General features: G+C 38.5%; 5 protein-coding genes and 1 long non-coding RNA gene across 13 annotated transcripts; 2 read left to right on the forward strand and 4 right to left on the reverse strand.

The window, feature by feature from the left end:
- Nucleotides 1–1,772: 1,772 nt before the first annotated feature.
- Nucleotides 1,773–3,659, forward strand: LOC149588830 (zinc finger BED domain-containing protein 4-like). The gene has a single exon (XM_089862114.1). It carries the CDS (start codon nt 1,773–1,775, stop codon nt 3,657–3,659), a length of 1,887 nt encoding a protein of 628 aa, XP_089718240.1.
- Nucleotides 3,660–16,612: 12,953 nt separating this feature from the next.
- LOC149588831 (uncharacterized) lies at nt 16,613–54,626 on the reverse strand. Of its 8 annotated transcripts, none has more exons than XM_089862228.1 (11): nt 54,507–54,626; nt 49,623–49,798; nt 49,073–49,521; nt 46,746–46,811; nt 46,295–46,376; nt 46,121–46,225; nt 27,407–27,538; nt 27,184–27,314; nt 26,938–27,026; nt 25,992–26,726; nt 16,614–20,140 (listed from the first exon to the last, which is right to left on the reverse strand). In XM_089862228.1, the coding sequence occupies exons 4-11, from the start codon at nt 46,793–46,795 to the stop codon at nt 19,284–19,286; spliced, it is 2,181 nt and encodes a 726-aa protein (XP_089718354.1). In that variant the 5' UTR covers nt 46,796–46,811; nt 49,073–49,521; nt 49,623–49,798; nt 54,507–54,626; the 3' UTR covers nt 16,614–19,283. The 8 variants fall into 8 exon arrangements, 7 of the variants coding, with proteins under 7 accessions (XP_089718357.1, XP_089718352.1, XP_089718354.1 ...); XM_089862227.1 differs by having other exon boundaries at nt 49,073–49,356; nt 49,432–49,798; XM_089862231.1 differs by lacking the exons at nt 46,121–46,225; nt 46,295–46,376; nt 46,746–46,811; ... (1 more) ...; nt 49,623–49,798; nt 54,507–54,626 and adding exons at nt 27,865–27,969; nt 28,038–28,119; nt 28,486–28,662; nt 31,260–31,591; nt 31,757–32,078 and having other exon boundaries at nt 16,613–20,140.
- LOC149588832 (uncharacterized) lies at nt 33,961–34,747 on the forward strand. The gene is made up of 2 exons (XR_016379823.1): nt 33,961–34,077; nt 34,151–34,747. It is a non-coding gene; the product is annotated as an uncharacterized LOC149588832 (long non-coding RNA).
- Nucleotides 54,627–59,506: 4,880 nt separating the features above from the next.
- Nucleotides 59,507–62,111, reverse strand: LOC149588833 (uncharacterized). Its single transcript, XM_089862241.1, has 2 exons — nt 61,961–62,111; nt 59,507–61,893 (listed from the first exon to the last, which is right to left on the reverse strand). The coding sequence occupies exon 2, from the start codon at nt 61,730–61,732 to the stop codon at nt 59,900–59,902; it is 1,833 nt and encodes a 610-aa protein (XP_089718367.1). The 5' UTR covers nt 61,733–61,893; nt 61,961–62,111; the 3' UTR covers nt 59,507–59,899.
- A 4,252-nt stretch (nt 62,112–66,363) lies between these two features.
- On the reverse strand, nt 66,364–66,937 carry LOC149588834 (uncharacterized). The gene has a single exon (XM_089862257.1). It carries the CDS (start codon nt 66,793–66,795, stop codon nt 66,364–66,366), a length of 432 nt encoding a protein of 143 aa, XP_089718383.1. The 5' UTR covers nt 66,796–66,937.
- LOC149588835 (uncharacterized) lies at nt 66,831–70,900 on the reverse strand. The gene has a single exon (XM_089862246.1). It carries the CDS (start codon nt 67,773–67,775, stop codon nt 66,831–66,833), a length of 945 nt encoding a protein of 314 aa, XP_089718372.1. The 5' UTR covers nt 67,776–70,900.
- Between the last annotated feature and the right edge of the window lie 57,213 nt (nt 70,901–128,113).

The following is a 128,113-nucleotide window of genomic DNA, read 5'->3' on the forward strand; positions in this document are numbered from 1 at the left end:
TATTTCCTTCATTGCCTCCTATATCCAACAAGGCCCGTGCGTTGTGATATATTTCCTTCATTGCCTCCTATATCTATCGAGGCCCGTGCATTGCGATATATTTTTGAGAACAACAACCAAAATGGGAAGCTCCTCTCAGAACCATAATAATTTGCTTTCTCTGTTATATGAAATGAAAATATGGATAATATTTTCGGCAATTCGATTTGAATGGCTCTTTCTGATGTATCATTCTCTCAGCACTGTTCATAATGGACAGGAACGTAGAGATTCGAGACACTAGGAATTACGATAGTGTTTCAAATCCTCTGTAATGAGGGCTTAAAGGCTTGGAGTGAGTCGAAAGATAAATACACATCCAATTTTTTAGTTGTACCATGCGTACCACAATATTGGCAGGCGTTTATTGAAGGATGCTTGGGTACTAGTACAGACTGTTACGTCTACCAAGTTTCCTAGCATCCAACAATAAATAGGATTCATAAAAGCCAGTGTTACGCGCATGTCATGGGTCAAGTCGTTAAATATATCGACGCAGTTAAATATCTGATGGCATTATTTTACCCACTTTCTCATTGCGTTTCGAGAGGAAGTTCAACTTTGGCACGGACGACAGATGGCGCTCTTAACCTTCTACCCCCAAAAATCGCTGTTGTCTGCTCGTTTTCCCCTTCCGCGTTTTTTCGTTATAAACTTAACTGTTAAGATAAAATTTCATATTTCCTAAGACAGATAAGCTTCTACTCCTTTCATCTTACTCCCAGTTAGATTTAACCTTGTTAAAACATAATCAGATGAATTTGAGTTACAATGTCGTAAAATCCTGTGCATACAGTTACCTAGGAGTGATAGAGACATTTTTTACGATGCCTAGAGATGATTAACTTAAGCGAAATTGTTTCACGTTTGAATAAAAAACCGCAGTGGGTTTATAGTACTCCTTGTTTGTGTAAAAAAGACATGTGTAAGCTATTTGTAGATGAGATATTGTTTTACATGTTTTTAATGAGGCTAAAACGTCCACTATTGTGTCTAAAAAAGTGTTGGCAATGTATATTTTTTAAATATGACGGAATTGCGGTTGATATGATAGCGCCCTATTTGCGAAAAAAACCTTTTTTTAAACAGTTGAATCACTCTTTGATAGAATTTCAAGAGAAGAAGTTAAACGTTAAATTCGCTCGATTAATTTTGTTCGCAAAATAATATATTTAAGCGCTACGTATTACTGAAGGAGATTGATTTTGCCAATTTTTGTGAGTATTTAACTGTTTAATAATTATTTTGGTTAAGTGGGAGCCTAGCTTATGTGTGATTGGGTTGTGGCTTCCATGTTTTGGGGACATTTGCTTTTTGTGTGGCGAGGGATGATTCAGCTTTGATATGGACAAATGTTACAAATCATACTGGTAGACTAAGAATACGGTTGAGGTATAGCGAGAGAGTAGAGTTTCCACAGCAATTGAGAGATATTGAAAAGGCTTGAACAATTGACTATTTTAAAATTGAATTCCTGCACTTGCAAAGAATTAAAAAAAGCGATAGATGCATATATTTAGGTTGTTTAAAGGGTCATCTCCACTCGGAGAGGTAATATTTTGGCTTTCCCAACTTGTTTAAGCTTCAATTAACCGAAACCATTGAAGTTTGTTTCATTTGCTTATCAGTAATACCATTAGAAAATACTACTGGAGTGTAAGCAAGTATTGAAAGTTTCCGTCACTATATCGTTTAACGTCTGCAATAGTCAAAATAATAGGTGGTCAACGATTATGTCATCTGCCAAAGCATACTTTGATGAACGAAGCGATGGTTTTTGGTGTAAATTGTGTTTGCAAATGTTGTCAGTGCAACCGAGTCGAACCACATCCCACTTATGGACACATTTGCAACGAAAACATAAAGCTCAATACGAACAAGCTAAAGAAATTAATTCCCAAAAGCAACAGGCAAAGCGAGCATTGACTTCATACGCCGCTGGATCGGAACCATCTACAAGCAAAAAATCAAGACGCGAGTCGAAATCAGTAAGTGACTTAACCAAGGATAGATATGACAAAGCAGTATTATATTTCGTGGTGGCTGACGCTAGACCTTTAGAAACGGCAGCGGGAGTAGGTTTTAAACACTTGTGCTCGGAATTCACTGATGGCCGGTATTGCCCTCCGCACCCAACAACACTTTCCCGTAGGCTGGATGATATGAAGGATCACCTTGAAGTTAAATTGCGATCAACTCTTAAGTCAGATATTAATACTTCTCGAATCTCCGTTACTTTCGATCACTGGAAAGGTGATAACGGAAGTAACTTCTTGGCTTTAACCGTGCACTACATAAGTGAGACGAACTGGAACCTCTTTTCCCGGTGTTTATCTGTTATAAACCTGGAAGATCGTAATGCCGATCACACAGCCGCTACAACGGAAGACATAATAAAGAATCAGTTGGAGTATTTTGGAATTGAACTACCCATGGTTCTGTTTGCTACCACCGATACTACAAATACGATGCCGTGTACTGCTCGCCGTCTTGGTATGAAATGGCACGGTTGTTCCGCACATGTATTACAACTTGCCATAAACGCTGCATTAGACGCTCAAATTATGGTAAAGCATTTAATTAAAGGAGCGCATCGAATTGGTGGATTCTTCCATTCTTCAACAGTTGGTCAGAGTGCTTTGACAAAACATCAAATGGATTCAGGACTAAGCGATTCAAGGCCACCGCTCGACGTTATAACGCGGTTCAACAGCACATTTAAGCTGTTAGACTGGCTGCACAAAAATGAGGTGGCTGTGTCCTTAGCACTAATCGAATGTCAAGCAAAGAAAAGGTGCTTTAAAGGTCCACCCGCCTCTCTTTCCAAACAGTTGAAAGATACCTTAGATGCTTCTCTCCCGATCCTCAAAATCATAGCTGAAGCAACCACAATGTTGAGCGCCGATTCACATGTCAGCGTTAGTCTCATCATTCCTTGTATTTCAGTTCTAAAAGAAGAGGTACTGAAAGCACCATCGCGGGGTATACAGTCATTCAAGGACGAGCTTTTAAAGCAACTCAACTCAAGATTTGACCTATCTATGGACTATTTATTGGTGTCTACGTTTCTGGTTCCACGATTTAAAAAGGTCTTATTTGATGATACCCAAACCAAAGAAATTAAACGTTATTTGGAAAATGTTATCCTAAATCTCAACGGCACTAGTAACGACGAGGCCTTACCTGACCACATTGCAACGCGAGATACTCTCCAAGATAACACGTCTGACGATTCAAGAACCTTAAGCCACGGATCGTTAAGTGGGGGTAGTTTACTGGATTGTATTTTCCAAAAGGTTAATCTAAATCATCAAAGCGTATCGTCAAATGAAAAAACAGCATCTCACCAACTGAATGACGAAATATTTGCTTATTCAAGAGAGCCGATAATGGATCGTAATGGTGACCCTTTGCTTTACTGGGGGCTTAAATGCAGTATTTATCCACTGCTGGCCAAAGCCGCTCGCGATATTCTTTCTATTCAAGCTACCAACTGCGCATCAGAAAGAGTTAATTCCGTCGGTTCTCAAGTACTGACCGATTCTCGCCATTCGCTCTCTAATCACAACGCTGAAACGCTAATCTGGGCCAAAAAGAACAAAGACTTGATGTTCTCATAGTAATAATATTGTAATTTGTTATTCATCAGAAATGTATTAATACCATTTGTAAAAGCCGAATCAAGGGCCAATAAAATGATTTATGTGTACTTGTATATTTATTAATAGAACCCAGTTTAAATCAAGTAATTCGTCCATATACTATGTGATATATTTATTAATAGAACCCAGTTTAAGTCAAGTAATTCGTCCATATACTATGTGATATATTTATTAATAGAACCCAGTTTAAGTCAAGTAATTCCTCCATATACTATGTGATAGAGAGTCAGGCATTCACAGTAAAACGTGCATTTCAACTTTGAAGCGCTGTACAAGTAATGCCTTTGAGTGTTTAGTCACTAAAGCGTAGTACTTTGAGGATTGGTTTTCACCGTTCGCGACTTGGTGTAGTTTCATTTGTAATTTAATGTATTTTATGGACTCATATTCGCCATTTAGCACTCAAATTATCAAGCCCTCAAATACGTACCAGTATTAATCGAAAGTATCTGAGGGGTACCACAAACCAAAATGCCTATTTAATATAATATTCGATTGTGTTGGTCCCTTTTCATTGCACTTTCGAATCGAATCGAAGATTCGTAGAAATGCTACAAATTCCAAACCCTGAAACATAGATTCGACCCCACATTGCTAAGGTGATTTGATCCGAGATTCGAAACGATAATCGAATGGTAAATGATTCGTAAATCTCTTATTATCCTCGAATCGAACATATATATTCCAAATATTATTCGTAAATTTACCGAATCGCGAATATTCGCAGGCCCCTATGTTGCTTCAAACCAAAATAGTTGATTTTTTTGTCGAAGGCTTAAAATCATTGTTCTAGTGAATCAAGCCTTCTTCATCTTAGTTTGTTATATTTATTTAATTAGACTAGTTAACAAGGTTATGTAGTTTTTATTGCCCTTGAAATAAAACCAGTTTTGAAAGTTTGTGTCTAATAGCCTGTCCTTTCAACTGAAGATTCTTATCTTTCGCCAGTTTGAACATTCTGACTTTGGTGTATAGCCGTATGACTTGCTTTATTAGTGCAATGCGATGGTTCTGAATGCCCATTTCAGCATCAAACATGTGCTCATAGAGATCAACGAAAATATCTAAGCCAACAATATTTTTGAGGACAGCAATTTCAATGGCCAAAGATATTTTGTCACACTTCATTGATACAGTCACATTTTGGCGAATGCATGATTCCGTAAGTTGACAAATTTGGAGAACACTCTTCGATGGATTGCGCAATCCACCATTATTTTTCATCCGGGTGAATCTAAAGTGTTTGTCATAAGCGTAGTTATGCTCATTGGGTGCTTCCTCAAGGACTGCTAAGCAAGTCCCGCATTTAACTACTTTGTACAGCTTTGAAACAACAAATCCAGAAATGTAATAAACTGCATTTTCTAAAAATATTGACGAGTTTTGTTGTTCAATATAGAAATCTGTAATTTCAGCATCTTCTCGCTGTTCAATTTGCGAAGGTGTCAATCTTTGTGATTCCGCTTCTTCATCAAACTCGGGATAGCGACGGATGTTACACAAATTGAGAATTTCCTTTTCATCCAGAGGTGTAGCGTTTCCAGTTAAGGTTGGAGATAGACGGCTAGCGAGTGATCTCCTGTAGGCACCTTCAAATTGCTTGGTGGTAGGGTTGTTATTCCAACCGCCTTTCCCGCGCATTGTATTAAAGGGGCTAACCGGCGCTGTTGGGGTGAAGTCCGCCCTTAGTTCAGGGGGAAAACACCCAGCTCTTTAGCCATAAGAAATGGCGCCACTGTCGCGGTGGGCGGGTAAGCAATATGGTAACTAACAGTTTGACCCCCCCTTCACCCCAACAGCTCCGGCCAGCCCCTTTAAAATATAATTCAAGGTGGTCCTGGCAGAGCTTGTAAGTAAGCAAATAGCTTTAAAAATGAAAAATATGTTATTAATCCTTCGGAGAGTTGCCCAGTTGTTTCAGATTCAAACCTCAACTGTGGATCTGGTGACATTAGATATTTCTTTGAAATTTCCAAAATGCTGGTAATAGAAAGGGCTAAACCTAAAGGACCAGTTTTTCTTTTTCCCTCAACTTGTCGTGTTCCTTCATCATCCTCTAAGTGCAATAGAAGCTCTTTGGTTTTTTCCAGAAAGAGTTGGATTTCTTCAAATTTATTTGGCCTTATTGGAGCTTTGTAGCCTTTACCATTAGGTGATCTTGAATTTAAGATGTCAAAAGCCCCAGATTTACTTGAGAGGTTAGTTTTAAATGAAGCAGAGTTAAAACATTTTTTGAATACCTATCGAGTGTCTCTATGAAATGAATTGTAGGTTTACATCCATGAAAAATCTCATTCCCAGTGTCTTCCAAAAACTGCAAAGATTTTGCGACAGAACTACTTAAAACTTGCACCGCCAACTTCACTTTCATCTTCTGGGATTTCCAATAAACATGAAATTTCGTAAGTTTGTTTGCTAGAGTTAAACCCTCCTTATCTTGCATTTTATGTAGTTTTGTGATGTACGTAATCCCAACAAATAACCTAATAAACATTAATATTTTATAACTCTGCTTTGTGTTTTACTATAACCATAAGTCTATTATGTAAGGTCCCCATAAGTATGAGTCCCCAATTAGGTCCTATACCACCGGCATTGTACTTGTATCAACATTTTGAAAATTTGATGGGTACGATAAAAGCGCCATCTATAATTCCTAGGCTGTTTGCTTATACCGGAAGTTAGGATAGGACTTTCAACTTTTTCACCAATTGGGGAATGGCGGCTGGTACCGTTTAGTGGTCGCCGCCATTTTTAAACCTGCCTACGATTCATTCTTTAAGACTAAGACATCTAGGAGGAAGGAACTCGTTCGAGTTCCATCCTCCTAGAAGACATGCCCAATACGAAATTAGATTACGTCAGCTCCGCTTTGTGGTTCCTCCAGAGTCCGACAGGGGGCGATGAAATTTCCTTACCTGCTTCCTTTATTAGGGACATTTGCTAATGACTTAAATTAACTTTGTTTCTGACTTATGGGGACCTTACACAATAGACTTATGGTATAACCTTTAAGGCATTTGTTTTACCTCACTTGTGAGGCCGTTGATAATCATTTCAAAATCAGACCATAGATTGCGCAAGAGTTTGTACATATGAACAACGTCCAGGACTAGATAAACCTTTTCTGAAGTATTTGCAGGATTTGGGAAACTGGGATCGAGATCATCCGGATCCAAGTTCGCTCCTAACATTTTGGCCGTCGTAAGGTTGCTACTTAATCCGGCACATACCAGTGCGATACATTTCACACCGGTGTTGTGAATGTGACACAAACATTCCATGACTAAGTTTGTTAAGAGCCATCCTGGGGTGCCATGTACAAAAAAATATCCAAGAGGAATTTTCCACGCACCGTTAACCGCAACCAACATGAAAACCAGAGCGGAAGAAGCCACTGTTTGTTCCTCGTGAGTGTTATCCGAAACCTTTCCATAATTGACGAATCCAGTAAATTTATCACCACACCATTCCACGTGTTTCCTAATTGACATTTCATCCATATCAAGAACTGCTAACATTGGAAAAGGACTCTTTTCAGCTTCACCACGAAGAAATTCAAAACTCTCACTTGTGAAGCCGGGTGATGAATCGATCTTCGCTGACCATTCTCTTATGGTATTTTCGTGGGGCAAACAGAAATGCTTTCTTAGGAAATCATAGGCTTTTGGTGAGTAGAAGTGGAGAGTTAAAGCAAACTGCTTAATTGTTTCGGAGTATGGCTGTTTCTTTTTGTTATTCACTCCAAGCTCACTTAGTTCTTGAAATAACGCTTTGGATGTAGAGGAAAAATTTTCGTTGATGGTGACTATATGTTCCTGAAGTAACAAGTTTTGATCGCGCATCTCCTTCAGCAACTCTCGCAAATTTGTAAGTTTTTTCTCTCTTCTAGCGAGTTTTTCTGAGGTGTTTCTCATTTTTTTACGCAAAGACTCATTTTTCCCTTCTAGATTAGATATTCTCCTTTTTAAGGAATTCACTAAAGTCTCTGGATCCTTTGCGTGATAAGTATGATCGAGCTACGTCCATTTCACAAAAGATGACATACATTCTTATTGCAGGCTAAACAGTACAACCAAACCTTACCAAAATGTCCCCAACATCACCCGATGGGTTTGGAGATGTACTCTCTTTCGGGATAAGGCACTTGGAATGCAAGGGCCTTTCATCCAATGTCACTTCATTTAGTACTTCAATCTAAGAATTCACCGATTACCGATTTCCGTTTTTGCCGTTGCATAAGTGGAACAGTTTTACTAATTATACCGGAAAGGTTCTTATATCCGTGTCCGAATTACAACTAGTATTTATTGCTGGTCACTGATCCGAATTGTCACGCGTAGATAAATCCACCGATTTATTTTTATCGCGAATGGGTTCTTGTCCTTATCGCCATCCGCCCCTATACTCCCACTTGCACCGTAACATTTCTGCAATAAACATTTCATTTGTAAGCGCGTAAACTCGAGTTGAAGACTGTTTTCTACGTTGTTTTGACCTATGCGAAATGACCCGTGATCAAAATTCAAATGCAAAATGTCACGTTCAACGCTTGGTAAGTTCTAAAGTAAACATTTTGTTTTTCAATTCGTTTTTAAGAGCACGAGTTATTGTTTAATTAGATTAAAAACCTTGATGGGTATAGCGTTTTTTGAAAGGTAGTGTTTGCCATTCTTTACTTCAATTTCTTTTTCCAAAAAATGCTCGCTACAAATAAATGAATTCAAAGTCGGGCAGAAGTTTTCTCTTTTAAGAGCCTCAATCCATTTTTGAAGCAAGTCGGCGTTTGAGTGGGGAGGCGTAGCGGTTAGCACTTTCGCCTCGCAGCAAGAGGATCCCGGGTTCGATCCCGGACTGTGGCACCGGGTGAAAATCTGGGAACAAATCCTTCTGCGTAGAGTTTGCAAGTTCTCTCCCCGCTTGTTAAAAGGAGTTTTCCTCCGCGGTGAACAACTTTGAATTATACTGTAGTAAGTAAGAAAAGGGACTAGAAGTAAAGCGCTCTCGCATTGGTAATAGATCCTGACACTAATGAACAAATTTGAGGTTTTAAGGCCTAATGTCTAAAAGAAAACAATTTAAAAGTTACTGAAAGACTTAAAAGTATATTTTTAGATGATTTTACTACAGTCGAACCACATTAAAGTAAAATAAAAAGTATATTTTTAGATGATTTTACTACAGTCGAACCACATTAAAGTATAATAAAATACTAGATTTTTAAAATCGCATTATCTACAATCGCTAAATTTCATGTATAAATAGTTGAAATGTTTTTTTTAAATACACACTACTCTATAAAAAAAAATGAATATTAAAATTTTTGAAATATCCTCTTTCATCAGTGGAAATCGGGTGACCCCCATAATCCCCCTGGACATAATCCCCCCGGACAAAATCCCCCGTCCAAATGGGCATAAGACAAAATCCCCCCAAACTGGAGACAAAATCCCCCGCTTACGGAACGAAATCCCCAGCTTGGAGACGAACCCTTCAGAAACTTAGAATGGTAACAAACAGAAAAATAAAAGAATATTTAAAACTAATTTGCAGATTTCGATTCCCATATTTATCTTTTGCATGTCACATTCGAATTTACGTTATCCCTTTATGTTCCGCAGGATCTAGGTTAGGTTAGGTTAGGTTAGGTTAGGTTAGGTTAGGTTTGGTTAGGTTTGGTTAGGTTAGGTTAGGTTTGGTTAGGTTTGGTTTGGTTTGGTTTGGTTTGGTTTGGTTAGGTTTCGGTGGCTAACGGTACTATAAAACCGGCTGGCTTCTTATGAGTGCTTTAAATCATAACGTTTACTTTACAAATTTAGTTGGTAGAAACCTGAATTTTGGAAATAAGTTAAAACAAAATCAGTAGTTTACTTCTTTTGGTTTAGTAACATTGTTTGCAATACCTTTGACTCTTGTGAATTATACTTTTGCATTATTATCAAAGGTAATCTTTGGATTTGGGCTTCCATTTACCTTTACTTCTAAGTGCCTATTATCTGGGGGGATTTTCAATAAAATGATCCTTTTGTTAGGATTTTGTTGAACAGTTTTCCTTTTGGGGGATTTTGTCCTGGACATTTTCTCTGGGAGGATTTTGTACAAACACGTCTAAAATCGGGGGGAAAAAGTCTTGGCAAATCCAAAATAGGGGGATTTTGTCCGGGGGGATTATGTACGAGACCCGTCTCGAGGTAGGCGATGGCGATCCCGATGATCCCGGTGGATGCATACATACGCCGCTGAGCCGTTGCCGCCGGCGCGCATGCGCTAAACCATCTCGGTTCGTGCCACGCTGTATTCCGCTTGCCGCTCGTGAGCCTTGACGAGAATAGTATATTTTTCTATTTTCGCCGAAGGTCACGGAACCACCTTAGTGTTATTCTTGTAATCAATCAGGAAGGTTTATGCTATATACATATGTAGTATAGCTTAAGTAATATATAAACAACTATTTCAATTAATAATATAAAAAATATTCTTGGAATATAAAAATGAAACGGATCGTTATAGCTACAAAACTACTAAAGGCATCGAAATTACGAAAAATATATCCATATATTACTTATAAATTATGATAAAAGTAAATATTAAGGTTTTGCAGTATTTCATTACACAAGGCGAAATGCTAACGCGATGCACGTGCACTAGTGCGGAGCCTACGTTAATCAAGGCCCGCGCATGCTAGCTTTCGAGGATTTATTGTTGGCATTTTAGTTCGCCGCTTGTCGCCGCTCGGTGCGCTCTTAAGATTACGGTTTTAAAATTAAAATCTGCTTTTCGCGGGTGATTGCAAGATTTACTCCCATTTAACCCAAACCGTTTCTCCCAATTCCCATATCTCCCAATCCCATTTGACCCAAAACTATGTCTTTTCCCCCAATTTCTTTTCTCCCAATTCAGCATAAAACATATGTTAATAAATTCAAAGAGATTTTTTTTGTTTTATTAACAATGATATGTTTTACATATTCAGTTTAGTTTGAATTTCCATTTTATGATTTCTAGATATTCAAATGGAGTTTTTTCTCCCCGCATCCAGTTCCCTTTTTAGTTGTTTTATTCTTTCCTCCTGAATCTTGTATTTTCTGTTTGGTGGTCGAACAGGTTACCCCCTATTTCACCCAATTTAAAACACCCAATTCCCATTAACCCAAACATCATTCAACCCAATTCCCAGTTCTCCTATTCCAATTAAACCAATATTGCATACCCAAAAAGACTCAAATAGAGTAGAATTTGATCGTTTTATTTATTTTTTTCATTTCATAAGGGATACACTTACTTGAAGTGTATAACCGCTCCAAAGAGAAAGAGACGTCCTCCTAACCAAACCAAACCTAACCTAACCTAACGTAACAGTAATGTTTTGGAAAAGGCATATTATTTGAAAAGTCAATGAAGCTAAACGTCAAAATTTTGGAAAAGGCGTAACATTGTTAAATGATTTATAAAATATTACTAACCTAACTTAACCAAACCAAACCTTACCTAACATAACATAACAGTAGTGTTTTGGAAAAGGCATATTATTTGAGAAGTCAATGAAGCTAAACATCAATATTTTGGAAAAGGCGTACCATAGTTAAATGATTTATAAAATATTACTAACCTAACCAACCCAAACCTAACCTAACATAACAGTAATGTTTTGGAAAAGGCATATTATTTGAGAAGTCAATGAAATTAAACATTAATATTTTGGAAAAGGCGTACCATAGTTAAATGATTTATAAAACACGAACTTTCTCGTGGATCTAGCAGAAAAATATAATACATTTAGAATAACACTTCACATTAATTGGTAGGAAAATCATTTAACCTAACCTAACCTATCCTAACCTAACCTAACCAAAGCAAACCAAACCTAAACTAACCAAACCAAACCAAACCAAACCTAACCAAACCAAACCTAACCAAACCTAACCAAACCTAACCAAACCTAACCAAACCAAACCAACCAAACCTAACCTAACCAAACCAAACCTAACCAAACCTAACCAAACCTAACCTAACCTAACCTAACCTGAACCTAACCAAACCAAACCAAACCTAACCTAACCTAACCTAACCAAACCTAACCTAACCTAACCTAACCTAACATAACCAAACCAAACCAAACCTAACCTAACCTAACCTAACCAAACCTAACCTAACCTAACCTGAACCAAACCAAACCAAACCTAACCTGAACCTAACCAAACCTAACCTAACCTGAACCTAACCTAACCTAACCTAACCAAACCTAACCAAACCTAACCTGAACCTAACCTAACCTAACCGGAACCTAACCTAACCTATTCGCATTAAAAATAATCCAAGTCGTTTTCAAACCAACCCGGCCTTTGCAGCATAAAATATTAGACGAAACCGTTCGATTGGGAGAAATGAGAATTGAATGGTTTGGGATAAAAATTCCGATTGGGAAATATAAGATTGGGAGAACTGGGAATCGGAAAGTTTGGGATAAAAATGTATTTTGGGAAACACAGAATTGGGAGAAATGGGACCATACCGATTGGAACACGTATCGCAATAAGATCATGTCTCGTACGGTGCTGGGGAGATAGGAGGGAGAGAACAAACAGCAGACGCGTAAACCGCCTAAAGCCTCATTTCCTTCCCTGCTTACCCACACACTGAAACCTGATTAATCGCATCCTTGGCGCGGAACTAAGGACCCAATTTGCATTAAAGCCCCGTTTTCATGAGAGCAAGATTAGAAGCGTTTTGCGAGAGCGAGAGCGTGTTTCCAAACAGCGATATCGCTTCCTCGCTTGTACTTTCTAGTTTTCATGAAAGTGACTTTTTTATAAGCACGTGATTGCGAGCGCGATTTTCAAACATATTACCTAAGCCTAAATAAAATAGCGGTTCGTCGTAATTTAAAGACTCTACATCTGAAAAAGAATCTTTTGCTTTTGCAAATTTTGTCGAGTTTAAACAAAAATAAAAAGCGTACCTATTCAAAAAAGAGATGGTGGGTTCACCCAGTGTGGCGAAGCAGAAAATCTGAGGGACATTACGAAACGTTGGTAAGTTGTATCTCAAGTTTCAACACAGAAGAAAATTATATGGTGTTCAAAGTTTCGATAAAAGGCTTAAAATATTAAATATTCGGAAGCTTCGCCTATTCCATTTTTATGGAGAAATTAAATTATAACGAAGAGGGTGTGAGCAATATTTTTCAAATTGTTTGCATGATACGGGATATAGCGTAGGCAGAGCTGCACTGAAATGGCTCTAGGGATGGTTTAATATATTGCTTATTTGTTTTATAAGCATTAATTTCTAAAACCCACTACTGGGAATTATTTTTTACTAAAGAAGGGGACTTTAAAAAGTGGTCACGGTGACTACTGACCCCCCAGGCATTTAATAAATAAACTGGTCAAAGCAATTTTTAAACTGGTCAAAGCAATTTTTAAACTGGTCATTTGCCCAGTGCCACCGCCTTATTTCTCACCCTGGTTTACAGACTTGGATAATTTAAATAATAGTGATGCTTCTTGATCTTTACTCTTTATGATAGTGGCAGTATGTTGTAGAAAAAGAGCTTCTACTTGAAGGACTTATCTTTATTTTATTATTAAAATTAAAGTATTATTAAAATTTCAGAAGCTCCGCGGCCGTTACAGTAACTGTTTCTAGAGCAGTTAATTCAACATTCCCTTTGAGGTATACAGGGTTTTATCATTTGTTAATCCAGTGGTTAATCTCAGTAAAATGCTACTAATTGTGAAGGTGTGTGGTATAATTCCTGAAACTCAACCAATGTTCGTAAACCTTTACAATTAAACGAGCTTTTAAAAGTATTTTTCGCATATTGAAAAGAGAGCCATTGAAATGGCGCGAAATTTAGAATTTTTGGGGCAAAATAGGGGTTGTTCCGTAAGAATCAAACAATTTATTTTGTTGAAACTTGTATAATAAATTGAACCAACAATAGTAAAAGAAGATTAACCTTTAATTTCAACTAAGCAGCAGTAGTTAGTCTGGTTTCCTAGCAAAATGCCAACCTATTCCAACCAGGAGTAATTGGAGGATGTTTATTTTGGGTGAAGGTCTTGGTAACGTTCAACTAGCGGCAGTGTTTTATGCCGAACGGTTTCCGCACCGACGACATCAGGTGCAAAAGGCGATTACTTTCGTGATTTCAGTAGTGAAAGATCGTGAACATAGAGCAGACTGTATAGTCTGTAATGAACCAATCTCATGCTAGTAGTAGAGCGGTGGAACAAGAAGTTGCACTAAGCCATTCTATTGTTCGTGCCAGTTTACAAGGGCATTACTACCGGCATTATCATACCCCCTTCATCAAGCCTTAGCGGCCGAGGATTACCTAAGACGGCAATTACATTAGTCTTACCATGCGTCATGAGTTTAGTGCTTGCAAATGTATTGAAAGACAAAGACAGTCGTCTGGAAGAGTGGCTCCATCACAATGGTAGACACATCGAATATTTACGTTGAGGTATTTACCAGACAGTTTAGAGGTTGTAATTTAAGGCCCAAGTTCTAAGACTAATCGTAGGACTGTGCTTTAAAATATTTTGTTGCATTCAGGCATATTCTCCAGTATTCTTTTTAGTACCTTGTCCTTCGTTGTCACTTTCATACAATAAAACATGAATTCCAAACATTTACATTCCATACCCTGTATAATTTAGCATGACGTCACCCGTGCACATGTTTTGTGGAGTAAAAGAAACTCATTTATACACCATTTTAAGTCCATATTTACACCATTGCAAACCACTATTTACCGCATTTCAAGTCAATATTTACCCCATTTTAAGTCTATATTAACCCTATTTACACTATTTCAAATCTCAATTTACACCATTTCAAACTCTATTTATCCCGTTTAAAGTCCCTATTTAGACCGTTTCAAGCCCCTATTTACAACACTTTTCAAATCCCTATTTATCCCATTTCTAGCCCCTATTTACCCCGGTTTGAAGTCCATATTTACCCGCATTTCAAGTCCATATTTACCCCCCATTTCAAGTCCATATTTACCCCCATTTCAAGTCCATATTTACCCCCATTTCAAGTCCATATTTACCCCCATTTCAAGTCCATATTTACCCCCATTTTTCATGTCCCAATCTTAAACCCCTATTAATCTCATATCAAACCCCTGTTCACCCCATTTCTGGACCATACGCCTGATTTACAGGAATATTTATAGTCGTGTTCCGTGGGACTTCACTACCTTTCCTATTGTGTATGTAGTATGTACACGTTGAAGGCTTTCTTATGCTATCAAGCCTGAATGAACACGATTATAAGTTAATGCCGTTAAAATTATCCAAATGAACTCTTTTTGGCAACAACTAATGGAGGCAGATTGGTTTTAATAATGAGCATGTTTTACTTTTTAAAACATCACTTTAAAACCTTTTTTAAAAGACATGCTTTCAATTATTGCTTATTGGAAAATATTTCATGGCATAAGAATTTTATTTTCATTTTAAAAACCGAGATTAATATTAGGTCATTGCTAATCAACGCGGGCCTTTTCCAAAAAAATCGTTTATTTTTCATGGTCCCTCAACAAAAAACGTTGAAAATATTGCTTGTTTTATAGGTAAGGCCATAAGTTTATCATGCCTCTTAAGAACACAAACAGGGGTTACAACTGGGCATCTTCCGCAGGCTACTGTGACGTCAGAACTCGTATAGCGTTTAGATCCGAAGAGACAAAATTTTGAAATTTCTGTCGCGGTGCAGCCACCAAGCGGTCGAGACGATTACTAAATTGGTCTCATGAAAAAAAAAATCATCCAATGGAAAAAAGGAGATTTTTACGTTTCGTATAGGCAGGCGTTGGGGGGTGGGGAACGAATTTTACTTAAGCAACCCCAAAATCCCTCTCTCTCTCTCTCGTGAGATAGAGGCGGTTTCAGTCCTGAAACATTCTAAAAGGAATAAAAGAAACGCTAGGCTAGGCGGTACAATTTTGTATTGAAGTTGAGGTGATAAATGATACGGAGAGAGTATAGGGTTTCATGAAAGGGAGCCAGACAAACACTATTGCCATAGGAGTAGCAGCCATTTCTCTACTTAGAGGCATGATAAACTTATGCTACTGTGTATACTACGATGTGGCTAAAAAGTTCAATAATAACAAACGTTTTATCGTTGACAGCGTTTAAAAATAAAAATATTTGCTTTTAATAATATGTGGTTTTTCATAGGCACTATATTACGTTAAAAAATTATTTTTGGGAACTCATTCTATGTTCAAACTTCGTTACAGTGTTACGTAATAGACTTAAAAATAAAAATGAGCGAATCGCTTTATAACGGTGCATTTCTGCGATTTAAAAATATTTCATTCTTGTAAACTATAAATTTTGCTTAATGTTTTACAAAATAGATGGGATTATTGCTCATTTTACATAACCACTCAATCTTTATAAATTAATCAGATGTTAACGGGTAGTAGATTGAATTATAATTTAAGCCAAGATGTTTGTCCCTTTAGACCAAACTCAAAACCGCGAAATTGCGGTAGTTTTCAGACGAATGGGAATTCGGTCGTAAGGCAGGAAACATAGAGACTATAAACCCCAAGGAGTGGCAGGAGTGCCTCAACTTGTTGCCCTTAATATAGGCGGCGTTGCTGGTACAGGACGACTTCCGCTAAGCAAAATTAAACGGGCCGGAAGCTCTCATGTACCAACTTAAGAGCAATATCATTATTTGCGCTTGTAGAGCGGGGGACCTGCCACTCCTTGGGGTTTATAGTCTCTATGCAGGCAAGCGGTTAATTACCATAGTAAAATTAACCTGAAATGGGTCAATAGGACCTTAAAACGGGGTAAATAGGGTCTTAAAGTGGTGAAAAAGGGTCTTTAATTGGGTAAACAGGGACTTTAAATGGTGTACTAACAGGTTGGTTTCACACCATGAACGTGGTGCTAAATATGGAAAAAAATAAATATTTAACAACTATTTCACTTCGCTTGGTTTAAGGGGGAAGTCTAGTGTTTTGAAGAAATAAAGGCAAATTTTCTTGAACTAAATACAAGATAACTAAATAAGATAGAACATCGCGGTTTGTTTTAAAAATAAATTTAATGTCTATTGTAGCGATTGATATAGTTTTGAGAATTTTTTAAGTATAATTTGTAGTCGTTAATTTTAATTTAAAATAGAGAACTCCCTGAACTGGAATCTCCAGTTCTAAACACTCGAATTGCAAAATTCCAATTGTCAGCGGTCCGTACCGAGGCTTTGTAGCGAATGATTTGCTTTCGTGACTCTAGCTTAAATAGATTTAAATTAAATGCGAAATTTGTAATCCGAAGCCAGCTTTTCAGGTTTTCTAAAGATGGCGCCACTATGTATGAGTTGGCTTTTGCTATAAACCTCATCTCAACCCTGGGCGAGTTCTAAGCCTTCCTGTCAATCATTCGTCCACGCCTGTATAACCCCATGCTCCCCAAATTTTACCGTCATATTATCTTTCTCTACACAGTCCTTCTATTGAATGGTGGGAGGGGGTATGAGGGAAGATTTTTTTTTGAATAGGCTTTTCTTGTGTATCCTTTCTCGAAGGTGGGCAAATTTTGTAGCTATTCATATATGGTTTGGGGCCACTTGGGCTCTGGGAATGATAGGATATCTCATGTGTTACAGCCATAATTTTAATTAGGCTCTCACTATAGTGTTCTAAGTATTGCAACGCCAATAAGTTTCTTTTTAGTTGTAATAATGATCATGTAATTTTTAGACAATAGTTACTTATTGTAATATTAAAAATTTTGAAAACGGGAATTTGAAAAATTAGCAATTATGGGTAGGAAAAAAGTATTCGTCCTCTATGCAGGAAGCCTCTATCACGAAAGAACCGTTTTAAACAAATTAGGAAAAATTGATTATCCGAAAGGTAAGAATGTTTAGATACCAAACTTTTAACATAATTTTATTGGTATGAATAGTGTTAATTAGGACCAGTTTAATAATTCCAACATGAGGGGTCGCTGGTCCCGAGGACCACTTACAAAATTCACCTTATTTCCAACCCTGGTAAGAATGTAGAACCCCCGCTGTAACATCCTTCATGCTCTGTAGTTCATCCCATCAGTAAGATTCACTGAAGTCTCAACCTAGACTCTCACTCTTATCTCTTTGAAAGTAATGTACTCTCCTCCAGTGGCAAAAAATTCTTTTCGGGAATTAACCGACACGGCTTGCTTAGTGCGCGGACCTCTATAGATACCAACTATCTCTCAAACCCCCCCCACCCCCATTTTCTTTATCCTGTTAGGGATTAACCTTCCCTGCTTTTTCTAGGAAGGGTTCGACAGTTTTAGATATAGTTTCGCCTGCACTAGCAGCTTAGACTGTCCCAATGAAGTTTATTTAGGCATGATTTTTTCGCACCTGACAGTCTACCGTTCGCCTCCACCCAAACCCCCCCTCTCAAGAGACGATTTTCAGAGCCATCTATATTTTCGATTAGGCAAAACAAAAATGTATAGTGCTGCCTCTAGTGGCGTATCTGCGTACTTCAAATCGCTAGACTTCCCCCTTAATAATGTGACATAGGTAGCGTACTTTGTCCCTACTTTAACGGCTTTAAAAAAGGAATGAGCCCCACCATTTTACAAAAGTATATAATATACGTAACATTTCGATAATAATAAAATTATAGCCATAAACAAAGATTTAGCGTTTCCTATCAGTTTTATATAAATTCTTACCAGTCAGGGATAATATGAACGTTTCTATTTTCCAGTAAGGAGGAACCGTCACTGTGAAAAAGGAACTGCATGTCCATTCGACTGGACAATCTTCAGCAGACGACATCACATTCACACTCTATAGATCAAATTATTCGCAGAAGGAGTGCCATCATAATTTGCTACGGCTTCTTAAAGACTCACCTACTAAATTGGTCCGTGAGTTTTATTTGAGACATTTTTTTTTTTTTTGCTCCGTGTGGGATGACGAGCTAGGGTTTACAATAAACCTTACAGCTCCAGGTAATAGTAGGTGGACATGAAGGGAGGAGGGTGAGGGACTAAATACTAAATTTTGAGGAATTTTCTTAGTCCTAGTTTAAAAGCAGGTAAGGGGGGGGGGCAAAACCAGATCAGAGGGGAGAGAGTTCCAGATGGGAATAACCCGCCGAAAAAAGGAGTGCTTCATGGGGTCTTTACAGGATGAGGGTAGGAAAAGTTTACGCCTATGCCCTCGGGTATTGTGATTTGCTGGAGGAGGATACCTAAAAAAAATTTTATCGTCACGGGAAAGAATACGAAATAAGCTAACTAGATCTAGGTAAGTACGTCGGGATGCGAGAGGCGACCAATTTAGAGCAGATAATCGCGCCCCACGTGGTAATTTACGAAGATGAAGGGGGATTTTTGAGGCCCTGGCCTGTATTTTATTTAATAAATTTATATCAGCAACGCGATATGGATTCCATATTTGATGTATGATTAAAACATTCTTCCGCGCACTTGCATATTCACACTGATCACATTTGAAGGGTTTTTCGCCTTTGTGATTGCATTGATGTGCGATCAAAACGTTCTTCCACGCACTTGCATATTCACACTGATCACATTAGAAAGGTTTTTCACCACTGTGAATGCGTTGATGCGCGATTAAATTAACCTTATGCCTGCAGGCATATTCACACTGATCACATTTGAAAGGTTTTTCGCCACTGTGAATGCGCTGATGTCTGATAAAATCACTCTTACGCGTACTTGCGTATTCACACTGATCACATTTGAAGGGTTTTTTACGACTGTGAATGCTTTGATGTGTGATCAAATCGCTCTTCCACGCACTTGCATATTCACACTGATCACATTTGAATGGTTTTTCACCACTGTGAATGCGTTGATGTGTGATCAAAGCATTCTTCCGCACACTTGCATATTCACACTGATCACATTTGAATGATTTTTCACCACTGTGAATGCGTTGATGTGTGATCAAATCACTCTTACGCGCACTTGCGTATTCACACTGATCACATTTGAAGGGTTTTTTACCACTGTGAATGCTTTGATGTGTGATCAATTCACTCTTCCACGCACTTGCATGTTCACACTGATCACATTTGAAGGGTTTTTCGCCACTGTGAATGCGCTGATGTCTGATAAAATCACCCTTACGCATACTTGCGTATTCACACTGATCACATTTGAAGGGTTTTTCACCACTGTGAATACGTTGATGAGTGATCAAATGACCCTTACGCGTACATGCGTAGTTACACTGATCACATTTGAATGGTTTTTCGCCACTGTGAATGCGTTTATGTCTTATAAAATGACTCTTGTTCGTGCTGGCAAAGTCACACTGACCACATTTGGAGCGTTTTCCTTTGTTACCCTTTATAAAGTGACGTAGATCTCTTTTAAATTCAGTAGAATGTTTGAATCGAATGGAACGTTTCTTCTTGATCTTTCCTACAAAAACATATAAAAGAAAAATAAAAACGCCATATATCCTTTCCAATTTTGTATCAAAACAAGTTGGGAAAACCAAAATATTACCTCTCCGAGCCTACTTACAAACCTATTTACCCAATATGGAAATGTTTCTTTTTTTATGAACAAATACTGAAGTTAATTTTATGAAATATTAAAGAGGTATACAAAAAGCATAGCGAACATACTGTAAATCAGACGACATTTTACATCCAATAAGGATATACTTGTACACATTAAAATCATCCAATGGGGGAAAACGGGAAATGAAGAGATAAAACTTTGCAGGGATACTACCTTTACGTGTTTGTAAAGGCCCAATTTTCTACTCCTCAACTGTATACCCTCTATGTTCAAAGCCAGATTCACAACAGGGTTGCCGTGTAAACACTATCCTCTCGTTTCACCTCAACGATTTTCTTAGTTTGTAAACATGACTGTTAACGTTACATAACACCAAAGCTTATTTGTGGCTACACGCACTGAAAGTAAATGCGCACCATATAACGCATGAAAACACGAAGCTATAATCCGATTACGATCAGACCTTTCACTGATCTGGGCTGCGTTCAGCAGAGCTCACCAAAAAAGACAGCGGATTTTGGAAAACGTTAACCGGCGAGCTCTGTCGTCATAGCTTTGCTGAACGCTTTTCTCCGGTCATCGGTGTTTTAAAAATTACGCTAGCGCAATAAAGCGTGCAAGGTACCAAGGCTTAACAAAAATTGTATGATAACATATTTATAGAGATAGAGAAGAACAACTTTTATAATTAAAATTAAAAAGACTAACTTGTCTCTTAAAATTCTCGCGTGATCAACTGGTTTCACGCCAATTAAATAGGTATAGTCCCATCAGAATCAGCAAGAGCTATTTGTAATAATACCGCCGTGTTTTTACAGCCAAGCTGAGAACTATGAGTTTGACCAAAGAAAATATACGCTCCGGGAATGGAAGGTATGTCTCGGGGTTGGGTTGATCAAGGACCTTCCGGTCTATGCAATTTCAATGTAGCCGGAAATACCTCGGTCTGCCTTTGGAGCGTACTAGGAGGGGAGAGACAAAAATTTACACTAGAGGAAGCTACAGTTTCCATTCCTGGGACCCTATTCTGTAAGCGTTTTTGGCCGTAAAGTTTTCGTGAACCGTAAAGATTACGGTCGGCTAAAACCGTTTTGAGAAAAAGTCTATTCTGTAACTTTTTGGACGAAAACTTAACGGTAACGGTAAACGTTAACTTTTCGTGAGCTCGAAGGCACCCGTTTGGGACTTTACGGATTAAAAACGAGTTGTTAAGCCTATTTCAAAAACGCTACTAAACTGATATATACTTAATTGTTACAAATGTATTTATTTTTGGTCATAATTTCAATTAAGTTTCGAGAGCGATATTTAAAATGACCTACCGATTTATGAAATTGGGAATTCTTCACTTTGCTGAAGAAGAAAAAAGGTAATGTTTTTCGCGATAAATGAAAGTGAATTAAGTTGACAATTTATAAACAATTAAAGAAAAACCAAGTGAACTATCTGTCAATAATTCTACTTAAGCCTAACGAAAACGCTACGGTGAAATTTTACCGGGAATTGAAAAATCAACGGGAAAAAAGTATTTACTTAACGGAAAAGTTATAGAATAGCATTTTTCTGGATTTTTCAGTTGACCGTTATGCGAAAAACGGAAAACTGGAAACTTTACCGGAACCGTAAGGTTTACGGTCGGGATCGAGAAAATTACAGAATAGGGTCCCTGGGGCGTGTATCTTCTTTGGTTTCACGTTATCCAAGAACCCGACTATTTTCTTTGGTGACCGCGCTGAGCACCGTGACGTTAAACTCCAAAAACAAAATCCCCTTCTGTTCGACACTGCTAATAGCGCTGAGCTCTGCTGAACGCGGCCTAGATTTTCACCTTGATGGATTATTCAATTATAAAATCTAAGCCTGATTATTTTAAAAGTGTATTTAACTTTCGGCCCACTCTGAACCGTTAATGTCTCTGCATTACAGAAACGAGAACCAAACCCAAGCGTTTACTTTTGGGTTCACTAGGCCTATTGACAAATAAAAGTTCATTTGACCGACATAGTATCGTTCTTCTTGTTATCAATAATGAAAGGATTATGCTATAAACAGATGTAGTATAGCTTAAGTAATAAATAAACATCCATTTCAATCAATAATTATAAAATATATTCTTGGGATAACAAAATGAAACAGAGCTTTAAAGCTACAAAACTACTAAAGGCATCGAAATTACGAAAAATATTTCCATATATTAATTTATACATTGTGAGAAAACCAAATATTAAGGTTTTGTAGGATTTCTTTCCACATCAACACAAGGCGAACTGCTAACGCGGTGTACTAGTGTAACAACGGACGGACACACACAGACAAACACATAGACTGCTGTTTTACCCTTTCCGTATTAATTTTGTTTAGAGAAACATGATAACCTTGAATACTAAAATAAATATAATTATTATAATATATTTTCTTCGTTAGTTATTCACCTTATTCAGCGTTACATCCTTTTTAAAAAGAACAATTAAACATTCTTGAGAGACTTGACTAATATTGGCGTTTGAAATGAAGCATACGCCAGTTGCTTCGCCTTACTTAAATAGGTAGTATATAAGGGTGTCGAACTACAGTTAAAAGCAAGAACAACCGCAAATGCGAAAACCTTTGGTAGACGATCCTACCCTAGGGAGCGGCTAGACGTTTCTCGTAACCCTAGCTGATCGCCGCGAATGTCTTAAACCAAACGATGACGATGGAGATGAAGCCAGGTGTACAGACTGGTGTCCATGTGGGATGGACAAAAACAAAGACCAGAAGATGGTGGTGTTAGAAGCCAGGTGTACAGACTGGTGTCCATGTGGGATGGACAAAAATAAAGACCAGAAGATGGTGGTGATAGAAGCCAGTGTGTACAGACTGGTTTCCATGTGGGATGGACAATGACCAGAAGATGATGGTGATTAGAAGCCTGTAAGTACTGACTGGTGTCCGTGTGGGATGGACAAAGACCAGAAGATGGTGGTGTGAGAATTAGAGGAGCTATTTCCGTGACTGTGAATGCAGTTCGGAAATGGCGAACACGTTTGCTCCGATTTGGAAACTGCGAACGCGGTCACGTGGGTGTAACAACAGACACACACACAGACAGACAGACAGACAGACAGACACACAGACACACACGTCAAAATTAGAACCTCTCCGTGACTACGTCACTCGGAGAGGTAACAAGTCACGTAAAAAACATTTACGTATTAGCTAGGTGTGGTTGAGGTGGGAAGGGCGTGTTAGTTTCGTATGTGCGAATGTAGTACAGTATTCATGTTTTCTAAATCGCTAACTTAATATTCGAGATGGCCCAACGTTTGGTGTACATTAAGTTCTTACCACATCTAGATAAAAAGGTTTTTTCGCCAGACAATCCACAAACATACACACTCACAATTCATAATCGTAAAGCCTGTGTTGAGACTTAGATTAAAAAATAGACCAGTAGACCAAAAAATAAGATTAGATATCAAGATAGTGTTTTAACTGATCTATTTTTTTATATATCTGTATATACTTGCATGAGTTAACAAGTCTAGAGTTAAGTTATTCCCCCATATACCAACTCTTCAGTATTAAGACGTAACAGCCTGTATGTCTTTCACAACGCAGATAAAAACCTAAAACAACTAAATATAAATATACATACATTGAAGGGTCAGGAGATGTTTTCAACGACAACTATAAATAAATAGCAGCAACCAAGCCTTTACACATAGTGTCCTTTCCGTGTGAAAATGAATCTCTCATTCTAGCTACCTTCCCCGTATTACCCATCCTCCTTCGCTAACCCCAAAAACCGGAGTAAAGAGAAAGTATTTTAATCCGTTTCGATACGGCGTTCCGTCAAAAGAAAGGTAAACTTAAGGGTTGCCGCAATCTAACCGGGTGAATACTTTGACGATGCCGATCTTATTTCTTTCCCTATACTTTGAAGAGCCTAAAGAGGATCTTTTCTTAACTATAGGTCCAGACAAACTTGTTTTACGTCCATCCGAAGTCGGAAAATTGCCTTTAACTCATACCATAGCGCTAATGTATTTCCTTTCGCATATTCTTTCACATTACAAGCTCCAACGTGGTAGCGGATCTTGCCTTAATCGCTTTCTATCCACGCTTGTTTTTCGTGTACCCGGGGTTAACTCACACACACATACAATCCATTAGCGCAGTGTGATTATATACCCACACCTTGCTAAATACAACAACATTCAAGCGCATTTCATAATAAAAGGTCTTTAATAACAACGTCCTCAATGAAAGATTAGCAAAGATGGAAACAGAGCTCGTCGAACGATACTTTCGGATAAAAATCGCAGACACCTTTATAGGCTATTCCTGACTATTAAGCAATTTTGCAACCGGGGGCCGAGATAATACGCGCCCCCTTAAGCCGGGAAGATAGAACATCAAATGTTGCTAAGGGGGAATAGTTTAACTCAATGCGCCTCCCACAAGCCTTGCGAAACGTTTGACGACACACTTCAAATGCCCAAGATTTTCCCTAATTTGGTGCACCCACGTCGATGTAGCGGACACGCTACATTTGGGCCTTCACAAACAACATCATAACATGACTTACCCATTCAGGCACCAAATTATGTTAACTTAACCCTAAGCCTATATCTTGAAGGAGAGAGTAATGGAGTGGAAACCCCCATACCTTGAGCGTTGCCTTTGTACCCCCACCTACGGCACCATAGTCCTCCCATCATTCCCAGCGGTTAGGTAGGGTCGTGCCGGACGAAATTGTAAAGGACGCTCCCTCTATCTCAAAAATAGAAGCTAGTTCTCATTCAAATAAAATGGCGCTACGCGGCAGCACTTAGCAATCGCCTACGGAATGGTAGGGGCGTGCGCGAGGTACACTGGGAGAGATATGGTGCCGCAGGTCGCCCATCATCATTTCCAATCCATCTGACTCCCTTATCCCTGCCTATATCCACCCTAATAAGATGGAGTCTCTAGCCAGAGGGAGCTCTATTGCACTACTTGCGCGCCCCCTGGTCTAGATAGGCCGAACTAGAGATAAGGGAAAAGTATATAAAGCCTGAACAGCCTTGGGAGCAGTGTGGCTAAGATCTGTCGTCGGCAGTAATAGACGGTCGCCCCTTCCGACCCTCTAACGGTTTATGGTATTATAGTGAATTCCCGCGCTCTCACACTAGTCGCGTACCGTTTCAAGACCAAAAGACACAGTTCACATGGCTCTTACTTATCACTGTAAGTGTTATGTTATTTTAGTACGGACATTCCCTACTGGCGCTTCCCAATTTAAGTATCACATTGTAAATAGCATTTTCATAAATTATTACTAAATTTAACTAACCCCATAAATTTATATTTTTGATGTATAAAACTAACCTAACCAGGATCTGGTATAATAAACGAGATAGAATTTTGCCACCTAATTTTGTCTCATTATTTCTTGCTCTGTAAACCTCAGCTTTTTAAGCAAATCGGTTACAAGCGCATTCCATTTACAGCTCTAAGGCGCTAGATCAGTTCGGGTTTCCGTTTCCCAATTGACGAGAAATGGACCCAAGATCCCATCGGTACTGATCTGTACAAAAGAGTTGCCTCGCTAAATTAGCATTGACGATTAGGAGGGGAAAGACCATCGTTAACGCAGCTCCGGAAATGAATCGGGTTTTAAGTCGCCTAGAGCAAATCCAGAGCGATCTTAGAGCAGTTAATTGGAATACACTATGCGGGAAAAAATTGCTTGTAATTTCCAAACAGGACGACGCGGTATTACCTTCGGAATTTTTTGGAGCGACATTTTCCGAACTATTCTTTTCAGCTTCAATCGGAACTTCGGGTTCATCGATTTCCATCGAAACAGAGGTCAATTCTGATAGTTCTAGTTTAGGCACACACACTGGCACACTCAATGACACCGAATCAGCAAACTCCCGATTTGGCAAGGATAGTTTCTCAGTTAGATTTTGTCTATTTTCAGTTTTCTTTGCATCTGTCAAACTGATTCCGGATTGGTTATCATCAAGATCGTTTTCTAGAGAATCGCTTTCGACATCTGCCTCAAGAGAAAGATCCAAATGTTTTTCGACTTCAACATTCAATTCCGGAACACGAAATTTCAGCGACCGAGTTTTAATATCCTTTGTTGAGACACTTTGCAATTTACGATAAGAATCATTAATGTTAATATTGTTCTCGAGAGGTTCCCGTGGCAAATCGCTTTCCACCTTTGAGTTAGGAGACATTACGACTTCATTTTTCACCTCGAGGTCAGGTGAAGGCGCGCAAAGAGGCAAACTGTCACTGTTTTTCAGTCTAGCGACACTTACATTCGTAATTCGCCTTATTAGCCCCATTTTTTCAGCCTTTTTCAAGGTAATTTTAGTTTCGGTGTTTGTATCGCCAACCTCCGCAACGCATTGAGGCTCAGAAACAGATGGTGATTTTGGAATAATATCTTCTTTGCCCAGCATGCCTTGGACATTGACAGCTTCGGCATTTCGCAGTGACCCTATTTAATGAAAAACATTAAAATTAATAAGTGTCTTATTAAGTGAGAACTACATCAGGTTGGGTAAGCGTTACTACATTGCCACATGTAGTCTTTGGCAATTAGTAAGCCTTTTAAACAATACATTACACAGACCATGTCCCTTACCAGCAATAAGCCGCGTCAATTAGAAGCATAATTAACGTCAGTGAAGCAATCGAAATTTACGTACCATTACCAGACTTCTTGAGTTTATTGGCCTCCGTGTCAAGTAGATTTTGGGAAATGTCGTTGATTATCTCAGCAGCTGTACTTAGCAAACTATTCAAATAAAAACAGTTCCGTTTTCAATATAAATAAAATCTACGAGAGATTGCCATGTTTAGTGTAATATAAACGGTCTACGGACGCTTTTAGCGACATCAGTTTTGCCATTATCGACTAAACATCCAAAATACCCAAGTCGCCCTTTAAATACCTTTGAATTTCCTCTTCTGGTTGATGCTGCGTCACAATTGAAAGGGTTAATTCCTGACCATTAATTCCAGAATCATTTTCAAAGGGTTCAGTTTTCACATCATTAGCTAATTGATGTATTCCACTTTTCTCCTATTTTTCAATTAATTAACAATAATTAAACTCGCATTCTTAACCTGATTCTCTTTTCTAAAGACCTTGAAAATAAAGAATGTATTCCATACCATCAGACCTTTGATTCTCCTTTCCAACTTTTTAATGACCCAATTAAGTCTTTCAATTTCGTGTAATTGCTTATTTATCAATAATGTTTTTTTCTCTCTCTCTTTTTCCATGTTTGAAATTGAAACATTACACTAAACAAAAAAAAGATTCCATTACAACCCTCGAGTTAATATTCTCGGGACTTTCTTTGGCCGAACGTATTTTAAAGGGAAGAAGGGGGATCAGCAACAAAGGTCCTCGTTGGGTTTCTTTGTTAATAAAGAGGGACATGTTACCAATATACCCTGAGATGAGAGACAATCCTGATAGGTATTGTCACCAATAATCTTAATTATTTCACCCACCCTTCTACTTTAAGGGACATAATAAAAATGGGTAATGGATCCTAAAAGGGTTTCTTATTTTTGAGCTTAATTTCACAATTCTAAAAAGGTACCCTCTATGCTTTGAAAAATACCTCGGCTTCCAGTTTCCAAATTCGATCATCTTTGGCTTTTAGTTCATTGATCAGATCATCTTTGCTTAAGTGATCGTAGTTACGATTTTCCTCATCTTTCATTTCCTAAAACAATGTTCCCGTATTTATCTATTTGCCTCAAACAGGGAATATTTCAATAATTTCGGAAATACCTCTTTAATCGCCACCCTTTGAAGATTTACTAAACTCATTTCGGAACTTAGTAAAGGGAGGCTGTGAAATTGTAAATCTTTCCTAAAGTAAAATGTTTATTCAAACTGAAGGTGTATCAAAAACGAAAGAATATCATAAAAGGATTCCCCAAACATTGTAACTTTCGCTATAAAGCTTAAAGAAATATGGCAAAGCTTAACCAGTGCAAATAAGTTGTCACAACCATCACAACTAATAGTGTAATTTTGTTCAAGGCTATTGAATTCCTCAAGCGCATTTTATGAATACAACTACAACTAGCACTTATAAATTATTTATTGTGCTAGTACTTTTAGTTTTTGAAATAGCAAAAATGATCCACTCCTTTTCAAGGCATAGTAGTTTCGATAGGTTTGGATCCGTTACACGCCTTATTTACATTAAAGTTGTATTATATTCATCACTTACCAGCTTAAACGTTCGACCATAACACGACAGTCTTTCACTAAATCCATCATACTTGGCACAGTTTCCCTGTTAAAGGGGCAGTTCGGACCGTGGGACAAACGACGATCTTCCTCATAGAGCTTAGCATAGCGGGTGGGTAAAAAAGGAGAGGGGGTCGGTCAGCCCCTTTAAGATAACCTTTATTTATTATTAGTTGACCGCAATCATAGCAATGAAAAACATTTCCGAGGCTGAGCCCGGGCTCACGATACGTCACAAAGTGAGCCTGAAGGTTCAACGGTAAAATTAACGAGAGCTTGCTCTGAGCCCTGTTACAAATTTTATGACTTTCTTGAGCTCCAGCGAGGTGAATTCAAAACTACGAGCCCGATCATTATGAAAGCAAGCTCAAGTTCAAGCTCACTTGAGCTTGCTAAATTTATTAAGACATAGCTCAAGCTTGAACTTGCTAAATTGACTGAGCAAGAGCTCCAGGCATGAACGAAATAGTGAACAATCCAGGACATGCCTTTAATGAAACAAGTTGGGAAAACCAAAATATTACCTCTCCGTGTCGAGAAGATTATATAAACTTAAGTATCCAATGAAAACGTCGACCTTTTTGCCCTCATCCTTTCCCGCACTTTGCGCTTCCGCATTTCTTCTTTACTCTCAACATTATCTTCCTTCATTTTACATATAAAAATCAAATACTCACAAAAAGAAGTGGCAAAAACCTGCTGGCTCTTTACAACCACTTAATTTGACTCAATATCCAATTTCCAACAACAATAATATACCGGTAGTTTAATTGACAACCTACTAGCATCGAAATTCTCATTAAGAATGGCTCCCGCGGATAAAAAAGGGCAATTTTCAACTAGTTGGGAGATATCTCATTAGATTTTAAAAATATCATTTGTCTTTTTTACCATTGCCTAACCGTTTGGATTTTTTTAAAGCAATCTTAGCACCAAAAAATATTTTTTGATACAAAATAAATGTTTTATATTCTTATTAAGAATAAAACATTTATTAAGCTTTTATCATGATCACTCTATACAACAGTAACAGGGAGTATAAACCCATTAGTGGAAGCAGTATTTTTTTTCCGAAACAATCTCGCTTATGTTTATCCTCTCTAGACTTCGCTAAAAACGTATTACTCCTACGTAAAATATTAATAGACAGGCAAGGATTCATACCATTAAAGAAGGAGCGCAATATTATCCATATTTTCATTTCATATACAGAGAAAAGAAATTATTATGTTTCTGAGAGGAGCTTCCCATTTTTGTTGTTGTTATGAAAAATATATCGCAATGCACGGGCCTTGATAGATATAGGAGGCAATGAAGGAAATATATCGCATGCACGGGCCTTGGTAGATATAGGAGGCAATGATAATCTCTCTCTTTGCACGAGAGGTTTATCTTTAATATTTAAATAAATATAATTATTTTTATTTATTTTAATCTTCAATAATTAACATTAATAATAGTTAAATCGTTTAAAATAAAGTTATACCTATTATAATCTCAAACATTGCTAATATTGACGTTTAAAGTGAAGGGTACCCCTCTTGCCCGCTTTCTTCAAATTTTGGGGTATATATACGAATCGTTTCCATTATAATAGTAAGGAAAAAGCGCAATTGCGAAACCTCTGGTGGTCGATCCCACCTTATGGAGGCTAGACGTCTCTCGTAACCCTAGCTGATCGCCGCGTATATCCTAAAACCAAACGATGATAATGGAGTAGAAGCCAATGATACAGATTGGTGTCTATGTGGAATAGACGGAAGACCAGTGTATGGTGGTGTTAGAAGCCAGTGTAAGTAGAGACGGGTGTCAATGTGGGATTGACAAAGAACAGAAGATGGTGGTGTTGGAAGCCAGAAAAGTACCAGACTGGTGTTCATGTGGGATGGACGAAGACCAAACATGGTGGTGTGAGAACGCAAGTATAGAGTAGCCAACGGAAAGATATACAATTTTCCAAATTTCTGTGAACTGTCAATGCGGTCCGGAAATTGGGAACACGTTTGCTCCGATACGCAAACTGCGAACGCGGTCACGTGGGCGTAACAACGGAGAGACAGACACACAGACAGACACGGCCGTTACAGAACCTCTCCTGGACTACGTCACACGGAGAGGTAAAAACCCATCCTCTATGTGTAACAAGCGACTACTAGTTCCCCCTGTTGAGACCAATTCGCGCCAGCGGAACTATGTCGTTTTAGGGACAAAATTAAAGGTCACGTGAGAGGGTAGCTATCTTTGGTGGCATACACGAAATAGAGAATGCGGTTTATGTAAACAGGGAGAAATGAGGTAAGCTGTAAATACCAGCTATCACTGATACAGTTTGGAAATACACAGTGCTTATTCTTAACTAATTTACTTAAATAACGACCAAATTCCAATAATTTCAAGAAAATTGAAACGCCATTAGATTCTAAAACTTCAAATATTATTCTTCATTTGTTCACTCGCAGATGGCGTTAGCAAAACCGGAAATTACAGCTTAATTTGTCCCCAATTTATTTTTCTCTCTCAAACTTCCATCCCCTCCGCCTATCTTTCCACCCCGTTCTTGTTACAACAAGTGGATGTCTTGGTTTGTACGTGCAAAGGTCGGTTGTTAAGTCCTGGATTGTTCACTATTTCGTTCATGCTCCAGGAGAGCCCGCGAAAGATATTAGAGCGAGGTTGAGCTCGAGGCTTCGAGCAGAACCTGTCAAATTAGGCGAATGAACCCGAGCCGAGCTCATTTATAAAAAATAACTTTACTTAGCTTGAGCTCACATTGAGCTCCAAGGAAAAATTGTTTCAATTTTGAGCCCGAGCCGAGGTGAGCTCGCTGTGAATATTTATACGACGATGCCGCCATCGATAGTGAGCATATGTTTTTAGTAGGATAGTAGTAACAAGTTGGGAAACCAAAATAAACCTTTCCGAGTCGAGACGCAATTAAGAGGTTTTTCTTTACATAATTAAATATAATTGATATTAATTATTTTAATCGTCATTAATCGAACCAAAAGTAATATAAGAAACCTCCCTTCGGTTTAAATTTGCATGTTCATTCTGTACTGGCCTCTCAAGTACGACACTAAGGACCCCTAATTAAAAAGCCAATATATTGCTACCCCATTCATTTTGCATGTTTATTCACGAAGGGCTAAGTATGCGCCTCTTTTCCCGGCAGAAATACGGTAAAATTGCAATATTTTGGAAAAGGCGGCAATTTATTATGTTGATCAGAACAAAAACGGGGGAATATTTACCAACGATTAGTTGGCACGATGTAGCGTTCCATACTATTTTCTCCATTATAGGTTTTGCTTTTCTCGTAGGGGGAATACAAATTATACAACTATCCTACTAATCATTTTCCCACTATGGAAAACGACTTTAAAAACGGAATGAGCCCCACTATTTTACAAAAGTATATAATATACGTAACATTTTGATAATAATAAAATTATAGCCATAAACAAAGATTTAGCGTTTCCTATAGTTTTTATATAAATTCCTACCAGTCAGGGATAATATGAACGTTTCTATTTTACAGTAGGGAGGAACCGTCACTGTAAAAGAGGGAACTGCATGTTGTCCATTCCATAGATGGGCACTATCATATCATTTGATAGTTTTACCACTTGATACGATAGAAAACTAAATCTGCCCCTATCAAAGTATCAATTTTGATAGTTATTTTCGAGAAAAATTTGAATTATAATGATCGATTGAGTTTGATAGCTTAGAAAGTGCACTCGAAGTTGATATGATTCATTGATTCGTTGAAATCTTCTAGAGAAAAATATCGATTCTCAACGTGATCTGGCTACTAACCCCATCTTTTAGAAATCATAAAAAATGATAGGCATTATTCCTTGAGAAATAAATTGATTCTTTGAGTGAGTTTATTTGGCGACATCTGTTTTCTGATTTCATTTTAAAAAATTATGTGCTAATCTTTGATAGGCAATTTTGATAGTTATGAAAATTTCTGGAAAGATAAGTCGTTTTTTGAATGATATCGAAGTTTTTAATATATTTGAACGTTAGCAAGTGTAGGTTTATTCTATAAGAAGATTCTGTACTTGGTGGTCGTTATAACCCTCTCAAACAAATAAATAAAAATAAAATAAACGATGGTTCAACAGTTCAAACTGTGAAGACGGAGCTTCTTGTATATAGAAGCTCCGTGCTGTCACTGATGTGAACGACTACTCGAGGAGGAAGAACGATTCCACGAAATCATCCAAACGTAGAATTAGATAAATTAAAGTGTAGATTTTCTGATTTTTATTACCCACAGTTTTAATTGCAATTTTTGCCTTCAATTATTATTAGTTAACCGTTTATAGTAGATGGTTTAGATTAAATCAAGGGCGAATAATTTGAAAAAGTTTGGATAGTAGCTTTTGAACTATAGACAGTTAAAAGTCAAACTTGAGAAATGAGATTATGGAAATTATATGAATATATGAAAATATTAGAAATTCTACAAAATCAGGAAATATCAGGAATCGATTAAACAGAGTAAAAGTAGGTAGAGCCCAAATCAGTTTGATCGAAAACAATCAAATTTAAAGTCCGGAAATTAAATAATCGATTAATTTAGTCGTTCCTAAAGATTTCAATTTGATTTGATAGGCAAAAAATCTATCTAACAATGAGAGCCAATCTAACATATTGAAGGAAGATTTGATAGTTTCACCATCTATGATTTGTTGAGAGGGAAAAAATCTATCTAACAAATAATGCCCGTCTAAAATATAGCTAGAAGAATTGATAGTTTCGCCAAATATGATAGTTTGAGAGGAAAAATATCTATCTAACCAGCAGTGTCAGTCTAAAATATAGTCAGAAGAGTTGATAGTTTCGCTATCTATGATAGTTTGAGAGGAAAAATATCTATCTAACCAGCAATGTCAGTCTAAAATATAGTCAGAAGAGTTGATAGTTCCGCCATCTATGATAGTTTGAGAGGAAAAAAATCTATCTAAGAAGGAGTTCCACTCTAAAATATAGCCAGAAGAATTGATAGTTTCGCCATCTATGATAGTTTGATAGGAAAAAAATCTATCTAAGGAGGAGTGCCCAACTCTGGTCCATTCGACCATGAACGCTGGATCTCTAAAGGGACCGGAAAACGCCCGCCTTCCACTGTACAAACCGAGTCCTCTCTAGCATAGCGTCGGGGGAAGGGATGGGGGTTGTGAATTTGGGAACACTCAAGGCCATTCGGTCTTTTGTGATTCTGAATAAACCTATTGAAAAGAAATTTAAACGACCTTGGCCGTACCCGTTTTTTTTTATTTATTTTTTTACAAAGCAAACGTGCTATAGAGAAAAATCTATTCCGTTTACCAGTCCCTTTAGAGATCCAGCGCTCATGATTCGACTCGTCAATCTTGAGCAGACGACACGAAATCACATTCACAATCTATAGATCAAATTGTTCGCAGAAGCAGTGCCGTCATAATTGTCTACGGCCTCTTAAAGACTCACCTACTAGGTTGGTCCGTGAGTTTTATTTGAGACAGCAATAAATGATTAGAGACGACTGTAATCATCAGATGGTCCCTCTAAGATATCGGTACATTTTATTTTATATCCTGTTATTTTTTTTTCTTTAATCATTTATATATTGCCATTTGCAATTTGTCCAGCCTTATTTCTCAGCCTGGCTGTCAATTAGCCTGTCATACTCGTCTACGTCAGAAAGTTGGAAATAAGACAGGTTTACAAGTATGAAACCAGTTTATTAATTGTCGTTTTCACATGGTCGTTTTTGGAAAAAATAGACGGTGGGACCAGTTTCTAAATTCGGGGTTCCTTCTTAGAATTTTTCTAGCTCAACACATTTTCTACCAATTCTACTCCTATGTAGTTAGTACTCTTTGGCTAAAACTTCCCTACTATAGTTTTGTAGTCTATTGACTAATGATCTTGACTAGCGTCTATTCTAGAATGAGTTCTTGTAGTTCACAGCCAAGACCATAGTCAGTACTAGTTGCCAGTAGTCGTATAATTCAGTAGTGTATGGTACTAGTCACGTTACAGGATTTTGATCCTAATGGAGCTCTCGTACTCTGGCTGACTGATAGCGAGAGAAGTTATAGTCACCGAAAGGATGTAAAACGCAATAAGGATAGTTCAGAAAAGGATGAAGAACTTGAAATATCATTAGACATGTTGATTGGCTATAGTGGCAACTAGTTGTAAAATTGTGATAAGAAATAAAAGTTAACTGTTTTTGATTTTGATATCGTACTTTTTCCTACAGTAAAGAATTCAAAATCAATTATAATTTTCACCTTCTTTACTTTTATGCCTTTACGTGCTCTTAATTCACACCAATTTGAAAATTAAATTTATAATGGGACCAGTAAAAAATATTTAATGCAAGTATCACTGGCCCTAAGGACCAGTTTAGTAATTCCAACATGAGGGGTCACTGGTCCCGAGGACCACTAACAAAATCCACCTTACTTCCAACCCTGAATACGTCATCTGCCCTGTAACTGGAATTCCCGTTAGACAATTATGTTTGTTCCCCCATTGCCTTCTTTCGAGTAGCACCATACATTGTGTGGATTTTTACTCAAGAAGAAAAGTAACAACGGACAGACAGACACAACACACACAGACATCCTGGACATTACCTTTTCGTGACATCCGTTGAGTCTGAGAGATAACAAGATGACCCAGTCATATAACTTTTTACCGCCCTCTAGTGACAAGAATTAGTATTATTATATTTATTATAAGATGACCCCAGCTAATTTAGAATTTCGGGTTTTTTTTTTCATTGTTCATAAAATAGCATTCCTATTATGAATAAAATCAATCTAGTAATAAACTACAGTAACTTACTCATTAGGTTCATTTTAAACTTAACCCACAGAACTTTATCTTAATTAAATTACAGAATAATATTTATTAAACTAGGGTTGGTACTGGTAAATGTGAACGATTCTATATTTTCTTTAAAATTTTCTGGCTAATTTTTGGGCGGCTTAAATTCCTTTTAAAAGGGCTCTATTTGTGGATTGAATATTGAGGATTACGATAAAAATGGTATGAACATTGTAGGAATACGTGGATGAAAGATACGAACCTATATACACACCAATTCGGACTAATCAACTTAAGTTGATGCCAATTTTAGGTGTTGCTTAATACAATACCATCGGGGAATAAGCTTTAGCAAGAGCTAAAATAATCCCACGATAACAAACCTTTAATCGTTAGATAGATCACGTTTTTCACTATAAAATTGATATTAATATCTGTGGTTTCGATTCGGAATTCGATTTTATAAATAGAGTTAGATAAAAGCAAGAAAAAATTGCTAATGTTTCAAGGTTAATTAGAATCCTTTTTAAGCTATTTTACTAAAAAATACGAGTTGGGAAAACCAAAATATTACCTCTCCGTGTCGAGAAGATTATATAACCTTAAGTATCCAATGAAAACGTCGCCTTTTTACCCTCATCCTTTCCCGCGCTTTACGCTTCCGCATTTCATCCTTACTCTCAACATTATCTTCCTCCATTTTACATACAAAAATCAAATACTCACAAAAAGAAGCGACAAAAACCTGCTGGCTCTTTACAACCACTTAGTTTGACTTAATATTCGACTTCCAAACACAAATATTTACTGGTAGATAAATTGACACCCAACAAGCAAAGAAAAATTCTCAAGAATGGCTCCCGCAAATTTAAAAGGTCTATTTTCAACTAGGTGGGCGTATCTGATTAGATTTAAAATATATATTTTTGAAATTTTTAGTCTGGCTGTTATCTACACCTAGATGGTTTTTAGTCAAACAAACAAGGAGCAAAAACACAATAGTGGAAGCTTCAGTCTTATTTAAAACATGTAAAACAATTATCATCTCTGCAAATAGCTTACACATGTCTTTTTACCAATGGCTAACCGTTTGGATTTTTCTAAAGCAACCTTAGCACCAAAAAATATTTTTTGATACAAAATAAATGTTTTATATTCTTATTAAGAATAAAACATTTTTTAAGCTTTTATCATGATTACTCTATACAACAGTAACAAGGAGTATAAACCCATTAGTGGAAGCAGTATTATGTTTTCCGAAACAATCCCGCTTATGTTTATCCTCTCTAGACTTCGCTAAAAACGTATTACTCCTACGTAAAATATTATTAGACAGGCAAGGATTCATACCATTAAAGAAGGAGCGCAATATTATCCATATTTTCATTTCATATACAGAGAAAAGAAATTATTATGTTTCTGAGAGGAGCTTCCCATTTTGGTTGTTAAAATAAAGTTATACCTATTGTCTTCTCAAACTTTGCTAATATTGACGTTTAAATTGAAGCATACCCCTCTTACCCGATTCTTTTAAAATTTTGGTATATAATATATGGAAATCGTTTCCCTTATAATAGTAAGGAAAAAGCGCAATTGCGAAACCTCTGGTGGTCGATCCCACCTTATGGAGGCTAGACGTTTCACGTAACCCTAGCTGATCGCCGCGTATATCCTAAAACCAAACGATGATAATGGAGTAGAAGCCAATGATACAGATTGGTGTCTATGTGGAATAGACGGAAGACCAGTGGATGGTGGTGTTTGGAAGCCAGTGTAAGTTCGAACTGGTGTCAATGTGGGATTGACAAAGAACAGAAGATGGTGGTGTTTGGGAGCCAGAAAAGTACCAGACTGTTGTTCATGTGGGATGGACGAGGACCAAACATGGTGGTGTGAGAACTCAAGTATAGACAAAGAAAATATAGAACTATCGTACCCTATCGTTCCTATTATCTTTCGAAACTTTGCTAATATTGACGTTTAAAGTGAAGGGTACCCCTCTTGCCCGCTTTCTTCAAATTTTGGGGTATATATACGATTCGTTTCCATTATAATAATAGATAAAAACGCATTCGCGTGAACCGATGGTGGAAGCCCTGCCATTGGGAGGCTAGACGTTTCTCGTAACCCTAGCCGATTTCCTCGTATATCTTAAACCTAACGAAGACGATGGAGTAGAAGCCAATGTTACTGATTGGTGTCTAAGTGGTATAGACGAAAGACCAGTAGATGGTGGTGTTAGAAGCCAATGTTGCAGATTGGTGTCTATGTGGTATAGACGAAAGACCAGTAGATGTTGGTTGTTAGACGCCAATGACGATAGATTAGTGTGTATGTGGTATACACAAACTAGTGTCCATGTGGAGTGGACGAAAACCAAAACTGGTGTTGTGGGAACTCAAGTAGAGTAGCCAACGGAGAGTAATACAATTTTCCAAATTTCTGTGAACTGTCAATGCGGTCCGGAAATTGGGAACACGTTTGCTCCGATACGCAAACTGCGAACGCGGCCACGTGGGTGTAACAACGGACAGACAGACACACAGACAGACTCACACACACACAGACACGGCCGTTACAGAACCTCTCCTGGACTACGTCACACGGAGAGGTAAAAATGTAAAAGTGGTGTGAGAAATCTACGTTCGGATAATATTAACTTTAAAATACATCATTGACCCAAAAAAGACTCAAATTTCGCGCCATTAGTAAGTTTATCAATTTAGTGGTAAGAGGGCGGTAGCTACCACTACTTATTGGGCGGGAAAGCGAGAAAACGAGACAGCTGTTATGTGAGGTATCGAAATAAATAGGACTTCTCAACAAATTATTGAACATTTTCACTAGGGTATTTGTTTTAACTATATTATCCTATTATCACTTATCACATCTGCGTAAACTTTAATCTAGGTGCATGAATTTAGGCCCTACGTAATGGTAGCTCCTTCAGGGTTGCCATGGAATTTTCAGAACCAAATTCTCCGACTTTTCCAGGTTTTCCCTGTTCTTTTTCTCAGATTTTCCCTGACCTTTTAGGCCGAAAGTGTGAATGTTTACAGCACGTTTTAAGTGCTTATAATTAAATAAACTCTCTACAATAAGTTTTCCCACCATGTATTTGTTGCACCAAAACAAATAAAAAACATTTTAACTATAAATAACAGTCCAAGAGAGCATTTACTTTACAAAAAAAATTCTAGACATTTTCAAGGATTAATCTAGAGTTTTCTGTGTTGAGAGAGCATGAGGAGAAACTTTCATTACTCTTTCAATAAAGACTTATTCCCAGAAGTTATACCCACTAAAATCAAATTCCCTGACTTTGCTGAAATTTTTAAAATTCCCTGACTTTCCCTGACCTTTTCGGGCCATTTTTAAATTCCCTGACTTTTCCAGATTTTCCAGGATTTCCAAGTACTGTGGCAACCCTGTCCTTTCCTAGGGCCTTTTTTATTCCTCCCGTTTGATTATCATTGTTGTTCACATTTGGGTCCAGTGTTCAGTCACTACCACCTAGTATATATATATTTTTGTAATAGTGTGTATCCTTGTAAAGAAAGTATTAAAAACAGAACTGTTGTTATCTAGTTCCAGTATGACTTAGCGAAGCATTTGTCTTTCTTAATTAGATCGAACATTCGTTAGTAAAAGATATAAGAAAACGAAACATTTAGGGTCAGGGTGTTTACATTTATCAGCGATTGTTCACATTTGGGGTCCTCTGAGGGGATTGGGAAATAGGATATGGTGCAATATTTAAGAGAGTTAAAAGGCTGGAAACATAGCGAATTGCGTCTAAAGAATCATATTTCATATCCTGAAAGTTTCTGGTGTCTAACGTTAGCTCCACGGAAGTTATTCAAAGATTGGCAAAAAGTGTTCACAATTACCAGTACTAACCCTATAGTAACTTCCTCAATCGGTTAGTTTTAAACTTAACTAAACTACATCATTATTTGTAAGGTTATCATAAACTATATTATAATATTATTTAAATTAAAGCATAATATTAATTAAATTAAAGTATAATATTAATTAAATTAAAGTATAATATTAATTAAATTAAAGTGTAATATTAATTAAATTAAAGTATAATATTAATTAAATTAAAGTATAATATTAATTAAAGTATAATATTAATTAAATTAAAGTATAATATTAATTAAATTAAAGTATAATATTAATTAAATTAAAGTATAATGTTAATTAAATTAAAGTATAATATTAATTAAATTAAAGTATAATATTATACTACAGTCGTGCGGTTCGGGAATTTCTTAACGAACAATATTCAGGAATTCTAGAGGGCCGGTAGGCCCTTCTAGATAAGATCCCACACCCTCGTGTAATGTTAAATGAAAATTCACAGATTTTCGCCGATTTTCCCATAGGAATAACATGGCGTTTTTGGTGCTCCTGCACATCAAATCATTTAAAACCTAAAGCGAAGTTACGTTTCGGAATACTTTCAAATTAACAAGTAACTATTCAAGGTGTGCCTTTTTTAAGTTTCATCAAAATTAATTAAGTCTAAGTATTTTAATTTAATTAAAAATGTAAGTACCTCAAAAGATTATTCTACAGCAGACGACGCTAATTGTTCATTACTCTACAGTAGACGACGCTAATTTGCCATTTCACCGCCTTGAAACTTTAACTTGATATTTTTCAATAAATATAACACTATATTTATTAAAAATTTCTCTGGCGGGTCTAATTTTCGTTTAATTATGTGTCTCGGTTGAAATTCTATACTTAAGATACCTTTTAAATTTATATTTTTTTATGTTAGTTTCGACCAAGGCTTAAGTTGCCTCACTTAGGCCATGGATTTATAATAAAAGCTTACGCTTCATGGATATTTCGCTGTAGCCTTTTGATTTTAAACACATTGTAACATGGCTGCCAGATTCCTTGGAGTTTCTACTCCTTGGGTCTGGCAGGGTATATATACCTCCATGTTACATGCTCCTCCTCCTCAGAATCTTTGTGATTTTTTTCTGTTAATTCAGTCACTAGTCAGCTCTCGGACAGAGCGGTTGATCTTTTTGTTATATAACCTGTTAAGTGTACGGTCTAGTTGGGTTTATCCCTTTCTCTTGATATTAATAAAATTTTTGAAGACTCTTCTTCTACTTTGGATTCAAAAATGAGAGTTGTCTTTGATTATTTTTATGGCCCTCGGGAAAATCCTCCTCCTCAGAATCTCTGTGATTTTTTCTGTTAATTCAGTCACTAGTCAGCTATTGGACAGAGCGGTTGATCTTTTTGTTATATAACCTGTTAAGTGTACGGTCTAGTTGGGTTTATCCCTTTCTCTTTATATTAATAAAATTTTTGAAGACTCTTCTTCTACTTTGGATTCAAAAATGTGAGTTGTCTTTGATTATTTTTATGGCCCTCGGGAAAATCCCCCTTTTATTCTAGTTAATTGCTACCGAGGGTTACAACATTTATGTCATAAAAATTCGCGCGGGTGGGGACTGGGGGGCTGATGACGTAGAAATTGAGGCAAACTTTTTTCTTTCGGCGCACGTGCGCGCGCGCTTTTCATAAAATAATTTCGCGCGAGCTATTAAAAATTAGAACTCGATCACGTGAAAAACTTCAACCCCCTCTGATTTTGCCTCAAATTCTACGTCACAAACGCGCGTGCCAGGCTGGTACTATTTCAGACGAGGAATAAATGTTGTGCGCGTTTTAAGGTGAGTTAAATATCAAGGAAGCGTAAGCTTCTATTATTAATCCATGCTTAGGCAGACTATTGAGTGAGTCTATGCAATGGGTGATGTAAAAGCTTGAAGGATAGATGGATCAGTGTTGGAAATAAGGATTTTTTTAAAACTGGACCTGTGGCCTAGGTATTTTAATTAAAATAACTGGCCACGGTGCCACTCACTGTAAACGTACAAGGGAATTGAACGCAATGTCATGGATAATTGCAATCGTAAAGTGCACTGTAAAAGATACGGCTTTGATAGTTTAAAAATCGTGGCAGGAGGTTGGTTTTGAAGTTGACTATAAAGCTCGGGTTCTAAAACGAATTGTGAGCCGTACCTTCTAAGAATTAGTAGAAGTGTAGAACCATTTTTAACCGTGTCCTAGAAGTGAAAAATTTCGCATTTCAGGCAAAAAATTGTTTTATAATAGATTAATACAAATGCAGACTGAAGGAACAGATATTATATGAAAAAGGACTTGGTTTGCCCAAGCCTATAAAACAAAACGATAAGAGTTTTTTCCAGTTGACTGAAGCTCGGATATTTTATTTTTCTATATAATTTTAAAGACAATCCGTATTTAACTACTCTTTAGAATTTAATTCATTCTCCTGATTTTACTGGTAATGGATTTATTTCCTATAAATTAATTGAAATAAAAAATTACTTATCTCAGATTTTTCAACAACAATTTCATTTTCGTAAAATTTTATCATGAAAAATCTGAGATAAGTAATTTTTTATTTCAATTAATTTATAGGAAATAAATCCATTACCAGTAAAATCAGGAGATTGAATTAAATTCTAAAGAGTGGTAAAATACGGATTGTCTTTAAAATTATATAGAAAAATAAAATATCCGAGCTTCAGTCAACTGGAAAAAACTCTTATCGTTTTGTTTTATAGGCTTGGGCAAACCAAGTCCTTTTTCATATAATATGGATAGGACGCGCTGGACCAGTGGCGAGGCCTCCCCGTTCTCCAGATTTAAATCCACTGGATTTTTTCTTGTGGGGAAACATGAAAGCGATGGTTTACTTTTCACCCATTCCAACAGGAGATGTTCTTTTGGGAGCGCATTCAACATGCTGCGGCGAGCATTCGAGCAAATCTGGAAATGCTAAACAGTGTGCAAGGGTCTTTTAGACGTCGGGCTCAGGCATGCATCAACACCAATGGTGCTCATTTTGAGCAACTACATTAATATGACGTTGAAGACCTTTTTTTTTTTCAATTTAATTCTTTTGTCACACCGAAATAAAGAAATTTCTAAAAATTATCATTTTTTATTGAAAGTAAAGCTTGCACGTTTGGCATATGAATTTCATCCTCACAAACAGCATCTCGACTTAAACTCTGACGTATTGAAGTACTTTTTATGCTTCGTCTGAAGAGTGTGAAAAGCTCTAGCTGTCTATCAGCGGAAGCTTGGAGGAAAAAATGTGAATTTGTAAGAATTTCTTAATTTGGAAATCAGCGATGATAGCTCATTTTAAACTACTCTTAACCTTTTGTTTACTACCCTCTTCAGACGACGCGTTAAAACCACTGCTTGCTTGAGAAAGATAGTGAGAGGCGCTGTTTGATATCGCGAGTTTCTTCTGAAAACCTGAATTTCGTTTAACCAAAATCGCTTTACGATCTGATTGTTTTTTGTTTTTGTTTTTTCAAAAGTAACAAGAGTATTAAACAAGCTATGCCTTATTAGACCAAGATTTTACGCACCGTCTGAATGGGCCCGGAGTTTAAGGACTTGTAACTCTGTAACGGTTCGGTGAAGACCAAAACCGCTTAGGAAATTTCGACTCCAAATTTTGCAAGGAATCTACTATTACAAGGAACGCATACATCTCTGAATCACCCTGTATAGTCTAAATTTCCAAAATATGTTAAAGAGGCAAACGTCAACAATAACTATATATTTAAAATGATTTTCGGAATTTCGTTTCTGAAAACCACTTAACTAGATTTAAGGTAAATTAGTGACGATTAAAATAATTAATTTCAGTGATATTTATTCAATATATTAAGAAAAACCTCCTAATTGCGTCTGGACTCGGAGAAGTTTATTTTGGTTTATCAACTTTTTTATTTTAGCATCCTCTGGGAATTTTACCACATTTAAAATACCATTAAATTCTGAAAACGGCGGTGTAACAATAGGACATAGTGCCCTAAGAGTCTTGCCTCTGAAAATGCGCAACGCTTTCGTTAATACAATTCAGAATGGAGAAATTTAATGGATTGTTACATAAAGAGTTTCGGCCCATTTTTACAAAAGAGGACGACAGACACCTTATTCATGGTACGATTAAAAGAAATTTTACATTTTAGAGCAGTCTTCAAAAACATCTATTCATTCGTATGACTTGCACGTTTATGTAATATGAAATGATGCTTCTGCCTGAATACACAGCCACACTGATGACATTTGAAGGGTTTTAAACCATTGTGAATGCGTTGATGTTTGATCAAATGACTCTTCTGCCTGAATCCATAACCACACTGATGACATTTGAAGGGTTTTTCGCCACTGTGAATGCGTTGATGCGCGATTAAATAATTCTTACGCGCACATGCATAGTTACAGTGATCACATTTGAAGGGTTTTTCGCCACTGTGAATACGTTGATGTGTGATCAAATGACTCTTCAACACACTTGCATATTCGCACTGATGACATTTGAAGGGTTTTTCGCCACTGTGAATGCATTGATGTGTGACCAAATCACTCTTACGCGTACCTGCGTATTCACACTGATCACATTTGAAGGGTTTTTCGCCACTGTGAATGCGCTGATGTGTGATCAAATTAGCCTTCTGCTTGCAGGCATATTCACACTGATCACATTTGAAGGGTTTTTCGCCACTGTGAATGCGTTGATGCACGATTAAATGACTATTACGCGTACTTGCGTATTCACACTGATCACATTTGAAGGGTTTTCCTTTAATACCCTTTATAATGTGACGTTGTAGATCTCTTTTAAATTCAGTAGAATATTTGAACGGAGTGGAACGTTTCTTCTTGAACTTTCCTACAAAAATATATAAAAGAAATATAAAAACTCCATATATCCTTTTCAATTTTGTATCAAAGATACAATAACATTCAAGTGCATTTCATAATAAACGGTCTTTAATAACAATGTCCTGAATGTAAGATTAAGAAAGATGGAAACAGAACTCGTCGAACGATACTTTCGGATAAAAATCGCAGACACCTTTATAGGCCATTCCTGATTATTCTGAGGGCCGGATTAAGCAATTTTGCAAACGGGGGCCGGGAAAATGGAACATCAAATGTTGCTGAGGGGGAGTAGTTTAACTCAATGCGCACCCAACAAGCCTTGCGCCCGGGGACCAGTGTCCCCACCTTAATCCCGTCCTGTGGTCATCGCGTGGTTTGATCGAAACTTTTGACGACACACTTCAAATGCCCAAGATTTTCCCTAATTTGGAGCAAATGCCTCACTCAAGTAAAATTTTTTCACTTTTTCACCTAGATAGCTTCCGTTTTACAATTAATTTGAAATGAACCCAAGATCACATCGGTACTGATCTGTACAAAAGAGTTGCCTCGCTAAATTTATATTGACGATTAAGAGGGGGAAAGACCATCGTTAACGCAGCTCCGGAAATGAATCGGGTTTTAAGTCGCCTAGAGCAAATCCAGAGCGATCTCAGAGCAGTTAATTGGAATACACTATGCGGAAAAAAATTGCTTGTAATTTCCGAACAGGACGACGCAGTATTACCTTCGGAATTCTTTGGATCGGCATTTTCAAACGTCTCCGAACTATTCTTTTCAGCTTCAATCGGAACTTCGGGTTCATCGATTTCCATCGAGACGGAGGTCAATTCTGATAGTTCATCTGGGTTACATTGTAGTTTAGGCACACACACTGGCACACTCAATGACCCCGGATCAGCAAACTCCCGATTTGGCAAGGACAGTTTCTCAGTTTGATTTTGTCTACTATCAGTTTTCTTTGCATCTGTCAAACTGATTCCGGATTGGTTATCATCAAGATCATTTTCTAGGGAATCGCTTTCGACATCTGCCTCAAGAGAAATATCCAAATGTTTTTCGACTTCAACATTCAATTCCGGAACACGAAATTTCAGCGACCGAGTTGTAACATCCTTTGTTGAGAGACTTTGCGATTTACGATAAGAATCGTTAATGTTAATATTGTTCTCGAGAGGTTCCCATGGCGAATCGCTTTCCGTCGTTAAGTGAGGAGACATTTCGACTTCGTTTTTGACCTCGAGGTCAGGTGAAGGCGAGCAAAGTGGCAAACTGTCACTGTTTTTCAGTCTAGCGACACTTACATTCGTAATTCGACTTATTAGCCCCATTTTTTCAGCATTTTCCAAGGTAATTTCCTCTTTTGGTTGTTGCTGCATCACAATTGAAAGGGTTAATTCCTGGTTATTCATTCCAGAATCAATTACATCAGGTTCAGTTTTCACATCATTAGCTATTTGATGTATTCCAATTTTCTTCTAGTTTTTAATTAATTAACAATAATTAAACTCGCATTCTAAACCTGATTCTCTTTCCTAAAGACCATGAAAATAAAGAATGTATTCCATACCATCAGACCTTTGATTCTCCTTTCCAACTTTTTAATGACCCAATTAAGTCTTTCAATTTCGTGTAATTGCTTATTTATCGACAATGTTGTTTTCTCTCTCTCTTTTTCCATGTTTGAAATTAAAACATTACACTAAACAAAAAAAAAAAGATTCCATTACAACCCTCAAGTTAATATTCTCGGGACTTTCTTTGGCCGAACGTAGTTTAAAGGGAAGAAGGGGGATCAGCAACAAATGTCCTCGATGGGTTTCTTTGTTAATAAAGAGAGACATGTTACCAATATACCCTGAGATGAGAGACAATCCTGATAGGTATTGTCACCAATAATCTTAACCCATAGAGGTTGGTTCTATTTTAACATACACAATAAAAATGGGTTATGGTCCTAAAACTGTCTCTTAGTTTTGAGCTTAATTTCACAATTCTAAAAAAGTTACCCTGTATGCTTTAAAAAATACCTCGGCTTCCAGTTTCCTGATTCGATCATCCTTGGCTTTTAGTTCATTGATCAGATCATCTTTGCTTAAGTGATCGTAGTTACGATTTTCCCCATCTTTCATTTCCTAAAAACAAAGTTTCCGTAATTTTCAATTTGCCTCAAACAGGGAATATTTCAATAATTTCGGAAATACCTCTTTAATCGCCACACTTTGAAGATTTACTAAACTCATTTCGGAACTTAGTAAAGGGAGTTTGTGAAGTTGTAAATCTTTCCTAAAGAAAAATATTTATTCAAACTGCAGGTGTAACAAAAACGAACAAATCAGAAGAAAGTTCTCCCCATACATTGTAACTTTCCCTATCAAAGCTTAAAGAAATATGGCAAAGCTTAACTAGTGCAAATAGGTTGTCACAACCATCACAACTAATATGGTGTAATTTTGTTCAAGACTATTGAATTCCTCAAGCGCAATTTATGAATACAACTACAACTAGCACTTATAAATTATTTATTGTGCTAGTACTTTTAGTTTTTGAAATAGCAAAAATGATCCACTCCTTTTCAAGGCATAGTAGTTTCGATAGGTTTGGATCCGTTACACGCCTTATTTACATTAAAGTTGTATTATATTCATCACTTACCAGCTTAAACGTTCGACCATAACACGACAGTCTTTCACTAAATCCATCATACTTGGCACAGTTTCCCTGTTAAGATAACCTTTATTTACTATTAGTTCGTATAGGTCTGAAAGACTGTATGCCCTATTGATCACAATCATAGCTGTCGGCGCTGACTTCATTTCAGTGAGCCCGAGCGCAGATTGAGCGAGGCTATTCAAAATAACGAATAAGCCTGAAACATTTTTGAGGTTGATCCGCTCACGATACGTTACAAAGTGAGCCTGAAGGTTCAACGGTAAAGTTAACGAGAGCTTGCTCTGAGCCCTGTTACAAATTTTATGCCTTTCTTACTACAACTAGCACTTACAAATTATTTATTCTGGTAGTACTTTTAGTTTTTGAAATAGCAAAAATGATCCACTCCTTTTCAAGGCATAGTAGTTTCGATAGGTTTGGATCCGTTACATGCCTTATTTACATTTAAGTTGGAGCCTTGTTACAAATTTTATGCCTTTCTTGAGCTCCAGCGAGGTGAATTCAAAACTACGAGCCCGAGCATTATGAAAGCAAGCTCACCGTATTGAGTCTTGAGGTTGCTAAATTAACTAGGACAAAGCTCAAGCTTGCTAAATAGACTGAGCTAGAGCTTCAGGTGAGCCCGCGAAAGATATTTGAGCGAGGTTGAGCTCGAAGCTTCGAACAGAACCCGTAAAAATTAAGAGAATGAACCCGAGCCGAGCTCATAATTTATAAAAACTAACTTAGCTTGAGATCACATTGAGCTCTTAGGAAAAATTGTTTAAATTTTGAGCCCGAGCCGAGGTGAGCTCGCTGTAGATATTTATACGACTATGCCGCCATTGATAGTGAGAAAATGTTTTTTTAGTAGGATAGAAGTAACAAGTTGGGAAACCAAAATAAACCTTTCCGAGTCGTGACGCAATTAAGAGGTTTTTCTTTACATAATTAAATATACTTGATATTAATTATTTTAATCGTCATTAATTGACCTTAATTCTATTTAAATCGTTTTAAGAAACTGTATTCCTGAAATGATTTTAAATATAGCTATTGTTGACGTTTCAATTCAAGCGTATGCCTATCTAACAATTTTTGGAAATTTAGGGTAAATAAGGCGATTGATTCACAATAATGATAAGAAAACCCGCAATTGCGTGAAACTTTGGTGGAAGCCCTGCCATTGCGAGGATAGACGTTTCTCGTAACGTTCGCTCAAATTTGCCAACTGCGAACGCGGTGACAGACAGACTCACACAGACACGTCCAGTATAATACCTCTCCGTGACGTCATCGTCACGAGGAGAGTTAAAATAGCAGAATTTTTCCTAGACTGAAAAGCTAAACCCTTGTCTCAAATCTCCTTATGCCCATACCTATAGCGTGGCCTCTGTACCCCCACCTACGGCACCATAGTCCTCCCAGCATCCTCAGTGGTTAGGTAGGGTCGTACCGGACGAAATTGTAAAGGACGCTCCCTATATCTTAAAAATATAAGCTAGTTCTCGTACATATAAAATGGCGCTACGCGGCAGCACTTGGCAATCGCCTACCGAAGGGTAGGGGCGTGCGCGAGGTGCACCGGGAGAGATATGGTGCCGCAGGTCGCCCTTCATCATTTCCAAACCATCTCAACTCCCTTATCCCTGCTAAACCGATGACGGAGAAAATACCATTGAGTTGAGAAAATTATCCCTAGAGTGGCGTTTGCGTTAACCTGCCTATAGGGGTCAGTCTGGGAAATAAGGATATTTTTTAAACTAGTCCTAGGGACCAGTGACCCCCTAGTGTTCTAAATAATAAACTGGTCTCCGGAGAGGTCCCAGCCTTTGTTCTCATATAAATTTGCAATTAATAAACTGGTCCCGAGGACCAGTAACCCCCACTTCTTGAATTAAAAAACTAGTCCAAGCAATTAATAAACTGGTTTTGGACCAGAGGAAGTGTGCTATTTCCCAGACTGATTGGGGTACGTGGGACACTTTTGGAAACATCGGGACGGACAGCTTCCAAGTTTATCACGCGATAGTGTCGCCATCTCGAAGCCTAGATAAGAATGTGTAAATACATGTATTCTTGAAATCAGTGAAATTTCCCGCCTTTCTTTTAGTTCCCTCGGTTGCACCGGGACGGCGCCACAAGCGCGTGATATAGTTAATTGGGTCTTATATCCTAGCGGATGAAAGGCCACTCTAGTGGTAATTTTCTCAACTCAATGGAAAATGTAATGGATAGCTACATAAGTTTATAAGACATGTTTCATAAGTATGACACTACCTATACATTGGAATGCTAGAGACTTACTGAGAGATAGTTCGAGAACTTACTTTTGCAGTCCATCTTCCTATTTAGTCTGTACTAAGCGGTTAAAGCGTTTGAAAGCGCCTCACCAGGCGTCGCTTTATGAGAATCTATGACGTTTCAGCTACGTAACTTCGTAACCAGCTCTCAGTAACCAGTGCCGTACTTATGGAACGTATTTTATGAACTTATGACTTGGAAGAGGGAAGTACTGGAATGGAAAATACGATACCTCTAACATAAGCCATACGTACCCAGGCGCGGGACAGGAGGGGGGCGAATTTGGTTGAACGTCAGTCTGTAGCGGCACCTAGTGTTGAAATTTATTCTTATTTTGTGAAATTCGTCTGCTTTTTTCAGTTTCGAAAAAAATAAATTCACTGACGGGCGGGAGCCGGGAGGCACGGTTTAGGCTAACTTTTCTCTTCCAAAGTTTAGCAACGCACAATTCGCAATGGTTTTTATTATTTTGACTCTGTTTAGTTATGGGGAAGTACTGCTGTTACATTAATTGTAAAAGTGACTTCTGATATCATAAAAATTTAAATAAATAAATAAAGTAAAAGATGCGGCTACTTCAAAATTACTATTAAAGGTGGCAGCACTATATGACGTTCAACCAATTGCGCAATTCCGTGTCCCGAGCTTGGGTACCGCAAGATTTCCCTTCCAGTTACTTCCCTCTTCCAAGTTTCCATAGTGGGAAATTGATTAGTAGGATAGTAGTATTCCTTCTACGGGAAAAGCAAAACCTATAATGGAGAAAATAGTATGGATTGCTACATCGTGTCAACTATTCGTAGGTAAATATTCCCCCGTTTTTGTTCTGATCAGCATCATAAATTGCCGCCTTTTCCAAAATATTGCTATTTTCGGATCTTTCCTATTTTAGAGGCCGCCTTCGATAGTTGGATTTTTTTTTAGTAGGATAGTAGTAAAAATAGTAGTATTTTTCCTAGAAACGAAAAGCTAAACCGATGAGGGAGAAAATACTATGGATAACTAAATTCTGACTAAAACGCATTCATATGGTTTTACTCTATATATAATTTATGATTATTATTAGTGATTAATGCTATATTTATAGCAAGGTTTCGCCTTGAGGGAACAAAATCCCCTGTCGCTAGGGCAGTTCTTACATGCAGAACCATACCCGTTTAAGTGAGGGTAGTTCTCGCATGCAGTGTAAAACTGCATACAAAGTCGGCCATTTGATCGACTTAAACGCGGTATGAAACTGCATTTAAAAGTCAGTCGTATAGCCAATTAAAAACTTCTGGAAAAGGCAGAAAGTTTTCCATTTGTATAAATGTATGGGGTATTAAATCGGTTTTGGAGGCCATAATATTCAAGCAGTAGATACAGACGTTTTTGTGAAATATAATAATCGCTTTTCATTAAGAGGTTTTCGAGCACCAGAACCGCATTTAACATAATCTTCTCTACCATATTTCCAAAAAATAAAATCCATTTGAACTCTAAATGCGCTCAAAATAGATAGACCACTACTGACGCCTAGTTGAGCGGCCAGTGTAATAGTCCATGGTTCCATTATGCTTGCTTATTCTCCACTGGCCTCTCAAGTAGGCCACTACTGACGCCTAGTTGAGCGGCCAGTGTAATAGTCCATGGTTCCATTTTGCTTGTTTATTCTCCACTGGCCTCTCAAGTAGGCCACTACTGACGCCTACTTGAGCGGCCAGTGTAATAGTCCATGGTTCCATTTTGCTTGTTTATTCTCTACTGGCCTCTCAAGTAGGCCACTACTGACGCCTAGTTGAGCGGCCAGTGTAATAGTCCATGGTTCCATTTTGCTTGTTTATTCTCCACTGGCCTCTCAAGTAGGCCACTACTGACGCCTACTTGAGCGGCCAGTGTAATAGTCCATGGTTCCATTTTGCTTGTTTATTCTCTACTGGCCTCTCAAGTAGGCCACTACTGACGCCTACTTGAGCGGCCAGTGTAATAGTCCATGGTTCCATTTTGCTTGTTTATTCTCTACTGGCCTCTCAAGTAGGCCACTACTGACGCCTACTTGAGCGGCCAGTGTAATAGTCCATGGTTCCATTTTGCTTGTTTATTCTCTACTGGCCTCTCAAGTAGGCCACTAATGACGCCTAGTTGAGCGGCCAGTGTAATAGTCCATGGTTCCATTATGCTTGCTTATTCTCTACTGGCCTCTCAAGTAGGCCACTAATGACGCCTAGTTGAGCGGCCAGTGTAATAGTCCATGGTTCCATTTTGCTTGTTTATTCTCCACTGGCCTCTCAAGTAGGCCACTACTGACGCCTAGTTGAGCGGCCAGTGTAAAAGTCCATGGTTCCATTTTGCTTGCTTATTCTCTACTGGCCTCTCAAGTAGGCCACTATTGACGCCTAGTTGAGCGGCCCGTGTAATAGTCCATGGTTCCATTTTGCTTGCTTATTCTCTACTGGCCTCTCAAGTAGGCCACTATTGACGCCTAGTTGAGCGGCCCGTGTAATAGTCCATGGTTCCATTATGCTTGCTTATTCTCTACTGGCCTCTCAAGTAGGCCACTAATGACGCCTAGTTGAGCGGCCAGTGTAATAGTCCATGGTTCCATTATGCTTGCTTATTCTCTACTGGCCTCTCAAGTAGGCCACTAATGACGCCTAGTTGAGCGGCCAGTGTAATAGTCCATGGTTCCATTTTGCTTGTTTATTCTCCACTGGCCTCTCAAGTAGGCCACTACTGACGCCTAGTTGAGCGGCCAGTGTAATAGTCCATGGTTCCATTATGCTTGTTTATTCTCCACTGGCCTCTCAAGTAGGTCACTACTGACGCCTAGTTGAGCGGCCAGTGTAATAGTCCATGGTTCCATTTTGCTTGTTTATTCTCCACTGGCCTCTCAAGTAGGCCACTACTGACGCCTAGTTGAGCGGCCAGTGTAATAGTCCATGGTTCCATTATGCTTGCTTATTCTCCACTGGCCTCTCAAGTAGGCCACTACTGACGCCTAGTTGAGCGGCCAGTGTAATAGTCCATGGTTCCATTTTGCTTGTTTATTCTCCACTGGCCTCTCAAGTAGGCCACTATTGACGCCTAGTTGAGCGGCCAGTGTAATAGTCCATGGTTCCATTATGCTTGCTTATTCTCTACTGGCCTCTCAAGTAGGCCACTAATGACGCCTAGTTGAGCGGCCAGTGTAATAGTCCATGGTTCCATTATGCTTGCTTATTCTCCACTGGCCTCTCAAGTAGGCCACTACTGACGCCTAGTTGAGCGGCCAGTGTAATAGTCCATGGTTCCATTTTGCTTGTTTATTCTCCACTGGCCTCTCAAGTAGGCCACTATTGACGCCTAGTTGAGCGGCCAGTGTAATAGTCCATGGTTCCATTATGCTTGCTTATTCTCTACTGGCCTCTCAAGTAGGCCACTAATGACGCCTAGTTGAGCGGCCAGTGTAATAGTCCATGGTTCCATTTTGCTTGTTTATTCTCCACTGGCCTCTCAAGTAGGCCACTACTGACGCCTAGTTGAGCGGCCAGTGTAATAGTCCATGGTTCCATTATGCTTGTTTATTCTCTACTGGCCTCTCAAGTAGGCCACTACTAACGCAAAGATGAGCGGCCCGACACCTAACCTAACCTAACCGAACCAAACCAAACCAAACCAGACCGAACCGAACCGAACCGAACCTAACCTAACCTATACTTATCTAGTTTGAAAGTTAGGACATATCTGTACTGGCCTCGCAATTAGTTTAAAGGCCAGTGTGATACTTCCATTTCGTTTTTAATATTTATTCACGAACGGCAAAGTAGCCGACGATAAAAACATAGATAAGAGACCCTAGTTTAATTTTGCGTGTTTATTCTCTACTGGCCTCTCAAGTAGGCTACTACCAACGCCTACTTGAGAGGCCCGTGTAATTGTCCACGGTTCCGTTTTGCATGTTTATTTTCTAATGGCCTCTCAACGCCTACTTGAGAGGCCCGACATGAAATTTCACCCGCCTCGCCTAAACCAAACCTAACCTAACCTGGTCTAATCTCGTTTGAACGTAAGGGCATATCTGTACTTGCCTCGCAACTAGGTCTCTTGGGACCCCTAGTTAAAAGGCCGATGTATTATTCCAACATTTCGTTTTGCATGTTCATTCTGTACTGGCCTCGCAATTAGAACACTTAAAACGCCTTGTTAAAAGGCCAGTGCATTACCCCATTTCATTTTTCCTGTTTATTCACGAAAGGCTAAGTATGCGCCTCTTTGCACGGAAAAAAGACAGTAATATAGCAATATTTTGGAAAAGGCGGAAATTTATGGTTAGTCAGCAATATTTTGGAAAAGGTGGCTAATAATGGTTAGACAGCAATATTTTAAAAAAGGCGGCAATTTATGGTTAGTCGGCACAATGTAGCAATTCATACTATTTTCTCCATCATTGGTTCTGCTTCTCCATGTAGGGGGAATACTACTATTTTTACTACCATCCTACTAAAAAATTTACCACTATGGAAAACGGCCTCTAAAATAGGAATGACCCCTATTTTCTGTATTACTGCCGTGAAAAGAGGCGCATACTTAGCCTTTCGTGAATAAACATGCAAAATGAAACCAGGGATAATTACATGGGTCTTTTATCTAGGAGTTTGTAGTCGACTACTTGAGAGGCCGGTACACAATTAAGTGAAAACAAAAAGTGGAGGGGTGTAAAAAAATTAAAGCAATGTATAAAAGTAGAATTAATAAATTTTATTTACAAATAGAGATTGCCTCGGAATTTTGAATAATCAAAAAATTATGTATCTATCCTCGATATTTGAATAATGCCTCTTGAGTAGTCAAAATGTAGCTATCATAAGCTTGGAAGAGGGAAGTAACTGGAAGGGAAATCTTGCGGTACCCAAGCTCGGGACACGGAATTGCGCAATTGGTTGAACGTCATATAGTGCTGCCACCTTTAATAGTAATTTTGAAGTAGCCGCATCTTTTACTTTATTTATTTATTTAAATTTTTATGATATCAGAAGTCACTTTTACAATTAATGTAACAGCAGTACTTCCCCATAACTAAACAGAGTCAAAATAATAAAAACCATTGCGAATTGTGCGTTGCTAAACTTTGGAAGAGAAAAGTTAGCCTAAACCGTGCCTCCCGGCTCCCGCCCGTCAGTGAATTTATTTTTTTCGAAACTGAAAAAAGCAGACGAATTTCACAAAATAAGAATAAATTTCAACACTAGGTGCCGCTACAGACTGACGTTCAACCAAATTCGCCCCCCTCCTGTCCCGCGCCTGGGTACGTATGGCTTATGTTAGAGGTATCGTATTTTCCATTCCAGTACTTCCCTCTTCCAAGATGGAAAACGGCTTTAAAATAGGAATGAGCCCCACTATTTTACAAAAGTACATAATATACGTAACATTTTGATAATAATATAATAAAATTATAGCGTTACCAAGGGCGTTTCCCCCCAGTTTAATATACATTCTTACCAGTCAGGGATAATATGAACGTTTCTCTTTTACTGTAAGGAGGAACCGTTACGGTAAAACAGAGGGAACTGCATGTCCAATTGTCCATTCGACTCGTCAATCTTCAGCAGACGACACGACATCACATTCACAGTCTATAGATCAAATTGTTCGCAGAAGCAGTGCCGTCATAATTCGCTACGGCCTCTTGAAGACTCACCTACTTAGTTGGTCCGTGAGTTTTATTTGAGACAGCAATAGCATCATTTATATAAAAGATTAGAGACGACTGTAATCATCGGAAGGTCCCTCTAAGTTATCGGTAAATTTTATTTTATATCCTGTTATTTTTTTCTTTTACGGTGGCCGTCACCGAAACCTGGCTGAAGCCAGAAACCTTGGACTGTGAAAAATCTATCCCCTCGTTTGCCTTGTTTCGGCACGACCGACTTGTCCCTACTATTGGTGGACCTGTACATTGAGTTCAGAACATATATCTTTCTAGAGTTCTATTTGGATATCGGGTTTTCGCGCTCGAGCGACCATCGTTTTTGAAATTATGGGACGGACGGATAACTTTATCATTAGGTGGTGGCGCCATCTATTTCACTTAAAAACACATATTTGTTACTATGGCGTCTGCTATAATTTCTTAATATAGATAGGAAACGTTTAGAAACCGCTATGATAATGGAAGTAAATTGCTAGATTCGAGTAAAAACAGAGAAGTAACTGCATTAACCGATAGTATATGTATTTTTGAGCTTTCGTGATAGTCAACTTGACAAAAATGATCACCGCAAATGTCTTTTTTTGGAGTTCATTCAATTCCATTAATGGCCTGACACCATTGTTTTGGTAATTCCGAATTTTTTGTAGGGAATCTTAATGGTACAGTTCAAAAAGGGTTGAACTATCAAAATATTTATTAATTTTCTATACGTATACTATATACTTATGTTACAAAACATTTTTATTTCTACCAGTGTTGACACACTTTTATACTGAGCATTTTTGAGTCTCGACCCATTTTAAAATTTAATACATTTTCACATTATGTGTTACTTTAATAACTAATAACATATAATTCCCAAGTAAAAACACGCATTTAATAAGAAATTGATCAATATTCCATTTATTAAATATCAAATTTTATTTATTAGGCTCCACTTACTGTTTTTCAATTACCTAACTTTCATATTTCGCGCTTTACTTCTTCCTAAGCCTAATTTTCAAACTCGAGCTGCGGCGATTTTGCGGGGCGCTTTCCCGCAAAATCGTGGGAAATTCTTTTAAGCTTCTCACGTAAGGCGACAGATGGCGTTAACGACTAATGATAAAGTAATGAAATTCGACGAATCCGAGTACGCGAGGAGGAAATTCAACAAAAACTCTAGAAATACATATATTAGAACTCAATGGACCTGTACACGTCACGCGAGGTCCCGCTCTTTGATCCTGTCACCTTGTCCCGCTGGTCTGTTGACCTTGGCCTCTATATTTTAACCGTTTTGTCTGGCAATGGGGCATCGGCAACCAGCAACCCGGCCTTGATTGCTCCTACCTTAGTGACTGTTTGTGCCCCCATGCAGTTTTGGTTCCCTGTGCTTTAGCTTTTTTATTGTTATTATTATTATTATTTTTTTGTTTTTTTGTTTTGTGTTTGATTTTTATTTATTATTATTATTATTCTTATTTTTTTTTGCTTTTTATTTCTCTGTTGTGTCTCGCTGTATTATTATTGTTATTTTCATTATTATTTTTTAGACGGCGGTCACACAGGGGACTTACTGGCTCAGTGACCACGCACCACCTCGCCGCTTGCTAAATAAACCGTTGCCTACGGAATAAGAATTAAGGCCAGTTCTCCGTAGGGCTTTCAGACTGTATTTCTGACATTTTAGTTCGCCTTTAATATCCGCTAGGTGCGCTCTTTGCTATCCTTCGGTGACGCGACGCTACGATTTGAATTTTTTTCCCGCCGAGCCGATGCGCTATAGGTAGACTGACTTGAAGCAACACGCCCGAAGCTGAAGGGGTGGATTACTTTCCTATCCTCTTCTTACCCGTTTTGACTGGTTTCCCCAACATATCTGTGTTAACTATGAAGAGACGAATAGAATGTAAAACCGTTATAAAAAAAGTAGAGGGTGGTGTTTGGGGGTCTTTCAAAAAGAAGTTTCGGTTGGCGCTCGTTTCCTAGAAGGCTATACGGCTTTTGTTCTCGCGCTGTGTACGATTGTCGATTCAGCTTTCACTAGTCAAATTTTTATGTTTAAATTTCGTGTTATTTAAATCAGAATGCATCTACATGTCTGTAATATAGTTCTGCAAGATAAAATCTAAGAAAGGTATGTTACGTCAAACATTTTTGGGTATATAATTACTATAATATCGGTTTAAAGTCTCGTAAGTTTACTCAAGATAGGTTTTGAAAATGGTAATTTGCTTTGGTTTACTTATTGTAAAATGCAATAAGAACAATAATAAAATACTTAAAACCTCAATGAACCAAAGCAAATTTAATTTTATGAATGACCCCTTTAAAGAAGGATAGCAAAGAGCGCCTTCACGAGAGGAAATATATCAAAGAACGATTCTTCCAGATAGGTTAAAGTCCCCCACCTTCAACCAATCTTGAACTGGCCTTAATTCTTATTCCGTAGGCAACTAAATTTTTTAAAAGATTTCACCGTGAGGGAGACGAGAAAAACCTTATTTTTGATACCCCCATGTATCGGAGATAACGTACTTTCCTTCTAAATTCGTTAGTTAATTTTAGTTTGAAGGTATTGTGTCTATTTAACGAAATTAGGTCCATTGGAAAGATAAATTTATTTAGATTAATTTAAAAGATTTCTCCGTGAGGGGGACGAGATATACCCTTTTTTTTATTACCCCTCCCATGTATTTCGGCTTTTTCAACTTTTTAATTTAATTTCTTATGTTAAATTTATCATTGTTATTATAAAAAATATATATATTAAATTTAATAATACTTTTAAAATTTCTCAATCCATTTTTCAGTTTTTGCCGTTGAAGTTCTTAAAAACAACATTTTTTTCATTAGTCTGGAAGCAATTCTGACAATTTTCCCGTCGCGAGTCCAGCAAAATATTTGGTTCTACTTTCTGTTCATATCGTCTGCTACGTTCTGACAAATCGACGGCGGTAGTAAAAGCTATGCCTCCAACGCGTAAACCTTGAAGGAGAGAGTAATGGAGTGGAAACCCCCATACCTTAAGCGTTGCCTTTGTACCCCCACCTACGGCACCATAGTCCTCCCATCATTCCCAGCGGTTAGGTAGGGTCGTGCCGGACGAAATTGTAAAGGACGCTCCCTCTATCTCAAAAATAGAAGCTAGTTCTCATTCAAATAAAATGGCGCTACGCGGCAGCACTTAGCAATCGCCTACGGAATGGTAGGGGCGTGCGCGAGGTACACTGGGAGAGATATGGTGCCGCAGGTCGCCCATCATCATTTCCAATCCATCTGACTCCCTTATCCCTGCGTAAACCCCAAACAATGAAATGTGTCAACCGAGGAAAATAACTAACGAAAATGTCAGTTGAAAAAGATTCCTCAGCCAATAAAATGAGGCGGCTGAGAATGAATCCTGAATTTCGAATGAAAGAGAATGAACGAAAACGGTTACTATACGCCGCTAAGAAAAAGGCTTTGATGAAGTTTCTAGCAGTGAATACGACGAACCAGCAAATTTGCACTTCGAAAAATGCCAATGACGCGTCGAACAGTTTGCCTGAGGTTAAAATAGAAGATCGAGATGGTAGTCACTCGAATTGCACTTGGAGACAGGGGCGCCGATCGCTATTTTTCCCAGGGGGGGGGGCTGGGGCCCGAGGCAACACCAGGAAGCTCAGCCAAAATTTTTAATTCCCTATGAATTATGATTTTATAGGAGAAAAATTGTGTTTTTATACTAAATATAGTACTAAAATTATCATAGGTTATTCTATTTTCGCTTAAGCTGTGTAGAAAAATCTAAAAAAAAATATTCGGATTTTACTTTGAAACTAGTATGGACAAAAAATCCAGAGCGAGCGAAGCGAGCTCCGCAATTTCGCTGTCTATAAATTTGATCTCGATGAATGCGCTTAATTTTGATAAACTTGGCGCTTAATTATACGAAAACTTCGACTAAGTCGAGAGCATAGATTGTATTAGAACCATTCATGGAATTATAAGATAATATAGGACAGGTTCAAATAGGTAGCATTTTATAGTGATTATAGGGCCGCTGGGCTCCCTGAAACACTCAAAGAGTCCGTTTGGTATTACCAGCCCCACGAATCTATGGAAAGCCATTCGTGTCACATGCAAAGAGGACAGAGAAACGCGCTTTATAAAATCCGCCGAAAAATGGGAAACAACAAATATTATTATATTATTATTTTTTCGCGTTAATATTTAAAGACACGCCCTCCAGATTTCCGATATATGATTCGCTGAAATATTTTTAGCGGAAATATTCGTGGATTTGATTGTTTTGAAAATTTTAACACGACCGAAAATTTTTGTCGCGTTGAATTTAAATTCAAACGCATTGATTTGAGTTGCCTGAAAACATTCAGCACCTACGTTCTGATTATAATCTTGCTACTTCCATATTAAGTAGAAAATGTTTAATAGGAATCGTATATAGTAAAATAGACAAAAATAATTCCATTATTTCAACAAGAAAAGGCCATAATTATTTTCCTTATACTGTCAAAAAAGGGAGCGTGGGGGACCAGTCTCGGTCAACTCACAGTGTCACCCAAATTTAACGAGGCTTCCCAGAGGGGGCTGAGCCCCCTCTGATTTTTCCCAGTGGGGGCTCGGGCCCCCACTGCCCCCACATGATCGGCGCCCCTGCTAGGGTAGTATTCTGGCTTAACAAAAAAAAAAAAAAAAACGTGATTTTTGTATATGTTTTGTTTTCTGTATGCCATTTTGGCCATTTTTTTTGGTTGCCTTCCCCAAAGTGGGCAGGTTCCCCTGTCCCCATTGTAGTATTTGTTCCCATTACTCTTAGATTTCTCTCTCTAATTAATAACTCTCTATACTTTTATTAAGATTCTTTATTTAGTTAAAAACATTACTGTCACACTCAAGCTCGAGTCCAAGACTGTCGTTTTCTGATCCCGATTCCCCCACCCTCTTTTGTTTACATGAATCGGTTCAGTTCAGTTCTAAATAATTATATCCGGTGCCAGATCCCAGAATCCCACATCTCCCCTTCCCCGACTCCTCCAACGACAAACCAACATTAATTAAATTAAAATATTTTTTTTTCTATAATTGTACATATACTAAATATCACGACTTTATACAAGCTAAAATTTTCTATTCCTATTCCAATGATATCTTTATGGTTTAGTTATTGTTCGCCTTGGTCTGTTTGGCAAAGTGTTTACGGTGTTGGGTTTTGTATTTTTATACATTTGGTCCGGTTCCCCGCAACGTCTCCTTCATCGGATATGAGTGACTCATATGATAGGTCGGGTTCCATTTGTTCCAGTGCTTCTTGTGGTTCCTCTACAACTTTAAGTTCATCTTCATTATGGTCGAGATCGGGCGGTTTAAGTGGTTCTTCTGTTCTTCTCTTATTTGCAGGATTTTGGACTATTCCAGCTTGGCTGGGTGGCGCTGACAAATGTGTCGGCGTACCCGGTTTATCTAGGATGCTGTGTACATTTTGTGTGTTTCTTGCGAGCTCTCTCCTCACTATTCCTAGTGAGGTACATATTTTGAGGCCTAGGATGGTTAGTGCTGGTATTTTGACAATGTAGAATGTTGTATACACGTAATTCTCTCTAAATCTACACCGTAGCCGACATTCTCCGAACAGTTTTAATTCTTCTCCCGAGTAGGTTCTGATCTTAGCTGTAGTTGCCAGTATGGGTGCTCTGTCCCGCTCCGGTATCCTTAAATATGTATGATAAGACATTACATTTGCTTGAGCCCCCGTATCAATCTTCATGGGAAGACGTTCCGTTTCAATTTGGATTTCTTCGATCCATTCGTCTAATTCATTATTGTCCGGGATATCGATATTAACTTTTAAAAGTGTTCCTAGGAAGAGAGCCTCGTCTTCCACATTAGTGTTTAATTTCATTTTCCAGTCTTGTGTTGAAGAAGTCGAGAGTTCATAGCTAGGACCGCCGGGGTAGGTGTCACCCGCGATTCTCCCTTCTATTGGTACTTCTTGTCCTACTTCCCCCTGATTTTGCCACTGATTATTTGTAAATTGCATTTGCTCTTGGGTCTCCTCCGGTGTGTCTTCTTGTACCAGAAAGTGTACCGATGGAGATGGCGGGCACATTCTGCTGTAGTGGCCCAATTTACCACAATTATGACATGGTCTACCTTGGGCTGGGCAGAATTGGTGAGAGTGTATTGTGCCGCAGTTAGTACAGCCTTGTATTGTGCCACAGTTATTACAGCCTTGTCTATTATCTTGTTGAGTTGAAAGCCCTCTTCCAATTTCTGTATGCCTTGTCCATGCAGTATTAGGCCTAATTTGAGGCGAATATCCTCGCGATCTTCCACTCTGTACAAAATATGGTGTTGACTGGAATCTAGCTGATTGGTGGTACTGCTGTCTTGGCCCTTGTCCTCTAAACCGAACCGTGTGCATGTAACTCTGACTTGGGTGCCCTTGTTGGTTATGTATGGCGTAGATTACCGGTGTATCCTGTCCATTAACTTGCTGCAAGCCCTTCTTTGAAGATTCCGCTGTTTTACAGATCGAAATTGCCTTTGGTAAGTCTAAATCGTCCGTGTCAAGCAGTTTCTCCCTTACTGTTTGATCTGTAATTCCCAATATTATGCGGTCCATTATCAAACCTTCTTTTAGAGTTCCGAATTCGCAGTTAGCCGCTTTAGTCCTTAGGCTAGTAACATACTCATCGATGGATTGGCTTGGTTCTTGATTCGTTTTATAAAATAAATGTCTTTTTACGGTGAGGCTCATATACGGTTTATAATGGCCGTCGAACGCAGTTAGAACTTCTACTAATGTCGGATTGGTATCGGTCTCAATATACGCAAAGGAGTTGTACAACTCGATTCCTATGTCCCCGATAGTATGGAGTAAAATCGCACGCTGCTGAGCAACTGGTTTAGTATCGAGCCCTATAGCCGCTGCATAGTACTGGAATCGCTGTTTCCAACGGCGCCATTCTTGGGCCGGATTATCTTCAGGCGCAAAAGTATGTGGTGGTTGGTAGACAGTTGCCATCATTATTATCGACGTCCGCCGTATGAACAACAGTAATCTGATTCCAACAAGTTCTTTGGATTCCAAAATCCTCACGTTGACTTCTTAAGCCTCGGTCTGTAGGCGTATTCTTCAAATTATTCTCACTTTACACGGGGTTTTTATGACGGGGTTGTTAGGCACTTCTGACACCATGTAGTATTTGTTCCCATTACTCTTAGATTTCTCTCTCTAATTAATAACTCTCTATACTTTTATTAAGATTCTTTATTTAGTTAAAAACATTACTGTCACACTCAAGCTCGAGTCCAAGACTGTCGTTTTCTGATCCCGATTCCCCCACCCTCTTTTGTTTACATGAATCGGTTCAGTTCAGTTCTAAATAATTATATCCGGTGCCAGATCCCAGAATCCCACACCCATCAGGACCTAATAAATATGTTTCCTTAACTCCCTATCTGTGGTCCACCCGAGTTTTTGAATTTGGTTCCCGGGCTTTGGGTGGGGCTTCCCTCCCCGAAATTTCTTTTCAGGTACTCCCAGCGGCTTTACACTGCTGTTTCCCCGTCACCCGGGGCCGCTGCTTCTTTCTTGCAGAGGGGGAGGATGTAACGGGGAGCCCGTTACCAGGATTCACCACCAGATGGAGCAAGCTACACCAATACCAGAGTTCCCCGCTAGACGGCCCAGAAAGCTGAACCTTGGACCTGTCGTCTGCTCGCCCCCGGATTGGCTGATCCCAGGAGGCCCGAGGGGATATAATTCAAAGGTAGCCCGGGAATCAGGGCAGTTGGACGAGTACCGGGATCAAGACCAGTTAATGATGTTTATTAGATTAATTAACTTTATTTACTTGTTTAAATGTTATCTAACGGATTGTAATGTATATTAATGTTAAACTAACGGATTGTAAATATAAATTAACCGGTTTTCTATATTAATAAATATATTGAATTAAGATAAATTACGTAGTCGTGTGTTTTCGGGAATCAGCGATAGCGCGCGATTTCAAAAGCAATTGCACTTTGAGAAGTGACACGTCCAATAGTTTGCCTGACGCTAAATTAGAAAATCAAGATACAACTCAATCAGATTGCACTTAAAGAAGTGATACTTCGAGTCAATTGCCGAATGTTACCTTACAAGATAAAGAGACTAATGAAAGCAATTGCACTTTGAGAAGTGACACGACCAATAGTTTGCCTGACGTTAATTCACAAGGTCAAGATGCTAATCAGATACACGCTCGTAAGTCAAAGGGACAGCGTGATGCTGACCGTCGAAGAGAAAGACGACGTAATAACCCTAATTATCGTGAAATGGAAAAGCTGCGTGACTGACTCGAAGAATACGTAGGGAGAAACGGCGCAGTGACCCTAGTTATTTTAATATGGAACAGCTGCATGACAACTTAAGTCGAAAACGTCGGTGTTGTGTTATCTGCACATTAATAACACGACTGATTAAAACGTAACAAGATCAACTTTATTAAGTGTTCGTCGTAACATATTTACGGCTCGGGCGATAACTAACTAGCCCCTCGTTAGCTCGTATACTTATATAGGCCTGCACAATGTACAAGGTCCAATTCAATCATTTAAGACAATTCAGTTCAGTTCAGTATCTACATTATACAACATCCTTTCTCTTAAGTTAATTTATATATCGTCAGGATTTTATCTATATCATAAATTAAGCTTGAGGACCTTTTTCACCGCTCGGCCACTCTTTGTTCTTATTGCTGGTGAGCTGTCAATGATTGCGGTTGGAGGTGATGATTCTGACTGGTTGCTGCTGGATGATGATTCTGACTGGTTGCTGCTGGATGATGATTCTGACTGGTTGCTGCTGGATTCTGTTGCTGTCGACAGTTGTGGATCAGGAGTACCAGAGTTGATTGGCATTGACGGTTGTAATGCGGAGTCTGACTGTTGTGGCTCAGCAGTATCAGAGTCGATTGGCCTTGATGGTTGTGATGGCTCAGGTGCATGAATACTGAAGCGCCTTGACGTTGATAGTTGTGGCTCGTAGCTATTGGACTCTATGGAATTTGACGGCATTGCTATCAAGTGATACCTATTTCTTCGGATTACGCCCCGAGGGGTATCCAAGATATATGATCTTGGTTCTTCTGCGTGATACTTGACCGTTCCTTGAGTCTTGAGATCAGTTATCCACACACTTTCTCCCCTTGAGAGTACGGATAATTCTTTGGCTTTATGACGGTTATCATAATTATCCTTCAATTTCCTCTGGCGGGTTTCCTCCCTTTGTCGGACTATGTCGTACGGCGGAATACTAGGTATCAGATCCCTAGAAGTTGTTGGCAAGGTGGAGCGAAGTTTTCGTAACATCAAGAGCTCCGCAGGAGTATAACCGTTAGCCAAAGGCGTTGATCTAGAAGACAAAATGGCGCGACACGGATCTTCGCCTTTCTTGAGTGTTTGCTTAACGACTTTAACGGCCGCTTCGACAAAACCGTTGCTTTGTGGAAATCTTGGACTTGAGGTTACGTGTGTGAAACCGTAAGTTTTGGCGAACTCTCGGAATTCTGAAGTAATGGTCTTCTGAAATTGCGGTCCATTGTCACTTTTCACTACTTCCGGAATTCCGTGTGTCGCAAAGATTTTCTTGATGGCGTTGATTACCGTTTTGGTGCTCATGTCGCTCAATTGCTTTATCTCAAAATATCTGGAGTAAAAGTCGGTTACAAGTAAATACCATTTTCCTTGCAAATAGAATAGGTCCATCGCGAGTATCTTCCATGGACGATCTGGAAATGTACTGGGACGCAGCGGTTCGTGAGGGTTGCTCGATTCCTTGATACATGTTATACAACTCTTGACCTTGTCCTCAATATCCTTAGAGATCCCAGGCCACCAGACAGCGGACTTCGCTCGTGCTCGGCATTTAGTAATGCCCTGATGACCTTCGTGTATTTTCTCGAGAATATCCCTTCGAACGGTATCGGGTATCAGAATCCTTGGGCCTTTCATGAGTAAACCCTGTTGAATTGTTATCTCGTCGCGGAACGGAAGATATTTTCGGAGAGTTTGATGGACATCCTTTGGTATCGGCCAACCAACTTGAATATATTGTCGAAGTTTCTTGCAGGTCTCATCTTCCTGTTGCGCAATCCATATCTCTGATAAACGGACGTCTGATACTGGTATGCTTGAGGTGACCAATTGCACATGAGCTATGACCTCGTCTTCAAGCTCGGTGGCTCCCACATCTGGCAACGGACGTCGAGATAGGGTGTCTGCGATTATTAGTTGTTTGCCGGGAATGTAGCTGACTTCATAATCATATCGCATCAGACGGATTCTTAGGCGTTGCAAGCGAGGAGATAAGTCATCAAGTGGCTTTGTTTGCATAATGGCAACCAAAGGTTTATGATCGGTCTCTATGTCAACTTTTACCCCGACATTGTAGTCCTTGAATCTCTCACAAGCCCAAACCATGGCTAACGCTTCCTTCTCAATTTGTGCGTATCTTTTCTCCGCCTGACTTAATGTCTTTGATCCATACGCAACTACCCTGAGAGAGCCGTCGGGCTGTTGTTGACGTAATACGGCTCCAATGCCGAACGATGATGAATCAGCAGAAAGAACGGATCTGTTCTTAGGATCAAACGGGGCCAATACCGGCATTGATGAGAGGATTCGTTGAAGTTTGGTGAAAGCGTCTTGCTGAACGTCCGACCACTGCCACTGATTTTTGCTGCTCAGCAAAGAGTTTAGCGGTTGCGCGATCTCTGCCATGTTTGGAATAAATTTTCCTAGGTAATTAGCCATACCAAGAAATCTTCGTAGTTGCGTTGCGTCTTCCGGTGGCTTCATTCGTGTGATGGCTTTTATTTTGTCGTCATCCGGCTTAATGCCCTCTTCATCAATCGTGTGACCCAGAAATTTGACTCTTGTGACAGAAAATTCACATTTCTCGAGGTTGAGTGTCACACCCGCCTTTTCCAGATTGCGTAACGTATGTCTAAGGCGAGCGTCATGGTCGTCTTGATCCGTTCCATATACTAATATGTCATCTTGGAGGTTCACATTTCCAGAAACCCCTTCAAGTGCATGGCTGATTTGACGCTGGAAGTGCTCTGACGCTGAACTGAGGCCAAATGGTAGTCGATTAAAATAAAAACGTCCAAATGGTGTGATAAAAGTGGTGAGCGGTGCAGATTTCTTATCCAATGGGATTTGCCAATATCCGCTATTTGCGTCCAACTTCGAAAAAATCTTGGCTCCCGCCAACTGACCCAAGACGTGATCCACTGCTGGCATTTGATACCGTTCCCGGCGGATATATTTGTTCAAATGAGTGAAGTCCACGCAGATACGTAAACTTGGTGTTTCCACGTCGTTAAGACTCGTCTCTGAATCTTTCCGGAACCCTTTTGGTTTGTTCTTCAGCACAATAACCATGGGGGCACACCAATCAGTGGGCTCTTCGATTAATGATATGACGCCACGTGCGACCATCCTGTCTAACTCTGCCTTGGTTTCTGTTAAGAGAGCTATAGGAACTCTTCTTGGTGTGGACAACGCAAAAGGCTTGGCATTAGGATCCAATCGAATTGTATAGGGTGTTTTCATCTTGCCCAGGCGTCCGAATAGATCTGGAAACTCTTCACGTGGATTTATTGATGTTCAAGGTGCAATTTCTTCAACCATTTTTACTAATGATAAGTCTTCACTGTCGGCTAGGCCCAATAGCGGTATTTGAAGGTTCTGAATGACATAAAGATAGGAGTCTGTCGTGATGTCCTTGTATCGAAGCTTGGCCTTGATTTTCCCCGTCGTTGTTAGTCGAATTTTTCCTGGACCATATAACAACTTGTCCGAGGTGAGCAATTGGTGGTTCCTCAGCGTGGACTCGTACAGCTCCATGGGAATGGCGCTAACTTCAGCACCAGTGTCGACTTTGAATTCAATTAACCTCCCGTTGATTTCTATTGGGACCATCCATTTTATCTTACGTTCGCTTGATACTGGCAAAAGGTCAATTTCTTCCATAAGAGTATACTTCCTGAGAACAACGTCCTGATCCAGCTTCTGGTCCTTGTTACTGTTTGCCTTCATTGCCGTGATGGACCCCACATAGAAAGAATCGGCCTCTACCTCATGAATTTGCGACCCTCGACGGCATACCTTTGAATAATGGCCGATGTCGTTGCATGTATAACATTTAGCACTCCTGGCAGGGCATTTGTCTCTTGGATGGTTGTCCTCTTCTCCACAACGATGGCAACTTGATGCTCGGTTATATGAAAACCCCCTGTTTGCTTTCTTAAAGGGGCCGTTCGGACCGTTGGACAAACGACGATCTTCCTCGTAGAGCTTAGCATAGCGGGTGGGTAAAAAAGGAGAGGGGGTCGGACAGCCCCTTTAACTTGGGACGTATTCTTGAAACGTGATCGTTGGATATGTGGTGCGAATGTTCGGCGGTCGCGACTTCTCAGTTGGTCAACTTGACGGGTTTCAGTTACCGTCGATCCATTTAACTCCAGCTGTTCCCGTCGTCTGTCTTCTGCGCTCCGAACTCTCTGGATAGCTTGTTCCAACGATAGATGTTCATCATCTTGCAACCTCTCCGACAGGGCTTTGTTAGAAATGCCCACCACTATACGGTCACGAATTAATTCATCCTTAAGAGCGCCGTAGTTGCAATGTTCTGCCATGGCATATACTGATGTAATGAACTCGTCCGCGGACTCGCCCTCCTTTTGAAAGCGTGTGTTGAATTTGGCCCGCTCATAAATAGTATTCCGACGAATAATAAAATGGCTTTCAAACTTGTTAAGGACCACTTGAAAGTCTGTCTGTGCCGCGGCAGCAAGACTGAAGGAACTGAATATGTCATCTGCTTTATCTCCCATGAGGTAGATGAGTGCGTTGACCTGTTCTTCGTCGTCTTTAGCGCTGAGGCCGGACGCTTTCCGAAAGCGCTCAAAGCGCCGTTTCCATGATGGCCAGTCATTCGGACACGCGAAGTTAAATGGCTCAGGAGGAGTGACTTGGAAAGCAACTGCCAAAACGCTCGGTACCGCTGGTTGAGCCATGAAAGTTGCAATTGGCTGGGTTGAACACGACTCGGGATAGAATATGCGCGACTGTGAGAAAAAATTTCACGACACGGGCAAAACCACACTAAGCCTCGGTCAAGCGGAACGCGACGCGGCGAAATACGCGAAACACGAACGCAGGGCACGAAAGGAAAAAATAAAACGTACTTAGAACCCGGTCGAACTAACTTCTGACACCATGTTGTGTTATCTGCACATTAATAACACGACTGATTAAAACGTAACAAGATCAACTTTATTAAGTGTTCGTCGTAACATATTTACAGCTCGGGCGATAACTAACTAGCCCCTCGTTAGCTCGTATACTTATATAGGCCTGCACAATGTACAAGACAATTCAGTTCAGTTCAGTATCTACATTATACAACAGTCGGCGACAAAACCAAATGTAACGAGAGAGAACAAGCTGCTGAAAGATTACGTTGTCAACGTTACATTTAAATATGTTAGGACTAGAGGTGTGGGAGTCCAAGTGCGAGACGTGGAAAACTGGACTCGCAGAGTCATCGAGTCCAATTTTCCAGTACTCGCGAGTTGTCGAGTCCAATTTTCCAGTACTCGCGAGTCCTCGAGTCCAATTTTCCAGTACTCGCGAGTCCTCGAGTCCAATTTTCCAGTACTCGCGAGACCACGAGTCCCATTTTCCAGTACTCGCGAGTCCTCGAGTCCCATTTTCCAGTACTCGCGAGACCACGAGTCCCATTTTCCAGTACTCGCGAGTCCTCGAGTCCAATTTTCCAGTACTCGCGAGTCCTCGAGTCCAATTTTCCAGTACTCGCGAGTTCTCGAGTCCAATTTTCCCGTACTCGCGAGTTCTCGAGTCCAATTTTCCCGTACTCGCGAGTTCTCGAGTCCAATTTTCCAGTACTCGCGAGTTCTCCAGTCCAATTTTCCAGTACTCGCGAGTTCTCGAGTCCACTTTTCCAGTACTCGCGAGTTCTCGAGTCCATTTTTCCAGTTCTAGCGAGTCCTCCAAAAACTCAAAAATTGTTAATCGAGTCCAATGCGAGTCCAAAAATTTTTACTGAGTCTTATGAGTCTAAATTAAAAATAGTCACTTATTTACTTACGATCGTATAGCTTGCTTTAGTTGACCCCTCGCGAAGAAGAAATACACTTGCCCAACCAAAATAGTTACCCATTTAAGTACCCTATCATACTTAATCACTTTTTAATTTAAACTTCGTTATTTCCAATCAATCAAGGGTTTTATTTTAGGTTATTATTATTTTAGGTGCCTCTGACTTATTTCAAATAATTCTTACACAAGCCGATGCCACTTTACAGCCCCTTTAAACGTAATATTCAAATTTAAAAACTCTGATTTAGCATGAGACATCAAAATTTCCTATTTCCAAATGTGATTTATTTTGATTTATTTTGGTGTACGCTCATGATAAAAATTACTTGTTGACGCGTTTCAGAGATGGCGCTGTGTGTTACCTGAGAACGATTGAAATATACTAGCTGAACCATTGAAAGTTGTTATTTTTCTATTTCACTTAGATCTGGGACTAATTACCTCTCCGTGTGACGTAGTCCAGGAGAGGTTCTGTAACGGCCGTGTCTGTCTGTGTGTCTGTCTGTGTGTGTGTCTGTCTGTCCGTTGTTACACCCACGTGACCGCGTTCGCAGTTTGCGTATCGGAGCAAACGTGTTCGCCATTTCCGAACTGCTTTCACAGTCACGGAAATGGCTCCTCTACTTGAGTTCTCACACCACCATCTTCTGGTGTCCATCCCACACGGACACCAGTCTGTTCTTACTGACTTCTAATCACCCACCACCATCTTCTGTTCTTTGTCAATCCCACATTGACACCAGTCTGCACTTACACTGTCTTCTAACACCACCACCATTTTCTGTTCTTTGTCAATCCCACATTGACACCAGTCTGCACTTACACTGGCTTCTAACACCACCATCCACTGGTCTTCCGTCTATTCCACATAGACACCAATCTGTATCATTGGCTTCTACTCCATTATCATCGTTTGGTTTTAGGATATACGCGGCGATCAGCTAGGGTTACGAGAAACGTCTAGCCTCCCTAAGGTGGGATCGCCACCAAAGGTTTTCGCAATTGCGCTTTTTCCTTATTATTATAATGGAAACGAATCGTATATATACCCCAAATTTGAAAAAAGCGGGCAAGAGGGGTACCCTTCACTTTAAACGTCAATATTAGCGAAGTTTGAGAAGATAATAGGTATAACTTTATTTTAAACGATTTAACTATTATTAATGTTAATTATTGAAGATTAAAATAATTAAAAATAATTATATTTATTTAAATATTAAAGATAAACCTCTCGTGCAAAGAGAGAGATTATCATTGCCTCCTATATCTACCAAGGCCCGTGCATGCGATATATTTCCTTCATTGCCTCCTATATCTATCAATGCCCGTGCATTGTGATATATTTCATTCATTGCATAAACATAAGCGAGATTGTTTTGGGAAAAAAATACTGCTTCCACTAATGGGTTTATACTCCTTGTTACTGTTGTATAGAGTAATCATGAGAAAAGCTTTAAAAATGACGAGAGGATAGACCTTTTTTATCCTCATTCAAAAATATTTTTTGGTGCCAAGATTGCTTTAAAAAATCCAAACGGTTAGGCATTGGTAAAAAAGACAAATGATATTTTTCAAATCTAATGAGATAACGCCCACCTAGTTGAAAATTGCCGTTTTTTTACCGCGGGAGCCATTCTTAATGAGAATTTCGATGCTAGTAGGTTGTCAATTAAACTACCGGTATATTATTGTTGTTGGAAATTGGATATTAAGTCAAATTAAGTGGTTGTAAAGAGCCAGCAGGTTTTTGCCACTTCTTTTTGTGAGTATTTGATTTTTATATGTAAAATGGAGGAAGATAATGTTGAGAGTAAGGATGAAATGCGGAAGCGCAAAGCGCGGGAAAGGATGAGGGCAAAAAGGTCGACGTTTTCATTGGAGACTTAAGGTTATATAATCTTCTCGACACGGAGAGGTAATATTTTGGTTTTCCCGACTTGTTTAGTACTATAAATAGTAAAACCAATTAATTTTATGGACCCTTTAATTTTAGTACAATATTTCAAGTTCTACTATTTTCTTTTTGTTGCTTGCCCCCCCCCCCCTCAACCAAAATTTTCAAATCAACAGTAAACTCAATTTGTTAAAGAAAAGAATTAATATTCAAGAATTAATAATTTTGATCAAATTAACGCGTTAAAGGCGACTAATTCGGTGGTTATTTTTTAAATTAAAATTTTAGTGTGAAAATAATTAAACGCGACGCTAGTAGCTAGAAAAAATGGAGCTTAGTAATTTAAGAAACTTTTAGAGACGTTTTAATTTGTCGGATATTTAGAATAGAATATTGTAAAAGACATTGATAAAACGATAATAGATCATACGGAAAATTATAAAAGAAAACTAAAAAAAAAGCTATGCACATTTAAGTAAATCTATTTCGCAACTGCCCATTCATGCATTGGTAAAACCAAAAGTGAATAGGCTACTACGTACAGAAAGTGAAGAACTTCCGCGTTGTTATTTCTCTCGCTCTCTTAACCGTCCCCGCCTAAGCGGAAAACCACAGTAACGCGGCGGCGAATCACTTGTACCTTTGTATCCCTACCTCTTGAAGTTATAGTTCCTGGTACACGTGACTATTAGACCGAGTGGGGAAACGTAAAGCCCCACCCATTGACATGCGCGGTAACCACTGGATGTTTTACTTCCAACAGCAACACGTAGATGGCGGGAAAAATCTATCCTTTGGCGCGAAATTGAAATGGCTGAAATTGCTTCGTTTAAGAACATTGGCTTTGCTATAGATAATGTCACAAGTAGAATAATCTTACACCAAGTTCCTATGTAAGATTTTTTGGCGTAGCCTCTGTGTCTGAAAGTTCTGACGTTAAGCTTTTTAAAGTGCCCAACGGAGCTCGCGTGAATGGAGAGATAAAATTTCTAAAATATCGGCCACGACCGAGAACGAGCTTTCGAAGCAGCGCTCCACAGCGGTGGAGAGTGAAGTAAAACAGGCGGGGTTAATTTTTCTATCCGAGTAAGTTCAAGCATGGAGGGTTCATCCAAGTGCACGGTGTTTGCGTTTTTTATGGCGTGTGGTGTGCAAACGTTTTTAGAGAAAGCCGACGGAATTATATTTTTCTGGCGCGGAAATACTCTGAGTTTGTTTTGAGAGCCTTATATCCATTTCTAAATTAATACATTTACACCTAACTTGCTCCGCCATAACGTAAACTCCGATCGCCTTAGATCTACGCGAGCGGATCTACGTCTCTCTATTGGCCGAAAAGCTCATCACAAGCGTACCCAACCTCCCATCGAAAAATTGAAGTTTCGTACATTTTTTAAGGGGGGTGGAATTTTTTTAGCGAGACCCAGCTTTCCGCGGCTGATGTTAGTTGGCGCCCAGAAAAAATGTTAGTAGAGAAAAACTTTGGGTGTTCAACTACCATTTACTCTACAGTAAATACATTCGGCCTAGCCTTGGGATATCACGTTTTAGGAACACTCGAGATGAGACGTTCGTTAGAGATAACCTGACACACATTACCCTCATTCCTAGGCTGGAAAGCTATGTCCTTTGGATCATCTCCTTTTGATAATGTTAGTTCAAATCTTAATAAAAAGATGAATATTCGTGGTATTTTATAGATTTTAAAAAATATTTCTCGCCATGTTTTAAACAACATACACATTGTTTATTGCTAAACAATATAAGTTAATATTTTTAAGTCCATAAGTTTTTTATTGTTATTGTATAATTATGGGAATAAGTTGTCTTTAGGATTTAAATTTATTATTTCTTAAATAAATATGAGTTGTAAATGTCCAATCCCGAGTTGCAGAAACACAGAAATGGATGTATATTTCCCAAATAATCTCAACGTTAGGAAACAATGTTTAAATATATCGGTGGACCAAGCAATGATGCCTTAAAAGGATAATACCAGCACTTCCTTCTTTTGAAAGATAATGTTTTGTTCTATCAATGAAAGACTAATAGCTTACTAATAGCCACTTCGTTTGCATTATCATTTTTCTCTGAATTGCTTAGGTAGAAATAATAAAGAAACTCTCAAATGCAGTTCCTTCAATTGAAGCCCCAAAACCAACTGATGCATTCACAATATCTGTCTGAGATGAATAAAAGAATGAATAGAAGAAATGTATAACAAGTTTGGATTTAATAACATCTCTTGCTCGTTTGCAATCAGGATTGTTTTTATTATTTATTGAGGTTAATTCCAGGATGAGGAGAGACGTTTTTGTAAAGTGCTTCGCTTGAAGTTAATTGAATTGGCCAAAAACGTAAGTAATTGCAATTATGAAATAGAATGAATGTGTGTTAACCTTACTTTGCTTGGGCAAAATTAATGCAAAGTTAAGACCATAACGAAACAAGTCATTATCGTCATTATTTACATTTGTGGGAGCTAAATTGACTCCAAGAGCCGCTCTTTACAAAGACTACTCTCCTCATCCTGCAATTAACTGCAAACGTTCACAGAAAAATGATCCTTCAAACAAATTAGCTATTAGAAAACTGTTAGTCTTTTATTGAAAAAAAAAAGACATGAACTTGCAAAGACGCAAAGGCAGGTATTTTCCAATCAAGGCATCATCGCTCGGTCTACCAATAATTTAAAGTATTTTTCATAACCTCAGGATTAATAATAATAAATGTAAACACTTTATTGTTTAGTAATAAATAATGTGTACGTGGTAGGAAATATACATATAACACAAATATTCACCGTTTCATTATGATTTGAACTAACGTTACCTATAGCAACACCAATGATCTATAACTAAGCATTTTAAATTTCGCGCCAAAAAGTAGATTTGTTCGCCATCTACGTGTTGCTGTTGGAAGTAAAACATCCAGTGGTTATCGCGCATGTCAATGGGCGGGGCTTTAAATTTCCTCACTCGTACTACTTTCGGTGATGTAATTGCTTTGAAGCACGATTGGCTGCTCTAAACGGAGGGAAGTTCGAATACCACCAATCTGGTTTGACTTTATCTTTTACGCGTCGTCTGCTCAAGAGTTTTCATTAAAACCACAGGAAAAGGCGCTACAGACTTCAATTTCTACACTTTCTGTACGTAGTAGCCTATTCACTTTTGGTAAAACGAATTTATTAGACAAATAAAATAACGTTTTTATTTTGTCTTCCGCAATCGTCTATCGATGCAAAAAAATGGTTTGATCGAATGAAAAAGTGTTTCATTTCTACTTAAAAACAAGATGGCCCCGGCCAGATTACACTTTTGCGCGCCCTCTAGTGACTAGAATTAGTATTACTATATTCATTGACCCCGACAAATTTATAATTTTCAGGTTTTTTTCCATTGTTTATAAAATAGCATTCCGATTATGAATAAAACCAATCTAGTAAGAATTTGGTTTACAGTTTAATTAAATAAGTAATTAACTGTAGTGTTCAAGTCTTGGTGGATTAATTAGGCTAGATATACTAATCAATATCCAAGATTTATTCTACCATATGATTATGGTCATTCGTTACATTGGGTGGCAAGGATGCCGCTTGAGTGCGGATAAAGAAGTGAGGAGTGTTCTCTCCTATACGCGATGTACGAGGTTACCTCCCATTTTTAAAATGTGAGTAGTTTTTGGTAATCGCCATCTAGTGAGCGAATTCTGTACTTTGATTTTATTCCGTATTTTAAAAATGGCCGCGGACAACAACAATCTTTATGACACAGAGTTAACCCTTTGTCAGGTCCCGAATGAAGTTTGCAAACCCACGATCTCCACTCCCTTAAATCCCTATCACTACTTTTACAGCCAAGAACGGAACATGTTCTACCCCAGCTTGCCATTTTTATTTTTCAAAACTTACTAATTACCAATGAGAATTAAAAAATATGTTCAAATCATCGGATTCACCGAGCCAAAGGATTTCAGACGATGGTTTTGAACTTCCTGCTTTTGAACGCTAGATGGCTTTAAACACCGACGTTTAAAGAGACAAAAATACCGAATTTTACGCTTTACTTCGACGCTAGATGGCGGTATCAAAAACTACTAAGACGCAATGGCAGCCCACCTTTAATTTGCCTGGTAAACGACGTATATCTCATGCTTAGAAAATGGGGGTTACAATCAATCATATCTGAGGATGGGGCGCCATCTAGGTTGTGTTTGGAATAGGCGGGAATTACGAATATAGCAATACTCTCCCGTGAGATTAAAACCCAGTGACTGTATGAGTCTTAAGATAATGTGAGGGTTTAACAATAAAATTCGAAGATCATTGGCAACTTGTAATATTGCGCTATGCATTTGTAACAGTTTGGTTGAGCTAAATGAGGTAGATTGTAATTCAGATTTAACTTTGTTTAAGTCACTATTTTATACTGTCCTTTATGAGGTTATTGTTATTGTGGTGAAAAGTTTGTTTAAAGTCATTATTTATACTGTCCTTTATGAGGTTATTGTTATTATGGTGAAAAGTTTGTTTAAACTCATTATTTATACTGTCCTTCATGAGGTTATTGTTATTATGGTGAAAACTTGGTTTAGCTGCTGTCTCATAGGTTGAGCCTTTCAGGCGCTCGTCTGTTTCGGAGTGGGTTGCGGCGAATTGGTGTCGCGGATGTGGTGGTGGTCCTTGGGACCAGTGACCCTCGCATTAATTATTATTTTACCGGTCCCACTATAAATTAAATTTCTAAAATGGTGAGAATAAAAAGCACGTAAAGACACAAAAGTAAAGAAGCTGAAAATTGTAATTGAATTTGAATTTTTTACTGTAGGAAAAAGTAGCATATAACAATCCATAACAGTTAACTTTTATTTCTTATCACAATTTTTCAACTAGTTGCCACTAAATATCAATCAACATGTCTAATGATATTTGAAGTTCTTAATCCTTTTCTGAACTAGCCTTATTCCTTATTGCATTTTCCATAAATTCAGCGGCAATATCTTCTCTCGCTATCAGTAAGCCAGATCAAAATCTTGTAATGTGACCATGCACTACTGAGAAATACGACTACTGACAACTAGTACTGGCTATGGTCTAGACTGTCGACTACAAGAGACTCATTCTAGAGTATAGACGCTAGACAAGATCAATAGTCAATAGAATACAAAACTTTTGTAGGGAAGTTGTAGCCAAGGAGTACTAACTACCTAGGAGTAGAATTGGTAGAAAATGTGTTGAGCTAGAAAAATTCTAAAATGGAACCCCGAATTTATAAACTGGTCCCACCGTCTATTTTTTCCAAAAACCCTAATTAATAAAGTGCTCCCTGATACCACTGACCCCAACTTTTGGAATAAATAAACTGGTCCGAGCAATTAATAAACTGGTTTGGGACTTGTAAACCTGTCTTATTTCCTACCCTGTAGTGACGAGCCCATGATGTAAACAATAAAGATGGCCGCGAGCTACGAGGTTTAAGCCTCGGTCTTTAGTGTATCGGGGAGACGGGGGACTCGGGGTCCGAGTAACGGGAGTTTCTGAAGCGTTTGCAAATCTTATTTAAATTTATATTTTTATTATTATGTAACCGATTTATATTACTGAACGAATTGTACCTTATACTGTAGCAGACCTTGTTAGTTAGGCGAAGGTTTTTCAACTGTTGCTGATATTTAACTAGTTATCCCACCGCATGGATATTTTAAAATCCTTTCCTAACATTCGAATAAGGTACACACTTCGGCGTATGAGCCTGAGGTTAGGAAAAAACATTGCTTTGATGACGATGGCCTAGGTTGCCAAACTAACAAAAAACTCTTGGCAACAGAGCTGCCAGAATACAAAGTTTAAGGAAGACAAAATAGTGAAATTTTGCTAGTCCATTCTTAAACAAAATTGTATGTTCTTTCTGGACTGGTACAGTTTTACTACCCCCATAATAGGAAAGGCCTATTAATAATTATCTTAATGTTCTTTTTATTAATGAGCTTAAGTTGTAAATTGTCCATGCCTTTTAATAATTATCTTAATGTTCTTTTTATTGATGATTGTTTATGCCTATTAATATTTATCTTAATGTTCTTTTTATTGATGAGCTTAAGTTGTAAATTTTTAATTTGATACTTTCAAAGTAACGTTAATTAAACCTTCAATACCTTGATTTAAATTTTAATTTATAATCCTTATTTAATTTAAGGATGATGTCAGTTTGTAAGTCTCGTTAATTTAATTCCCCCTTTCCCACAGAGAGGGTCTGAAAATTTAAATCACTTGGCAGAGACTGGAGATCTTCAACATTCAGTGACAGACTCTGAATCTCAATGGGCATTTAAAAAACTGTATAAATTTAAATTGAAATTCCAAATTATAATTAAATACTTTTTGTTTGATATGTTGATATTAACGTAATCAATCCTTGAAAACTCTATTGGTACTATCAACACCATCGTTAAATTTATTACTTAAATAATATAATTTTTTTTAAATATAATAATCAAATTAGCGACTTATAATTAGTTAACTTTAAATGAGTATGTTTCACTGATTAAAATTACATTTCTAAAAATTGTTAGGTTGATAGCACTTTCATGTTTCATGTAGAAATTTCATATTTCCGTGGATGGAGAGATGAACACGTTGATTCCGTTTGTCGTTGATTGAAATTAGATTCATTTTGATCATAAACTTCATTTTATATTTTGAGTTGTTGATTTTATGAGATTGTTGATTTTATTTTTATAATTATCACTTACGTAACTGTTATTAGTAGATGAACCCAGCGAGAGCGGAAACTGCCAAAATGATTAGTTAATTTTGCAAAGAATCTGCAATTTAATTCTGCAAAAATCTACCTATTATTTTATGTCAGTTCCGTTAAGTGATCATTTAATTTTAAACTTGCCAAACAAATAGTGAGCAATGGTACCTCCGTCCCAAACTAGTTATAGTTTTAAAACGCTGACTCGAGTTTCATTTTGTTAATACATTTAATTTTATTAGTAAATCAACCTGCCTAACTTTTAAGCAGACGAGTCTTAAAAAACGATATCATTGGTGAAATTAGAAAACTCTCTCTGCTTAGCGCGCCTTCTGTCGGGGAGAACCTTAATTTCTTTTTTGATTAATATGATAATATTAATTGTAATGTTTAAGTTCCCAAGTAGAAATCTAATCTTGCCTAGGATTAAAAAGATATATAATAATTATAAATTGCAAAAAAAAAATTGCAAGCAACTGTCCCTCCTCCTCTAGCGCGATACAATATATATTCGACAGCATCCAGTGGCGGGCGTCGGGGAGGTGGGGGGTCCATATCTAAAGCCAGACAGTTGCACAGTTCTCTCTCTCTCGTCTCCCGCTAAACCCACGCAGTAAGTGCGGGCGTCGGGGAGGTGGGGGGGGGGGTCCATATCCTAACTCTCTCTTTCTTCTCTTCAGTATAATTTAACTCGCTCTGTAATACAACCAAGCGTGGCTTCGTGGTAGAGCGCGCGGTCGGGCGACTTCACTGGCGTCTCGTATGGATCAGGACATTGCGGGTTCGAGGCCCGGCGCCGACAGAAAAATAATTTCAATTGAAATTAAATACGTTACGCCACCTATGAGGTGTGAGGTGAACTACGGGTGAATTTCGAGTCGAAAATTCGCGGGAAATTTGAAATTCAAAAGTTTATTTATGACGAAACTTATTATGCGGTTACACCAAATCCAGCCAGCCGTCCAGCCAACAGAGGTCAGAACAATACTTTCGCTGCTCTAAAGAGCGCAAAAGTAAAAACTGAAAATAGCGTGTATTAACTTGACTGTACAGAAAAACAAACTCAGTAAATAATTTTCTTTCACATTGTGTTTCATTTCATTTTGATGCATCTATTTTCTTTTCTTACGCTTGGTTTTCACTGTTTGAAAGGAAAGCGTTGGCCAATAGGAATCAACGAATGCGTGACGTTATAGTAAAAATAAATATTTATTTTTGGTTTTGGTAAACTTTTGACATGTTTTATTCGACGCCATTTTTTAATTGAAGGCGTTTGTGTTGTAGAGTCAACTAATTTGTTTGGTTTAATCTTATTTATATGATAAAGCGATAGTTTTTACAAAGACAATGAAGTCTTCGAAAATCGATAGGTTTCTATTGGTGCATTTTCAACATAAACTTTAAGCCTTGGTCTCCACATGGATTAACTAACGCTAAGGATTGTTCACTAACAGTGTTTCCCATGTAATACTGTCGCCAACTACATGTTGCGAATCATTCCTTGATTGGACCAAAACGGGTGTAGATCTAGCGCCATCTCTAGGCAACATAAATCGGTTTTGTGGATTTTAAAGATGGCGGCTTCTAATTTAGGCTGGATTTTAATTTTGACGTCATAAGACACGTGATATTTGGTCAAATTTTCATATAACTTCCTGTTAGGGAATGTAACTGCGGCTAGGAGGCGTTTGGAACACGCATGCTTTATCTTTTAGGGGGAGCAAACAATCCCTAGCGTTTGTTAATCCATGGTCTCCACGAGTCCGCGCTCTTCGTATTTCAAGTTTCACTACGGTTTGCCGCCGTTTTATATGCAGCATTGTTTTTACCGCATTCGTGAATTTTGGTCGGTGAAAACCTGGCTTTTCGACTGCCACGAAACATAACGCTGTCAATTATTAAAGCGTGCGGAATTTACCAATATTTAAATGTGTTCAAAAATGGACGCGTAGTTTTTCGAAAAGTGCGCGAACAATCTAGTGCCGAACTTGCAGGGGTAAAATGTATTTACTATCGAACCCTGTAGAACTTCTACCTGCAATACACCGGTGTACGAAACCTACAAATATTAGGAATGTAGAAGCTTGTGAGTTTGGATGTTTATTAAGCAATCCCGATTTAACGACTGAATGCAGGGTTCATATAACTTTTGGAAAACCCATTTCCCTGTGTTTTCCACTTTTTTCCCATATATTTCCCTGTGTTTTCCAGGGTTTTTTCCATACAGTTCCTATGTTTTTCCATAAACTTCCTTGAGTTTCCCACGTGATTTAACAAACGCCACTAAACTAATGGCCGCGCAGAAATCCACGTTTTTAAGACTAATTAAACGCTAATAATTTTTTTTAATATTTTTGCTTTTATACATAGATAAAGGCCGTTCTTTTAAGGTATGATGGTATGTTACCTACTTTTCCTTTAAAAGATTCACCTTGAGGGGTGCGAGATATTTTACTTTCCTTCTAACTTCATTAGTTAATTTAAGTATGAAGGAGTTGTCTCTCTTAAATGAGATTAGGTTCATTGGAAAGATAAATTTAATTAGATTAATTATTGTAAATTTTAAAAGATTTCACCGTGAGGGGACGATATATACCCTTTTTTTTTTACTACCTCTCCCATGTATTTCGGGTTTTTCAACTTTTTCTCCATATTTCATTAAATTTAATTTGTTATGTTAAATTTTTCTTTATAAATTTCTCAATGCATTTTTCAGTTTAAGCCGTTGAGTTCTTAAAGCAAACATTTTTTATTAGTCTGGAAGCAATTTTGACAATTTTCCCGTCGCGAGTCCAGCAAAATATTTGGTACTACTTTCTGTTCATATCGTCTGCTACGTTCTGGCAAATCGACGGCGGTAGTAAAACCTCTAACGCATAAACACCAAACAATCAAATGTGTCAACCGAGGAAAATAACTAAAGTCTAACTAAAATGTCAGTTGAAAAACATTCCTCAACCCATAAAATGAGGCGGCTGAGAATGAATCCAGAATTTCGAAAGAAAGAGAATGAACGAAAACGGTTACTATACGCCGCTAAGAAAAAGGCTTTGATGAAGTTTGTAGCAATGAATACGACGAACCAGCAAATTTGCACTTCGAAAAATGTCAATGATACGTCGAACAGTTTGCCTGAGGTTAAAATAGAAGATCGAGACGGTAGTCAGTCGAATTGCACTTGGAGAAGTGACACGTCAGCCTCATTTAGTTTGCCTGACGTTAAATTAGAAAATCAAGGTGCAACTCAATCAAATTGCACTTGGACAAGTGATACTTCGAGTCAATTGCCGAATGTTACCTTACAAGACAAAGAGACTAATGAAAGAAATTGCACTTTGAGAAGTGACACGTCCAATAGTTTGCCTAACGTTAATTTACAAGGTCAAGATGCTAATCAGATACACGCTCGTAAGTCTAAGGGACAACGTGACGCTGAACGTCGAAGAGAAAGACGGCGTAATGACCCTAATTATCGTGAAATGGAAAAGCTGCGTGACAACATGACTCGAAGAATACGTAGGGAGAAACGGCGCAGTGACCCTAGTTATTTTAATATGGAACAGCTGCATGACAACTTAAGTCGAAAACGGCGGCGACAAAACCAAATGTAACGAGAGAGAACAAGCTGCTGAAAGATTACGTTGTCAACGTTTGCATTTAAATATGTTAGGACTAGAGTCCAATTTTCCAGTACTCGCGAGTCCTCGAGTCCAATTTGCCAGTACTCGCGAGTCCTCGAGTCCAATTTTCCAGTACTCGCGAGTCCTCGAGTCCAATTTTCCAGTACTCGCGAGTCCTCGAGTCCAATTTTCCAGTACTCGCTAGTTCTCGAGTCCAATTTTCCAGTACTCGCGAGTTCTCGAGTCCAATTTTCCAGTACTCGCGAGTTCTCGAGTCCAATTTTCCAGTACTCGCGAGTCCTCGAGTCCAATTTGCCAGTACTCGCGAGTTCTCGAGTCCAATTTTCCAGTACTCGCGAGTCCTCGAGTCCAATTTTCCAGTACTCGCGAGTCCTCGAGTCCAATTTTCCAGTACTCGCGAGTCCTCGAGTCCAATTTTCCAGTACTCGCTAGTTCTCGAGTCCAATTTTCCAGTACTCGCGAGTTCTCGAGTCCAATTTTCCAGTACTCGCGAGTTCTCGAGTCCAATTTTCCAGTACTCGCGAGTTTTCGAGTCCAATTTTCCAGTTCTAGCGAGTCCTCCAAAAACTCAAAAATTGTTAATCGAGTCCAATGCGAGTCCAAAAGTTTTTACTGAGTCTTATGAGTCTAAATTAAAAATAGTCACTTATTTACTTACGATGGTGTAGCTTGCTTTAGTTGACCCCTCGCGAATAAGAAATAAACTTGCCCAACAAAAATAAGCAGCGTTTACACGAGAAACTTTGAAACCGTTTTCAACCGTTTTGGAAAGGCCTAATTTTTTTTGAAAAGTAATATTTGCCTTTTGACGTGAAAGATCTCTGCTTTTAACAGCGTAATATTCCTTTTGTACTTTCCAAAACGGTTTCAAAATGTCTCGTGTAAACGCGAGTCGCGACTATAGAGAGAGAAAAAAAAGGAAGACTCGCATAGGGGAAAAATGGACTTGTCTAGTAGTGTCACTAGCCTTGCGCAGGACTCCCGAGAACCTGCAAATTTCTATTAAAACAGGTTGTAACACGGGCAACTAGTTGCAAGTCCGAGTCCGAGGAGGACAACTAATGGATAAAACCTTTACCAAAAAAAAAACCTTATAAACTTGGCACTTTAAACGCAACTGAAGGCGATAGTTCGACTTATTGTGACAGTTACCCAAATACTGAACATTTGAATGATGAATATGGAAAAGACTTGGATGACAAACCCATTTGAGTCAAATGTACAATTTGTTCTATTTATCAACCATTTTAGATATATCGGTTCTTCCCAAAATAAAATACTTCAGCAAATATACTCTTGTCAGAATTATATATTTGTCATAACCCATAAAATGCTTTAAATTCCCATTTTTTATATGAGGTCAGATTGTGAACTTCTGGTTAGTTGTAGGGCAAAATATCATTAGTGATGTAATATATGTTTCAAGGTAATCTACAATTGAAGCCCAGTTACGTGTTAATCGGTTGAGTAGAACCAGAGTAATTAAACGTTTTCTCGATTTTGTCTGCCATTTTCCACGATTTTCCAATATGGCGGAAATTCCACCAATGGGATAGTGTGGGAGACCAAACCACGTTAAAGAGCGCCCAAAAATCTATATGGTCTGAAATTTTAAGCTTTGTTTCAATTTTTCTGGGTTCTTCTCATTCAATCGCCAATTGAATAATTATGTTATAAATTAAGTCCTTTTCTCAATTAATAACTAAAATATTCTTTGACTCTTGTTATACATCTTTGTTCGTATCAAAAGTAACGTGACTTGGAGTTTTTATCATTCTCCCTTTATGGGCAGAATGCAGATAAAGTATAATTAATTTTTACCTCTCCAAGTGACGTATGTCACGGAGAGGTTCTAATTTCGACGTAGCTGTATGTCTGTGTGTGTGTCAGTCTGTTGTTATTGACTTACCCCCAGGGGACCGCGTTCGCAGTTTTCAAATAGGAGCAAAGGTTTCCCAAATTCCGGACCACATTTACAGTTCCGGGAAATTTGGAAAATTGTATTCCACTTACAATGGCTATTATAAATTGCCTGTCTAACACCACCATCCTTTGGTCATTTGTCCTTCCCACAAGGACACCAGTCTTTACTTACTGGCTTATATAGTCCACCATCATCTGCTCTTTGTCCATCCCACTCTGACACCAGTCTGTACACACTGGCTTCCACACACCACCATCTTCTGGTCTTTGTCCATCCCACATGGACACCAGTCTAATACACACTGGCTTCTAATCACCACCACCATCTGCTCCTTGCCCATCCCACATGGACACCGGTCTCTACACACCACCATCTTCTGGTCTTTGTCCATCCCACATGGACACCAGTCTGTACACACTGGCTTCTACTCCATCATTATTAAGGTTAGGACGTACGCGGCGATCGGCTAGGGTTACGAGAAACGTCTAGCCTCCCAATGGCGGCGCTTCCACCAAATATTCACGCTGTTGCGCTGTTCTTATCTATAGCTGCGATTCGAAGCCTTTATATACTACCAAAAACGGATTTATGTAAGAAGAACGTTGAACGTAGCAAATTCTCTAGTACCCATCCTCGCATACTTTATTGAGAAACTTCGTCTGCTTATATTTTGACTCCACCCACAAATTCTGTATATAGCGACTTCTAGAAATCGAAAATGATATTCTTATCTCTATTTTCGTGGTTAAATATTTTTTTCCGAAATTGCGCCAGTGGTAAAAAAGCAAAGTGGACAACAATGCGATATAACTCCCGATTTAGTGGAATTGAGTTTTAAAGTTAAGAATATTGATGTTGAAGAAAAACAAGATACTTAAAAAAAGAAACATCAATTATTTATATTCATAACTTTAAAACTTAATTCCACTAAATCGGGAGTTCAGTTATATCGCATTGTTGTCCACTTTGCTTTTTAACCACTGGCGCAATTTCGGAAAAAAATAATTAACCACGAAAATAGGGCGGCTATATACAGAATTTGTGGGTGGAGTCAAAATATAAGCAGACGAAGTTTCCCAATAAAGTATGCGAGGATGGCACTAGAGGCTAAAGCTACGATCCGACGTTCTTAGTACATAAATCCGATTTTGATACTACCTATTTGAGTAAGGCGAAGCAACCGGCGTATGCTTCATTTCAAACGCCAATATTAGTCAAGTCTGTCAAGAATGTTTAATTGTTCTTTTTTAGAACGATGTAACGTTCAATAAGGCGAATAACTAACGAAGAAAATATTTTATATTAATTATATTTATTTTATTATTTAAGATAATCTTGTTTCTCAACTCAAAATTAATACGATTTGAGTTAAAAAGCAGTCTATGTGTTTGTCTGTGTGTGTCCGTCCGTTGTTACACGAGTGCGCTGCGTTAGCAGTTCGCCTTGTTCCATAATATAAAGTGAATATGTGGAAATATTTTTCGTAATTACGATGCATTTAGTAATTTTGTTAGGCCTGTGCGAGTACTCGATAGGACTCGAAAGCTCGATCGAGCTTCGAGCCGAGTAACTTTTCGAGGCTCGGAAAAAAGCTCGATAAAAGCTCGACACCAAATCTTGAGGTTATCGAGGTTCAGTCAGTGGTCTGTGAGATTCTAGATTAGGTTAAAGGTCAAGAATTACCATCTAACACAATCTACTGAATGTTGAGACGCTGCAGTGACGCGCGAAATAGGAAAATATTCTGGTTGGTGTCTTTTTTGTTAGCCCACATTTGATTGGTGTAAGTTTAACTTCCACTTGTGAGCAAAGAAAAAAATGAAAAATCATTCTTCAAGTTTTAGTTTTACTTTTATGTATAGAAAAATACGCTTGGTTTGTATTATCAATGCAATTGTCAGTGCACGTAAGTAATTTCGATTAGTGATAATAGGATTCGAGTTTAATTATAGTCAAATAAAAGTTTATCTGTTATATTTACGAATTAATAGGTTTTTTCTTTACCAAGGCCAGCAATTGAAAGTGTCAAGGAATATCATTCCAAATTAAGAGCTAAAATTGAAAGTCGTTAAGGCCCGCCATTGAAATTTTAGGCTCGATAAAAGCTCGAAACCAGATTTTGAACATGCAGCTTAAGGCTCGAAGCTCGATAAGAAACTCGAGGCTTGGCTCGAAGCTCGATAACCGAAAAATGCAAGGCTCGAGGCTCGGCTCGAACCCAAAACATCAAGGCTCGCACAGCCCTAAATTTTGTAGCTTTAAAGCTCTGTTTCATTTTGATATTCCAAAGATATTTTTTAATATTATTATTTGAAATAGCTGATTATATATTACTTAAGCTATACTACATCTGCATATAGAATAATCCTTGGTTTAGTGATATTATGAAGAAAGCTAAGGACTGGTCGGATAATCAAGTAGTATCCGCAATAGGCTTAGGGAACCAAACAGTAAATAACTTTGGGGTTTAATTTTCGTGTCTGTAATGAAGGGACATTAACGGTTCAGAATGAGCCGAAAGTTAAATACACGTTTAAATAATGAGGTTTAGATTTTATAATAGAAGAAAGCATCATGGTGGCAATTAGATTAGTGAAAGGCCTAATCGTTATCGGGTTATAGCTTCGAAGTTTTCATTCTTGTTATGGTGCGCGTTTACTTTCAGTGCGTCTAACCACAAGTCAGCTTTGGTAATATTTAACCTTAACACGCATGTTGGCAAACTAAGAATATCGTTGAGGTGAAACGAAACAGTAGTGTTTATACTACAAGCCAGTTTCGAGTGTAGTTATGAGAATATAGGATTAACAGTTGAGGCGTAGACAATTGGGCCTTTTCAAAAACATAAAGGTTATATATCTCCAAAATTTATACACTTCATTTCCATTTTTTCCCATTTACTGATTTCCATGTGTCCAAGACATATCTTCATTGGATGTAAATGTTGTCTGCTTTACTGTATATTCGCTATTCTTGGAATACTGCTTTAATAATTAGTAAATTTTTACTTCAAAAAGAGAAATAATTCTATTTCTAGGTTAATAAGTTTGTATTAGTAGTCCTCCTCTTGACTCGGAGAGGTAATATTTTGGTTTTCCCAACTTGTTTGTAAGTAAATTTAAAATGGACATTTTACGGAGTACGCGTATTATTTTTAAAATAATGCTGTCATTTCAATTTCATCATAAAATATTTTTTTGAAAAAGTAACTGTGACGGAAAAAAACTACGAACATGAATATTTTTCTAAAATAATTGATGGTTTATAATCATGTTGTCAAAAGTAAAAATTTGAGCATCCATTATGTGCACTTATCGTTTAGTTTTTGAAGTATTTGCCTACAACGGCAGTATTTTTTAAATAACCAAAATGAAAAAGGGTTAATTTTGCGACGCTGTCTAACTGTTTAAAACATCAGGGATAGATTTATTTTTTTAAGAAGGAATGGGTAACAGGGTTATTCGAGTGCGCGTCCAAGTCCACGACCCCCTTACCCGTGACGGAGGGGTATGAAAGAAGAGGCGGATCTTATTTTCATTATGGTGTTGTATGTATATCCGGGTAAAATAAATGTCGTCTTCCCCTCCGCCTGCCAAGTTGGAATGGGCTCGGATTGCAATTTTTGAAAACTCAAGCAAATTTAGCAGAAATGTACTTTTGCTTACAAAATCATGAGGACAGTAGACATGATTGGCTTAAGAAAGAATTAGCGAACACTTTTCACCCTTACAGATGTACTCCAAATCCAAAACACCGGCACCAAATTCACTAATTACCTTTTTAATTGCTATTAAATACAATTCCCGAATAATTTCCGGACCCTCGCTTTTAGACGGCTCCATTTTGAACCCCTGTGAAGACGCTTATCTGTACAACGCAAGAGGGGTCGTAGTCATAGCGACAGAGGTAAACAGGAATTACGTATTTTTGGCCCTCCTTGTCAGCAACGTCACCAATACGTAGTTTTAGTGAGCCAATAAGATAATATAATTTTTTGGTTACGTGACTCGGCTATGAGTCGGACTGAAGTAAAGGCCAAACGTTGTCCATTCCTTCTTAAAAAAGTAAATCTATCCCTGAAAACATTAAAACAATGCTCAAATTAAAATACAATTAGATCATTTTGCTAGGGACTAGAATATTAAACGAAAAATCTTAAAAATGTCGCTAGCTATGAGGGAGGTCTTTTCCTGTGGTGGTCGAAATGGAGAGTGAATTATAATATAACCTCAGTGTGTCCCAAAGTTTTCGAAGTTACCACACATCTTTGCCCTGATTCTAAATATACGACACATCTTTCCAAGTGAAGTTTTTATTCTTTTAAATTTCCGAGAGCTTTATTTTGAACGATTTCCATATTAGTTTTGCTCTATAGAACCGAAATATCGTGGTGAAAATATGAATGTTTCAGCCTGTATTAAACCTAAGCAGTCACTGGACTAGACTCCTAGAGACTAAGAGTCAAAAATTATTTGCTATCCAATATTGACACAGTGAACATGGACAAAGCAATATTGCTCTGTCCATGCAGTGAAATACCACTTGACATGTTTTAGAGCAATATATTTTGTGAATTTTTCTAATATCCTATTAACTATTTTTTGAATCGACTCTTAAAGGGAGGGTGAAGTAGAAAATCAAGTGATTTTTTATCGATTCTTCTACCAATTATAAGACCAGTCTACATAGTGAAAAATTCAAGAAATACTTCCGAATGATTTTAAAATTCAAATTAGGTTCAGATTTTAAGGATAATTTTAAACAAAGACTGCCTGCCGACCAATCGCGTAACGCCCTGCCTTTTTGTTAACAAAATTCTCGTGGTACGTTCCGTGTTAAATGAAATTTTGCACGAGATTTGATAAAATTAGGCGCGAGACGTGACAATCGTGGCGCTAGGCATGGAACGTGCCACGAGAATTTTGTTAATAAAAAGGCAGGGCGTTATGCGATTGGTCATAAGTCCTTGTTTAAAATTATCCTTAAAATCTGAACTTAATTTGAATTTTAAAATAATTCGGCAGTATTTCCTGAATTTTTCACTATGCAGACTGGTCTTATAATTAGTAAAGAATCGATATAAAATCACTTGATTTTCTACTTCACCCTCCCTTTAATAGATGGTCGAAAACCCTCGCGACACAAGAACGTGTCGCGAAATAAACTTTGAGAAACACGTTTCTAAATGTTTTACATCAGCAGAAACACCAAGAATGAAAATAAATTAATTAATTTTAACGAGTATTTTCACCAACAAATTGTAATCGATGTTTCGTCCTTTTCAAGCGGGATCAGATCTTCAGTTAGGGCTGTAGTTCCTCAGTTCAAGAGCTTGCAGTCTTCGTTCCACGTTTCTATTTTTGAAAGTGTGTCGTAACTGGACGAGCACTACCTTGACAGGGCCATCGAGTTCAAGGAGATGTCCTTGGCCATCTTCCTTGACATTGAGGGAGCCTTTGATAGGGGCTCTAGTGAAGTTATCCTTCGCGCTGCGGAGCGGTTTGGTATTGACGACACTTTGTGTCCTTGTATACACTCCATGCTCACGTATCGTATGGTGACGGCGTCTCTTCTCGGGGAATCCCTGGAAAATCTCCACCGACCGTGGCTGTCCTCAGGGAGGGATTCTTTCCCCTCTTCTTTGGTGCCTGGTGGTGGATGAGCTGCTGGGATGACATCGCAGTGATTGTTACAGGGATGTTCCCTGCAACAATCGCTACACTGATGAAAACTATCTTGCATGATGTTGAGGAACGGTGTAGGGGGGTTAACCTCACCGTCAATCCCAACAAGACTGGCCTTATACCGTTTACCCGGAAAAGGACTAATGACTTCTTCAACGATATTTCTTTCTTTGGACAGGTTTTGAAGAAGTCCACCAAGGTCAAGTACCTTGACGTGACTTTTGATGCCAAGCTTACTTGGAAATCTCATCTTGATCTTAGTATCAAGAAGGCGCATCTGGAGTTCAGTCAGCAAGTCCTGGGGCTTAAGCCCTAGCGCTGTAAACTGGAATTATACTTGGATCATCAGGCCGGTGGTCTCCTATGGAGCTCTTGTCTGGTGGTCAAGGGTTCGCTTTAAAACAGCTCAAGATGAACTACGCAAGCTTCAAAGGCTGGCGTGCATCGGTATCACGGGGTCCATGAGGACAGCCCCCACAGCTTCTTTGGAAATCCTGCTTAATATGCTTCCACCACCCCAGTCCTTGGAACTGGGGGGGGGGAGCCCATCTGGTTCACGGACGGCTCAAAGACGGACTCTGGAGTTGGTGCCGGGGTCTACTGCTTGACCAAGAAGTTTGGATTTTACGAGAGCCTTGGCAATTTTTCCAGCGTTTCTCAGGCGGAAATCATGGCCATTTGTCTATGTGGGGATTTCTGCAACAAGAAACATTACCGCGGACGGATGATTCAGATTTATTCGGATAGTCAGGCCGCCTTCAAGGCGCTGAACCAGTGCCTTGTCGACTCTAGACTGGTCCTCAGCTGTTTGGATTTGCTAGGTTCTTTGGCTGATCGCAACAAGGTTCAATTGCTGTGGGTGCCAGGACACTGCGGACACCTGGGCAATGAGAGGGCTGATATGTATGCCAAAAAGGGGCTGAGGCGAAGTTCTTCGGACCTGAGCCTGCAGTTCCCATCCCCCATGGCATCATTCGTCATAGGATTCACTGCCGGTTGTCTGCACTTCAACTGTAGCTCTGGCTCGACATGGATGGGCAGAGATAAGCCAAGGAGTTTGTCCCGGGTCCTTCCATTACTAGGGCAAAGGAACTGCTTGCCCTTACCAAAAGCAAAATTAGGCTGGTTGCCAGTCTCCTCACTGGACACTGCCGGCTGAATAGACACCTGCACTTACTGGGCATCGTTGATGACGCACTTTGTAGGTTCTGCGGGGAGGCAGAGGAAACCTTATCCCATATCCTCTGCAGCTTCGACTACCTCGCGGCCATGAGGTTTGAGCATTTTGACATACACACCATGGAGCATCACCTGTTCTCTACTGTCTCGGTTAATCGGATTCTCCGATTCATCGAGGCGACAGAACTCTACGCAGTCTAACCAGCTCGGGGTGCACAATATACTTTTGGTATCGGTGCTCGACTTGGCGACGCGTCACCCCTTTCAACATTAACATTAACAACTGGACGAGCATTACCAAAAATGAAGAGATGTACGCGAGAAATATGGCGCCAAAATCATCGAGAGACGTCTTCGAAAAGGCTAAGCTTTGCTTTGTCTTCAGGTATTTTGAGCAGCTCCTTTTGTTCAACAGAAAGTCGGCTCTGTTCGATGTCCAGTCTCCCAAAAGTTCAATATTCTGTCCCGTAATGAAAATGTCAGCAAATGATTTTACAAACGACATTGTCTCTTGCCTTAGATTAATCAAGTCTTTCAATGTGTTCGAAGCCGCCTTCGACACTTCGATAGCGAGGCCCAACGACAAGAAACAATCTCTACCGTAACGCAAGGGTTTTTTGCGCTTTGTCAAACCCACCGCAAAATGATTCCAAATGGTGAACGCTGCTAAAGTAGATGGCGTTCACTCGCATGAAGACGTTGTTAACGTCTCCCCTTTTTTTGCTTGAATTTTTTTAACCTTCTTTCGTATTCTAAAAGAACGTCATTACGGTTATCCTATTTAGAAATAAAATTACGTAAATAAGAAAGGAAAGGTAAATAAGCCCCTGCAGTTATTTTTATTAAAACACATGGAAACTAGTAACTGCTCTGTCAAAATTAAAAAAAAAATAACGGTGCAAGTGCATGATAATGGGAATCAAACATGAGCGCACCCCATAATAGCGGTTTCCCGAAAACGCAGTTTACCCGTTACAGCAGTTCAGTATACTGCGGTTCTCGTAACGCGGTGTACCGTTACAGCTGATCCCAACGACAAGCGAGGCCCAACGACAAGAAACAATCTCTACCGTAACGCAAGGGTTTTTTGCGCTTTGTCAAACCCACCGCAAAATGATTCCAAATGGTGAACGCTGCTAAAGTAGATGGCGTTCACTCGCATGAAGACGTTGTTAACGTCTCCCCTTTTTTGCTTGAATTTTTTTAACCTTCTTTCGTATTCTAAAAGAACGTCATTACGGTTATCCTATTTAGAAATAAAATTACGTAAATAAGAAAGGAAAGGTAAATAAGCCCCTGCAGTTATTTTTATTAAAACACATGGAAACTAGTAACTGCTCTGTCAAAATTAAAAAAAATAACGGTGCAAGTGCATGATAATGGGAATCAAACATGAGCGCACCCCATAATAGCGGTTTCCCGAAAACGCAGTTTACCCGTTACAGCAGTTCAGTATACTGCGGTTTTCGTAACGCGGTGTACCGTTACAGCTGATCAATAAAGAGCAGTACTACGGGGACTTTAAAAACGATAGTCGTATATGATGGTGTAAGTTTGCTTATTTAAACTCTAATTTAGGGATTGTTCAAAACTGTAGTTAAACACTGCTGATTTCTAAAAAAAAATCAGTTTTGAACTATGCTGCTGTCATTAATGTATGGAGGGGCTGCTGTTTATATGGAATCGCGGTTTCCATTTTGGGAACTGTTCATGCAAGGTACACCCATGATAATGTAGCTATAGTAGTAAAAATTATTGCAAGGCGATGCTTGTAGAGCCAAACCAGGGATAGATTTACTTTTTTAAGAAGGAACGGACAACGTTTGGCCTTTACTTCAGTCCGACTCATAGCCGAGCATAGAGCCCCTTCCTTCAACACGTAACCAAAAAATTAAATTATCTTATTGGCTCACTAAAACTACGTATTGGTGACGTTGCTGACAAGGAGGGCCAAAAATACGTAATTCCTGTTTACCTCTGTCGCTATGACTACGACCCCTCTTGCGTTGTACAGATAAGCGTCTTCACAGGGGTTCAAAATGGAGCCGTCTAAAAGCGAGGGTCCGGAAATTATTCGGGAATTGTATTTAATAGCAATTAAAAAGGTAATTAGTGAATTTGGTGCCGGTGTTTTGGATTTGGAGTACATCTGTAAGGGTGAAAAGTGTTCGCTAATTCTTTCTTAAGCCAATCATGTCTAATATCCTCATGATTTTGTAAGCGAAGTACATTTCTGCTAAATTTGCTTGTGTTTTCAAAAATTACAATCCGAGCCCATTCCAACTTGGCAGGCGGAGGGGCAGACGACATTTATTTTACCCGGATATACATACAACACCATAATGAAAATAAGACCCGCCTCTTCTTTCATACCCCTTCGTTACGGGTAAGGGGGTCGTGGACTTGGACGCGCACCTGTTACCCATTCCTTCTTAAAAAAAATCTATCCCTGGCCAAACCAATTTACCTCCTTGGATTTAAATACAAATTTTTAGAATAAAGCAAGATCAAAACCATTGAAAACAATAATTGATGAGACCAAGGGTAAATCTTCACTGATTAAAACTGATTTCGAACCTTGGCACCCTTGACTATGATTAACCCCAATCTAACAGCACTCCTAGATTAAATAGGTTATACAGTGTGGAAGAGATCAGAGTAACACCTACCTTTGTGGAAAACCTCCAAAACCCCTGACGGACTACTTCACTGCAGTACATTTTCGAGCTCGTATACAGGGTGTGACATGTGTCATTGTATGCAAATAAGAACGTGCAACAAGTATCATAGTGAATATCGTTTAATGATACGCACTTTGAAACGTTAAAGACCTACGATTAAGCTTAGGAACTAAGGCATCACTCTACAAATTAAAGGGCTGTTTGGTAAACCCATCAGCGTAAATGTTCGATGTGCCTACCGTCGTGGTGTAGGCACTCTTCAAGACGATTGTACATGCCTTGTATTACATTTTCTAGCATTTGAGGAGTGATTCGTTCAATTGCGCTTCGAATTCTGGCCTTCAGTGTGGGGTTAGGTCAGGGGATCTTGCTGGCCACGGAATTGGTCCACCTCTACCGATCCAACGGTTTGAAAAGTGCTCAGTTAGCCATTGGCGAACATTGACCGCCCAATGTGGTGGCGCACCATCCTGCTGGAACCACAGGTCCCGCATCACTGCTAATGGTAATGCGTCTATCGCATCACTAAACTCGTGGCGCAGGAAGTGCAAATACCTGTCACCAGTAATGTTGTCCTCGAAGAAGAAAGGTCCACACCAAACATTTATCTTCCATCGAATTTGATGGTAATGTTGCCGTAACCAGTATGTATTTCGTTGGGTCCAGTAATGTAAGTTATGTGAAATGTCGCCTCATCAGAAAAAAGAACCTTTCTTAAGAACAATGGATCGGCTTCAATTAGCTCGCGCATGGTAAGACAGAAGTCTTGACGTCTTAGGTAGTCGTCGTCCGTTAAGGCTTGATGGAGGTGGATATGATAGGGCCGGTAGTGATGCCGATATAAAATGGCAAGAACGGTTGAATGGCTTAGACCAACCACTTCTCCGACCGCTCTACTACTAGTATGAGTATTGGCTTCAAAACGTGCTGCTAGAATGTCGACTTCCCTATCATGATTATCAATTATACGGTCTCTTCTACGTTAACGGTCTTGCACGACGAAACTCCTGAAATCTCGTAGGTTGTCTCTAATCAAATTCGATGGAAGATAAATGTTTGGTGTGGCATTCTGGGGAACAGAATCATCGGACCTTTCATCTTAGAGGACAACATTACTGGTGACAGGTATTTGCACTTCCTGCGCCACGAGTTTAGTGATGCGATAGACGCATTACCATTAGCAGTGATGCGGGACCTGTGGTTCCAGCAGGATGGTGCGCCACCACATTGGGCGGTCAATGTTCGCCAATGGCTAACTGAGCACTTTCCAAACCGTTGGATCGGTAGAGGTGGACCAATTCTGTGGCCAGCAAGATCCCCTGACGAATTCGCAGTTAACAGAAAGCAATTTTGGCTTCTAATCCATTATCAGCGTTAGGGTTAAGATGTACGCCGTAATCAGCTAGGGTTTCAAGAAACGACTAGCCTCCCAATGCGCTTTCACTAAATTCCAATCCATCTCACCTCACTTACTCCAGGTGCCACAATTCCGTAATCTTACCCCTTACGATTATGAATTTGCAGCCAATCACATTTGAGAGATTGGTCTCTATGTGGATAGTCGGAGACTAGTTGATGATGAATTTGAAAAGCGCAATTGCACGATCATTTGGTGGGAGCCCCATCATTTGGAGGCTAGACGTTTCTCGTTACATCTAAGAACTACACGGAAGGTGCTAAAGTTATTAGCCAATGCGACAGATTGAGTTTATGTGGAATTAACGAGAGACTAGGCCTATGAGCAAGTGTGTATTGTTACTCAAGTAGAAAAGTAACAACGGACAGACCGACACAACACACACAGAGATCCTGGACATTACCTTTACGTGACATCCGTCACTCTGAGTCTGAGAGATAAAAATAGCGTTGATTAAGTATATTTACGGATGAAAAATTGAAGGGAGCAGAAACGTTGGCTCAAATGGTGGTTTAATTTTTACCAGAAAATGTTTAACAGATGTTCGGATAATTAATTCCTAGCAGATGACAAGTTACCGTCATCATCGCTCTCGGTTAACCCCCTTGCTGCGTCAAGTGTTCTGGCTATTTACTACCCTAGACTAGCAAGAAGCACCCTCAACAAGATGATGAAGCTTCTCTATATAGTTTTTATTACCTCGAGTCGTCACGCATCTGTGTGTGTCTGTCTGTCACAGCGATCGCAGTTGGCAAATCGGAGTAAACATATGCTATATCCAGAACTCTTTCGCAGTAATAAACAATATACGCTTCATTATCGTTGTTAGGGTTAAGATGTACGCGGCGATCGGCTAGGGTTACGAAATACTTCCCGGTGGCAGGGCTTCCACAATTTATTGTGAATCTATCGACTTATATACTCTAAATTTCCAAAATATATTAAGAGGCAAACGCTTGAATTCAAACGTCAACAATAACTATATTTAAAATGATTTTAGGAAATTCGTTTCTTTATACGACTTAACAAGAATTAAGGTAAATTAATGACGATTAAAATAATTAATATCAGATATATTTATTCAACTATTTAAGAAAAAACTCTTAATTGCGTCTGGGAATTTTACCACATTTAAAATACAATTAATTCTGAAAACGGCGGTGTAACAATAGGATTTAATGCCCTATTAAAGAGTCTTGTCTCTGAAAAGGCGCAACGCTTTAGTTAATACAATTCGGAATGGAGAAATTTAATGGAGTTTTACGTAAACAGTTTCGGCCCATTTTCTACAAAAGAGGACGAGAGATAGTTTTTGTCCAACACCATGTTCACGGTTTGAAATTTTACATTATAGAGCAGTCTTCAATTCCATCTATTCATTCGTATGACTTGTACGTTTACGTAATATGAAATGACACTTCTGCCTACATCCACAGCCACACTGATGACATTTGAAGGGTTTTTAACCATCGTGAATGCGTTGATGTTTGATCAAATGACTCTTCTGTCTGAATCCATAACCACACTGATCACATTTGAAGGGTTTTTCACCACTGTGAATGCGTTGATGCGCGATCAATTGATCCTTACGCGCACATGCGTAGTTACATTGTTAACATTTGAATGGTTTTTCACCACTGTGAATGCGTTGATGCGCGATGAAATGACCCTTACGCGTACTTGCATGTTCACAATGATCACATTTGAAGGATTTTTCTACACTGTGAATGCGTTGATGCGCGATTAAATGATACTTATGCCTGCAGGCATATTCACACTGATCACATTTGAAAGGTTTTTCACCACTGTGAACGCGTTTATGCGCGATTAAATTAACCCTCTGTCTGCAGGCATATTCACACTGATCACAATGAAAGGTTTTTCACCACCGTGAACGCCTTGATGCGCGATCAAATGATCCTTACGCGCACATGCAAAGTTACAGTGATCACATTTGAATGGTCTTTCACCACTGTGAATGCGTTGATGCGCGATCAAATGATCCCTACGCGTACATGCGTAGTTACACTGATAACATTTGAATGGTTTTTCACCACTATGAATGCGTTTATGTCTGATCAAAGTACTCTTGTTCGTGCTGGCAAAGTCACATTGATGACATGTGAAGCGTTTTCCTTTGTTACCCTTTATAATGTGACGTTGTAGATCTCTTTTAAATTCAGTAGAATATTTGAACGGAGTGGAACGTTTCTTCTTGAACTTTCCTACAAAAATATATAAAAGAAATATAAAAACGCCATATATCCCTTCCAATTTTGTATCAAAAATACAATAACATTCAAGCGCATTTCATAATAAAAGGTAATGCTGAGGCGTACGAAATGAAATTGGTTCATTAAATAAACTAATCAAGGATAAGGAAAACACCTTCGGCATTGACAAAAGCAGTTTTCTTGGCCCACTATTGTTCCCAATTTAAATCAACGACCTTCCGGACACATTAGCTTCCTCCCTTTGCCTATTCGTCGATGACCTTAAAATTGACGGCGAAATTCAATCTGACCTCGCTCGCCTTGAGACCTCTCAAATTACCTTGTGAAACTAGACTATAGAGCTATTTCAATTCGGTAGGAAAGGAAAGCTTTTGAGGCGGGGTTTCGCCATATTGTGCGAGAAATTTAGCATAGAGTTCTTCAGCGGCCTGCACGGAGGGAGGGTGATAACCGGCTCCGTTTATTGGCAGGCAACTGTGACGTTTCCCCCTCTTCAAGTGATATAGCTCTATCCTCTCACAATTTTTCGTGTCTAGCCTCTCGACGTACTTACCTCCCGGTAAGACCAAATATTTTTAGGTACCCTCCTTAAACTCACAATACTCGGGGACATTGCCGCGCAAACTTATCCTCCCTCCATCCTGTGAGGACCCCACGAAGCACTCTTAATTTCGCAGGGTTCGCATTAAAAAAAAACCCAGCCCAAAAAAAGAAACCCGCGGGTTTTTGAGTTTTACCCACCATAAAAACCTACTTAATAAAATCCATCAATAAGATCTTAAATTATGATGAATTTTAAAGCAAGAATAATTTAATTTTAAAGACATTTGTTGTTTGAACTTCTTTAGTACCATTCAAAATTATTTGTTATTTTTAATGAAACATTTTAAGACTTTACTTACTAAGCAGTTACTTTTGAATGACAATTTCTACCATGCACGCAGCTGCTAAAGATAAAAAACCCAAGTACCCAATAAAACCCGGTGGGCTGGGCTTTTTTTAAAACCCTGTATTTTCGCCGGTTTATTCCCATCGTAAAAAAACGTAGTTCCTTTTACCTCTGTCGCTATGGCCCGCCTCTTCTTTCATACCCCCCGTCCCGGGGAAGGGGGTCAGACGCGCGCATAGATTACTCTGTTCTCCATCCCTACTTCTAAAATTAAATCTATCCCTGCATTAACCCATTAAATATTTATTTGAAAATGTCGAGAAAACAATTTAATAGAGATGGGCCGATACCAGTTTAAACCGATACCGATATGATCCGAAACTTCGGAAACCGATACATACCGATACCGATATTTTACCCGATCCTTCGATTAAACCGATATCAAACCGATACCGATATGGCATCCAGTGGCGTAGGAACGGGGGGTACAAGGGTACATTGTACCCCCCTAAAATTCTACTAGGGCGCCTAAATAGGTCAGAAAGGGCGCCAAAATTACACTGAAGTAAAAAGGAGGTGAATAGACCATTTCGGTATTACGCGCGGTGCCTTTTCCCGTCCTAGTGGCGGAGCTAAGAGCCCGTCTTTGGTAAGGCATAAAAAGGTAGAGAGCTTATTCAGCTTCACAAATTTGGGGCGCTGAAAACCGTTCGCACCTTCGCAGAGATGAATACCGAAAAGGTCTAATGTGAAAATCAAGCGGACTCGGAGAAACTTGTTTTTAATGACAACGGCAGCAGGAAAGTTGGACGACGAAACCCAGTCTTTTTCTATTTGCAACTCAATTCGTCTTCTTCTTGTTGTGCCTGCCATTACACTTCAGCAGAGAGAAGTTTCTCTATATTGAAGCTGTTAAAAACGTACTAACAGCAAGGCCCCAGAAGTCCTATAATTCCCATAAAATCATGAATTTTAGAAAGTATCCTATAATTTCTATAAAGTCCTATTTTTTGGTATTTTGGTGTAATTATTTATAATCCCAGCTGTGTGACGTATTAAACTCAGAATTAGCAAGATCTCATTTGGTCAGAACAAAAAATCGCTCGCTCAGGATATTTTTATCTTCAATTGTCTCATAATTGAATTTGATTTTTTTTTTTCGTTTTTATTTGAAATTATAGCAATTACTTTGCATTCTGAGCTTCGTTCTAATTTAATTTCACCTAAGACCTTTCATCTGAAATGTCTAAGCTCACAGATTAAGCTCAATTATAGCAGAGACCTTTAATTATAAAAAAGAATTATGGAAATAGGGTTTTCTCTGAAAAACATCCCTTTTAAATAGTTTGATTTGGTAACTTTTCAATCTCTTTTAATCTCTTTTAAATCTGAATGTGTGTCTTCTGTGTGAACCCTTTAGCATTTGATTAGATCTACACAGAAAAAACGATGTTTAGATTCTAAACGTTTTCCTAAACGGGAAAATGCAACGCCTTTTTAAACACGAGCCCAGCCTATACGCGTTTAGTTCTGAAATTTTTATTTTTCAAACGCGTATAGTTTGAAAATGTTTACGTTTCAAACGCGCATAGATTGAAAAAGTATCTGTTTCAAACGCGCATAGATTGAAAAAGTATCTGTTTCAAACGCGCATAGATTGAAAAAGTATCTGTTTCAAACGTGTTTAGATTGAAAACGTTTATGTTTGAAACGCGTTTAGATTGAAAACGATTATGTTTCAAACACGTTTGGATTGAAAACGATTATGTTTGAAACGCGTTTAGATTGAAAACGATTATGTTTCAAACGCGTTAAGATTGAAAACATTTATGTTTCAAACGCGTTAAGATTGAAAACATTTATGTTTCAAACGCGTTAAGGTTGAAAACGTTTATGCTTCAAACGCGTTAAGATTGAAAACGTTTATGTTTCAAACGCGTTCAGATTGAAAACGTTTATGTTTCAAACGCGTTCAGATTGAAAACGTTTATGTCTAACCCGCATGTAGTTTTCCAACGTTAATATACAGATGTCGTATAGCTTAAGTAATATATAAACAACTATTCCAAATTATGAAATAAAAATTATTCTTCGAATATCAAAATAAAACGGATCTTTATAGCTACAAAACTTCCAAAGGCATCGAAATTACGAAAAATAAATCTATATATTACTTTAAAATTATGAAAAAAGAAAATATTAAGGTTTTGTAGGACTTCTTTACACGAGGCGAACTGCTAACGCGTTGCAATAGTGTAACAAGTTGGAAAAACCAAAATATTACCTCTCCGAGTCAAGAGGAGGACTACTACTACAAACTTATTAACCTAGATATAGAATTATTTCTCTTTTTGAAGTAAAAAATTAGGAATTATTAAAGCAGTATTCCAAGCATAGCGAATATACAGTAAAGCAGACGACATTTACATCCAATAAAAATATGTCTTGGACACATTTAAATCAGTAAATGGGAAAAAATAGGAAATGAAGTGAATAGATTTTGGAGAGATATAACCTTTATGTGTTTGAAAAGGCCCAATATTCTACGCCTCAACTGTTAACCCTATAATCTTATAGCTACATTCACAACTGGTTAGCAGTATTAACACTACTGTCTCGTTTCACCTCAAAGATTTTCTTAGTTTGCCAACATGAGTGTTAACGTTAAATATCACCAAAGCTGACTTGTGGTTAGACGCACTGAAAGCCAATACGCACCATAATAAGAATGAAAACTTCTAAGCTATAACCCGATCACGATTAGCCCTTTCACTGATCTAATTGCCACCATGATGCATTCTTCTATTATTAAATCTACACCTGATTATTTGAACGTGTAATTAACTTTCGGCTCACTCTGAACCGTTAATGTCCCTTCATTACAGACACGAAAATAAAAACCCACAGTTTAGTTCACCTCAGGCCTCAATTATTTACCGATTGAGTCCAGGCCTAAGCTTCCTTCTTGAAATCTTTATAGCAAGGATTATTCTATATACAGATGTAGTATAGCTGAAGTAATATATAAACAGCAATTTCAAATAATAATATTATATTAAAAAAAATATCCTTGGAATATCAAAATGAAACAGAGCTTTAAAGCTAGAAAAGTACTAAATGCATCGTAGTTACGAAACATATTAAGGTTCTGTAGGATTTCTTTACACATCAAAGCAAAGCGAACTGCTAACGCAGCGCGCTAGTGTAACAACGGACGGACACACACGGACAAAAACATAGACTGCTTTTTAACTCTTTCCGTATTAATTTTGAATTGAGAAACAAGATTATCTTAAATATTAAAATAAATATGTAATTAATATTTGATATTTTCTTCGTTAGTTGTTCGCCTTATTGAGCTTTACATCGTTTTAAAAAAGAACAATTAAACATTCTTGAAAGACTTGACTAATATTGACGTTTGAAATGAAGCTTACGCCTGTTGCTTCGCCTTACTCAAATAGGTAGTATATAAAGGATTCGAATGGCAGCTGTAGATAAGAACGTCGCAATTGCTTGATCCTTTGGAGGGAGATCCCGCCATTGGAGAGCTAGACGTTTCTCGTAACCCTAGCCGATCGCCGCGTACAAATATAAGTACCCTGGTATAATGGTAAAACAGTCAACGTGGTCGTCCCCTAGCAAAAACGTTGAACTGACCGGTCCCAGGTGCCTAGAAAGGCTTAAAAAAAGTGTAAACATATTCTATACACTCATTTGCAAGTTTAGAATCATTTGCAAGTTTAGAATCATCTTGATTTTTAATAGAAAACCCCATTTTGATGTTTTTACGTTGGTACGCCAAGATAACAAATAATATATTTTGATCGGTTATAATTACTAAACCTCTGATCTAAACTTACAGTTCACAACAAAAATGGCACTGAAACATTTTTAAAGGCAATTTTAGCGTGAGTCAAACCGTTTAATGAGCAACACTTTTCTAAAATTAGAATTCATAACTCAAAATTAAACCCAGTTATATTATAAACCAAACAAATATAAAAATAAAATTTTATTTATTTACTAAATATGGGCGAAGTTCTAATATCGCTTTTTTGTGAGTAAATTCTGACTTTTGTCGTGTCAAGTACCAGCGAATGAATGTACCCCATTCCCAAATTTCTGAACCTTGGCCTCTCGGCATGAGAAGGGGTTAAAACCGATTCACCAAATAAAATATTAATTATTCTTCCTCAGATGCTCGAGTTAACTACATGATGTCAATATGTTTATATCCTTTACACCTAGAGTAGGTTTTGAACACGTTTAAACCCTGGCGTTTCGGTTTATGCCCACTTTACGATAAGTTTAGATTTTAAACGTGTTTTTAAAGGCTTTCAATGCGCTGTTGTGTTTAGTTTTTATATTTTTAGCTATTACACCCATTGGTACTAGTTGGTTTAGTTTTCGCACGTCAAATCTAGGGGTTTAGATTTTCAACATGTTTAAATCAATTGGATGTGCTCAAAACCTATACTTCGTTTTTTCTGTGTAGGTGCTATAACGCTCTTTAAGGCATCTTACATTCTCAATAAAATAAAATTATCAACACTCTAGGTCTTATCATTTATGAGTCCAATATAATCCTATAATTTTATGAATCCGGTCCTATAAAATACTATAATTTTGCATAAAGAATCCTATATTTCCTATTAAAAAGTTCTTAAAAAGAGTTGGTGCCCTGACATACGGGCAACAATGACTGAAAAAAGACTAAAACGTGTCCAGAGAGGATTGATAAAAAAAAAGGTTTTCAACAACCAACACCTATCGGACACCAGTTTTGAATTCACCGTTTCACTTGTCACAGCAATTAAAATACTATGTTTGAATCTTGTTCAATATATTTTTCGACATTTTTCTTATCTTTGGGAAGGGGGCGCCCAAATTCATATTTAGACTATACCCCCTAAATTCGAAACGTTCCTACGCGCCTGATGGCATCGGTATCGGTCCATCTCTATAGATGATTCTCGATCCAATTTCGGTACTTGAAACTATAAAACTGGCTTATCATATACGACAAACCCATTTTGGACACTAGTAACGTTATCCAAAAATAGATGAAAAACTGTGCTGTCTCAGAGTTTAGGTCTTATGGCGCCATCTACTCTCAACATAAGTATTTATTTTCTTTAAAAAATATCGGGTAGAAATATCGGTTCATTTATAACCCATACCGATATATCGGTTAAAGCCAAATATCGGTACCGATACCGATATGGCATCGGTATCGGCCCATCTCTACAATTCAACGCTGGAACTTAAAGCAAAGCTCGGGTCCAGTGGATCTGTGAGCACCGAGTGGATACCCTACAGATTGACTTTCCTCCTGAATTCCAGGTTTGGCTTGGCGAAGGCTAGTGGGCGGTTTTTATAAATGCACTTATAAATCCCGCCCACAAATGCCTTCTGCCTTCGCCAAGCCTAAACTAGAGTTTATAAGGAAAGTCACCTGAACCCGCGTTTTGCATTGAAATGTTCATGCTGAATATAAGAACTTCTTTTGTATAAATGGTTCCTTTATAGGCTATTCCTGACTATTCTGAGGGCCGGATTAAGCAATTTTGCAACCGGGGGCCGAGATAATACGCGCCCCCTTAAGCCGGGAAAATGGAATATCAAATGTTGCTGAGGGGAATAGTTTAACTCAATGCGCCCCCAACAAGCCTTGTGCCCGGGGACCAGTGCCCCCCCCCTTAATCCGGTCCTGTGATCATCGCGTGGTTTGATCGAAACTTTTGACGACACACTTCAAATGCCCAAGATTTTCCCTAATTTGGAGCAAATGCCTCACTCAGGTAAAAGGTTTTCACTTTTCCACCTTGATAGCACCCACGTCAATATCGTATTCCATTTACAATAAGCTATTATATTTTTATGCGGGGGCTGTTTTCGACTGGACATCTTTAATATTCGCTTCCAATCAAGGCCATGTTAATGTGGTTAAATTGTTGGTAGAAAACGGAGCTCAGATTGATAAGAAATCTATTGCGGAAGAAACTGCTTTGTACTGGGCATCCCAAAAAGGCCATTTAGAAGTTGTGCAATTTTTGATCGAAAAAGGTGCGGCAGTTGACGCGATGGATTTTAATGGCTTTACGCCGTTAATCGTAGCTTCCGAAAATGGCCACTTGAATGTAGTACGATCATTGCTCCAAAATGGAGCAAACATTGAGCGCGTGGCGAAATTTAACCTTACACCATTATGCGCTGCTATTCGTGGTGGTTCATCAGATGTGGTTCGTGCACTAATCGAAAACGGCACAAATGTCACAAAAACAAGAGACGATGATATTGGCTCGACACCTTTACACGAATGTTGTGCATTGGGCCACTCGGAAATAATCACGGTCCTCTTAGACGGTGGTGCCAATATTAACGCCGTCAATAATGACGGGAAGTCAGCTTTGGACTTGGCTATCGAAAAACGCAATTCGACTATTTCAGACATTCTTTTGAACCGTGGAGCTAAATTCGGCAAAGATATACAAAATGAAGAACTGAGAGAAAAGGTTTCAAATATGAATGATCGTCTTAAACGATTCCAAGATGAATTGAAATCGGTCCTGAATGAAAAAGACGAAGCTTTGAATGAAAAAATGGAAGAAATTGAGAGACTGAAGAAGAAGTACGAAGAAGAAATAGCAAGACTAAAGAAAAAGCAACAAGAAGATTCTGATGCAAAAGAGGTTTACTCGACCGCCCTGGATTTGCTAATCGACGAAGAGGACAGAAAGAGTGATGAAATAAGTCATTGAAGAAAAGAACCGAGAGTTAGAAGAACTGCAGAGCAAAATGTCTGAACTGACCGAGGATAGGCAACTATTGAAAGTTGAAAACACAACCCTTATGGAAGAAGTCGAAAATCTTAACAAAGACCTCGAACAGTCTAAAGCAGATTTACAATCTGTTAAAACAGATTTGCAATCTGCTAAAACAGATTTGCAATCTGCAAAAACGGGACCCTTATTCAAGGATTGCACAATAAAAGTTGAAAAGGGTAGCTCTTTGGTAGTTCAGAGTAATGCATAGAGAATAAAATTTCTTTCATAATAAAGACTGAAAAATAATGAACTGTACAAATTGAAAGGATATAGGCTATATTTAATTTTTCATATCGATATTTTAAAGACACCTAATTAATTTCCATTTCCAAGAGACCTTAGACAGACTGAAACGGATCTGCTATCGGTCAAGGCGAGCCATATCTACAATCACTGTCAAGGCCCATTTACACTAGACTAAAATCTTACGTTCACGTCGGCGAAGTCGCTTTGTTCGCTTCATTAGACTGTTCACACTTGTCAACGACTACGTAAAATATTCGCGGGTTTAAGGTTGAAAAAATTCAATTTAAAATCCTAAAAAATAGCCGATACGCATTCCAATAAGGACAAGGTCCAAACTGAGTAGAGCCCTAGAGTGCGTCTGCCGTCTGCTAAAGAAAAGGTCGCTAAAAAGAGGTGCTGCCATCTCGACACTGACCGACGAAATTGAATTTTTTCAACCTTAAACCCGCGAATATTTTAAGTAGTCGTTGACAAGTGTGAACAGTCTAATGAAGCGAACAAAGCGACTTCGCCGACGAGAACGTAAGATTTTAGTCTAGTGTAAATGGGCCTTCATGTAAAGCTGTAGTTCAGAAAAATAATTGTTGCAATAATAAAGAATGAATTATATTGATGATTTCAAATTAATTTCTCCTCACTTTTTAAAATGATTAAAAACTATTTAATATTGTAGTGAATTTTATAGAGTAAATTTTACTGAACTCTTACTTATAGAGCGACCTATTTCATGAGCTTTGTTTATAATGGCTAAAAGTAAACAGTGAAAACCAGCAAAGGTGGGAAAGCTCAAACTGCCCAATAATATAAACAAAATTGGAGGGAAGAAACTTCTGAATTTGTCTGTTAGTAACGCTCAAGCCTTTAGTGTCAGTAACTTAGTGTAGATGGCGCCTATTTCTTTTTCTCACTTTTAATATGATTAAAAACTATTAAATATTGTAGTGAATTTTATAGAAATAAATGGATTTTATGAGGAATGGATGATTTAAAATGGATCAAGGAGGATTATAAAAAAAGTGGGAAAAAGTGGAGCCAAATATTACCTAAAATCGAGAATGATATGTAAGAGTGTGGCAGAGATTTACAGTGAAGTTTAAAGTTCTGCTAAAATAAAATTGAATAAAAATTAATTGATTTGTTTCATTAAGAATTAAAACAATATCCGGAAAACTTATTAATGGATCGCGAAAATTATAAAAACCATAAATGAAAGGCTAAAAAATAATTATTATATATTGTTTGAAACAAACATATTTTATTTGTAGAGAAAGATAACTTTATCTAAGACAGATTATAATACCTTTGCATCGTGTTCTTAATAAATTTACTGATAAAGGGAGTTTTTGTGGAAAGGCTCATCGGTGTCCTGAAGGAGGTGACATCACACCCAAATTGCGTTGCATTAAATTGGTAAGTCCTTAATGGATTTAATACTAATATTGTTATGAAACGAATGACTGGATCCCGATTTAGTTTGTAAACAATAACTACCTAAAACCCCAAACACTTAGATTTTTATTGCTCTGTGATGGACGCATTCCCCTCATTGTTTGAATGGAAAAGAGTAGTGTTCAAGGTTAGGTTTAAAGGAAAGGTCAACATAACATAACAGTATACTTTAAAAGAACAGCCTTTTTCTAAATATAAAAGGAAAAAATATATAAAAAAATTAATGGTCTCTCATTACAAAATAATTAGCATTTAATTAGTAATAAAAATAATCGAGGACTACTGCGCCATGATTTGCTAAACAAAAACACTTACCCCTAAAAGGATCGGGTGAATTCTCACAGGCTGAGAGAGTAAGGGTAAGTTAGGGTATAGCCCACAAGATCACAGGCGTGAGACGTTTGATCAGGGAGTAAGGAACGTTAGAGGGAGTATTAAAGCGAATAGGCGCGTTCGTTAGATTCGTGGCTAAAATCGTCTCTCTCTGGCGCTGACTCGGGGACTCAACGCGGTGTCCGCGCGCATGCGTCAAATTTAAAAACCGTCGTGCATCTGTTTTTTAACGAGGTATTTTTCTGTTCTCGCCGTTACGGCAAGCCCGGCCGCCGGCGGCTCGAGATGCGCCGCTCGGCCTCAGCCGATGATATTTAACCAAGGCATAGTGTAGTTTTCGTGTCTAATTCTATTCGCAGAGCTATATTTATGTTGAAATTTAAAGAAAATCTTATAATATTTAGTTGTTATCAATCTGGGTAGCTTTTGCTTGGACTATTTAAGACGCCGTGCATCTGTTTTTTAACGAGGTATTTTTCTGTTCTCGCCGTTACGGCAAGCCCGGCCGCCGGCGGCTCGAGATGCGCCGCTGATATCTAGCCAAGGCTTAGGGTAGTTTTCGACTTTTCGTGTCTAATTTTATTCGCAGAGCTGCTGGCGGTAGTAAACGACGTCACTCGCGCCCGCGCGTTAGCAAAAATTGAGGAACGGAGATAAAAATTCCTACCCCCCACTTTCTTTACCATTTGCCACTGTATGACGGTTTTTTTAGCATTAGATCAAAACTCCCTCTAACGTTCCTTACTCCCTGGTTTGATATAGCAGACGCCACTAAACCAATGGCGGTTGGCGCAGTAGTTCTCGATTTTAAGACTAATTAAATGAAAATTATTTCGTAATAAGAGATCATTTATTATTTTTTATATTATTCCTTTTAGGCCTATATTTAATTTAATGAGTTTTATTTATTTTATTTTATTACATTTTAGAATCGCGCGCATTTTGCGCATCACTCCGATAAATTCACCTTGGATCCGCGAGCTCTCCCAAGCTAAATTTCGTCACACCATGATTTTTTCTGTTTACTCCTTGCGTATACAAGGAGCTGGATATTTGGTATATTGAAAATGTGTTAATTTCCCTTGCTTTGGCTTAAATTACACATAGCTCTCATTTTTCAAGTATTTTAAATGTTTTTGAAGAATAACAACCAGTAGAATTTCAAGGATTTGAAAAAAATAAAGAAGGGGAACTCTTAAGCAAGTTTGGTTTTTCTTCTCAAATAGGACACAAATGAAAGCATGAAGCCCATTTCTTACGCGGACAAGAAATCGACTTCAGAAAATGTACCCTGACGTTGTCACTTTGAGTCTTCAACTTTGCTCAGTATATTCAGAAGTAAGATGAGAATAGAAGTAAAGAGCTCTAGCTAGCATTGGTAGTAGATCCTGGCACTAGTGAACAAATTTGAGGTTTTTATGTCGCTTCCATCGCGCCTACACTAGAGAGAAAACAAGTTGGGAAACCAAAATAAACCTCTCCGAGTCGAGACGAATTTACTTTCCAAACACAGGTCCACCATGGACGAAAAGATACTGAAGGACGGATGGCAGAGGGAGAAAGTTGAAAAATACTTGTTAATTCGCCTTCTAGCGGCAGATAGTAGCAAACCAGATAGTGGGGGAATCAACGTTCTAACGAGGGAAGCAGCTAAAGTCTTATTCTAAGGGAGAGAGAGGTTGAATCAACTGCTTCGTTGACGTTATTTACCATTTGAGGTGACGGGGGCAATTTGTCCTCTGACACCTCTAATAGTTTAAGTGTTAGTCCATTTATAGAGCATGTTAAAGTTCCAAAATCGATAATAGTATTCCAATCTTCTAGGAAATCTTGGCCTAATATTGCGTCACATAGGAGTGAAGGGACAATATGAAACTCTTGACTAAAATTCCTAATGATGTCTTGTTCAAATTTTATTTCAAAGTCTAATACTGTTGAGCCTTTAGTAAAAGAGTACTGTCCGTTCCCCATGACTATGCATTCTGATCTTTCTGACTTAGGTTCTAGTTTATTTTCTCCCCTAAATCTTTGTATGGCCCTCCATTGGTCTAGGCTTATCATGGATACTTCAGCACCATTATCGATTCTTGTATGTAGGATTGTGTGTTCAAATTTTATTTTTATTAAATGAGGGTTCCTCTTTGGGAGTCCTCTTCTTTGAATTGTGGCCAAGTGAAGTGGCGTGGTCACAATTCGGTCTTCTTTTTGATGGACTATTGAGTCGCGGGAGGGAAACGTCCTCTGATATTCCCCCCCGAGTTGGAGTTTCCCGGAAACTGACCTCGATTTCTTTCCATTCTGGCCGACGGACACTCGGTTGCGTAGTGACCTAAGCCACCGCAGTTGAAACAGGTTATTTGTCGTGCTCCTTGGTTGTTTACCGGAGGGTTGTGTCCTCCCGGGTTCTGGTCCTGTTGACGTCTGGGAATTGGTGGAAGGGCTAATTGTCGAGGTTCACGTTCCCTTGGTTCACTAGTTTGATTTCTCGATTCAAAGACTCGTGTTCGGCGAGGATATTCGTCTCGTTGTTGGTTTTGTTGTCTTGGCTGATTTCTGGGTTCGGGGTTGGATTGCCTTGTTTGGGGACTGGGTCTCGGGAAAGGAGTTCTATAATGTTGAGCTGGGTAGCTTTGAGGGACATATTGGACGTGGAAAGGATTTTGGGATCCTTCCGGAAGAGGGAGGGTGGTGTTCCCATGAGGGATGTACCGCTCAAGGTTTGTGTCCGTGTTTGCGTAATATGGTCCTATTTGCGGGATATACCCTTGGGGAGTTGTTACTGGCGTATAAACGGCTGTTGGGGGAGCTACCTGCTGTATAACTGGTTGTGGAGACATTATCTGGGGTTGGGGTATCACTTGAGATTGTGGGACTACTTGGGGTTGTATCTGATATACTGGTTGTTCTCTAATTATTATGGGTTCCTGATAGGTTTTAACTTGAGTCTCAGGGATTTGTTGAGCTTTTTCCTCATTAGGATTTGTCTTACTTGGGGGTTGACTAGCTTTGGGTTTATTTAAGCCTAAGGTTTGTTCGATTTTTAAACAGGCGTCATGTAAATCCGCGGTAGTGTACAGGGGGATAAACATTAGAAGCCCTTTTAATTCATTTCTTAAATTCCGTTTTATCATTATGAGTAATTCATTATCCGGTATTGGGGGATGTAGATTTTGGTTTACCCTTGCAAAATAACCGAAAAATTCGTCTACTGACTCATTGGGTTTCTGTAGCCTATTATTTAGATCTATTCTAACCTTAGCTTCCTCATCCTCAATTTTATAATGTCGTTTCAGTCTCCCTTTAAATTCGGGCCATCCCATTCCTTGAGGGAGGGAGCGAAACCAGTATAGGGCATTTTCTCGTAAGAGGAGGGGCATAACATGCATTCTCTCGTCCTCGCTAATTTTGTGGAAAGTCGCGTATTCCTCAAACTGTCTGAGAAACTCCGGTACACTTTCGTTTTGCCTGCCGTAAAAAGCTAGTCTATCCGGGGGATCTAAACCTTTTACGCCGCCTTGGCTAGCGATGGCCATATTTGCGAAAGATTGTAAAATAGAGGCTAGAAATGCGGCCTGTTGAGCACCTCCACTACTTGTATTATTCTGTTGGGGTTGAGGATTTGACATTCCTGGAGGCTGACTATAGCCTTGACCAGGAAGGGGTTGTGAAATCCTTTGTGGGATATTAGGTGACTGTCTAGGGGGTCTCTGTGTTTGTCCTACAGATACTGGAGTAGCTATATTCTGTCTAAGAGAGGCATTTGTGTATATCACCGAACTAGTACGTGGAATGGTTCCACAAGGAGGGGTATTAGGTGCTGTGATTGGTATAGTAGACATAATTGGGGGATTCATTTGACTAGTTGGGGCCCAATTACTCATAAATCTCTTGGCCCTAGTATATGCGTTATCTTGAGCTACTTCTACTCTGGGTGTGGGTTGACTAGTTTGTAGGGGTTCAGGTACATTTACCAAGTCAGGGCTACTCCCTCCATACCTATTTTGAATGTTATTTGCCCTATGGTGGTTGTAAACTTGGCTTGTGCGACGGAATAAGGCTAAGTTTCTAGCGCGTTTATTCGATTCGTCCTCAACTGACTTTGGAATTGTTTCATTCTGCGAGGGATTGTCTATCCTTTCTTCTTGGTTGTATAAAAATCTACTTAAATCATAATTACTATCCCATAAGGGTTCCTCATTTTGGTTTGCCGCGTGTGCCATGTTCGTTTCAGTTAGCCGAGAGGGACGTAGGATATTACCGACCACGCGGTTTGGCTTAGCCTCCGGCCACGTGTATCCCGAATTTTCCGATTCACGGGAGGAAACCGAAGAAATATCCGAATCCTTGCGTTCGCGATATAATTTTAACTTTGGGCACGATTCGGGATGATTCATTAAAATTTTCAAAAATATTTAAATCCAAAAATCTATCTATTCGAAAAATAATTTGGGATATCACAAGATTCTATTCTAAAAATAAATAATACTAATCTAAATAAATACTATAATAATTAATTTCGATGATTGAAATTGATTTGAAAAAATGTGGAAGCACGCCTTCGAATGTTCGAGAAGGAAATTTCCAAGATGGCGGCTATCTAACTCAAACTAGAACTAGCCTGTAACTAACACACGAATCGGGCCCGACCACCCCGCCGACGAAGAAAAGCGACGGGACGGGAAAAACAATAACCGAGGGTTCAAAAAGACGGGCACGGCACCATTTGCAACGGACTACCCCGGGGAAAATTAAACTGGCCGGTCGTGAAAAAAGGGGGATTCCGTTACAGGACGTTAGGTAGCCCTAATTTAATTAAGGGGGACCTCGTGACAACGTTAAGTCTTAAAAACGGGAATTGTAAAGATAGGCCTAATTAATTAACTTCCTCCCGTTGGAATTCAATAAAAAGAATTTCATTCATACCTTCTGCTCATGTTGAATTCGAAAAAAAAGAAGATTTTAATGACTTTTTAATTTTACATAAAGAAAAACTTCGCGAAAGTTTCCCTTAGGATGACGACGTCGCGAGAACAAAACTATCGCGGTGCGAGACAGGGCTTCCGGCGACGTGAAGTGAAGAAGAAACGAAGAGGAGAGAGAGAGAGCCGTGGGTCTTACACGCGCTTATATAGGAAAAATTAAAGGGGGGAAGAGAGAAGGAGGAAGGAGGTGACGTAGACGACGAAAGGAGCGGACATATTCCGGAGAATATGTCTGTCCCTTGCGTCGTCTGCAACGGTTTCTGGGCGAAACCGCTGCAAACTAAACCAATGTAGAGGACCAGATTATTCGTTAAAACAATTTTGATCCTATTGAATCAGTCATACAGTGATGTTACGTTATCATTTTATAAACTACTTGTTACTAACAGTGGATTGTTTAATTCATAAGAAACAGTTTGCAACGGAAAAAAAAGTTCGATTCCGTTGACAAGGCGTTTCAAAATATTTCAAATACGTTAACTTTAAATTAGAAGGCATAGCGATCGGTTAATCAAAACTTTTGATTTTATTAACATAAACTAAAATAATTTTTAAATGAAACAAAAGAGACTGAACTATAAGGTTCAGGAAAATTATAGCGACTACATTCACCCGGGTGTAAATGTGAACTGCCTATACAACATAAAAATCTTTCTTTTATATAATCCCAGAGGGATGCTAACTCCTATCCGCAAAAGGGGGAAGGGTGGCAACCGGAATTAATTGGATATTTGGGGTTAAGGTAGTTACAAGACGGCAGTGGACTGAGCATAAACCAGCGGTTTGAAAATTAAACGCTTCCGTCCACTGTCGTCTGCAACGGTAGGCCTAAACCGTTGCATTCTACCCCCCAAAGGAAAATTATACATTGGTATAAGTTAAGTCAACATAAATAAGTGGATTGTAAGCTAGTCTATATAGCGCGTCTTCGTGTGTTGGTGTTGGGTGCCGTCTTGGAGATGGTGGTGTGTTGCTCGGTGGCGTTGGAGCGTCATGGTGTGCGTCGGTCTCGGGAAGGGGCAAGGGTCTGTAGTAGGTGTCAGTAATTGGACGGAGATATCCATTCCTGGATCGTCAGATCTGCGGAGGTGTTTTCCTATCCGGGATCTGTCGGATCAGCGATGGTGATGTCCATGTGGGATCTCTGATTGGTGTCGGTTGGGGTACTTGATTGTGTAGATGTCCGTTCCGGGATCCATCGGATCAGCGGCGGTGAGTTCCATTCCTGGTTCGTCTGATCTGCAGGGGTGATTTCCTATCCGGGATCTGTCGGATCAGCGATGGTGAATTCCTATCCAGGGTCGTCAGATCAGCGGTGGTAATGTCCATTCCGGGATCGTCTGATCGGTGGTGGTGAATTCCTTTACTGGATCGACAGGTCGGCGGTGGTGAATACCTTTTGGGGTCTCTGGGTTATGTCGCACTTCTTTGCCGGTGATTGTGGAATCCGCAGGCGTGCGATGTGGTGTGGGAGGAAATAAAGTTTAACTACACGTAGTACTATTATGCCGGAAGTTAATGTTGTGGGCCATCTTGTTACGATACGTTTCGTCTGGGTAGTGGCATAGTCCGAACTTACGCGAGACTTTTTGGTATTAACAAGTTATGTTGGGGCACGTTCATTAAGTTCGACATCGGTGGTCCGCGAAAGAGGCGCTATTTCCGCGTTCAAAATCTTGATTTATGTCGAGGGAAAAGTTTGCTAATAATCAATAAGGTTAAATCCGACTATTAATGTTGAAAGTTAATAAAGTTCAATCTGATTCTTTATATTCAAATCTGAATGCTAACGAACACATCCCACGAGGTAATTAGGCTTAGCGAGAACATGAGTACGCGAATCGTCGAAGTCCGTTTCGGATAATTTACGGCGGGATTGTAACCGCGAGCAGGATTAAAACTGCGGACGGGGTCCGACCACCCCGCGAAAAAAAGACGAGACGGCGTCGAGGCAGAAGCGCGGGAACACGAGGGGAAAAGAAGGCCGAGGCCCGAGGCTTAGCGTCCAACGCGAGAGGGGGTTCGCGAAATCCGGTCGAACGCGGAGGGGAACGAAGCCAGGGCCCGACGACGGCGAAAGGAACGAAGCAAGAACCGAGGGTTCGGAATCGCGTGGTCACGGGCACCATTTGCAACGGAAAAAAAAGTTCGATTCCGTTGACAAGGCGTTTCAAAATATTTCAAATACGTTAACTTTAAATTAGAAGGCATAGCGATCGGTTAATCAAAACTTTTGATTTTATTAACATAAACTAAAATAATTTTTAAATGAAACAAAAGAGACTGAACTATAAGGTTCAGGAAAATTATAGCGACTACATTCACCCGGGTGTAAATGTGAACTGCCTATACAACATAAAAATCTTTCTTTTATATAATCCCAGAGGGATGCTAACTCCTATCCGCAAAAGGGGGAAGGGTGGCAACCGGAATTAATTGGATATTTGGGGTTAAGGTAGTTACAAGACGGCAGTGGACTGAGCATAAACCAGCGGTTTGAAAATTAAACGCTTCCGTCCACTGTCGTCTGCAACGGTAGGCCTAAACCGTTGCAAGTTTCAGGAATTATACCACACTGGGCGGCAAAGTTTGAGGGAATACGACACATGTCGGCGATCCTACCCTATAGGTGCCGACTGCCCCGTGTCCGCCGGAGGTGACTTGACCCCCACACCCCGTCCGTCACCTCCCAAGTAAACCTCATTTCCTTCCCCTGCTTACACTCCTACTGAAACCTGAATAATCACATCCTTGCCGCGGTCCATAGACCCTATCGCATTGAAACCTACAAAAAAAAAAAAAAAAATTATACCACACACATTGACAATTAGTAGCATTTTAGTGAGATTAACAAATAATGAAACCGTTTATACCAGTCCTCAAATGAGAATGTTGACTTAACAGCGCTAACATTAACACCACTCTTTTAACTGCCGAAGGGAAAACAAATTGGAAATTTTGTCATCTTTCCTGTAATATTTTGAAGTCGAATTCTTCACAGGGTGAAAACACTACCGTTGATTTCTAAACCATAATAATTTGGATATATATGCCATTTTTTACTGTCATAGATACAGTATTAAGTTACAAGAAGCGTAAAACCTTGGCCCTAGGGTTGGGATTTGTAGCATGAATCGAAGCAGACTACGTATTTTGTAATTCCAAACAGAGCTGGAAATTAGCTTTCTTATAATCTTTAAAAGGAAAGACACTATAAACACTATATAACATAGAGTAACTAAAATACAACTTAAGCCTTGGCCGTAAAGAACGTCGAAAAGCTTACTTTAAATGATATAAAAACCTGTATTAACTGTAATTATTTACCTGAATTACTTTTCTAGACGAAAATTCGACCTGATAACGACGTATTTCTTATTAAGGGTGCTACAGTTAATTAGAAAATACATATAAAGGTGCTCAAGCTCGGACGAAATACAAAAGTAGTTTGCTGGAGTCTACTGCTAAGAAATTAGGAAAATCAGCAAGAAAGCCAACATTTACAATTAGTCAACGTAACTTGTTAGCACCCACAAACCTAGGACCTTCTAGTTGTCAACGAGAACGAAATGAAGAAAATAGGTTTAAGCGCGCTATAAGGTTAGGCTGACATCTGACCCAAAAGTAATTTTTTGACTTACTATCTTAATTAGTTAAATTACAAAAATTAGAATTCATTAATTAAAAATCGAAACCCGTAAGTTTCCCGTTTAATAAATGCTTGTTAATTTAGAAGTATTCCGAAAACTAACTTCGCTATACTTTTTCCGTATGGCCTATGACCATTTCGTTAAAAAAACGAAAATTTTTTAATGCTTTTTCTATGGGACGCTAACCCTAAAAGGTGTGACTTTTTCTTTAACATTACGGAAGGGTGTCATGTCATATCTACAAGGGCCTACCGGCCCTGTAGAATAAGGAAGGTTTTTGGATTGGTTGTAACTTTTTTCGTATTAAGTTTATTGTTTTGAAATTTTTCTACTGAACTAAATTCCGGGCCCTTAATATGTGGTAAAAATTTCAAGATGATCCATCCAATAGTTCGTTTTACAAAGCATAAAGTTGCTAAGGGTGGTTTTCATTTCCATAAAATTAATCACAGATTTTGGCGTAAAACTAGAAAATCTCCATAGAAATAACATGGTAAATTTTCCAAACTTACCCATTTTGTAACTACCCTTACAAAAATAACTATACGTTTCATAGATTTGAAAATGGTCTTAAATGAAAGCCCCATTTTTAAAGTAGGCGCCAATTTTTGTTTCATTAAGAAAAACAAAGTTTAAGTATTGTTTTTAAAAGATTTAAGTACCTGCTCCGAATTACGTGGTTTACCCTTAAACTGGGAAAATTAAGACTTTTTTGCTTGGGTTAAGTAATAAAGAAAGTCATTCTAGGACTTACGTCGTTTTACTGCGGATATAGTGTCTTAAGATAATCAAATTGGTAGGGCAATTAGCTAGCTTAATTGTCATTATAACTTTTGCGCGTCCAACTAATTTAGTTGCGAAGTACAGATTAAACCAAATTAAACAAAATAAGCAATTAAAAATAATTAAACAAAATAAGCAATTAAAGATGATTACCAATTATAGGTAATTAATGTAGATTACATATTATAAGTAATTAAACTGGATTACCCATTGTAGGTAATTAATTTAGATTACCAATTAAAGGTAATTAAATTAGATTACCAATTAAAGGTAATTAAATTAGATTACCAATTAAAGGTAATTAAATTAGATTACCAATTAAAGCTAATCTGCATGGAATCTTTATGAGCATAGGAGTATGGAATCTTCTGTGCACAGGTCAATGGAATTTTTTGTTCATATGGTATATTTATGTGCACAAGTATGAAGAATCTTTATGTGCACACAAGTCTGAAGAATCTGTTTGTGCACAGGTCTACGACTTCTGTTTGTGCACAGGTCTGCGACTTCTGTTTGTGCACAGGTCTGCGACTTCTGTTTGTGCACAGGTCTGCGACTTCTGTTTGTGCACAGGTCTGCGACTTCTGTTTGTGCACAGGTCTACGACTTCTGTTTGTGCACAGGTCTATGGAATCTGATGTGCTCATTTCTATGACATCTCTTTTTGCTCAAGTCAATGTAATCTGTTTGTGCGCAAGTCTATAACATTTGTTTGTGCGCAAGTCTATAACATTTGTTTATGCGCAAGTCTATAACATTTGTTTATGCGCAAGTCTATAACATTTGTTTATGCGCAAGTCTGTAACATTTGTTTATGCGCAAGTCTAAAACATCTGTTTGTACACAAGACTAAAACATCTGTTTGTGCACAAGTCTATTACATCTGTTTGTGCACAAGTCTATTACATCTGTTTGTGCACAAGTCTAATACATCTGTTTGTGCACAAGTCTAATACATCTGTTTGTGCACAAGTCTATTACATCTGTTTGTGCACAAGTCTATTACATCTGTTTGTGTACTAGTTTATTACATCTGTTTGTGCACAAGTCATAATCATCTGTTTGTGAACAAGTCTATAACACCTGTTTGTGAGCAATTCTATAACACCTGTTTGTGAGCAATTCTATAAGACCTGCTTGTGAACAAGTCTATAACACTTGTGAAAATGTATACGGAATATTTCTGTGCACAGGTGTACTTGATATTTTTGTGCACAGGTGAACGTGATATTTTTGTGCAAATGGGTAAGGAAAATTTTTGAGCATAGGGATATGGAATGTTTTTGTGCAGAGGTCCATGGAATATTTTCTGTGTACAGGTATATGAAATGTTTTTGTGCAGAGGTCCATGGAAATCAGTTTTTTACACAATCCTATGACATCAGTTTGTGCACAAGTCTAAGGGATGTGTTTTTGAGCAAATATTTGACATATATTTTTGCACAAATATTTGACATCTATTTTTGCACAAATATTTGACATCTATTTTTGGACAAATATTTGACATCTATTTTTGCACAAGTCTATGGTATCTGTGTGTGTACAGGTCTACAAAATATGTTTGCGCACAAGTCTGAAGAATCTTTATGTGCACTAGTGTACGGAATCTGATGTGCATATGTCGATGACAGCTCTTTTTGAACAAGTCTATTAAGTAAGTTTTTTACACAAGCCTATGACATCTGTTTGAGCACAAGTCTATAACATCGGATTGTGCAAAACCTATGATTTCTGCTTGTGTACAAGTCTGTGGAATCCATTTGTGCACGAGTCTACGTAATATATTTGTGGGCAAATCTATGGAATCTGTTTATGCGCTAGTTTACGGCATCTGTTCGTGCACGGGCCTACGGAAAATGTTTGTGCAAATGGGTGTGGAATATTTTTGTACACAGGTCTATGTCACATGTTTATACAAAAGTCAATGGAATATTTTGTGCATAGGTCAATGGAATCTTTTTGTGCACAGTTTTATGGAATCTTTTTGTGCAAATGGGTATGGAATAGTTTTGTGCTACGGGTATGAAATCTTTATGTACACAGGTCTATGGAATCTTTAGCGCGCAGGTCTATGGAATCTTTATGTGCACAGGTCTTTTGAAACTTGATGTGCACTAGTCTATAGAATGTTTTTGTGCACAGGTCTATGACTTCTGTTTGTGCACAAAACTATGGAATCTGACTTGAACACATCTATGACATCTGTTGTGCACAAGCCTGTGACTTCCACTTGGGTACAAGTCTACGGAATCTGTTTTATGCACAGGTCTCCGGAATCTGTTTATGCACAGGTCTCCGGAATCTGTTTATGCACAGGTCTCCGGAATCTGTTTGTGCACAGGTTTACGGAATCTGTTTCTTTACAGGTCTGCGGCATCTGTGCACAGGCCTACGGAATATTTTTTTTACCACAAGTCTAGGGAATCTTTTTGTGCACAGTTTTATGGAATCTTTTTGTGCACAGTTTTATGGAATCTTTTTGGGCACAGGTCTATGACATCTGTTTGTGAACAAGTTTATGACTTCTGTTTGTGCACAAAACTATGGAATCTGACTTGAACACATCTATGACATCTGTTGTGCACAAGCCTGTGACTTCCACTTGGGTACAAGTCTACGGAATCTGTTTATGCACAGGTCTCCGGAATCTGTTTATGCACAGGTCTCCGGAATCTGTTTATGCACAGGTCTCCGGAATCTGTTTGTGCACAGGTTTACGGAATCTGTTTCTTTACAGGTCTGCGGCATCTGTGCACAGGCCTACGGAATATTTTTTTTACCACAAGTCTAGGGAATCTTTTTGTGCACAGTTTTATGGAATCTTTTTGTGCACAGTTTTATGGAATCTTTTTGGGCACAGGTCTATGACATCTGTTTGTGAACAAGTTTATGACTTCTGTTTGTGCACAAAACTATGGAATCTGACTTGAACACATCTATGACATCTGTTGTGCACAAGCCTGTGACTTCCACTTCTGTACAAGTCTACGGAATCTGTTTGTGCACAGGTCTCCGGAATCTGTTTGTACACAGGCTTACGGCATCTGTTTGTGCACAGGTTTAGGGAATCTGTTTCTTTACAGGTCTACGGCATCTGTGCACAGGCCTACGGAATATTTTTTTAGCACAAGTCTAGGGAATCTTTTTGTGCACAGTTTTATGGAATCTTTTTGGGCACAGGTCTATGACTTCTGTTTGTGAACAAGTCTAAGACCTCTGTTTGCGCACTAGTCTATGGAATCTGATGTGCACATGTCCATGACATCTCTTTTTGCGCAAGTCTATGATGTATTTTTTGCGCAAGTCTATGGCATCTGTTTGTGCACAGCCCTGTGACTTCCTTTTGTGTACAAGTCTCCGGAATCTGTTTGTGCACAGGTCTACGAAATATTTTTGCGCACAGGCCTACTGAATCGGTTTGTGCCGAGACCTAAGAAATCTGTTTTTTCTAAAGAACATTTTTCTGCAAATGGATACGGGATATTTTTGTGCAAATGGATATGGAGTATTTTTGTGCACTGGTGTAGAAGATATTCTTCTGCATATTTTTGAGCATAGGGGTATGGAATCTTTTTGTGTAAAGGTATATGACATCTCTTTTTGCACAAGTTTATGACATCAGTGTGTGCGCAAGTCTATGACATCAGTTTGTGCGCAAGTCTATGACATCAGTTTGTGTGCAAGTCTATGACATTTACAGGAAATTATAGTAGACTAGCTGTTATCCGCGGCATCGCATGCTAGTAGTAAGAACTTCCATCAAGAATGGGTACATTTTACTGATTCGACTAATATTTTTGTAGCATCCTAGGAGCGAAGGCACTCGGCGTCGCCCATCAGCTCGTCGGGACATTTTTTATTACTTTACAAGCAACATTATATAAAGAAGGGTTTTTAAATATCTGGCCGCCATTTAAAATGATGGCAGCAAATCTATCCCGAAGAACCATTCAGCCCGTCTATAGGCTAAAAGAATCCAGTGTACTAAAGATTTTGTGAAATCGGTTGAAACGCGCGGACTTTCTTACAAAGAGAAGATTTTTTTACATTTCCGGGCGCCATTTATTAAGATGGAGGCGGATTGGAAAAATCTTTCTTTGTACGCGCCTACTACTTACGAGTAACGTTCCTGCAAATTTTCAGCCTTCTAGGGCTAGCGGTTTGGGCTGGGCGTTGATTATCAGTCAGTCTGTCAGTCAGTCAGGACTTTGATTTATATAGATATAGATGTATAATTAAAAAATAGGAAAATACAAGACAATTACTCTTGAAAAAATAGCAAAATATAGGTTGCAAATGCTTTTAGAGTATTAAGACAAGATTTACAAAGAAACTTTGGTTTAATTATAACCATAAGTTCGTAAGATATGTTACATAAATTTTTCACTGGTTACTGAGAGCTTGTCTCGAAGTGACGTAAATGAAACTTCATAGATTCTCGTAAAGCGACGCTTGATGAAGCCCTGTCAAAGGCTTAGTACAGACTAAATAGGAAGATGGAGTAGAAAATCGCGTGTAGTCAATTCTCGCGTCGTTCTCGAACTAGCTCTCATTAAGTCTCTAGCATTTCGAAGTATAGGAAGTGTCATACTTATGGAACATAATCTTAGAAACACATGCTATAACTTTAAAACATCACAGACTTCCGTGAAAAATATTTTTAGAGGCTTCCATAGCTTTAGCTACATACCTCATGGAATACTAAACTAAAACTTAAAACGCGATAGGAATATCTGAATCACAGATCGTTAGCTTGTATTGTAAATCCACGGTGGCTGATTGCTAGTAGCAGGAGTTCATAATAACCCGAAGTATGAAACTGGTTAAAAAGCCCGTAACAACAAAGTTTCGCCGTAAAGCTCAGCGGATTCATACACCGCTTAACTCCCAAAGAAATAGTTGCCCCATTTTTTAGCGCCCACGCGCATTAACTTACACACTTCCGGTTTAGCACTATTTTTATCTTGTGATTTTGGGAGCGAAAATGGCTCACGTCTGCTTCAGTTGGAACGGTGTAAATTAAGCCTTGGCTAAGAAGTTGGCTTTTAGTCGAGGTTTCTAGTTTTCTACAAAACATTTAAACGATCGTCATTAATGTTTTGTTGTGATATGTGTGAGTGAGAATTCCGTGGTTAAATTAAAATGGTTTGGGCAAATTTATTCGCAGTATTTTTAATATAAGAATTGCAACGTGTTTCTACGTCCACCATATCGCCATTTTTCTTTTCAACGGAGATCCCAGCCAACGGAAGTTTTGGAACGAAAACCAAGGAGCATAGATACCACTACGATATACTGTATACATAAACAGGCTAGTCCTTTCTATGCGCAACGACAGAATCTTGTTGTTCGCGATTTTTACCACTAGCTCTATGGCCAGTTTCATACTTCGGGTTATTATGAACTCCTGCTAGTAGCTAGTGGAAATCGGCATTACTTTCTGTCAAATTTCTATGTTTTATAACAAAACCAAAAGTGAGAGGGGACAAAATATCTACAATTTCGAAAAATAGGAAAATATAGGAAAATTATCGAAATTATAGGAACTAATAGGAAGACATCCAAAAATGGAAAAAATTATAAAATTTAGGAAATGTGGTCACCTGGCACAGGTCTACGGAATATGTTTGTGCACAGGTCTACGTAATATTTTTTAGCCTAGGTTTACGGAATCTATTTGTATTATTGCATCCACTGTGCTTTGCACGTGAAAACGACGGGAAGGCAATTTGAGTTGGACTGGGCGTAAAAGCAATCAGGATTAGTACTTCTATAATAGATGGTTAGGGCCTTGTTAGTTCAATCGCGGTAACTAATAAATGCGCAACACCACCAGACTTAAATGGAGCACCTGCTTTTCAGTATAAGTTTTAAAATACTAGTTTCTAAACAATTTTAACTCATATTCAGACTGAAGTCACAGATATTAATAAAAACTGTCTTTGTAGACAAAGACGCGAAAAAGTAAGAGATAAGTGTAGAAAATTAAATGTTTGAAGTGACAGATATTAAAATTTTCATTTTTGAAGACGTGATTATAAAACATCTATTATTTGAAAAAATTTCTTATCTTAGTTTTTTTCACAAAAATTTCAGAGAATCTACCTTGATACTACTGTTTATTTTCTAGAAACATTTGCTTCGAGGAAGTTCAAATACTCGGATATCTGAAAAATAGAGCTAGATGAATTTATTTTTATATTTTAAAATTGAAAATATTGCGAACCGAAAATTACATTCGCCCTTTGACTGTGATGTAGTTATTAGAGTCAAAAGGATCTGTAGCTGGATCGTGATCTTTTGAGAGATATACAACACGTCAATTTTTGAAACTTCGAAAACTTTAAAAATAACGAACACGTTTTGTTAAGTTTTCATGCTTATTTTATTTTGTCTGCTATCAACGATTTTCTGTCCATTTTATTCTCCTTATAGGCCTGAATACTCAAACTAACTCTAAATTTTAAAAAGAAAATAAAATGCATACGTGTTCTATTTTTAAAATGATGCACATGTTTAAGGATAAAATATTTTACTTAAGGAATTTTGGTGAAAAAAACTAAGATAAGAAATTTTTTCAAATAATTGATGTTTTATAATCACGTCTTCAAAAATGAAAATTTTAATATCTGTCACTTCAAACATTTAATTTTCTACACTTATCTCTTACTTTTTCGCGTCTTTGTCTACAAAGACAGTTTTTATTAATTTTGTCTTGATGGCGCTAGCGTTTTCCGGGATTTGACTCCGCATTTTCATAACCCCCTCCATTTTGGGGATGAAAAGGGGGAAGTAAGCTTTACATTGGTTGTTTAGTCGCTTAGTAATGGGGGCAGTAATGGGTTGCCATTGGTTCTTCAGTATTACTTCGTCCATGGGTCCACCAACCAATGAGAAAAACCGGAAATACGTAGCTCAAATTGGCGAGGTATTGCGTAAGGTTTAATCGTTTAACATTTCCCTGTGTATTCTCATTATTCTAATGAGCACCTAATATCTATCACTTAAGTGTGTATTTAACTTTCGGCTCACTCCGAACCGTTAACACCTCATGTAAGAGGACACGAAACAAGGTCAATTCTGGCTTAAATCTAGGGTATCTTATTTATAGACCCAATCGCTTCAAGTATTAAAAGCCAGTTATTATGTGGTGAAATAATAAGTTGCGTTTACACTATATATAAATGTAGTAAAGCTGAAATAAAAAGTAAACACCAATTTGAAATGTTAATATCAAAAGATGTTCTTGGAATATTGAGATGAAACAGAGCTTTATAGCTACACAACTACTAAAAGAATCGTAATGCCGAAAAATATTTAAAATATTTCCATTTAATATTTTGCAAAAAGGAAATGTTATCGTTTTGTAAGAGATCTTATCATACTACTCGCTTTATATTAACTTTGATATGCGTGTAGTGTTTCGATTCGGATGCGATCTTCATTACTCGTTCTATATAAACTCTCACTTGTGTCATTACATAGAAATAAGTTTATCTTAAATAATTAATTAAATATAAATGATATTAATTATTTTAATCGCCAGTAAATAACTTTAAAAATAGTTAAATCGTTTAAAATAAAGTTGTTCCTATTATCTTTCGAAACTTTGCTAATATTGACGTTTAAAGTGAAGGGTACCCCTCTTTCCCGCTTTCTTCAAATTTTGGGGTATACATACGTCACTCGGAGAGGTAAAAATTGGACGAGTTTCAAAAACAATTTCCTGTCCCCTTCTCCTCATCCTAAAGCCGCGGAACACGGACGCGGGTGCTTGAATCTAGTTCAGCCGTCTACCGCCACGAGCGGGTCACGATTTAGAGGGAAAATTCAGAAACCGCTACCAGAGGGCCAGCCGTTAGTTATAAAGAATATTCACTTTCACCAAGAGAAGAATTTAGTTACCTCGATACTTCTAGTCTCATCTTGCTTCTGGTATATTCAAAAAAAAAAAAACAAAAAAAACATCAGACTTCATTTCTATAAGAGATATATATGCAATGATAATGTAGTTGAACGCTAACCATTTCTATAACTGAAACGTTGCCACATAGTAATAAGGTCCTCTGTTTAATTTTTCTCTAAAATGTCATTCCAGGACGACAAGAAATCTTTCTAGCAGTAATCTGCACTTGAATTAGGGACTGTACCTGAGAGTTTATCAACCATTGCCGCTCTCACCATCGCTAAAAGAAATCCGAGAAGCAATTATTGGCTTAACACTCAAGCACTTTCGGGTAATTGTATTTTGAGGGAGGGTCTTAATATATAATTTTACAATTTCTCTAATTATCTAATATCAAAAGCAGACAAGAAATAAGAGAAGAATTACGGAGTAAATACAGGACAGGTGGCGGTCTACACGATGGGGAATTCCAAATCTCGTTCAGATATAATGGAGGCGTCAGAGGGGAACTCTAAGTCTTGTTTAAACATAATGCAGGCGTCAATGCGTGGCGACATTGAAAGCGTTGAAGCTTGCTTGAAGAGAAAGGAAGACCCAAACAAGAGAGATCAATTTGGCCGGACTCCCTTGATTATCGCCTCCTATTTCGGCCATTTCGATGTCGTAAAAATGTTGATCCAATACAAAGCCCAAGTTAGTCTGTCTCCCCTAGATTACTATGGAGATATTAAGGAATCAACGCATATTCTTCCTTCGAGTAATAAAATACTGAAATGCTTAAGGTCGAGATCCCTGCTAATTAAGCTAATAGGCCTATATTTTTATGCGGGGGCTGTTTCTGACTGGACATCTTTAATATTCGCTTCCAATCAAGACCGTGTTAAAGTGGTTAAATTGTTGGTAGAAAACGGAGCTCAGATTGATGATAAAGACATTATGGAAAAAACTGCTTTGTACTTCGCTTCCGAAAGCGGCCATTTAGAAGTTGTGCAATTTTTGCTCGAAAAAGGTGCTGCAGTTGACACGATGGATTTTGAAGGCTTAACACCGTTAATCGCAGCTTCCGAAAATGGCCACTTGAATGTAGTACGATCATTGCTGCAAAATGGAGCAAACATTGAGCACGTGGCGAAATGTAACCTTACACCATTATGCGCTGCTATTCGTGGTGGTTCGTCAGATGTGGTTCGTGCACTAATCGAATATGGCGCAAATGTCAACAATAAAAGAGACGATGATATTGGCTCGACACCTTTACACGAATGTTGCGCATTGGGCCACTCGGAAATAATCACGGTCCTCTTAGACGGTGGTGCCAATATTAACGCCGTCAATAATGACGGGAAGTCAGCTTTGGACTTGGCTATCGAAAAACGAAACTGGACTATTTCAGACATTCTTTTAAACTCTGGAGCTAAAGTTGGCAATGATGTACAAAATGAAGAAATGAGAGAAAAGGTTTCAAATATGAATGATCGTCTTAAACGATTCCAAGATGAATTTAAATCGGTCCTGAATGAAAAAGACGAAGCTTTGAATGAAAAAATGGAAGAAATTGAGAGACTGAAGAAGAAGTACGAAGAAGAAATTGCAAGACTAAAGAATAAGCAACAAGAAGATGTTGATGCCGTCCTGGGTTTGCTTGACAGAAAGAGTGATGAAATTTGTTTCTTGGAGAAGAAATTAAATGAATCGGAAGAACAATGGGATTTGATCATTGAAGAAAAGAACCGAGAGTTAGAAGAACTGCAGAGAAAAATGTCTGAACTGACCAAGGATAGGCAACTATTGAAAGTTGCAAACGCAACCCTTTTGCAAGAAGTCGAAAAACTGCAGACAAAAATGTCTGAACTGACCAAGGATAGGCAACTTTTGAAAGATCAAAACAAAAACCTTTTGGAAGAAGTCGAAAAACATAAAAGTGACCTCGAACAGTCTAAGGAAGACTTGAAATCTGCTGAAACGGGGCCCTTATTCAAGGATTGCACACTAAAATTTGAAAAGGGTAGCTCTTTGGTACTTCAGAATAATACATAATGAAGAAAATTGCTTTCATAATAAAGACTGAAAAATAATTAACTTTACAAATAGAAAGGATAGATATTTAATTTTTAATATCGATATTTTAAAGATACCTAGTTAATTTCCATTTCTAAGAGACCTTAGACAGTCTGAAACGAAGACGAGCCATATTGAATTGAATTGAATTTTATTTTGTGCATGATATTAACAATCATTGTAATGTAAAGTTGTATATCAGAAAAGTAATTGTTGCAATAATAAAGAATGAATTATATTGATGATTTCAAATTAATTGCATTAAGGACAGACAGCCGAATTTTGATACCAAAAGAAAAGGCTATGATGCAAACTCTCAGTTGATCCTACAAATATTGTAATTTTTTAAGTTTTTGAGTTTGGATGTTTCTTAGTCTTAATTCCGCTATAACTTCTGATTGGATTTGGATGAAATTTGACATGTAGGTTGATTACGACCTGGATTAACATACAGGGTACGTTTAAACCCACTAGTAGGTTTGCTACTGATAATTTTATTTTTTGTGACAAAATTGTTGTTACTAACTACCACGCCGAGCAAGCCGTGTGAAAAAGCTTAGTTAAAACAATATGATACCGGCCTGATTAGTAAGGCCCAAGGAGGATGTATAAGAGGAGAGACTCGTTCTAGAAAGTGGGGAGGTAAAAAAATAAACGAGAAAGTGACCGCATGCAGTGGCGTGCAACTTCTACGCGCAGGCCTTTGGTAAAGGCATAAGTTTATCATGCCTCTAAGTACACAAATATGGGTTACAACTGGGCATCTTAGGCAGGCTACTGTGACGTCATAACTCTTATAGCGCTAAGATCCGAAGAGAGAAAATTTTGAAATTTCTGTCGCGGTGCAGCCACCAAGCGGTCGAGACGATTACTAAATGGGTCACGTGAAAAAAATCATCCAATGGGATAAAGGAGATTTTTACGTTTCGTATAGGCAGGCATTGGGGGGGGGAACGAATTTTACTTAAGCAACCCCAGAATCCCTCTCTCTCTCGTGAGATAGAGGCGGTTTCAGTCCTGAAACATTCTAAAAGGTATAAAAGAAACGCTAGGCTAGGCAGTACAATTTTGTATTCAAGTTGAGGTGATAAATGATACGGAGAGAATATAGGGTTTCAATAAAGGGAGCCAGACAAACACTATTGCCATAGGAGTAGCAGCCATATCTCTACTTAGAGGCATGATAAACTTATGGTAAAGGTGATTGTTGTTGGAAACTAGGGATAGTAAAATTTTGAACAAGCTCAAGAGGCAAGAGAATGGAGGCTTGAACGCATGGGCGGGAAAACGGGATCGCGACTCTTCGCGAGTCAGCTGTTATACTAGGGACTGAATAAAGTGTGACTTTTTAACAAATTATTGAACATTTTGACTCAGGTAATGTTTCAAACAATATTATCCTATTTTCACTTATCAAACCTTCGTAAACTTTAATCTAGGTGCATGAATTTAGGCTAGAGATGGCCGATACCGATCGATACCGGTACAAACATGAACCGATACCGATCGATGCCGATATTTACTCACTATGATCCAAAACCCGATACTTCAACCGATACCGATATGGTATCGGTTCATCCCTAGAGTAGTAGGCGCGTGCTAAGAAAGATTTTCGCTTATTAGTTGTTAGATAAACTGAATTCAGGTACTTTTTATATAAATGAGAACTCGTCACGATTGAAATTCATAGAAATGAGATATTATCACCTAAAAATGTCTTGTAGCGCCATATAACACATTTTAAACGAGTATCGGTTTAGTATCGGTATCGAACCAACCGATCCGATACTATCGGGAAACCCCGAGGGATGAACCGGTACCGATACCATATCGGTATCGGCACCGGTTCATCCCTAATTTAGGCCCTACGTATTGGTAGCTTTTTCATAGGGGCTCTTTTATTCCTCCAATTTGATTAACATTGTCGTTCACATTTGGGTCCCGTGTTTAGTATTTAGGGTCAGGGTGTTCACATTTACCAGCGATTGTTCACATTTTGGGGTTCTCTAAGGGGTTTTGGAAATAAGATATTGTGAAAGTTTCAGGTGTCTAACGTTAACGCTACGGAAGTTATTCAAAGATTTGTAAAAAGTGTTCACAATTACCAGTACCAACCCTAGTTCTGCTAAAATAAAATTGAATAAAAATAAATCTGTTTCATTAACGGTTAAGACAATATCCGGAATTATAAAATCAGTTAAATGAAAGGCTAAAAAATATTATATATGCCTATAGGCCCTAGGCCTAGTTGGAAACAAAAAATTTCACTTGTACAGAAAGATTATTTTATCTCAGATAGATTATAATACCTTTGTATTGCGTGCGATATTGAAATAGCGTTCCTTTTACATTTACTGATAAAGGGAATTTTTGTGGAAAAGATTCATCGGCATTCAGGAGGTGATATCACACCCAAATTGAGTCGCATTAAATTGGTAAGTTTTTAATGGATTTAATATGATTATGAAACTGGAACCCAATTTAGTTTGTAAGCAACAACCATCTATTACCCCAAACAGTTCGGTTGTTTATTGCGCGCTGATGGACGCGCTCCTCTCATAGTTTGAATGGTAAGGTTATATTTAAAGGGGCCGTTTGGACAGTGGGACAAACGACGATCTTCGTCATGGAGCTTAACATAGCGGGTGGGTAAAAAAGGAGAGGGGGCCGGACAGCCCCTTTAAGACGAGCAATA

The sequence above is a fragment of the Phalangium opilio genome, unplaced genomic scaffold, assembly GCF_054372755.1.
Source record: "Phalangium opilio isolate 3A_F unplaced genomic scaffold, DU_Popi_V2 ptg000537l_1, whole genome shotgun sequence".
Lineage (NCBI taxonomy): Eukaryota > Metazoa > Arthropoda > Arachnida > Opiliones > Phalangiidae > Phalangium > Phalangium opilio.

Bases quoted from the DNA above. Each gene is read 5' to 3' on its own strand.
- LOC149588831 (XM_089862226.1), bottom strand. From the start codon at position 46,906: ATGAAGTCAGCGCCGACAGCTATGATTGTGATCAATAGGGCATACAGT. The intron at 27,027-27,183 runs GTATTTAAAGGG...TTATTTGAATAG, and splicing joins CCAGAAGAGGAAATTCAAAG to TTTGCTAAGTACAGCTGCTG. The intron at 20,141-25,991 runs GTAATACCGCGT...ATGTTTTTGTAG, and splicing joins CGCTCCAAAAAATTCCGAAG to GAAAGATCAAGAAGAAACGT.
- LOC149588833 (XM_089862241.1), bottom strand. From the start codon at position 61,732: ATGATGGCAACTGTCTACCAACCACCACATACTTTTGCGCCTGAAGAT.
- LOC149588835 (XM_089862246.1), bottom strand. From the start codon at position 67,775: ATGGCTCAACCAGCGGTACCGAGCGTTTTGGCAGTTGCTTTCCAAGTC.
- LOC149588830 (XM_089862114.1), top strand. From the start codon at position 1,773: ATGTCATCTGCCAAAGCATACTTTGATGAACGAAGCGATGGTTTTTGG.
- LOC149588834 (XM_089862257.1), bottom strand. From the start codon at position 66,795: ATGAAGGCAAACAGTAACAAGGACCAGAAGCTGGATCAGGACGTTGTT.